This window comes from Nycticebus coucang, chromosome 16 (genome assembly GCF_027406575.1).
Source record: "Nycticebus coucang isolate mNycCou1 chromosome 16, mNycCou1.pri, whole genome shotgun sequence".
NCBI lineage: Eukaryota > Metazoa > Chordata > Mammalia > Primates > Lorisidae > Nycticebus > Nycticebus coucang.
Window position 1 is genome coordinate 86,628,970 of NC_069795.1, and position 144,179 is coordinate 86,773,148.

Here is a 144,179-nt window from a genome sequence, read left to right on the forward strand (position 1 = left end):
CAGCACCATCGACGTCAAATGCCTCTTACACAATGGCAGCATCACGCTGAGAATTGGGTAAACAGCCGAGGGACATATGGATTGAATTTCCCTCAACTTACCCAGGAATGTAATAAGTTAGGGCCATGGAGAAAGGCTGCCACTCAGCCCTGACACTCAGAACACTTGAAAGAGTTGTCCCCCACTCCAGTGGCTCCTCACGCGGGAGCACTCCCCTCCCTTTCAAGTTCCAAGGTCTGCGACCCTTGACAAGGCACAGACTGGCCAGCTTGGCTCTGCCCCGACAGGCTGGCCTCAGTCATGACTGCCACATCCCAGTCAGCTCTGCCCTACTGCAGGGGAGACTGCACTCCTGCCCCTCAGACAGGGCTGGATGTATCTGTGTATTAGGTCATTCTTTTTTTTTTTTTTTACTTTTACATATACATGTGTTAATTAGGTTTCCTTTTTCTTTGCCTTCACAAAATTAAAAAGACTTGAAATTTAATAAAAAATAACAATGTTTAAGATAAGAACTAGAAACAAAAACCTTGTAAAGAACGAACGAACATAAATACATTCAGAAAAGGAATCAGACAGTATTAGGTCATTCTTGCATCCATTCGCTCAACTAGTATGCCCTGGACATTGTGTTGGGGTAGGAACACAGCAGTGTGAATAAGAAAACATAGCCCTGCTTTCATGCCTAGGGAAAGAACTTTCTAGCATTCAATGTGAGCAAAAGTTTTGGACAGAGTCAAGTTCCCAGCACTGAAAGTGTTCTGCAGAGGTTGATAGAGACTCAAGCATCAGATGAAAAATTAGGTGGTTGATCTCCAAGACCCTCCTAGGTACAAGGTTTCAGGAGGTTTTTGAGTTCCCACAACACACCCACAGCATGGCTCTGGCTCCCCTCCTGCCTCTTCCTGCACCATTCTCTTTGTTTGTTTTTTATGAAATCACAGCTGTGTACATTAATGTGATCATGGGGCACCATACACTGGTTTCATAGACCGTTTGACACATTTTCATCACACTGGTTAACATAGCCTTCCTGGCATTTTCTTAGTTATTGTGTTAAGACATTTACATTCCACATTTACTAAGTTTCACATATACCCTTGTAAGATGCACTGCAGGTGTAATCCCTCCAATCCCCCTCCCTCCTCCCACCTCCCCCCTCCCTCCCCTCCCTTTCCCCCTTCCCCCTATTCTTAGGTTGTAACCGGGTTATAGCTTTCATGTGAAAGCCATAAATCAGTTTCATGGTAGGGCTGAGTACATTGGATACTTTTTCTTCTATTCTTGAGATACTTTACTAAGAAGAATATGTTCCAGCTCCATCCATGTAAACATGAAAGAGGTAAAGTCTCCATCTTTCTTTAAGGCTGCATAATATTCCATGGTGTACACATACCACAATTTATTAATCCATTCGTGGATCGATGTGCACTTGGGCTTTTTCCATGACTTAGCAGGAGCTTAGAGCCAGAGGCTTTCTTTGGAAGCCATGAGAAATCCCTGGAAAAGCAATGATGGGTTCAGAAAAAGAAGATACTCACCTTTCCTGCCTGAAAATAGCCCTTGTCAGTATCATTTCTTTTTATTTGTCTTCTCTATCCCCTCAGAATGAGCCTGGGCAATAAGACAAAATCGCTTAAACAAATGGAGACATTCTGGATAAGATGTTCCCGTTGGGGAAAATTGTGTAAAGGATCCATGGGAACTCTTTATTTCTTATAACTGAATGTAAATTTACAGTTACATCCAAGTAAAATGTTTAATTAAGTGTCCCGAGAGCTCTTGATAACTGCGATATAGGTACGCAAAGTATTACCATGAGGAGAAGAGGGATGAGAGAGAACGTTATACTGTTTTTCCAACTTCTCCGTAAATCTAAAATTACTTCAAAAAAAGTTTTAAGGCTGGCACCGTGGTTCACATTTGTAATCCTATCACTCTGAGAGCTAAGGTAAATGAATCCCTTGAGCTCAGCCTGAGCAAGAGCAAGACCCCATCTCTACTAAAAATAGAAAAATTAGCCAGTTATTGTGGCAGGTGCCTGAAGTCCCAAGTACTCAGGAGGCTGAGGCAGGAGGATCCCTTGAACTCAGTGGTTTGAGGTTGCTATGAACTATGGCACCACAGGACTCTACCCAGGACAACAGAGTGAGATACGTCTCAAAAAAATGTTTTACAAAAATACAAACAATACTTATTGATACGGGAGGGGGCAGAGCCCTGGCTTAGGAATTAATAGACCCTGATCTTCTATATGACTTTGAGCAAGTTCCTTCTTCTTTCCTGCCCTGGGTTTTCCTGTCTGTAAAATAAAGGTCCTCAGAAAATTGATCTCACCCTCCCTTCATATGTAACGTTCTACCGCACGCATGCACTGATGGTCCAATCTATGGTCCAAGATCTGTATTCCCGTCACCCTTTTCTCTACTTATTTCTAAGCCCACGTCTTTAGATTCCTCATCTGTAATGTAGCAGTACACACATAGCACTTATTTTACAAATTGGTAAATTATAATGAAAGGAAAAAGTAGATGCCAAGTGCCCAGCACATACCAAGTACTCAGGAAATACTGGATCCCTCCCTTTTCCACCCGTTCTTCCCCTAGAAATAGAATTCTATTCTATGCAAGCTCCCCACTTCCTCATGCCCTGACTCCTGTTTCTAGAGGGAGCACACAGCCTTTAACCAAAAACCTGAAGCAAAACAGAACCTTCAAGCCCCCCACTTCCTTTGCTGTTGTTTCCTTGGAACAGTGGTTTTCAAAATGTAACATGCCTCAGAATTACCTGGGAAGCTGGTCAGAACATGGATTGCTGGGTCCCACTGCTGGAGCTCTCGTCCAACAGGTCTGGGGTGGAACTTCAGAGAGTTTGCTTTTCTATTAAGTTCCCAAGTGGGACTGATTCTGCTTTGAGCCCAAAGCACAGCTAGCTGCCCAGGTTTCAGAGGGAAAGCAGACTTGCTGGGAAGTTTGGCCCTACAGATTAGAGCAGGACTTTAAGCCAAGGAGCAGGTGGTCCAAGCCTGGGACACAGTGACAGTTGGCATGGGGAGATCAGAGCAGGGTCATCCATCCAGGAGAAAGGAAACAGGGGGGAATTGCTCCAGCTTTTCCTCTACCCACAAGGAAGGACTGTGCACCCTGCACCCCACACTCAGCCCCATCCCGTGGCTCCAGAGCCAGGTGAAGCTGAAGCTCAGGGTGAAGGGTGGGGGGTGGTGGGGGGAAGGAAGGATAGAGGACAGTCCCCAAAGTTCAATACACACAAGCTGGGAGGGAAGAAGAAATATCACCACCTCCAGACAGGGTTGTCAGGGTAATGTTCCTGGGTGGTTTGGAGAACTGCGTAAGTTGAAGGTTGCCTGTGGCTGTGTTAGTCAACACCCTGGTACTCTAGTGAAAAGTGAGGTGGAAACTGAAGAATGGCTAAGTTGCATAAGTGTTCAAGTGTCTGGTCCTGGGGCATCATCCCTGTTCATACATGGTAAGTGTGTATCACACAGGTACCCAGGTTACGCAGACACTGAAACAGCTAAGGTCAGCAGCCATCACACTCTTCATAACTTCCAAGGTTCTGTCACCTCCTACAAGCTTTGTGACTTTCAGCTAATCAGCTTTTCTGAGCTTCAGGGCTTTTGCTAGTAAAATAAGTTATGGTAAGTATCCCCAAAAGAATTTGGAGGCTGAGATAAATGAGCAAAGTGTAAATGCTAGGTAAAATGCAAGTTGCTGTGTAAGTCTCAACCACCAACCTAATGGTAACGACCATGGCCTCTGACATTTATGAGAGTAGCCACTTAAGAGATTTTACATCTGATTCTGGGCACCACCGAGTTAATATTTTTATGTTGTTTCAAATAAAACCATTACTCATCAGTGTAGCAAATGTTTTATTATTACTAATTCCAGAACCATTACACCATGGAGCCAGAGTCTTAAAAGAGTATAATTAAAGACCAAAACTTGGTTAGTAGCAAATGCTTGTTTTATAAATAATTTCTGTTCTACATTGTAACCTGGGAATTAAACAATATGGTCATAAGTGACCAACGGGTCAAAGAAGAAATCAAAAAGACATGAAAATGGAAACACACATACCAACATTTATGGCATGTGCCAAAAGCAGTTCTAAGAAGGAGTTTTATAGTGACGAATGCTTTCATGAAGAAAAAAGAAAGGTCTCCATAAACAAATGTTACATCTCAAGGAACTGGCAAAAGCATAACCAAGTCAAAATGTTTAGAAGGAAATAATAAAGACTATTCCATAATAAATGAAATAGAGTCTAGAAAGATAACACAAAAGGTCAAGAAAATAAAGATTTTTTTTTTTTAAAGGTAAAAATGATAAACTTGGCTGGGCCTATAATCCCAGCACTTTTGAAGGTCAAGGCAAGGAGGATTGCTTGAGGCCAGGAGTTTGAGATCAGCCTGGGCAACACAGCAGGACGGTGTCACTAATAGTAATAATAATAATTAACAGGTCAGGCAGTGAGTGCCTGTAGTCCTGGTTACTTGAGAGACTGAGGTAGAGGGATTAGTTGAGCCCAGGGATTTGAGCTATGAACATGCCACTATACTCCAGCCTGGCTAACAGAGTGAGACTGTACCTTTAAAAATAAAATGAAATAAATGAAAATTGACAAACTTTTACCTAGACTATCTAAGAAAAAAGATAGAACTCAAATAAACAAAATATGCATGAAAAGAAGACATCACAACTGATACAGCAGAAATACAAAAGATCATAAAAGACCACTATGAACTATTTTATGGCAACAAATTGCATCATCTAGGATAAGCGGATAAGTTCCTTAAAGCATACAACCTGCTAAGACCAACTGATGAAGCAGAAAATCTGAAAAGGTCAATAAGGAGTAAGGAGACTGAATCAGTCATCAAAAAGCTCCCAACAAGGAAAAGCCAAGATGAGGTGGCTTCATGGGTGAATTCTACCAGATATTCAAAGAACTAAAGCAAATCCTTCTCAAATTCATCCAAAAATTTGATGGGGAAGGGAGGCTTCCAAACCCTTTTGATGAAGCCAGCATAAACTCACACCAAAACGGACAAGGACACTATAAGAAAGGAAAATGACAGGCCAATATCCCCAATGACACACATGCAAAAATCCTCAGTGAAATACTAACAAACTCGTTTCAAGGTCACATTAAAAACCCACCATCACAGTGAAGTGGGATTTGACCCTGGATGAAATGGTGTTTAACATATGCAAATCAATAAATATGATACACTACATTAACAAAATAAAGGGCAAAACCCATATGATTATCTCAATAGTTGCAGAAAAAATTGACGAAATTCAATATTCTTTCATGATAAAAACATTCAACAAATAAAATATAGAAGAAACGCATCTCAACACAATAAAAACCATATATGAAACCCCTGAGCTAACATTATACTCAACTGTGAAAAGCTGAGAAACTTTTTTCTAAGATAAAGAAAAGGATAAAAGTGTCCGTTCTTACCAGTTCTATTAAACATCGTACTGGAAGTACTAGCCAGAGAAATTAGAAAAAGATAAAGAAATAAAGACAATCAAATCAGAAAGAAGGAAGTTAAATTATCCATGTTTACAGATGACATGATTTTAAATACATAACACTCTAAGGCAGTGATTTTCAACTGGTGTGCTGGGTGGCACATGGGTGTGCCATGGAAGGATCTTAGGTGTGCCCATGAAAAATTTCGAAGATCTTTGATTAAATTATTTTCAAAAGAAGTTCAAAGCACAGTAAGTATATTCTTTTCTTTTTTTTTTTTTTTATCAACATAATTTAAGTGCACGCAGAAGTTTAACTGTAGGTTCAAGTGTGCCTTGAGATAAAAATTGTTGAAAAACACTGCTCTACAGACCCTACCAAAATGCAGCTAAAACTAACAAATTCAGTTGTTTCAGGATACAAAGTCAACATACAAAAATCAGTAGTATATCTATATATTGACAATAAACTAGCCAACAAAAAAAATTAAGGAATCAATCACATTTACAATGTCATCAAAAAGACTAAAATACAATAGAGCGTTGCTTAATGAAGGGACTATGTTCCCAGAAACGTGTCATTAGGCAATTTCATCGCTGAGTGAATATCATAGAGTGTAGATACACAAACCTAGATGGCCTGGCCAACTACACACCTAGGCCATATGATGCAGCCTGTTGCTGTAGGCTACAAACATGTAAGCATGTTACTATACAGAATGCTGTAGGCAATTGTAACACAATGTGAATTATTTGTGTACATAAACATATTTTAACACAGAAAAAGTAATGTGTTGAGCTACTATGTTGCCTATGAATTTTTTACCTCCATTATGATTTTATGTTGTCACCATTGCAGACGCAGTCCATCAGTGACCAAAACATTGTTACAAGACACTTGACGATACTTAAAAATAAATTTAACCAGGTAGGTAAAAGATCTGTAGAAGAAAACCATAAGACATTTGTGGAAGAAATTGAAGATACGAATAAATGAAAAGGTATGTCATGGACTGGAAGAATTAGTATTTTTAAAATGCTTCTGCTAACCAAAGTGATCTTCAGACTCAATGCAATCCCTATCAAAATTCCAATAGCATTTTCCACAGAAATATAAAAAAACAATTCATATGGAACACAAAAGACTCCAAATAGCCAAAATAATCTGGAGAGAAATGAACAAAGCTGGGGCATCACATTTCCTGATTTCAAACAATAGTGGAAGCTCTAACAATCAAAACCGCAAGGTACTGTCATTAAAATGGACAGGTAAACCAATGGAACATAATAAAGAGCCAGAAATAAACCCATGTGCATACAGCCAACTCATCTTTGATAACGGTGCCAAGAATATGCACAGAGAAAGGATAGACTATTCAATAAATGAGAGAAAAATTTACATCCATGTGCAAAAGAATGAAGTTGGACCCTTGCCCTATATCATATACAAAAATTAATTTGAAATAAATTTAAAACTTAAATATAAAACCTAAAACTGTAAAACTCCTTGAAGAAAGCACAGGGGACAAACTCCAAGGCATTGGTCTTAGCAATGATATTTGGGGGGTGCAATATCAAAAACCCAGGCAATAAAAACAAAAATAAACAAGTGAGACTATATCAAACTTAAAAGTTCCTTGCTATAAATAATCAATAGAATGAAAAGACAACTTACAGAATGAGAGAAAATATTTGCAAAACATGTATTTGATAAGGGGTTAATATAAAACAAAATGCAACAAAAATCAAATAACATGTTTTAAAAATGGGCAAAGGACACAAATACATGCAAATGGCCAACACATATATAAAAAGGTACTCAACATCACTAATCATTAGGAAAATGCAAACCAAAACCACAGTGAGATACTACCTCACACCTGTCAGGATGGCTCCTATCAACAAGATAAGAGATAAGTGTTGGTGAGGATGGGAGGAAAAGAAACTTTTTACATTGTTGGTGGGAATATAAATTGGTACATCCATTAGGGAAAATAATACGAAGAATCCTCAAAAAGTTAAAGATAGAGTTACTACACAGTCAGGCAAATTCCACTTCTCGGTACATATTTAAAGTAAACAAAATTAGTATCCCCAAGTGATATCTGCACTCATGTTAATTGCAGAATTATTCACAATAACCAAGATCTGGAGACAACTAAAGTGTCTATTGATGAAAGAATAAGGAAAATGTGTACATATATAAAATGGAATATTAGTCTGTCCTTAAAAAAATGAAATCCTGCCATTGGTGACATGAACTTCAAGGACATTGTGTCAAGTGAAATAAGTGTGGCACAGAAGACAAATGTCATATGATCTCACTGGAATCTAAAACTGAACTCACAGAAGTTGAGATTAGAAAGCTGGTTACCAGGGGCTGGCAGTGACGCAGTAGAATGTGGAGACGGGGGTCAAAAAATTCAAAATTGTAGTTAGATAGGAGGAATGAGTTCAAGACATCTATGCACGATATAGTGACTACAGTTAATGTATTACAGTTTTGAAAATAGCTAAGAGGGTGGATTTTAAGTGTTTGCAGCACAAAAAATAAGGCTGTGCAGAGTAATGCATATGTTAATTTGCTTAATGTGGCCATTCCACAACACATACATATTTCAAAGCATGTTGTGCACAATAAACAAATAATTTTTGTCAATTAAAAAGAGTAATTTTTAAGTAAATAAAATGTTCAAACATGAAAACAAATTAAAGAGTAGCTAACTTTCCTGAGACGCTTTCTTGTGAAGAAGTAATTTTATTTTTAAAGTTCTGCTTATAAAAAGTCATTGCCATTCAGATTTGCTGCACTGTGACAACTGAAGTTTGGCCAGACATGCGGATAGGCCAGCAGGCCCTGTGCCATGATGGTCTCTGGCTCCGTCGGGATGTCTTTCCAGCTCTTTTCCGAGCAAGTTCAGTTGCATGACATTCTTCCTGAGCCTAGGGAGTACTTGGGTGTTGTCAATGCCCTGGTTTGCCCTCCAGTTTCCCACCGACTCTCTCCGACGCATACTGCTTTTTATTTCGAATGGGTAAATATTTCAAAGCACTATCTGTTCATGTCACTCTCTGCTTAAAAACCTTTCCTGTATCTCCATTGCCTAAAAATTAAGTAGTACTCAACCCTGACCCACTTTTAAGACTGGATCAGCTGGTCTTGAGGATGTGGCAGAAATTTGAAGTTTTGACGTTCCCCACAGCTCTGATATGCAGCCACAGTTGCAAGGCAGGTTTTCACACTAGTCTGGCACGCAAGGGTCTGTCCACTCTGACCCCTACTCACCTTCCACCTCTTCCCCTCTCAGTGAGTGTGACCAACACCATCTTAGCAGAACTCCGGGACCTTGCTTTGCTTACTCTGTCTCCCTCACCCCTCACTCTCAGTTCATGGCCAGGTGTAGGCTTTCTTCTTACAAAGTACCTTTGGACTTCTCCTTTGTTGTCTTGTCTGCTGTCACCACCCTCATCCATCCAAGTCACACCCAGGGCTGCTTTATGAGTTTCCTTGGAACCCTCATGCATAAAAAAGCATGAGAAATTATATGGTTAGTGCTATGTTGGTATAAAAGAAGATATAGTCTAAGCTGGAATAAGTATCTTTCTAATTCTGATTTTGAAATAAATTAAAATTAAAACATTGTCATGGGCCCCTAAAGGTACTGTGTCCCCAGGCTCTGTACTGGCTGTACCTGTCACATAAGAGGAGCTGGGTCCTGACTGCCACCTCGGCCTCCCACTTGTTCCCCGCCTCCTGCCCTCCAAGTCCATCCTCCTCACATACCTAGAAGGATCTTTTATGACTGTGAGTTGCATCGTGCCACACCCCTGTTTATAAAGCATCCATGATTTCCTGTCATAGTGAGAATATAGCCAAACCCCTGACCATGCCTACAAGGCCCGGCACTAAAGTCTTGGTAGTGTCATGGATAAGAATACAGCCTCTTTGATTACACCCTCCACACAAGTGACTGTGTGAACAGTTTATATTGTTGGCTACAGTTGAAACTTTGAATTGAGCTATAAATAGTTACTGGACTTGTGGGTGTGGAGCTTGGGAAAACATTTAGACAAAGGAAATAAATTTATAAATAATCGGTAAGTAACTTGCATCTACAGTGGTGAAATGTATGAGAAATATTCAGGAAGAACAGTTAAGACTGAGCTTCAGAACTTTGTGGCCTCAGGACAGCCATCGTCTCTGAAATTATACACCAAGTTTTGAGAATATTTCCATGTTGACATTTTTCTTGGGAGACGTCCCATTCCACAAATGTTTATTACGGTCCTACTATGTGCAAGACAAAGGCACTATTCTAGGTCCTGAGAACACCACAGTGAACAAAATACTTCCACCTGGAGATTATATTATTCTAGCGAGGTGAAAAGCTAGCAATAGACCAATAAGTAATTAAAAGAAATAGCATCTTAGCTGATGATTAGTGCTGTGAAGTAAAATTAAACAGGTTATAGGGATAGTAAATGGGGATAGGGCTAGAAGCTGCACCTTTAGACAGAGTAGTCAGAGGGGCCTTACTGAGAAGGTGACCTTTTGAGAAAGCTCTGAGGAAGCTAAGGGAGTGGAGCATGAGGATTTACCAGGGGTGTTCCAGACAAAGGGAATCCAGATCCGTTCGCTTTTCCATGATCCATCAGGAGGGTAAAGCTCCAGTCCTCCACAGTAAGAAGTGAGCAGAGAAAGCCTGATCTACAAAGCTTCACTGGCAATGGGCATGGGGCTCAGGGAAGAAGTGAGGCCAAGAGAACTCGGTAGACTGGGAGAAAAGGAAGTGGTGACCAAAAACATGATAGGGTTGAAATCTGGCTGGAAGGTCACAGCAGGAATAAAGGATTTATCTAGAGAGAGGAGGTTTGGAGGTGGCAGTGAAAGATGTAAGTGGGCATGGACTGGCTAGGGTGGTAGGAGAGCAGGGCGATGCGGAAGGAAGGTGAAAAATCCAGGCCTATGGAACAGGAGTAAACAGTGGGGGAAGTGACGACACTGATGCCTCCAGGATCTGAGTCCTATCCCCATACTCTGGGCCCTCACCATATGATCCGCCTGCTTCATTCCTCATAGAGTCTACTTGGTCCGGTCCTGTGGTTGAATCCACCTCTGGGAGACAGAGACAACTTGAATGGGTAGAACTAGGATTGAGTGGAATGCAGTGGCATGTGCTTGCAGTCTCAAATATGCATACTTAGGTGCCTGAGGCAGAAGAGTCACTTGAGCCCAAGAGTTAGAAAATAGCCAGGGCAATATATGAGGTCTGACAATTAAATTCATGAATTCATCCTAGAAAAAGTGTTACATACCTCATTGTTGAATGTCACTATGGTCACCTTCAAAGTGCTCCCCTTGGGAACGTTTGCACCAATGTTAGAGCCTACTTCACCCTTCAAAGCAATTTTGGAACTCCTTTTCAGAATGGCCATCAGAGCTATTACCTTTGATGCTCTGGATGTCATCAAAATATCTTCCTTTCAATATTTCCTTTGTCTTCAGGTAAAGAAAAAAGTCAATGGAGGCCAGATCAGGTAAGTAAGAAGGGTGTTCCAATACAGTTATTTGTTTACTGGCTAAAAACTCCCTCATAGACAAAGCTGTGTGAGCTGGTGCTTTGCAGTGATGTAAGAGCCATGAGTTGTTGGAGAAAAGTTCAGGTTGTTTTTGTCTAACTTTTTCTTTCTTTTTTTTTTTTTTTTTCTTGGGGATTCATTGAGGGTACAATAAGCCGGGTTACACTGATTGCAATTATTAGGTAAAGTCCCTCTTGCAATCATGTCTTGCCCCCATAAAGTGTGACACACACCAAGGCCCCACCCCCTCCCTGCATCCCTCTTTCTGCTTCCCCCCCCATAACCTTAATTGTCATTAATTGTCCTCATATCAAGATTGAGTACATAGGATTCATGCTTCTCCATTCTTGTGATGCTTTACTAAGAATAATGTCTTCCACTTCCATCCAGGTTAATACGAAGGATGTAAAGTCTCCATTTTTTTTAATGGCTGAATAGTATTCCATGGTATACATATACCACAGCTTGTTAATCCATTCCTGGGTTGGTGGGCATTTGGGCTGTTTCCACATTTTGGCGATTGTAAATTGAGCTGCAATAAACAGTCTAGTACAAGTGTCCTTATGATAAAAGGATTTTTTTCCTTCTGGGTAGATGCCCAGTAATGGGATTGCAGGATCAAATGGGAGGTCTAGCTTGAGTGCTTTGAGGTTTCTCCATACTTCCTTCCAGAAAGGTTGTACTAGTTTGCAGTCCCACCAGCAGTGTAAAAGTGTTCCCTTCTCTCCACATCCATGCCAGCATCTGCAGTTTTGAGATTTTGTGATGTGGGCCATTCTCACTGGGATTAGATGGTATCTCAGGGTAGTTTTGATTTGCATTTCTCTAATAGATAGGGATGATGAACATTTTTTCATATGTTTTTTGGCCATTCATCTGTCTTCTTTAGAGAAGGTTCTATTCATGTCTCTTGCCCATTGATTGATATATGGGATTGTTGGCTTTTTTCACGTGGATTAATTTGAGTTCTCTATAGATCCTAGTTATCAAGCTTTTGTCTGATTCAAAATATGCAAATATCCTTTCCCATTGTGTAGGTTGTCTCTTTGCTTTGGTTATTGTCTCCTTAGCTGTACAGAAGCTTTTCATTAAGTTCCATTTGTTTATTTTTGTTGTTGTTGCAATTGCCATGGCAGTCTTCTTCATGAAGTCTTTCCCCAGGCCAATATCTTCCAGTGTTTTTCCTATGCTTTCTTTGAGGATTTTTATTGTTTCATGCCTTAAATTTAAGTCCTTTATCCATCTTGAATCAATTTTTGTCAGTGGGGAAAGGTGTGGGTCCAGTTACAGTCTTTTACATGTAGACATCCAGTTCTCCCAACACCATTTATTGAATAGGGAGTCTTTCCCCCAAGGTATGTTCTTGTTTGGTTTATCAAAGACTAGGTGGTTGTAAGATGTTAGTTTCATTTCTTGGTTTTCAATTCGATTTCAAGTGACTATGTCTCTGTTTTTGTGCCAGTGCCATGCTGTCTTGAGCACTATGGCTTTGTAGTACAGACTAAAATCTAGTATGCTGATGCCCCAGCTTTAAAGAACTGCCTTAGCTATACGGGGTTTTTTCTGGTTCCACACAAAACGCAGAATCATTTTCTCCAAATCTTGAAAGTACAATGTTGGTATTTTGATAGGAATGGCATTGAATAGGTAGATTGATTTGGGAAGTATAGACATTTTAACAATGTTGATTCTTCCAAGCCATGAGCATGGTATGTTCTTCCATTTGTTAATATCCTCTGCTATTTCCTTTCTGAGGATTTCATAATTTTCTTTATAGAGGTCCTTCACCTCCTTCGTTAGGTATTTTCCTAGGTATTTCATTTTCTTTGAAACTATGGTGAAGGGAGTTGTGTCCTTAATTAGCTTCTCATCTTGACTGTTATTGGTGTACACAAAGGCTACTGACTTGTGGACATTGATTTTATATCCTGAAACATTACTGTATTTTTTGATGACTTCTAGGAGTCTTGTGGTTGAGTCTTTGGGGTTCTCTAAGTGTAAGATCATGTCGTCAGCAAAGAGGGAGAGTTTGACCTCCTCTGCTCCCATTTGGATTCCCTTTATTTCCTTGCCTTGCCTAATTGTATTGGCTAGAACTTCCAGCACTACGTTGAATAGTAAAGGTGACAGAGGACAACCTTGTCTGGTTCCAGTTCTAAGAGGAAAAGCTTTCAGTTTTACTCCATTCAGTAAAATATTAGCTGTGAGTTTGTCATAGATAGCTTCAATCAGTTTTAGAAATGTGCCACCTATGCCTATACTCTTCAGTGTTCTAATTAGAAAAGGATGCTGGATTTTATCAAATGCTTTTTCTTCATCTCTTGAGAGGATCATATGATCTTTATATTTGACTCTGTTAATATGGTGGGTAACGTTTATGGACTTGCGTATGTTAAACCAGCCTTGTATCCCTGGGATGAAGCCTACTTGATCATGATGAATGACTTTTTGTGTGTGTGTGTGTGTAGACAGAGTCTCACTGTACCGCCCTCGGGTAGAGTGCCATGGCATCACACGGCTCACAGCAACCTCTTAACTCTTGGGCTTACGCGATTCTCTTGCCTCAGCCTCCCGAGCAGCTGGGACTACAGGCGCCCGCCACAACGCCCGGCCATTTTTTGGTTGCAGTTTGGCCGGGGCTGGGTTTGAACCCGCCACCCTCGGCATATGGGGATAGTGCCCTACTCACTGAGCCACAGGCGCCGCCCAATGAATGACTTTTTTGATGATAAGCTGTAATCTATTGGCTAGGATTCTGTTGAGAATTTTTGCATCTATAATCATGAGTGAGATTGGTCTGAAATTCTCCTTTTTGTTTGGGTCTTTTCCTGGTTTTGGTATCAGGGTGATGTTTGCTTCATAGAATGTGTTGGGGAAGATTCCTTCTTCCTCAATTTTTTTGGAATAATTTCTACAGTACAGGAATAAACTCTTCCTTGAAGGTTTGATAGAATTCTGGTGTGAAGCCATCTGGACCAGGGCATTTTTTGGTTGGAAGATTTTTTATTGTTTCTTTAAATCAGTTCTTAAAATTGGTCTGTTCAGGAGCTCTATTTCTTCCTGGCTAAGTCTAGGGAGAGGGTGTGATTCCAAATATTGATACATTTCCTTCACATTGTCAAATTTCTGGGCATAGAGTTTCTGGTAGTATTCAGAGATGATCTCTTGTATCTCTGTGGGATCAGTTATTTCCCCTTTATCATTTCTGATTGAGGTTACTAGAGATTTTACTTTTCTATTTCTAGTTAGTCTGGCGAACGGTTTATCTATTTTATTTATTTTTTCAAAAAACTAACTCCTTGTTTCATTAATTTTCTGAATGATTCTTTTGTTTTCAATTTCATTGATCTCTGATTTGATTTTGTATATTTCTTTTCTTCTACTGAGTTTAGGCTTAGATTGTTCTTCTTTTTCCAATTCCATAAGATGGCTTGTGAGATTGTTGGTGTGCTCTCCTTCTGTTTTTCAAATGTAGGCATCTAAAGCGATGAATTTTCCTCTCAAAACTGCTTTTGCAGTATCCCACAGCTCTTGGTAGCTTGTGTCTTCTTTGTTGTTATGCTCAAGGAAGTTAATGATTTCCTGTTTTATTTCTTCCTGCACCCATCTGTCATTCAACAGAAGATTGTTTAATTTCCATGCCTTTGGGTGGGGTCGAGCATTTTTGTTAGAGTTGGGTTCCACCTTTAGTGCTTTATGGTATGAGAAGAACAAGGTAAAATTTCAATTCTTTTGATTCTGTTGATATTTGTTTTGTGTCCCAGGATATGATCAATTTTGGAGAATGTTCCATGGGGTGATGAGAAGAATGTGTATCCTTTATCTTTGGGAAGGTGTGTTCTATGTGCGTCTATCAAGCACAGTTGTTCTAGGGTCTCATTTAAATCTCTTATATCTTTGTTTAATTTCTGTTTAGAGGATCTGTCCAGCTCTGTAAGAGGAGTGTAAAAGTCCCCGGTTATTATGGTATGATCAGATATCATATTGCTCAGACTGAGTAAGGTCTGTTTCAAGAATCTGGGAGCATTTTAATTGGGTGCATAAATATTTAGAACTGAAACATCTTCTTGTTGTATTTTTCACTTGGCCAATATAAAGTGACCATCTTTTATCTTTTTGACTTTAGTTGCTTTAAATCCACATGTATCTGAAAATAAGATTGCAACTCCTCTTTTCTTCTGAATTCCATTTGCCTGAAAAATTGTCTTCCAACCCTTGACTCGGTGCTTTAATTTGTCTTTTGAAGCCAGGTGTGTTTCTTGCAGACAGCAAATGGATGGCTTGTGTTTTTTAATCCAGTCAGCCAATCTATGTCTCTTCAGTGGGGAATTCAAGCCATTAACATTTATCGAGATAATTGATAAATGTGGTAGTATTCTATTCATCTTATTTTGTGAGAGTCCATTGCTTAGTTTTATCTTTTGCATCAGTGTGGAGGTTAGGTTCTGTCCTTTAATTTCTGAGTTCTTACTTTGCTGCTGATCCATTGTGATGGTCAGTGTGTAGAACAGGTTGAAGTATTTCCTGTAGAGCTGGTCTTGTTGTGGCGAATTTCCTCAATGTTTGTATATCCATAAATGATTTGATTTCTCCGTCAATTTTTAAGCTTAGCTTAGCAGGGTACAGAATTCTGGGCTGGAAATTGTTCTGTTTAAGTAGATTAAAGGTAGATGACCATTGTCTTCTTGCTTGGAAGGTTTCATTAGAGAAGTCTGAGGTCACTCTGATGGATTTGCCCCTGTAGGTCAACTGGTGCGTACTCCTGGCAGCTTGCAGAATCTTTTCTTTTGTCTTGACTTTGGACAGGTTCATCACAATGTGTCTTGGAGAAGCTCGGTTAAAGTTGAGGTGACCTGGGGTCCGATATCCCTCTGAAAGCAGTGTGTCAGAATCTTTGGTGATATTTGGGAAATTTTCTTTTATAATATTCTCTAGTATGGCTTCCATTCCTCTGGGGCATTCTTTTTCCCCTTCTGGGATTCCTATAACTCATATGTTGGAATGCTTCATAAAGTCCCATAATTCTGACAGTGAACATTCTGCTTTCTCTCTCTTCTTTTCTGCCTCTTTTACTATCTGAGTTATCTCAAGAACTTTGTCTTCTACCTCTGAAATTCTTTCTTCTGCATGGTCTAACCTGTTGCTGATACTTTCCATTGCATCTTTAAGTTCCCTAATTGACTGTTTCAGTTCCTTCAGCTCTGCTATATCCTTTTTATATTCTTCATATCATTCATCTCTTATTTGATTCTGTTTTTGGATTTCCTTTTGGTTATTTTCCACTTTATTAGCAGTTTCCTTCATTGTTTCCATCATTTCTTTCATTGTTTTCATCATGTGTATTCTAAATTCCCTTTCTATCATTCCTAACATTTCTTTATAGGTGGAATCCTCTGCAGTAGCTACCTCATGGTCCCTTGGCGGGGTTGTTCTGGACTGGTTCTTCATGTTGCCTGGAGTTTTCTGCTGATTCTTCCTCATGAGTGATTTCTTTTATCTGTTTCCTTGCTCTAATTTTCCTTTCACTTCCTCTTGCTCTTTAAGTTCTCGTGTCTGTGGACTAAGGTTTCAATGAGTCCTTTTGGTACAGGACCAGAAGGGTGAGAAGGTTGAAGAGCAAGAAAGGGATAAAAGAAAGGAGAACCAAGTGAAAAGAAAAAAAGAGAGAGAGAAAGGTGGGTGGGTGGGTAAAAGGAATATTGACAAAAAGAAGAGAGGCACAGAAAGAGGGAGACAGATCAATATAGGTGTACAGTAGGGTACTTTGACACAACCTTAAAAAAAACCCATCTTCTGGGGGTGCCCATTTGGGTGGCTCCCTGAGGTCAGCAGCTCTTTGCTAACCTCATCAGACACAGTACCCCACCTCCACCAAGTAGAGAGGAAAGACAAAAATGCTATAAATCAAACCAAAACAAGCAAACAGAAAACTTTACGGGATAAAATTGGGTGAAAAACCAAATAATAGTGGTGAAACACTAGCAAAAATGAAGTTCTAGTTATTGAAAAAGGCATCAATGGGAAATTATAATTAAACTAGAAAAATTGAGAAAGAAAAATGATCTGTACAGAAAGGGTTGAAATTAAAAAACAAAACAACATCAATAACATTAAAATAAACAAAAAAACAACCAAACCAAAAACAAACAAACAAAAAAAAACACACACAACCAAAAACAAAGCAGTATGCATATGTTGTTGAATATTATCTGGGCAACGCGTGGTCTTCTGGGGTATGAGATGTTAATCACGGTTCTGATACGACTGGAGGCTTCTGATTTCTCAAACCCCAGCAGGTAGACACCCTAAATCTCTCTTCAGCCCACTTAAAAGGCACTTTGAACTTGTAAACTTGCTGAGCAGAATCTTTCCCAAGAAAGTGCTTGTTGCTGGAATCACTGCTGAAGTGGCTATCCACTTACCCAGTGTGCCAAAACCGGTCTCACTCTGCCCCTGAGGCTTAGGGCTGCAAGGCGGCTCAGACCCCCTCCCTTAGGCTACTCAGTCACTAGGTTACCAGCTCCCACCCGATTCTAGCTCTGTGACCCTGATGTGATAATGCATTTTCATGAAATCATGTTTGCAAGGCATTCATAAGATGATTCTGAACTCTCTTAAAGTCTTTACACAATTTAATACCTCCATTATCAGAATTGATATCAAGATGAAATACACAGTATAACAAATTATAAAAAAGTCAGCAATTTAAAATGGCAAAAAAAATTTTTTTTAAGGAAAGAAAACAATAACCTAAAAACAAAATTCAACTCTACATATAAAAAAGTGGATAGATTTTTACAGGGACAGATTATGGACCATTGTATGGGGATAATCCCTGGTGGCTGGCAACTTTCAGGATTATAAACTGTTTTTGAAGTCTGGCACCATGATGACTAGCTGTTTTTTGTTTTGTTTTTCTTTTAGGACACAGCTCTCCTAGGAGAACATGCTCACATTCATTTTCAACGTGGCCCTGCTCTTTTTGAAGTTCTTCTATGATGTTATGTACCCTGATATGAGCAGTCCCCAGTAAATTTTCCCATTTTCTGTGACATGCCTCTACATGATTTTGGGCCTGTGGAAATCCTTTCCACATACACTCATACACAGACCAAAAATTTGCTGGAAACAATACTGAGTGATAGAATAGCAATGCTGTTTCTTAAGTATCATCTTATCCTGCACGTAATTATTTTTGAACCAGTCAGTAACTTCACTGCTTCTTTAGGCAAACACGGATTTAATTCATTAAAAGCTTCTGGAATGTCATCAGCTGGAAGGAATGCCAATGCAGGCAAATGACGCATTTGAAGCTGAAGTTTTCATCATTGACATGTTGTGTGGCCAATCCACTCATCTGAATTTCTTGCCAAATGCATTGGGCTGAATGGAAAAAATAAAAAACATATTTTATTGGTAACACCTTGAAATTCAATTTCGTAGGCTTTATTTGTACCTACTTCCAAAGCTGATATGATAGTTTGGGGATTCAGTTAAAATCTATTTTCTTCTGCATAAAGGCAATTAACAAAGTACTATTTCTACCTAACATGACACAGCTATCCTGTGATTGTGATTTTCAGTATTTTAGACATTAAGGATTTTAGACTTGGGAGATTTTGGTCTTTCCAAGATCTCAGCATTTAGAATTATGGCATTCAGGATTGTGTCTTTCAGAACTATACGCCAAATTTGCCCAAGATCAAGGTATTGGCAGGTTGATTTCTTTTAAGGCTTTTATTGTTGGCCAGGAGATAAATGGCTATCTTCTCCCCGTGTCTTCACATGGTCTCCCCTCTGTGTGTGTCTGTGTCTTAATCTGTGTGCGTAAAAACACCAATCACTTCAGATCAGGGTCCATTCTAAGAACATCATCTTAATCCAATCACCTCTTTATTTTTTTTTTCATTTTTTAAATTAAATCACAGCTGTGTACATTAATGCAATTATGGGGTACAATGTGCTGGTTTTATATACAATTCGTAAAACTTTCATCAAACTGGTTAGCATAACCCTGTCTCCAAATACAGTCACATCCACAGCTACTGATGATTAGAATTTCAGCATATGAATTTGGAGGAAATGCAATTCAGACCACAACAGCCTAACAGTTTATGTTTCTTAAATACAATGTTTTGTTTCTTCTCTGAAATCTTGTAATCATTGACAGTATGGCTCATGGGTGTCCAAAGTCCTCAAGAAGTATTAGAAACGTGCAGATGAAGAGAAAGAGCCCTGGGTTTGAGGTCAGGAGGGTCTGGGCTGTGGACATCACTCCCTCACTGTGGGGCACTGGATTTCTCTGAACCTTGGTATCTTCATTTCTAAAAAAGGTGTGAACATCACACACAATAATGTATAGGGAAGCATCCGGCATATACTAAGTCTATCTTACCAATTGATGAAGATGCCATCAATGATAAGATATACCATGTTATATGTACGAAAAGTGACAAAATCACACTGCGGTAGATTTTAAAGTTGCAGATTCAGGAGCCCTACCCCCAGATTCACTGAATTTGAATCTCCTGGGATGAAGCTCAAGGAATTTTATTTTATAAATTTACCACAGTATTCCAATGACCTGATAGACTCAGAAGCCATGGCTTTCAGCTGATGTACGAACAACCCAAATTTTATTTGTGAGTTGTAATCTTTGCAGCTGTTTATCAGTTTCTTAGATAGGAAGCCTGCATTTCAGCCTTTGCTAACAAAAACCCACGGCCCAAATTCTCTCCATTTTCTAACGCATTCATTGAATTCCAGAAACTTTTGCTCAAGAGTTGCATGAAATAAATACTTTGGGTAGAACACGTAAACGAAACCCGTTCCAGTGGCAGGAATGTTGTAGCATTTACTCTCTTAGCAGCCAACTCCCTGCCCCTTTCCCGGATGGTGATCTGAGAGTGTTGGGCCCGCATCTATACTTTTATGACTCTAAATGACATGCTGTTAGTTCCTTGCATGCATTTCTAATCATTTTTGTCAAACCCTCTTGAAAAACCAGTTAAATCCCTTTAAAAATTATTTTTCTGAGTATCTATGATTGAATTCTGAGTAATGGTAACACTATTATGACCACAGAAAAAGCAGGTTCACACAATTCCAAGGGCTAGTCTGGACTCATGGGCTCTTTTTATAGCTTCTAGCACCACCTAGCCAACTCCACTACAATATCTTCCAGTCTTCACACCCACTTACTCCCAGATCAAAATTCCATCTATGCTTTTCACCCTTCAGGTTCCCAGGATCTGTTAATGACACCTCAGGGGTTTCTATCAAAAGTATAGGCTGATATGCAGTCCAATCCAATGGGAAAATGCTCTGAATCGCACCCAGATCACTTCCTAAGCCACATAGCTCCTGTTTCTACCCACATCTCATCTGAGCCTTGGCTAATTCCCAGGAAAGCACACATATCAGATCTGTTGTATGTTGGCAGAACTTTGGCTTAGAACATATTTCCAATGCCTCCCATTGAACATTGGCAGCCTGGAAAAAATATGAGCAAGAAATTATTCTAGACCTAATTGCTCTGTGACACTTTACAAGGAGAAGCTGATGGCTTTCTTGCCCAAGATCTTCCCTCTGCGCCGAGAACAAATGGCTGAATTTCCCAGTATATGTCCCAAATTAGGAGAGGGCAAGCTTAGTGACCACATGAATCAAGGGCATATCTTCACCAGGAAGGGCCTGCTTCCCAGCACAGTCTGCATTTTGCCAAGTTCTTTCTCCTTTAGTTTTACAGCCCTTGTGTATTCCAAGAGAAATGTCCATGTGTTTTTGATTCATTTACACTTAAATCATTAAAATGTTGTTTTGTGAAAATTATTTGATGTATGAGGAGCCTGTAAGTCATCTTAATGGGAATTTTAAAGGCTTTTTCCCCTACTCTCCCTGAAACAGAAAACAACATTTAGCTAAAACAGTGCCTGAGTTCAAACCTATTCTCTCAAGAATCTTATATACTTTGCACCCACATTATTAACCACAGGCTCTTAGTAATGCCAAGCTTGCAAGGTTGACACTCAGAAGTGTTAAAATAGAGAAACTGAAGAAAAAATGGGGCAAGAACTCCAGCAAGAGTCAAGCCACTGCTCCCCAAAATGTGCCAAAGGAACACTTTCTGAGGGCAGAGAGTTCACGTATCTGCTGTTTTGGTTAGAGTCGTGGGGAGCCATCATTCTGGAGCCCCACCAGACACCTAGAAAGGTGCTTCCACAAGCAGAATCTCGGTTTTAAGCCTCCTAATAACTCTAATTTTCCCAGTGAGAAAACAGAATCAGATGTGTTAGGTATTACACCCAAAGTGTACAGCCAGCTTAGGTAGGAAGGAAAGAGGACAGCTCTATTCTGACTTGGAGTCTAATGCTCTTTTCAGAATGACTCAGACTGAGATTCTGTGAATGGTGTGTGTATGTCTGAAATTCCATATGCATGGTAATCCGTCTGTGAGAGGCAGCATAATCCAGTGGCTAAGACCTCAAATTCTTGGTCCATCAACTTTCTAGCGGTGCAAACTTGCTTATCCTCTCTGGACAGTTTCTTCATCTGGAAAATGGGGATAATATCACCATCCACCTACATAAGATATAAAGGTGACTGAGGAGAATTAATACATTAAGCATGAAAATAACTGTTAGTGATGGGTGGTAGCAGCAGTGGACAGTAATGAATAGCCTCAGTTTTCTCATCTGTGAAATGGGCACATTAGCAGGAGTCTCACAAGTCTGTGGTGCTAATTGAGAGGATATGTGTGCCTAGCACTGTGTCTAATGCAGAAAAGATGCAAAGTCAAACCTATTTTTTGCACCCAGATATGTCTCTCTCTATGCAGTATTGGTTGCTAATCATGTGGAGGGGGTAATATTCTTATTCAGCTTGGAATAGAGCCCATGTTGGGCTCTTCGCAAACCTTGAGTATAGCTGCTTTTACAGGCACGGGTCTTTCTAAACCCACTGGGGACCGACCAGGCTTTCTTGCAATGACAGGCCCTTTCCAGGCTGGATTAGAACCCTGCATGCTTAGAGTTGGTAAAGAATGTCACAAGTATTGCTTTTAAGTGGGAAAGAACAACTAGCCAACCGCAAAAATTGGAGTTTCCTCACATTCTGGGCCAGTGACTCTGCTCACACAAAAACCTGTAGTTGTTTGCAGACAGAAGCTCTGGGATTTCGATCTTTTTTTCCTCCTAATATAGATGTTAGAATTGCCTTCTTAGTTGCTTGTTTCTGTTAAATTGCTGTTCTTTTCCTGAAGAAAAGCAGAAAATTATAGCCATTGGGCAAGAGAGAGTGAAGAGAAATTAGATTTTGTCCACCTCCTCTTTCTCTCTCTCCAAACACACACACACACACACACACACACACACACACACAGTGATACAAATACCTATTTGAGCCTCTGAGTTCTTCTCTCTCAAGGGCTGGAGTCAGCCACACGGGATGAAGAGGGAACTGAAGGAGCAGATCTTTTAAGGAAGAAGAGATTCTTTTCTGTCAGTTTCCTCTGAGTGTGTATGAGAGCAAGTCAGAGCAGAGAGAGAGGAGAGAGGAAAAGCCAGAGGGAGAGAGGGGGAGAGGGGATCTGTTGCAGGCAGAGGAAGGCGTGACCTGAATGGAGAATGCCAGCCAATTCCAGAGACACACAGGGACTCAGAACAAAGATAAGGCATCGCTGACACCACACCGGGGACGAGCTCACAGACAATTCGGGCCCAGAGGACCAAGGCCAGACATCGGGGCGCACCCAGGGCAGGAAAATGAGGTGAGTGCCAGGGAAGGAGAGGGCACAGTGCCCTTTCGGGGTCCAGGTGTCAAGTAGCAGAGAGGGTCTGACCTTGTCTCTGGACAGACTCACCTGCTTGTCCTGTGGGTGGTGGTGAGAGGGTTTCTCATTAATTCTTGGGGCTCTGAGAAGGGAGCTGCGGGCTGCTGGGTGCCTTCCCTGGGACTCTGGAGACATGCAACTTGAGACCAGAGACTTGTGCAAACCCTCCTCCGGACACTGCTCCAGCTCAGAGTCCCCCTCTGCCAGCGCAGGGTGCTGCCTGCTGGCAAATGGGACTCTCCTCCTGTTGCCCACAAGGCTGATTTTTCGTTTTTCTCCTCTGCAAAGATCATTGATTTATCTCTTCCAACACTTTGTGAATTAGATGTATGTTTTTGTGTGTTTATTTGTTCCGGCCAGAAAAGAAACCAGTTTCCCACAGCTCTGCTCTGTGGTCTCCTAAACCTTCACAAGTTTGCCAGTTAAACCTCAATTTAGAAAACTGAAAACCTATCCCCATTTTATAGTTCCCTATAAATTTCTTCATTTCTCACTGAAATCAGAGGCAGCTGGTGGCATGAATCAGGCTATGAATTGCACCAAATGGCTCTTAAAGAGATACTACAGTTTGTTTTTTTTTTTCCCAAAGATCTTTTGGAACTCTGAAACCTAGGACTTTAAATTCTAATTGATCTTAAGCTTCTCAACCTTTCCCATTTCTCATCTTACTTAATTCTCCTTACCAGACGCTCCTTACAAGTTTTTTTCTGCAAATCTGAAAACCCAACCACCCTCCCTATGTCCATTATTTGTAAGTGTTAATGTTGAGCACACACAACCACACATGTACACACACACACCCCAAAAACACTCTGTGGATGTGACAAGTCCCTACATACCACCTTTTCCCATTAGTTTTCTTTTCCATTGGGAAAGTGTTTTTATTTGTTTCTCTCCTGCAGTTACTTAGCAACTTTGCTGGGTCTGAGGCCAGTGAGGGGCTCCAGACTGTGTTAGTCTCAGAACTCCAATTACCTGTGGTTCACAGAGCTAATGAGGTCCTTACAGCTAACTCAATCATTCTGTTCTTTTTAAATCCATTATAATTTTAAACCTGCCATCAAACTACATTTTCTCTTCTCCTACAAAAAACAGATGGGATGTATGACCGTCTATATGGGATGGTGATCTGACTTACCTGTCAATCACCTGCACCCCACTCTACCACTCAATGCCCCAGCCGCACCATCCACCAGGGCTGAGTAAGCAACCGTTCTGTATTATTGCATATACTCATGTCTCAACCTAGAACAACCTTCTCCTTTATTTTCATGTAGGAGACCTGACTGTTCTAACTGGCTCAAACCTCCCTTTCTCTTTCTTGACCACAAGAAAGTGAGAATCCCTTCTTTCTTCTCTCTGCCCTTTATAGCTACATCTTTTATTGTCTCTGTAATATCTCTTTGTTTAAACATCCACCTCTCCTCACACAGACTGAGGACTCCTCATCTCTGTCTTCATGTTTGTGTGACCAACACCTGGCACAGTGTGTATTTTCTACTAAGCATTCAATGAATATTGGTTGAATTCGATTCAATTGTTGAATAACCCAGCAACTACTAAAAAAGTGCTCCATTAGAAAAGTCTCTAAAGGGTGTTGCCTCACGTGACTTCAGTGCTTCAGAGTTTGCAAAGCACTCTCATGGGCACTGATTGTCAGATTTGGAATGAGGTTCAGAGTTATGGATAAGTGAGGATAAAAGCAGTTAAACAACTTGCCCGAATCCACACTGATGATCTTGGAAAGGTCCAGACTCGAACTTCGGTCTCTGGGCTCCAAGGTCAGTATTTTTTCTGCTATATTGCACCAGACTCTTAAGCAAGTGCATTATTCTACACCAATGGTGCTCAATCCTGGCTGCACTTGAGAATGACCTGTGGTGCCTTGAAAAACTCCAGTGCCCAGGACTCACCCCAGACCAATTAAACCAGAATCTCTTGGAGAAGGGCCCTGGCATTAGTATTTTTAAAATTTCCACATAGAGCTGGGTTTTTTAAATTATTTTTCACAGGATTAATTGCTTTGGCCAGATGCCTGAGCATGATATGGGCATGGACCCAGCTTCTTCTGTGAGCTCTTGTACTTCCTTTCTTCAGCTAAAGTGAATTCACCATATGGTATTGGGCATGATATGACATCTCTTGGGGTGTCCTTTTCATCATCTGTCAAATTAGGTACTGTGTAAGGGATCTATACAGTCCCTTCCAACTCTTGGTTTCAAAAACAGAGTCTTGGTGTTGGGTAGGTTAAAATGAGGACAGGATATGGAGAGGAGAGAAAGTGCTATCGTATTCCACAATCATAGATTTATGCAGGCATTTTTATGCATTCAGATAGCCTGCTTCTACAGAGGAGCCTATGAAATCCCAGCTCTATATATTACTTTTGACATTTCAAGCAAATGTAGCTAAACTTTTTGATTAGCTGGAGGATAGATAGCAGGTGTCAGGAATTGTACAGCCGGCGCCTGATGTACAAGAAGCCAAAAATGTTCAGAGAGTGTGACGAGGAGTGAAAGCTGCCACTTAGATTCTTCAATTTACAACCCCTAAAGCAAGCGAGCAAACATATGCTCAAGTCCATTACATGAACGGAGATATTTGTTTCATATGTTTGAAACCATTTTGAGATGCAAACAAAGTAGAATAGAGCTTCCCAGGCCTCCCTCCCACGCTGACCAGTTGCCTACCGCACATGGCACTGGGCTAGATGGAGCTGTCAGCTGCCAGCCCTCGACAGAACTAGCCTTACTGAGAAGGCTCAGAGTCTCCTGCTCTCTGTGGTCTGGAAAAAGCACACACAGAGAAAGTTGACCTTTCAGCCTTGCGTAATCTGAGTGTCGCTATTGCAGGAAGTCCAGCTTAGGAGCCAAAGCTCATTCCTAACTCCTGCTTTTCGGGAAGCAGCATGATGGAGTAATCATAATGAATGTTTGCCTGGGGCTGGGAAGTTAACAAAGTGCTTTCCAATCCTCCGCTACTCTGATAGCAGCCCTGTGGGAAGTCATTCTTACCACCACTACAGGGATGAGGAAACAAGAGCTTCCACCACTGCCCCTCGTAGGGGGAATGGTCAAAGCCTAGAGTTGCATCTAGCTCTTCTGACCCAGGACAAGTGCTCTCTCCTTCTCAGCAGAATTGAACCTGACCCCCCCAGCCCTGTGAACATCCATTCATTTCTTCACTTGAAAATAGGGGTGCCTGGGCCCTGCCAGTCTGGGTTTCTGGACTCAGCTTTCCTAATTCACTGGTTAACTTGGACCCATGCCTTCCCTCCTCTCCCCCTCCAGGGCCCTCCTTCCACAGATGGGTTTTAAAAAATATTGTCATTGGCTACTGGACTAAAACATTTTGTTTTCTTAATAGGAACTCACATGTTACTATTGTAAGGCCCTTGGAAAAAATTTAATAACTTTATTTCCTTTTTATTGAAAAAATAGTACATGATCTTTATAGACAGATGTAAATGTAAACATTTAATATACACAAACAAATAAAAACACTTATCTTCCCATTTTAGAGACAAGCACTGTTAATACCTCAGTGTGAATCCTAGACCTTTTTGTACTTCCCTATTTACCTTTTAGGTAAATACAGGGTGGATGTAAAGTTCCTGTGGAATTTCTTTTAACTATTTTAAATTCCACATGAACTTTATGTCCATCCTGTATTACGTGCAATAGCTAGATAATATATGTATGCAGTCATGTTGCTTTGTTTACACACTCAAAAATTCATATGTATACATCTACACATACAAGCATCTGAACACATGGGGATAAGGGGTAAGTAGAAGGGAGAAACTATCTCCTGATTTTGGCAAAGGTATAACTGTTACTCTGAGTTTCTCAGCATTGTCTTTTTAGGCTACTTAAGACTCCGACTCCACTTTTTTCCATCCATTCATTCTCTATTACATATCAGATACTATGCTAGGACATTTGCATACATAATCTTAAGGATCACGTGAGCCCCGTAAATTAGGTATTATAATATCCACTTCACATATGAAGAAACTGGGGCTCAGACAGACTAGTTGCCAAAGTTTTCACAACCAGTAATTGGAAGAATTGGAATTTAAACCAATTCAAAGATTGTGCCTAGAGCAGCATGGCATGTTTTTGGCTGCATTAGAGGCGTGTCCATGGAGCTGTGGCATCTGAAGGAGTGAAGGGGACTCAATGGCCCGAATGGTGGAGGGCCCAAAAGACAATAGTAGGTGAGGGGAAAGCAGGGCATGAGCAATGGGCTGAGGCATGGAAGGGCACAGATGCTCCCAGCATACTCTGCAGAAGGCCTGCAAGGCTGGCATTGAGATGAGGCTAGACAGGCTGGATCAGCACCTGATCAGAAGGGGCCTCTGCAGCCATCCCTGGAGCAGACACCTTACCCTGCAGGCACAATGGTGCTGCACAGTCACATCTATGTTTTAGAAAGTTGACATTGGCAGACTGCCAGGGAGCCTGAGGAGACCCGCCAGGCAATAGACCAGATAAGAAAGTTTGAATTAAGTAAATAGGACTTGCTGACTACTGAATCTCATATGGAAGGAGATCATGCTGCTTCCCGAAAAGCAGGCTTAGGGAACTGGTAGATGGTAACGCCATTCACAGAAATCACAGTGAGAACAGGAAATGATTAGAAGAGAAGTGATGAGCCAAGTTTGGGATGTTTGAGTTCAAGGTCCCCAGGCCTCCCCGGGGGAGCAATCCATCAGACAGATGCCTGATGCGTTGTGTGCTGAACACTCGGGCTATGACCAGCCTTGGGGGATCTGCTCTTATTGCGTCAGCCACACTGGTGTGTTCTGGAGGTGTTACTGAATTTTCCTTACCGCTTTTGCAACAACTGAATAGTCCATTATCTCCAGTTCCTACAGAAATAAGTTGTAGAATTTTTACATGTAGCCTTTTACTAGGACACTTACCAAGAGGAAGAAAACTTGTTTGACCATTCTTTATTCCAGACTTTGCACATCCTGACAGATTTTGTGGTAAACACTTATTTCAAATACAAATCTGTTGAAGGTACTGCAGACCCCATCAATGAGTTTAAGTGTCATCCTAATATTACCATGTTACTATCATTTACTTTTTAGAAAAGGGAGTCAAGAGTTTATGATTCTTAAATAAAGCTGAGCTGAACAAATATTAACTTTAGCCTAATTATGAAAGTTACATTTTCAACAGTAAAACACTAAGTGTCAGAGTCCCAAATGTGACAAGTCCTATTTATTCTACTTCCTACGTTGTGGAAATTCATTTCTCCTCCCCTCTACACTATTATAAAATATTCAAATGAGCCCCACTGGAAGAAACCTTGGAAATCATCTAGTTACCATCTCCCCATGTGTCAGTCTGGGGCAGCATGGTCCAGAGGGGAAAGTTAACCCCAGTGGGCCAGAGGCAGAGACGCGCTGAGAACTTGTTCTTCCAGCTGCTGCTTTAGATTATCTGGGGACCTGGACCCATGGGTGTGAGTAGACCCTCACGCGTGTCTTTCAGGTGGCTGCTTCTCTACCATGCTCTGTGCTGCTTCCTGTCGAAGGCTTCAGCCCACACCGTGGAGCTAAACAACATGTTCGGCCAGATCCAGTCGCCGGGTTATCCAGACTCTTATCCGAGTGATTCGGAGGTGACTTGGAATATCACTGTTCCGGACGGGTTTCGGATCAAGCTTTACTTCATGCATTTCAACTTGGAATCCTCCTACCTTTGTGAATATGACTATGTGAAGGTGAGATTCCCAATGTCCCCTAGCTGGGCTAGGCTCTCTGTTGGGAGTTAGAGAAGCCTAGATGAATTGGACGCTGCCCTTAGCCTCCTGGGTGGCGTGAAGTGAGGGAGACATACAACATTCCAGGGGAAGAAGCAAAAGTTAGGATGATATGCCAAGTGCAAGCTGGGCGGGTGGACACAGAAAGGTCCATGAGGAAAACTGAGGTCAGTAGAGTGTGATTCAGCCAAACACACATCCCTTCTTTCTTTCTGTTCCCAAATCCTTTAGTGATTCCACTAACCCCTGTTCCAGGGTCATCTTTCATTCGGCAAGCAGGAAAGGGCAGAAACCTCAAAGTAAGCAGTAATCAGACAGAAACAGGGCCATAATTATGCCAAAGTTGAGGTATTTCGAAGCATTGCCCAATTTCTGAAATAATGATCAAGTGTTTGGGAAGTATAGGGTATATAGTAACAGACAGTGGAGGGTAAGGTTGGAAGGGTGGGCTGAAGGGAGATTCTTTTGGGCCTTGAATACCATAACAAGTTTGCATTTTATCAGCAAAGGGCAGGGGTGGGAAGAAGAGAATCGCTATCAGAAGTGATTATAAAAAATATATACAAGAACAGAAGAGGATTACAATACAACTTCAAAACAACATATCCTGGAATGTAGAGAAAACCCCCCAAATGTCATGGGTGGGGTGCTGTTCTCCTGTTAAAATAAGGCTAGAGAAGGTCAGAATATTTCAAAGAGATCAAGTTTGCTACAGTTGCATCTAGTTCTAAAAGATGGGGAGACCTAAGAAGCTACTTTTTGAACTCAATCTGTCCTCCTGGAAGAAGCTGTCATCAACAACTCCAGAGCAGGCCAGTAAGTCAATAAAATTTAACCTTGTATTAATCATAGTATTTGATCAACAGCAAAGAAATGAGTTCACAAAATGCTATTATATATGTTAATCTCATTCAAACTTTAAAACAATCATGATAGGAACTACTACCCCATGTCAAGGGCAAAGTAACAAACCCAGGAAGGTCAAGCAATTCACTCAATGTGGTACATCTGGATAGATCAAAGTCTTAAATACATGTCTTTGAGCCCCATGCTCTTTTGGCTACACCAAACAGCTCACCAAGCCCTGGCTGGGAGGAGGCCACATAAGAGAGGCTGCAGCCCTTCCTATGCTTCATCTCATTTATGTGAAGGATTTTTCCATGGTATATGTTGAGTCTGCATTCAAAATCCCATTTACAATAGGTTTCTACATCTAAAAATTGTGCAAAATTGGTGCTCCAGAGAAGGTTTTTGTTTTGTTTTGTTTTTTGAGCCAGAGTTTTACTCTGTTGCCCTGGGTAGAGTGCCGTGGTATCACAGCTCACAGCAACCTGAAACTCTTGAGCTCAGGTGACCCCTTGCTTCAGTCTCCCAAGTAGCTGAAACTATCCCGCCACAACACCCAGCTAATTTTTCTATTTTTAGTAGAGATAGGGTCTTGCTCTTCCTCAGGCTGGTCTCAAACTCCTGAGCTCAAGCAATCCACTTGCCTCAGCCTCCCTGAGTGCTAGGATTACAGGCATAAGCCACCACACCCAGACAACAATTTTTTTTTTTTAATCTCAGCACTATTGACATTTTTAACCAGATAATTCTTTGCTGAGAAAAGTTATCTTGAATATTATAGGATTTTTTAGCAGTGTCCCTAGCTTACACTCCCAGTTGTGACAACCCAAACTCTCTCTCTCCAGGCATTGTCGATATCCCAGGATCACTGCTGTCTGGGTGATGCCCTTATCAGAATACCCTGTGCTAGCAATGATGGGATTGGAATATTAGTATACAAAAGATCTGGTGCCTTCCAAAGAGAGATGAACCTAGAAAAATGATACATGATGCACATGATACAAAAGAGTAGTGACGATGAAAGACTGACTGAGTCAGAATGAGAAGAGGTAGAACTGGGGCCGTAAAAGATGATGTGGGCTGGTGATCTACCTTGACATACAATTTCCATAAATTTGTTAAAAATGGAGACAACGTCTCAGAGTCATGAGCATCAACCAGAGAATATTCACTGAGACCCTAAATATGTATCATTCTAAAGTGTTCTGACAAAATGATCAGTTGTAACTTCCATCATATAATCTACCCTCTGACACAGCCAAACTCTAGGATAGGAATGAATATGGGCATGGAGCATTAGATAAAGGTGGATTATGTGTATGGAGCATTAGGTCAGACAGAACCTCCTAGCCCATCCCCCTAACCAATGGTGGTCTTAGAACCATGGAATTTTCTAAAATGTGGGTTGAGAGTGATCTTAACCAGAAGGAAAATGACAAAGCATTGGTTTTATATCATAGTGAGTTCCATAGATTTAGGCAAGCCTAGATATGACCTTTCTAACATTTCCCCCCCACTTTCAAACATGTCAACCATCCAGAAATTTTCTCCATATAAACACTTGCTTTTATTAGTAGCTGAGGCTTAAGACCACAGAAATTACAGATTCTTTTTCCTTAGCTTTAGCAATGACTTCTCATAATTACTCCCTTTCTCCTCCCCACGAATTAACTTTCAACTTTATATGCGTTGAACAATTGTTTCTCACAAGTTTGACTCTTGTTCAGACAGAAGATAAATTTAACCTTGTTAGAACTCATTTATCAAGATGATAAGCATGCAAGAGAGGATTTAACTCATTCCTTTGCTCCAAATAAATTGAATCTCTTGGCAAGGCAGATGAAACAGGTGACATCTGTGGCATTTTGTTCATGGGAAAGAATGGCAAGGTATTTTCAAGGACAACAATAAATCCTGAATTAAATATACTGAAATATGTTTCTGTAAAAACCTTGTCTATTCTGGCTGGAGGATATGTTGGAAATTGATTGATGATTTCAACCCAGGGTAGTGAGACTCCTTCCTAAAACCCCAGGTAGATGGACCTGTGTCCTCCAAAAGGGGCAGCGTGGTCCTAAGATCTTGGTTGGGATTTAAGAAGTGCCTTTTCTAGTCCCAGATCTGCCACTCACTCCCCAATTGATCTAGAGAGCACAAGAAAGTCTGACAGCGCCCTCTCTGCTCTGAAATTAGATGGTAGCTTCTGGGCAAAACAAAGAGCAGTCTACTTGAAGCAAGTCAGGAAAGAACTGACTATCTGAACTACTGTATAGTTCTGGAATCTGTGAGTCAGACACATTTTTCCAGTTCCTTTGGAAAAAGAGATTAACATGGTGGCGGCAAGGGTGGGTGTGAGGTGTATGTCTCCCCTTGTGTTTGCTTGACTCTATCCCAGAATGGCATCACAGTATCGTCATTAGCCTCCTGCAGCGCTTCCAACAGCCATGGGGGCGAGTGGGCCTCTCTTGACAGGACCCTGCAGCTGTGCTGGCTGATGACTAGTGATCATCGCCCCCCTAGTTCCCCACCCTCTCCTGGCTAAACATGCCCTGTGAGTTTTCCTCCCAGAGTTGAGCACCCTCAGAATATCAGGCTTCACTGAAGATAAGGCCCTCTGGAGCCTTATCTAGTGTCAAGTTGTTGTTGTTGTTATTATTGTTCAAATATTTTCTGCCCAGTGAATATTTTCTTCTAACAAATCTTCAGCTGGACCCAAGATAGAAGGCAGACAGACATGGAGCTATTCTAGGGGAAGCTGGCTCTGCTTGCTCACCCACCTTGATTACCTGAAGCTCCTTGAGGAATTTTGCTTTGAATTCTGTGGCTCTGGTCAACTTCCCATGGGGCGGAAGAGGGGATTGAAGGTTGGAGTTCAGGATGACCACTCTGCCTCTGAAGTCTCCGACCCAGAAGCCTTCCACACTAAGCTGAAAGCCACTCACTTTTTCTAATTGCCTCCCTTGCCTCAGCCCCCAGAAAATGTGCTTTTTCTGGCTATTAATGGGAGAGAAGATCTTCCTTTTCCATCTGAATAAAAGCCTGAGCAGGCCACAGGACCCCTGGGTAAGTCAACATCCCTCTCCAAAATTCTGTTTTTTTATCTGTTCAATGAGAGGATCGGATGATATGGTCCCTAAGGTCCCTTAAATTCCAGACTTCTAATCCCAATCCTTCCTGCCAGAACATTCCAGATGACTCCACTAAACCTTCATTATCTCAGTCAGGATAATACCAGAAAACAGAAATAGTATGTTGTGACAGCCACTTTTCAAAGTTTCATGTCCATAAGCATGCCAATTAGAGTTGGGGACACCTAGGTGGCATGTCATTTGGGTAGAAATTGTAAACAGATCACGTCACCTCTGTCCTTTACCAAGAAAACTGAAATATCACTGATTTCCCTGTGACAGGATAACATTCCCTGTTTTGAGGCTCTTTTGCTCCATAGCTCGATTCCCCTGACAGACCTAGGGTAGGAGTGGGTTTTAAGAACCTTCCAGCTCATAAAACTCTTTCCAGTCCAGTCCAAGCCCACAACTGGCCTTCCCACGTAGGCCCATCAGGGTGATGCTGTGGGACCACTGACACTGCATGTTCCTAAACCTGAAGAACAGCCAGACCCCAACCAAGGCTGTGGTCTGGATGCTCACATTGGTGAGGATTCCTCCCTGGCCTGATTCCCGCAGTTCTTGGTCTTCAAGGCCTATGCACATCTGCACAGCAGCATCTGTTTCTTTGGAATGTGGCTGCAATGTGTGGCTTCCTGCAGTGCACGGGTGAGGCGTATGAATCACAGCTAGTTAAGGCTGCCAGCAAGTCAGGGAGCCAAGAAACTTGGGTTCTGGGGTCATTCTATACTAAATAACCTTGGGTGAGTGACTACCCTAGGGGGCACTGTACAGCCTCCTTTGTCAAAACACAGAGTTAACACAGATGTTCTTTAAGAAGCACCAAACCCCGATATTCTGTGCCTCTAAGACCTTAGAAATCAGCATCCAACCCCATGATCACCATCTCGAAAGCCTGGGGAATGGTAGCTCCTTGGTCAAGGTTACACTTGGACCAGAATTCAACCTCCAGATTCTTAGTCTTGTCTTCTTTTAAATAAATTCAATTATAATGAAGCCCCATCATAGGAAGGCTTAAGTTTTTAAGTTGTAAGGCAAATATTATCTATAGTCAAATTTACTCTTTAAAATGTCTTAAGTATTGTAGAGTGCTGATTTTAGATGTCCAAAGAGATTTTTGCCAAAAATGGAATAAATCACAGTTCCTTTGGTTGAACACCAGAAGAGGTGGTCAGTGTGTTCTTGCACAGCAGCCAGGAAGCTATAGTTACAGAAAGAAGTTACTTAGAAACCAGACCCACCAAGAGAACAGCAGATTCACACATTTCATTTTCAAGTTCATTTTGTGACACAGTCTCTCACCATGTGCAATAGTTCAATTGGCATCTAGTAAATGTTCACATAATGCAATGTCACTGTTCTTCTGTTAACCCTATACTTTGATGTATTCAGCATTTCTTCTGCCTTCCCACTGCTAGCACCTTAGTTACAATTCCTCTCTCCAGTCTATTGCAATAATCTCCTAAACGTCTACCAGATATGGGTCTCTCCCCATCTATTCTACCCTCTATATATATTCAGAAGGATCTTCTTGAAACATTGCTTTCATTATGCCACTCTCAAAATCTTTCAATGACTCTCCACTGCCCCTGAAACAAAGCCCAAGAATCCTATTGAAAACCTGCCATAACCTGGACACTATGCCAAAGACTGAGCCCGAGAAGATGAGCAAGGTTGTCCCTGATGTCAAGGAAGTCACAGTTCCATAGTGTACCATGAGTCAAGTGCACGATTAAAAAATTAAAGCCAGACAAAGTTACAGAAGGGGTGTCAGGTGTGTATGAGGTTGGGAATGGTCATTTCTGTGTGTATAGGAAAGGCATTGAAAATTATTAAGGTTTGAAATATGTCTTGAGGGTAAAGAGGAATTCAGCAGTACAGTTCCCTAAGCAGCAAGTCTCAGCAGAGCTACCACAAAGGCATGGAAGTTGAAACAGATGGGAACGGTGCAGAGTGGAGAATAATCAGCGTTGGCATGTTTTAGAAATACATAAGAGAAAGCCTAGAAAGGTCATCTGGGAATCAATTGCGGAAATACTTTGGTAAATTTGGTAAATGTGCACCCAAGGGCACAAATAAGTGGTTGGGAGGTTGAATTAATTTCATAGATATATTTTGGGGGCTATCCTAGTATTGACTGACATTATGTTTTGAAAAAATAAAGAAATCAATTAATTATCAACATAACATTTCTGATTCACTTTCTAAATATCAGAAAATCCAGCAGCACTAGCAGCTTCCTGCATGCCAAATAATCTCAGCAGGTCGAGGAGGCCCTGTGGGTTGGCTCCCCACCATTCCCCACAGAGCCCCCCACGCTGAAGCTTCCTAGCATCTTGATGGCACCACTGATTCTCTTACCATAAAGAAAACGAAAAATTTCTCCTTGCTGTCTCTGTCAAAAGTAAGAAGGATGCAAATTTCTAAGAAGAATACACACTTCAGGAAAAATTTGTGGGGTGAAGGCTATTTGTGGGGTAAAGGCTATCTCTCTGTCTTTAATGTGCAACATGTAATCCTGTCTAAAGAATTCTGAGCAGCTTGTTTCATTCATTTATGTTTCCACTTGGCTTTTTTTTTTTTGCGTCTGAGTCTAGGACTTCCAATTAGAACCTATGAAGGATTTAGGATGGGGGTACAGAAAGGAGACACAGTCAGGGTTATGCCTGAGGAAAGTTAATCTGGAACTTTGCAGAAGGGGAGCTAAGCACATGTAAAGCCAGAAGAAACTGGGTTATCGAATGAGGCCATTTAGGCAACTGTACTGAGGAGGTCAGGTATGACTGCCCGGAACACAGTATATTTCACAGCTGTGGAAACCAGGGAAGAGCTGTGCAGAGGTAAACTCCACAGGAACTGGCTGTGTGGGATGGAGGGAGGAGGAGGATATCAGGGGTTTCAAGCCCCAGTTATGGCAGAACAGTAGCTACTTTGCCAGAAGTGGGAGATCAGAAACATGAAGAAAATGGGCAGATTTGGGGAGCTATAGAATGAGTGGAAGTGCCTTTAGTTTGGCATAGAGATGGGAATGCTGGCTTAAATTTTGAGGCAGGGGGTTGGGCACAGTGGCTCACACCTGTAATCCTAGCACTCTGGGAGGCCAAAGTGGGTGGATTGCCTGAGCTCAAGAGTTCAAGACACCAGCGTGAACAAGAGCATCTCTACTAAAAATAGAAGAACTAGGTGGGCATTGCAGTGGGCACCTGTAGTCCCAGCTACTCAGAAGGCTGAGGCAAGAGGATTGCTCAAGCCCAGGAGTTTGAGGCTGCTATGAGCTATGATGCCATGGAACTTTACCCAGAGTGACAAAGTGAGACTACACCTAAAAAAAATAAAAATAAATAAATAAATCTTGAAGCAGGGCTTAAAGAGCTCTAAGGGTAGATGTGGAAAGAACACAGAGACGGTGGTAGAAAGAGGATGAATACCTTGGGATTAAACCCTGTCTCTGCCCCATCTGAGTGAGACACCTTGACCCAGCTTCTTGATCTCCCTAAGCATCAGTTTTGTCATCAGGTTTTTAAAAATAGCAAAACTCATAACGGACAAAATATCATATTCACAGGTTATGGGAGGGTTTAAATGATGTGATGGCTGTATGTGGGATCAGTATCTCAAAAGACAGTCATGCTCAGGCATTGGGAGCTCGAGCTTAGGAGTCACTGAGACCAGGGGTCAGGTGCTGCCTCCACCTCTCACCGGAGCAGTCAGTTAACCTCGCCAAGTCTTCTTTCTCCGTCTGAAAATTAGGAATAATCACGTCATTTATCTCATGGGCTTATTGTGAATGCCAAATGAGGTCAATGCTTTAATGACATATGCCCGGCACATATGTAATTAGCTCATGAACACTATTACAGAGGTAACCATGGCAATGGTATGAGTAATGAAGTGCCTGCCTAATGAACATCAGTTTTTTTGTCTACTCTGACCCTACCACTAATTGGCTGTCTATTATCTGACCTTGATAATGTCACTCACTGCCCATCCCCCTAATTTCTGGAAAAGTTCTTGGAAAGCCCTGTTCAAATACAGAACGTTGTTTACTTCTCTTTTGTATATACCTTGTAGAAACACAAATTTTATGGTAGTTTTGAAAAAGGAAACTGAGGCATAAGTGGGTTTGGCCAAGTCTCTGCAGCAAACCCATGTCTGAAATCCCAAATCATGGTTCTGTCTCTGTAGAGCCTTCTCAGAGTGGGTTCTGTTCTGGAAGGAGCCTTGATATGCTTTCTGGACACACGTTATTCCCAAGGCAGCACTTTGCCGGTCAGGGTAATTTAGTAAAATGTAGTAAAACAGGCCATTGAGGGTCCTTGGTTCCTCTGTTATCTAGATTATGTTAAAGAAATTTCTCCCTATCCCAGCTTTGATAAGAAAACTAATAGGAAATGGTGTCTGAGGTACAAAGGATGTTTGCAGTGCACAAGTTGTAATGGTGAGTTCAAGGTTATCCCTGCTAGGTTGTCAGCCCCATGAGATCAGGGCCTATTTTTTTGCTTTCTCCAGTGGAAAGCACAGTCAGGCCAGAATAGGAAAAGGCACATGTCTCCCGGCGGTGAGTGTAAAGGAAGGACTCTGGCCAGGAAACAGCCACCGACTCCTGCTGAGAACTTAGGCAAGTTGCCTTTTGGTTCTAGGCCTCAGTTTCCCCGACTGCCCTGGGAGGGAACTGGACTATCTGGCCTCTCCAGCCCTTCCAGTTCAGATGGTCTAAGACTCTCAGTTCATTGCCCCTTGCCCCAGGCCATACTGGTCAGTCTGCCCCCCACTGTGCAATCTAGAGGTGAGTCCCTCCCAAGGGGGACGCTTCTGACCCCCAAGCTCTTAATTTCTGTGCAGTGACCTGTGTTTACTTAGAACAAGCCTTGACCTTCAGTCTGTCTTGGCTTCACCTACTGCAGCAGCTCTGCTAATTCTCTGGGAGTAGACAGGAGGCCTTGGCCACAGAAGAAGTGAGAAATGGATACACATTTCTCATGAATCTCAGTGGTGGCTCCCAGAGGAATTCTTCCACTCCAGAGCCTCCAGGTCCCAAACACCAATTCTGACTGATTTAGAAGAATCAGAAAGTGAAAATGAGATTCAGAAAGGTGCGAGAAAAGTTCATTTTATGCAGGAAGAGCACATAGCACAGACTCCAGCATGATGGAAATAGAAGGAAGCTCCCAGTGCTGCGCACAGGGAGGTAGGAGTGCCCAGGGGGTGCTCCTGTGTTCACATCTGGGTGCTTATGTGTACACAGTCTGCTCATGGAAACACCTTGGGAAGAAGCAGGGCTCCAGTTTACTTCACTGTGATATAGAGGGAAAAGGTAAGGAAGGAGAGGCATTTATTTGATCAAATATTCATTGAGTGCCTACAATTTACTAGAGCTTCGGGTACAGCAGTAATTAGAATGGATAGAAATCTGTGCTAACAGGTGCTTACATTGCAATAGAGTAAGCAGATAATGAACTGTAAACATAATCCATAAATGAATTATGTAGTGAGTAATAAGTTACTAGGTGAACAAATGAAATTGAGAAGGAGAAACGGGGGCTCCGCATGTGTTGAGATGGGGGGTTAAATATGGAGATCAGGGCGGGCCTTACTGTGAAGGTGACATTTGGGCAAAGATTTAAGAAGATGAGGAAGTTTGTGAGAAGATGCAATTGAGAATATGTGGCTTTCTGAGGAGAAAGCCTCCCAAGGAGAGGGAGTCCTCAGTGCAAAGACCCTCAGGGCAACGTGCCAGGCATGTTTGAAGAACAGCTAGGATGATGACTCAGGGCTAGGGATGGGAGGTAAAAACACAGAGGGAGTCTAGGAAATAGGACTCTTGTTAAAAGCCACTGGGCAACAGCAGACTTTACAAACTGCTTTCACACCCGATGTCCCATTCCATCTGATGCATAAAGGCCGACGTTAATGTCCACCTTCATGTGTGTGAACATGGAGGGCTGGAGACAGTGGTATGTGCAGAACAACTGGATTTGGGGTGGGGATAGAGGCGTGCATGTCACCTCACCGGCTATCCAGATGCCAAAGACATCATCACCTCAAAAGCATAGATAATAGGACTATGTTAAAATAATTAGGCACTGCTCAGTTTTCATATAGAATTTCAATTTGTTTCCAATAGAATTTATTTAATTGTAGGTTGGTGAAGCTTATTTAACAACAGGATAGCAAAATCCCTGAAAAGTTGACAGTTGAATCCTGTAAGCCAGTGTGAGCTAAGGGCTCCTGCACACCACCATCCCGGGATGTGGAAGTGACACCTGACCTATGAGTGGCAGGGCTGTGACAAGCAGGGCTTGTTTGGTTCCCACTCCAGTGCAGAGATTTGAGGATGTGGATTTAGGCTGGTCCGGGGCAGAGTCCTGGCTGTGGGGAGGAACACCCTCTTACACTCCAGGGAACTCTGCTGTTTCACACTGACCCAAGGCCGGTCCCTTCATGCTTTCAGCACCGGACTATTCACTATCTTCACCCTGTGTGGACTGTGACATACCTTGGGCCAGGCAGCTTCTGCTTCTGCCGCAGAAGAACACAACAAGCCTTTGTGTTTCTTGTCCTCAGGCTATTTTCTTGTATTGCAATGTTTGGGGCCCAGCCTCCTAGTTGCTGAAGGGATTTGCATGTGAATGAGTCCAGCTCTGAAGTCCCAGAAGGGGTCGGGTGGGGGAGTCAGAGCCCTGCTCAAGCCAAAGAGAGTGCAGATCCTCCCAGGCTTCCCAGCCTCGGTTCCCAGACGCTTCCCACCCAGCCCCACCCCCAACCCTGCCCCCTCTGAGACGGTGGGCACCGCCAGTTTCCCACCTGCGGGATGCCCGCTTCCCAGGCTCTCCACAGGACCCCTCCCCTGCCAGCTCTTTCTTCTGCAGTGCTCCTGCTGCCCTGTCTGTCCAGAGCCCGCCCTGAGAATGGCGGTCCCTCCTGGCAGCGGTGGGAGTCCAGGACTCTCAGGACCCACTCGCTATTTCTTAGGCCCCGATTTCTTTCCAGTGCCTGGCATTTGCATGTACACAATACCTTCTCAGAGGCTCATCCAGCTTTCTTAGAAGGCTTTTAATGCTGAGGAACAAATAATAAATGAGAATACTGAAATGGGAAATGCAGTACACCTGGGCTCTGGGACCGGGTCTGCCATTGGCCATGGGACTTTGAACAAGTCTGTTTCTCCACCTAAAAAAGGAAAGGAATAAATTTGTGGTTCCTTTAATGCCCTTTTCTACTCTGACCTTCTACAGTCGTCTGACTCCAGTTACTGAACCAAACCTGGAAGTCAGAACATCTGGATTTTGTCTCAGGTCTGCTACTGTTTTCACAGAAAGTCACCTTCAGAGATATGAGTCATGTCAGAGATCCCAGCGCCAGCATGGTTAGGAGGCTTTGTAAAGTGCAGAGAGCAAATCAGGCCTATAAAGCCACTGCCCGAGGAGGCTGGGCTGAGAGGTGGACTTGAATATATATTTGGGAAGGAGAACACAATTCACCCTACAACACTGAGGGTTTAAATAATTTTTTCAACATCTAATAATTAGTGAAGATCACAAACAACCCATGTAAAAATGAGGTCCCACACGATCCAGTTTCAGTAAGGGGTTGCATCCTGGGAAACAGAAAACTTAAAAAATTGAAAGCAACTCCTGATTTGACTCACTCTTGAGAAAACTAAAAAGGGCAGAGAAGTTCTTACTGCAGCAGCTTTTCTTAGACATCCAATATCTATCTATGGTCTCCCTGTCTCCTTCTTTCCATATCTCTCTCCCTCACCACCTTTCCCTTTCCCCAAAGCCTAATTAACTCCAGAATAAGAAATTCCTCTGTCTCCTCCTATCCATCCACTCACACTGAGCTCTTCCCTTCTTGAAGATTACCCTTACAGACACTATCCCCTGACACCAGACCCTCCCTGCCATGCGTTGTCACATGTAAATTTTAGTTATTGTGAGCTTTTTTAAAGCCAAGAACTTCCAGTTTTTATTTTCAAACTTTATTTAACAAGACATTCAACCAAATTTTAAACAGTTGGTATGGGTTAATTTATGATAAAATAATCACCTTAGAATATCATCCCTTACTCAAGCTGACAGCTACAAACAAGTACCAAAAAATGATGCATTCTGCTTCTTATAATTCATCTCTGCTAATAAATTACAAGAATCATGGATAATTAATTAGGAAAAGATATTTTATTTGGATATATATGTATATATATACATATATATATATATATTTTTTTTTGGAGACAGGGTCTTGCTCTGTCACCCAAACTGGAGTGCAGTGCCATCATCATAGCTCACAGCAACCTCAAACTCCCGGGCTCAAACGAGCATCCTGACTCAGTGCCCACCACTATGCCTGGCTAAATTTGTAGAGATGGAGTCTTTTTTTTTTTTTTTTTTTTTTGCAGTTTTTGGCCAGGGCTGGGTTTGAACCCGCCACCTCCGGCTTATGGGGCTGGTGCCCTACTCCTTTGAGCCACAGACGCCGCCTATCATTTTTTTTTTTTAATTAAATCATAGCTGTGTACATTAGTGCAATCTTGGGGTACAATGTGCTGGTTTTGAAATATTTTCATCAAACTGGTTAACATAGCCTTCACGGCATTTTCTTAGTCATTGTGTTAAAACATTTGTATTCTACACCTAGTAAATTTCACATGTACCCTTGTAAGTTGCACCATAGGTGTGATCCAATTACCCTCCCTCCACCCATCCTCCCCCGTTCCCTCCCCTCTGTCTCCCCTTTCCCCTTCTTCTTGGGCTATAATTGGGTTATTATAAATTGATTTCCTAGTATAAATTGATTTTATCCATTGGATACTTTTTCTTCCATTATTGAGATACTTTACTAAGAAGAATATGTTCCAGCTCCATCCATGTAAACTTGTAAGAGGTAAAGTCTCCATCTTTCTTTAAGGCTGCATAATATTCCATGGTGTATATATACCACAATTTATTAATCCATTTGTGGGTCGATGGGCACTTGAGCTTCTGAGATGGAATCTTAATATGTTTCCCCGGTTAGAATTAGAGGAGTGAGCCACTGAATTTGGCCTGTTCTGAGTTTCTTGACTGTTTTACCAGAAAGTTATCTGTCACCTTTTTATAAGCAGTCACGTTCATCTTTGTTTCAACTCCATTGGGATTCAAGGAGTGACAGAGTACTCAGGCATCCCCATCTTATGTCCTGTGAAGAAGGGAAGAATTGGGGGTTACAAAAGATGAGGACCCTGAACTTCCAGGCTGGTTGAGTTGCCCCTCCTGTGTGCTTCCTTTGGTGACTTAAACTGACTGATGTTAACCACTAAGTAGACGCTACAGGGAAGCAGCTTTGAGCCCATGTTTCTTTTTAAATGTTAACACAGAGGACAAAGACCTATAGTTCCACTAGCCATTGCTAACAGTTTCCTCTAACTCCACTCTTTATTTTTAATACAGACTTTCAACATACATGTAATTATACCATATACCAAATTATTTTTGCTTTTTCACTTAATATCACCTAAGAATATTGCCAGATCATTGTTAATTCCCCATTGTTATAATGATTAATGCCTGCCTAATATTTACTAAAGTTAATGTAAATTTAACTATTCCTCTAGAATTGGATATATACATTGTTTCTAATGTTCTGTTATTATATGACTGTTATAAATATCTTTATTCAGGCTGGTTGCAGTGACTCACGTCTGTAATCATAGCACTCTGGGAAGACGAGATTATAGGATCAGTTGAGTTCAGGAGTTTGAGAACAGCCTGAGTGAGAGTAAGAGCTTATCGCTACTAAAAAAAAAAAATAGAAAAACTACCTGGGTGTTGTGGAAGGCTCCTGCAGTCCCAGCTACTGGAGAGGCTGAGACAGGAGAATCTCTTGAACCCAGGACTTTGAGGTTGCTGAGAGCTAGGTTGACACCATGGCACTCTAGTGTAAGACAAGAGAGTGACACTCAGTCTCAAAACAAAACAAAAATATCTTTATTCATAATATTTTTTTCACATTTACAATATTTTCCCCTAGGTTATATTTTCAGATATGAGATAAACTTCTAAGTCAAGGATAATCTAGAATGATCTATCTTGAAAGATACTGAGGTTCTCACCCCTACAGCTAGTAGTGAAAAAATGGTATGATTTTTTTGTAAAGGTGTACTAAAAAGATCACAGGTTAGACTAGGTAATTTTTAGGTATCAAGAACCCATGAGATGTGATTCTCTAAATTTCAGTTTATAAAATGTCAGGAAAAAAAAATAAAATGTCACCTTATTCATTGTCCAAAATCACTCTTACCCCCCATAAAAGTTAAGTTAAAATAAACCACTACAAAACTTAGTAGCATTTAGTCTACTCATGGTTCTGTTCAAGAGTTAGAATTGGACCCAGCAGGATATTCTTTCTGCTGGTTTTGCCTGAGGGTCATTCATACCACTGCAGTTCAGAAGTTTGACCAATGTTAGAAGATCCCAGATCCCTTACTCACCTGGGGACAGGAAGACCAGTCGGTAGGTCTAAAGATCTCATCTGGATGGCTCATCTCTGCCCTATGCGGCTTTTGATTCTTCAGGAGGCCTCTGGGCACTTCTTCACACACTGGCCTCAGGGCAGGATGCTACATGTGAAAGTGTCAAAGAAAAAGTTATTTAGTGGTATTTGTTAAAGCACAAGAAGGCAGATTTTATTCAGGATGATGATGATAAATATAAAAAACACAGCAATGAGATTTTGCAGTGAAAGGGAGTGATCAGGTTCAATTCCAAATACAGCATGAGCAAGTGAAGATTTTATAGTCAAAGAGCAAAGTGTTGGTTAGTGGATAGAGAATAACTAAGAGGAAGCATCACAGGTAAGGGGGATGCCGGCTAAACCGATCTAACAGGATTCTTGCTGAAGACAGGCCAGGGTGACCAGATTTCACCTGGAGGATGGTAGAGGATGGGAACCCAATCAGATATCCAGGGTGATAATGTTTTAGTTTGGGAGTTGTTACTAAACTGATGGAGCAGTATTCTTTGCTAAAACTGGATTTTATAATCCACCCTCTGGACAAAATAATTCATGTCTTCTCATAAGCAAAATATACTTTTGCTCCTTCCCCACAAAGTTGCATCCCATTTGCAGGTCAGGCTAAAGTCCAGGACCTCATGATCCGTGCCTAGAGGCAAATGAGACACCAAGGGCATCACAGCACCAGTGAACTAAAGTTATTTTCCTTCATATATCAAATATCTCCTTTTCTTGGTGAGACAAGAACAAAATAACCACAACAGAACTCTTACTGAAAAATGGGAAAAGTCGGGCGGCGCCTGTGGCTCAAGGAGTAGGGCACCGGTCCCATATACCGGAGGAGGTGGTGGGTTCAAACCCAGCCCCGGCCAAAAAAAAAGAAAGAAAAATGGGAAAAGTGGGCAGCATATAACAATTCCTGCTTCATAGTTGCCTACTCCAGATCCCAGGAATATTCCTGACCGGAGCCCAGTTCTGCTTTCTGGGAATGATGAGAACGGTCACTAGTCCATTGCTCTCTGTAGCTCTTGACTCTGGCCTTGATTCTTCCTCTGGCTTTTTAACTTTGCATTCTGCAACAGTCTCCTTTCTCTAGGAGATGGCCAAGGTTTGCAGCTGAGTAGTCTATTCAGCCTACTCTCTGCACATTGGAAACCTGAAGCCCAGAGACTCCTCTTTTCATTTCTAGTCCAACTAGAAGTGACTTAGACATTAACATCTTTTCTGGCTCTTCTATACAGCCCTCCACAAGACAAAAAACACACCCATGTTTTATTTCAAATAGGCCCCTCTACTTTGGAGGACATGAAGCAATGGCCTTAAGAGTCTCAGATGCCTTTTGATTTAGCTGATGGGGAGTATTAGGGTACTGCCTGAAATCTTCTAGATCTTAACAAAGGGTTATCACGGCCACACATTTGCTTATAAAAATGTTTAAAATATTTTGTAGTGGAGAGACAATTTTCCAATCCAGCCAGTTCTGGGCCATCTATGTTTCCTTGGGGTTTGCTTGCACACTGAAGCCTCACTTCCTTAAGTACTTCGCCATATGCAGCTAGAAGTACATGTTGACACATCAACATTCCATCTACAGATCTTTTTAGCCAGACTCTCAAGTTTATCATGTACATTTTTCTATCTTCTAAGTTGCCACAGACAAATTTCACCAATTGATTCACCAAAACATAACTCAGCTGCCTTTTTTACAAGACTCCTATAGCAGCCTCCTTGCATCCTTAGCACCCACTTGCTAGCCAATCCCCAAACCACAGCCACAGGTTCTAGCTTTTGTTACTATAGCATATTACTTCTGTACCAGTAACTGCATGAATCAGAGTTCAATCAGGAAAGCAGAGTCTCTATGGGTCTTATGAGATAAGGAATACTCTGGACATTAGAGCTCAAGTAGTTACAGGAGGAGCTGAGCAAGTGAAATCTATAAATGGGGAGTTAGAAGACCACCGAATAGTTCACCAACTGGTTCTCTTAAAGCCCTGGGATAGGGGGAAATATTGTCATCAAAGGGGATTTGATTAGTCAAGTCTGTCTAAGGTGCCAAAATGGGACCAAGAAGGCAAGGCTCGTAGAAAGAGACCTCTGGGAAGCTGTTGGCTCTAAGCAGCTACCACCTCTTACAGGTTCACCCACAAGTATCCAGATGTAGGCCTGGGTCGCTGTTGGTCACCAGAGCCAGTAGTTGGAAAGAAGAGCTGAATGCAGAGTAGAGGGACGTGAGGATAAGTTGGAACTCATTCAACATGTCTGCCTCTGTTCATTTCTCTATATAATTGCAAAGCAACCTTTAAGACTAATAACTATTGCCATTCAAACTTCCACAAATTCCTCTTTTGGCCAACTCTGACCTAGAACTATAGGAAATTGTAGGGGATGTAGTGCCCAGACTAAGCTGATAACAGCACACTCCCTGAATGTCTGCCTAGATTAAGTCTGAAATGGTTGAGAGCCCACAGTAGATTTCAGAAGGGCCACAGAATATAGTTTCAGAACATTGACAAGCAAAGCCAGGAGCCATCTGTACTGCAAACCAGCCTTTGTTGCCCCAGTGTCTTAAAGGAGCATCAGTGAAGAGAATCAGCATGCTGCAATTGTGAAGCTGTATCCACCAGCCACTAGAACCAATTACTACTCCCTGGATTCTCTATTCACCTTGCCTAGTCCATTTAAATTATCTAGGCTTCAGTCTCCTCATCTCTAAAACATGAACAATCACTCCTGAGCTGCTTTCTCCATACATTGCTCCGAGGAGCTGATTAGTAACTGCCAATGCATTTGTTAAGCTGATGTGACAACTCTATGGTTGTGTGGAGAGCAGCAGTAGCTGCCCTTCCACAGAAATTTGGCCAACTTCCTGTTGCCCTGCCTTAGTTTTTCCTGGGAGTTTTGTTCTGTTTCTGGCTTAGGTAGAAAACTCATGGAAAATGAAGACTCCAGCTTCTCCTTACATCTGCCTTCCCAGAGTCCCTTTCTAATACCGGGTGATTTGGGATCGGAGCCATGAAGTATGATGAAGACCCTGAGTACCACAGGCCTTCACTATTTCCTCCACCTGGATGATCTCCCCACCACCACTCAACCCACTCACTATTTCCATCTGCCTAAATCCTACTTGCCTTTCAATCCTCAGCTCTCTTCTTCCTAAATGTTTTCTGATTCAGCTGGATGCAGTTTTTTCCCTTCTTTAAACCACTGGGGCTCACATCTTTCCTGGCAGTTTCTAAAGCCCTGACAATACCCTGACTCACGCACACTCTTATTCTCCTACTAAATGTCACATTCCCAGAGACAGGGGCTTACTTATTAAGCTCTACAACAATAAGTAAATTTTGTCATCTTCACATTATAGTCTGGACAGCATTTAGTACATAAATATGCATTGAATTGAGTCAAAAGAAAACAAATTGAGGACATTCAGCCTCATCTTGGTGGCTTGTATAATAATACTATACTGTATAAGAGCATGTACACAGTTATGATTTAATAAAAATAAATAAATAAAAAGTAGAACAAATGAAGAGCCTATGACCCTCAACCACATAGGTGTCTATTACCATTTATTTCTTATCTTCATTTGATGAGGTCCCTCCATCATGTTGTTATGATAACCTCAGAGATGGGACAGTCCAAACACAAACTAGGGCTTAATCCTATACTCAGAAGTATATGATCTTTGTAGAACTTTATACTCCACAGCAGGGCATGCAGATATTAACCAGGGCCAGTGACCCCTCTGTTTAGGTTATGGCTGGAGCTGTCACAGCCACATCCTCTCTAGGAGACAGTCCATGCACGCAAGATAATGTTTCAAGAGGCCCTTGAGCCAGGAAAATTGTTTGGCCAAGTATCTGTGTCTTTTGTCATGTTCTCAGTTGGTGAGTTCTTTTCCCCAGTCTCAGGACAGTTCCAAAAGCAAAACTAATATCAGAAAAAGCTCATGTTATCTCTTTACCCTTGAGCAAGTCATTTCCCCTCCCTGGAAGTGGGTTTTCTCTAGAAGGAGGGAAACTGAAAGGGGTTTAAAAGATCCCTCCACACTCTGATATTTCCGAACCCTATTCTGGGCTGCAGGCAGAATTCCCAGGGCCCCAGGCTACTGGCCTTCTCTTCTCTGCTTCTAAAAGTGCACATGGTTCAGATTTTCTCATGAGTCTCTTACCTCTTCTCTGGAATAATGTGACTTTGCACTTGATGACCATTTGTCTGCCATTATGAAAAGGTGATCAAGCCCAAAAGTTATAGGGTAGGAGGCTATTTGTTACAGACCCTGGGTAGTATCTCCCTAGTCCAAGAGATCTCTGGTTTGGTTCACCTGAAAGTGTCTACGGTCTAGTCACAGTGGAACCCAAGAGGCCTTAGAAATGCCAAGGTACAGAAGGGAGGCTATGTGGCTTAAAATGTTGATGCTCAAGGCTTGACTATTCACTGGTAATTGATCTGGTATAATATAGTTATAAACCATAAACAAGTTCAACTTCATCAGCAGGCAGCAACCTCTGTTGAAACTTTTGGTCACCATCTTGTAGTTGGTTTATTATGTATGACTTGTGAGAACTATGTTAGTCTATAATGACTGCTCTATCAGGATTGGAAGGAAAACTAGAGTTTGGCTACTTTAAGCCCCTGTTTACTGGTGGTGAACTGACAGTCAGAAAGGGGTGGCCAGATAGCAGTTTACTGTAGAGTCAGGAACAGGACATGAGGTCTCCAACTACCAGGTTCAGACACTTTACATTACTCAAAAGAGGAGGTCACCAAGATGTTACAGCACAGTATATGAAGACACTCATAGTTTCTTTGCTAGGCTCTCATTCTAAATCTATTTAGTCTTCTTTTTACTAAGTTCCAGCAAGAGCACTTTAATTGGCTTCTAATTCGTAATATATAAAAAATAAGCAGACAGGAAAGTACAGTTAATAGACTGGACAAAAAAATCAGGAAATAAATCACTGCATTAAGAAGACATAAGAATGTCAAGGCCTCACAGTCTGGTAGTGTTCAATGTAGGGTAGCAGTATTATAACATTTAATATTCCCAAGATTGTCACTTTGTTGTAAAATCATGATGGTTTATATTCATAACAATGTCTCTGGATCACCAAGAAAGGGTTAGCATACTCCACTTAAGAAAGTAGGGACTTGTATAAAGCACTTTAAAAAAAAAGTGTGAATCAATAAAATTTTATTTAATTATAGTTAGGTAAATCTTCAGCTATCTGGAAAACTAAATCAACCCAAATAACACAGCAGCCAGGATGTTCAAGCAAGTGACATTTCAGCTGTGTGCAGATAGGCCATTCTACATTAATAAGGCTGGTGCGAGTCCAGCTCGTATCTGCAGAGAAGAAGAATAAATAGCAGAGCTATGATCTCATCGTTCTGTTTACACTTCAGTTCCCAAAGTTAGTGATTAATTGTTCTAGTGTTTTTTGCCAGGGCAAATTGTTTTTCTTTAAAACTCCCACTTATTTTAAATAAATAAACCATTAGTTTCAAAACAGAAGTGTCAAATGTCATGATACTTCTGACATACTAAGCTAATGAACAAAACAATGAATTCATTAGAAGCTACTACAGATAGGCCGTCTTTGAGAATTTATTTTTTTTAATGACTTTGAAAGGTGGCAGAAATCATTCTTGGTAAGAGATTTTCTCATGCGTCTTGGCTAAAACATCAGTCCAGAAGTTTCAAACACAATTACAAGCTTAAAAGGATTGCATTAGGTGTAAGTGGGCAACTAATAGCATAGTGGGCAGGACAAGTATTCATAGTCAAATAAATACACCAACCAGCTGGCGTATTGTGTTTCTCAGAGCAGACTCTCATAAAGTCCACTGTAGGCAGCCAGTTTAGGATCCCGCCTACAGTCTAGGTTTGCACAGGGCCTCTGGCTCTTCCAAAGTAGGGAAATTTTTTTAGCAAATAGGCAATTTTTTGCAACTAAGTCTTAACAAACATGCACACATTCCCTGAGATATAAAAACATGCACATTTTCTGGATGATTCTAATCAATAGTTTCTGTATTTTTGTAGTATTATTAAGACCACCTATTAAATATAGTTCTGATTACATGATTTCCCTCTTTAAAAGTTTTCAATGTCCTCTACTTGCTCACAGCATTCGTGACATTAAAGGTCAACCATAATCTACTTTCCACATATCCTTCCAAGTGTATCTGCTCCTACAACCCCCACAGACTCCCTGGCTTCTCATTGTTCTCAGAATGGGCCTCACACTTTTAATTCTTGTAAACAAACATTTGTGGGATAATTGCTATGTGCCATGTCCTATTCCGTTTGCACTGAGGACACATCTATAAAGAAAAGAAAGCCCACTCTGCCTGTAGTTTGCGTTCTAATGGGCATCTTCACCTCCTGAGTGCACACATGGTATTTGTGCTTCTATTTAAGCACTTGTCCGCACTGTACGGTAGCTCTGTCTGTGTCCATTTTCTTCCATCTCAACACTGCTGTCCTGCATACAGCACTGTGTCTGACTTGCCTCTCATCAGCCCCAGCTCGTGCTCTGTTCAGTGGCAGGCACACACTGATGCTCAATGAGTGACTTACATTGTGTATAAAGTTTCTTTGCCTTGGAAATGTGGTAAGTTCCTGCTATATGCAGAATCCATCTGCAAGGTTATCTAAATTTAAAAAAAAAAAATTTTTTTTTTTTTTGCAGTTTTTGGCTGGGGCTGGGTTTGAACCCACCACCTCCAGCCTATGGGGTCTTACTCCTTTGAGCCACAGGCACCACCCAAATTTAAAAATTTTTAACACTGAATTATTTTTAGTAAATCAGCCACTTGGTTATCAACAGGAAAAATAATTGTCAAGCTACTTCTGATGGAACTAAATACAATGAATGACACTGATCAGATGGCCACATTACCTTAACCTGCAATGAGTCCTTCCTCCAATTCCAGAATCCCTGATCCCCTTCCTTTGGGTTTGCCAGGCTGGCTAGTCTATTCCAGGCTGTCCCTTTCTCCTTCTTAAAGATCAGGAGAGAAGTTAAAAAGGGGAGATGCTCACCTTGTTCCCTTTCTCTTTGGCCTCAAAGGTAGAAACTGAAGACCAGGTGCTGGCAACCTTCTGTGGCAAGGAGACCACAGACACAGAGCAGACTCCCGGCCAGGAGGTCGTCCTCTCCCCTGGCTCCTTCATGTCTGTCACCTTCCGGTCAGATTTCTCCAATGAGGAGCGATTCACAGGCTTTGATGCCCACTATGTGGCTGTGGGTAAGTTGGAGATCCGGGTGGTTTGTCCCCAGGTCTCCCCCTCTCTCTGAAGGTGACGTGCCTTGGGCCCTCTCCTTTACAATGAGCGTGTATATATACTCTCCACGCAGACTCTACCATTAATGTCCCACTGTGTTTTCTCCTCGGATATCTGTCTGTGTATTTATCCTCTGTCCATTCAGCAATTCATACTTCTGATGTGTCTCAAAGTAAATTGCAGACATCAGTACAATCCTTCCCAAATACTTCAGTGTGCTTATCATTTTGTTAGAGATCAATACATGTTCACAGTTTTTAAATGTAAAATTTATGTATAATGTAATGAGTAAATTTTATGTCTATATTTGTTGACTTTTGAAAAAAATCTATATTTGTGCGTAACCCAAACATCTCATAAAACAGTCGACTTTACCATCAGCCCAGAGAAATTTCCTTCATGCTCTCGCTCGGTTGATTCCTAATCCCACCTCCCTTAGAAGAAATAACTTGTTCTGATTTTTTCCTGCCATAGATTAATTTTTGCCTCTTCTAAAACTTCATAGAAATGAATTCACAGAGACTATATTTAGAGAGTGAGGATGCTTTGACTCAACATAATATTTTTGAAATTAGTAATTTGCTCCTCCTGGCAAAGTAATTGTGCATTTTTATGAATATACTAAAATTTGTTTACCATTCTCTCATTGATGGCCACCTAGGATTTACCCATTTCTTTTTTGCTCTTATTAATAAAATTTCTATGAACCTTCTTGTACAAGTCTTTTTGTGAACATGTTTTCATTTTCACTGGATAAATATATAGGAGTAGAATTACTGCCTCACAGGATAGTTGCATGTTTGCTTTTATAAGAAATTGCCAGATCTTTTCCAAAGCAATTGCACCATTTTATACCTTTTCACCAATATATGAGAGTTCTGGCTGCCCCAAACCCTCACCAACATCAGATGTTGTCAATTTTTTAATTTTTAACCATTCTGATGGTGTGTAGGATACCTAATTATGGCTTAAATTGTAGTCCCCTAATGACTAGTGATGGTGAACATTTTTTTTGTGTTTGTTGGCCATTCACATACCCCTTCTGGAGAAATGCCTAGACAAGATTTGACCCACATTAGGGGCTTGGAAAGAAAGAAAGAGGTGGTATGGAATAGGAGTCACAAGCACAAACTCTGTAGCCAGCCCACCAAATTAGAATCCTGGGTCTGCCTCTCACTGTGTGACTTTGAATAAGTTCTATAAAGCCTCTGTCTCCTTTCGTCATCTATAGAATGTGAATAGTAACAGAAGGTGTAGTAATACATGTGGAATGCTTCCTAAGGTTGTTGCCTGACACACAATTATTATCACAACTGTGAGAGAGTAGTGGTCCCACCAGCAGTCACGTTGCCTGGGTTTGAACCTGGCTGTCTGTGATCTCCGGTAAGTTGTCCAACCTCCCTGAGTTCCAATTTTTTTTTTTTTTTTAAATAAAGTGAAGATAATACAGGGCGTCCCAAAAGTTGCCTGTAAAGTTGCCATACGTAGGGAAAATGGGAAATTAGAACTAAATGTAACTTTATTTGCAAAATATTCATTATACATTTTACAAAATATTCACAAAGTATTTTCAGTGTATTGGCCACCTCTTCGTAAAATTTTGGGATGAATACATTGTAAATAAAGGTACGTTTAGCTACAATTTTCCATTTTCCCTATGTATGGTGGCCACTTTATGGGTGACTTTTGGGATAGCCTATAGATGCCTCAAGATTTTATGTAAGGAATAAGAAAAGAGAATGTGTGAAGCTCCCAGCACAGTGTGTGGGGCGCGCTGGGTATTCCGTAAATGTTGGTGTGCCTGTTGACGGACGGAGAGGCTCTTCCTGCCCTGCAGATGTGGACGAGTGCAAAGAGAGGGAGGACGAGGAGCTGTCCTGCGACCACCACTGCCACAACTACATCGGCGGCTACTACTGCTCCTGCCGCTTTGGCTACATCCTCCACACGGACAACAGGACCTGCCGAGGTGGGCTAGGCGGATTCCGTCCCTTGCCATTACCTGCCCCATCTCCAGTAAGACTAGAGAGAGGTGGGGGGAGGACACCCACAGCAGGAACAAGGAAGCGTGAGGTCAGAGATGGTAAAAACACGGAAATGCCCACCCCGTTTGGAAGCTGCGGCTCGGGTTCCCCAAGGCCACGCGACGGACGCTCAAGGCCGTCAGGCGCTCCTCCCTCCTGGGCGGCCAGTCTGCTCTCTAGGCCTTTCTCCTTTCCCACTGCAGGGATTAGGGGTAAACCTGGGCTTGGAGTCCTTCCTCTCTGGGCCATGAACCACACTTGCCCCAGCTCTTCCTTTTTCTTTTCTTCCCTTCCATGGCTCCCAAGTTCCTCTATGTAGAGAAGCCTCAGCCCAAAGTTAAGAAAAGGGGGCGAGGGGAAAAGACAGTTGCGCATGGAAACTTCCCGTTCCTTCTGTCTTTCATCAGCGTAACTGCGATGCTTTAGTCTCAGGCTGGGGGAGGGTATGGAGACACCAAAGGTTCTACCCGCTTTTCAGGAGCAGCACAGCCACACGAGCACGTGCTGGAGTATGATAAATGCAGCAGGGACATGGCCCAGTCACACCCCAGTAGGCCTGGAGAGGCGGGCACATGCTTCCCAGGGATGGTGACCCTTGACAGAGATGAAAGAGTAAGAAGGAGGGTATCCCAGGAGGAGAGAACATCTCTGCAAACCTTCAGAGGGGTCACCAGGACTTGAATGTTTGGGACTCTGCCAGTAGGTGCCAGGAAAGGGTCTGTGCTGAGATCCCCCTCTGAAGCTGGAGCGGGGTAAAGCTGGCGACAAGAGCTGCTTTTTATCCTCTCCAAAAACTGCGATTTGCTTCTCAGTAAAACTCTACATAACCAATCAGTATAAAGCAACATAAAGCAAAGATCAGGCACATCCAGAAGTTTTCCTGAAGAGCAATATGTTTTCTATTGCTTTTATTCAGTTCAGTTTTCCTTGAATATTTACCATAAGGTGAGTACACTGAGGGATAAAGAATGCTCAGGGTAGAAGAGCAAGGTTTCTCAATCATTCTTTTCATTTTCACCCTACCCCAGGAGCCTTTTCAAACATTAATTTTATAATAACTCTCCTCCCCCATAACACACAATACCATGGATATATTGTATATTCGTTTATGTACTCTCTGCGTATTATGCATAGAAAAGTAAGACCTCCCCCACCAAGAAGCAAGTGTAGCCCTCTTGGGGTGAGATCACCTCATGAGGACACTTGGGTTAGAAAATGAAAATGGATGATGACTTGAAGAATGTCAATTTAACCTCATTCGGCAGCTCCTATCTGTGAAACTCTGTTAGTCCAGCCTCCTGTTTGGAGCCACGCTTTTCTCATTTGCAAATGAGCAGAATGAACAAGGGCTTAAAAAAATTGACATCTCAGATCTAGGGAAGTTGGCCAAGGATAAAAGTTCAGTGACAAATAAAGGTCCCGGCAACTAGAGTCAGACCCAGGATCCCAACACACTGGACTCGTGTTTGCAGTAACACAGCAGGAGCAAAGCAGAATCCTCATGGAACCCACAGTCTGGGGGTCAAGAAAATCAAAAAATGAATATATAATATAATGTCAGGGCATTGTTGGAAGAAAAGCTTCAGCCAAATTAAATTTGACAGTTTAATTGAGCAAAGGACAATTTGCAAAGTGGGCAGCCTCCCAAACCAAAATAGGTTCAGAGTGACTCCTGGGGCTGCCACATAGCCAGATAATATTTATGGACAGAAAAAGGAAAGTGGCCTACAAAAAACAAAGAGGGAGGCACAGAAACAGCCGCAGCCACATTGGATATAGCTGGTGTTTGCCTTATTTGGTCTAGTTTGAACAGTTGGCCAGCTGTGATTGGCTGAAATTTGGTGACTGCTTATGTATCCACTTAGGTTACAGTTCACTATGGACAAAGAAACCTTTAGCCTGAACTTAAAATATGCTAGGAGCAGCATTAGGCTAAATGTAAGTGGAGTGGACAGCACCAAGAAGAAAAGCAAAGCAAGGAAGGGGCTAGAAAGGGAGCGGGTGTGTGAGGGCCTGGAGGAGAAGAGGGATGGAGATGGCTGTGTGCAGACAGCTGGGTGAGGTTCTGGGAGGAGGGGAGAGCAAGACCAAAGAAGTCCAGACATTGCTCTGACCTTCCCATCTCAGACCCCCTCCCCCAGCCAATGCCAGCAAATGTGATGAGAAGGCCTGTCACCCAGGGTAAACAGCCCTGGGCAGAGAACTGGGTCTTGACTCTGCAGATTACTAGGCATGTGTCCTTGGATAAGTGACTTTTCTTGAGCATCTGTTTCCCTGTCCATAAATTGGGGATGATGATTCTTTCCCTGCCTGCCACATGGGATTACTGGGGAAATTATACAGTAACAAATAAGCGAGGAGGTGGTAGCCATGGGTGCAGTGTACCATCTTTCTGCTATGTTTCCAACAGTGGAGTGCAGCGACAACCTCTTTACCCAGAGGACTGGGGTGATCACCAGCCCCGACTTCCCAAACCCTTACCCCAAGAGCTCTGAATGCTTCTACAGCATCGAACTGGAGGAGGGTTTCGTGGTCAGCCTGCAGTTTGAAGACATTTTCGACATTGAGGACCATCCTGACGTGCCCTGCCCTTATGACTACATCAAGGTAAGACTGCAGTGGGCACTTGTCTTGGGGATGCTGGAAAATCTAAGCTGAATTGAGAAAATTGACATTCTGGGTTTTTCATCTTATCCCAGGATAGGGAGCCAAGCAGCTAACTTCCCCAAAAGTCATAATTTAAAATATCATTTACCATATTAATCAGATCCAGTCTAAGAATCTTCTCTGACCCTAAACCAGCTCCCTGGCCACCAGGGTGATTTGAGGAAGAGAGTCACATTCTGGGAAGGTCCCTCGGACGCAGGCCCAGCTTCATGAGTGCAAATCCTATTGTAGTCACACAGAGCTCTGGGATCTGAGGGTCCCCTCACTTGGTTTAATGTCCTGATGTCACCATCTTGAAATCCCTAATACGTTTTGAACTAGAAGCCCCCTACTTTTGTTTTGCACTAGACCTCACAAATCACGCTGCTGCTCCTGCTTGGGGGAAGAGGCTATGTGAAAGGCAAAAAAAGAGTGCGGAGAATGCCATCGGTCAATAACTACTCCAGGCGGGGTCATTTCACTAGGATACGTGAGAGGCAAAGGCAACCTGAAGTTGAGATATGCAGGAAGTGAAATTAGTAGCTCTTCAAGAGTGATCAGCCAAAACATCAAAGTGGAGATGAACATTAGGGTCTGATCTCAGGACACATACTGAGCTGGGAATAAACAGGGGCCCTTGAGTGTATAAACCACGCACCTATTTATATACTGGATGGCACCCCAAAAGCTACACACAGCTCCCTCCCTGATGCCTCCTCCCAACAGAATTGAGATGGTCTCTTGCATCAAATTCCTCTCACACTGCAAATCATCCTGACATCCGCCACTGTTGCTGCTGCGAGCAGGAGAAACCTCTGCTTTAAAGGTTTCTAACCTGACCGTGTGATAGGTTAAGCCCATCCAGATGAGCTCCCCATCTATAGGTCAGCCAATGAATAGTGGTAATATTGCAAATCTTTTGTGCCATAGAATGCAACCTAATCACGAAGTCACACCTGGGGTTGTGGGAACTGTGTTAGAATTCTGCCTGTACCACAGTGTCCCAGGGGCTATGTGTGGGAACTTCACTAAAGCATGTAACCTCTTCGGCTGCGTTTCTTCCCCTCTTGCACAATAAGCGTAACCAGATGAAAATGTCATTCAGGATTGCAAAGGTCACCAAATGATGGTTAAGGAGTCCTGGTTCCCAGAGATGAAGAAAAGTGGTTAAAGGCATAGAAGGGACCGAGGACTTGGGGGAGAGCAGAACATGGACCAGCTAACGGCGCCGAGGCCTCGGGGGAGAGCGGAACGCGGACCAGCTAATGGCACCGAGGACCAGCTAACGGCACCGAGGACCAGCTAACGGCACCGAGGACCAGCTAACGGCGCCGAGGCCTCGGGGAGAGCGGAACGTGGACCAGCTAACGGCGTCGAGGCCTCGGGGGAGAGAGGAACGCGGACCAGCTAACGGCACCGAGGACCAGCTAACGGCGCCGAGGCCTCGGGGAGAGCGGAACGCGGACCAGCTAACGGCACCGAGGCCTCGGGGGAGAGCGGAACGCGGACCAGCTAACGGCACCGAGGCCTCGGGGGAGAGCGGAACGCGGACGAGCTAACGGCACCGAGGCCTCGGGGGAGAGCGGAACGCGGACCAGCTAACGGCACCGAGGACCAGCTAACGGCGCCGAGGCCTCTGGGAGAGCGGAACGTGGACCAGCTAACGGCGCCGAGGACCAGCTAACGGCGCCGAGGCCTCTGGGAGAGCGGAACGCGGACCAGCTAACGGCGCCGAGGCCTCGGGGGAGAGCGGAACGCGGACCAGCTAACGGCGCCAAGGACCAGCTAACGGCGCCGAGGCCTCTGGGAGAGCGGAATGTGGACCAGCTAACGGCGCCGAGGACCAGCTAACGGCGCCGAGGCCTCGGGGGAGAGCGGAACGGCGGACCAGCTAACGGCACCGAGGACCAGCTAACGGCGCCGAGGACCAGCTAACGGCGCCGAGGACCAGCTAACGGCGCCGAGGCCTCGGGGGAGAGCGGAACGCGGACCAGCTAACGGCACCGAGGACCAGCTAACGGCGCCGAGGACCAGCTAACGGCGCCGAGGCCTCGGGGGAGAGCGGAACGCGGACCAGCTAACGGCACCGAGGACCAGCTAAAGGCGCTGAGGCCTCGGGGGAGAGCGGAACGCGGACCAGCTAACGGCGCCGAGACCTCGGGGGAGAGCGGAACGCGGACCAGCTAACGGCACCGAGGCCTCGGGAGAGAGCGTAACGTGGACCAGCTAACGGCGCCGAGGCCTCGGGAGAGAGCGGAACGCGGACCAGCTAACGGCACCGAGGCCTCGGGGGAGAGAGGAACGCGGACCAGCTAACGGCACCGAGGACCAGCTAACGGCGCCGAGGCCTCGGGGGAGAGCGGAACGCGGACCAGCTAACGGCACCGAGGCCTCGGGGGAGAGCGGAACGCGGACCAGCTAACGGCACCGAGGCCTCGGGGGAGAGAGGAACGCGGACCAGCTAACGGCACTGAGACCTCGGGGGAGAGCGGAACGCGGACCAGCTAACGGCGCCGAGACCTCGGGGGAGAGCGGAACGCGGACCAGCTAACGGCGCCGAGGCCTCGGGGGAGAGCGGAACGCGGACCAGCTAACGGCGCCGAGACCTCGGGGGAGAGCGGAACGCGGACCAGCTAACGGCACCGAGGCCTCGGGAGAGAGCGTAACGTGGACCAGCTAACGGCGCCGAGGCCTCGGGAGAGAGCGGAACGCGGACCAGCTAACGGCACCGAGGCCTCGGGGGAGAGAGGAACGCGGACCAGCTAACGGCACCGAGGACCAGCTAACGGCGCCGAGGCCTCGGGGGAGAGCGGAACGCGGACCAGCTAACGGCACCGAGGCCTCGGGGGAGAGCGGAACGCGGACCAGCTAACGGCGCCGAGGCCTCGGGGGAGAGCGGAACGCGGACCAGCTAACGGCACCGAGGCCTCGGGGGAGAGCGGAACGCGGACCAGCTAACGGCACCGAGGCCTCGGGGGAGAGCGGAACGCGGACCAGCTAACGGCACCGAGGCCTCGGGGGAGAGCGGAACGCGGACCAGCTAACGGCGCCGAGGCCTCTGGGAGAGCGGAACGTGGACCAGCTAACGGCGCCGAGGACCAGCTAACGGCGCCGAGGCCTCTGGGAGAGCGGAACGTGGACCAACTAACGGTGCCGAGGCCTCGGGGGAGAGCGGAACGCGGACCAGCTAACGGCACCGAGGCCTCGGGGGAGAGAGGAACGCGGACCAGCTAACGGCACCGAGGCCTCGGGGGAGAGAGGAACGCGGACCAGCTAACGGCACCGAGGCCTCGGGGGAGAGAGGAACGCGGACAAGCTAACGGCACCGAGGCCTCGGGGGAGAGAGGAACGCGGACCAGCTAACGGCACCGAGGCCTCGGGGGAGAGAGGAACGCGGACAAGCTAACGGCACCGAGGACCAGCTAACGGCGCCGAGGCCTCTGGGAGAGCGGAACGTGGACCAGCTAACGGCGCCGAGGACCAGCTAACGGCGCCGAGGCCTCTGGGAGAGCGGAACGTGGACCAGCTAACGGCGCCGAGGACCAGCTAACGGCGCCGAGGCCTCTGGGAGAGCGGAACGTGGACCAGCTAACGGCGCCGAGGACCAGCTAACGGCGCCGAGGCCTCTGGGAGAGCGGAACGTGGACCAGCTAACGGTGCCGAGGCCTCGGGGGAGAGCGGAACGCGGACCAGCTAACGGCGCCGAGGCCTCGGGGGAGAGAGGAACGTGGACCAGCTAACGGCGCCGAGGCCTCGGGGGAGAGCGGAACGCGGACCAGCTAACGGCGCCGAGGCCTCGGGGGAGAGCGGAACGCGGACCAGCTAACGGCACCGAGGACCAGCTAACGGCGCCGAGGCCTCGGGGGAGAGCGGAACGCGGACCAGCTAACGGCGCCGAGGCCTCTGGGAGAGCGGAACGTGGACCAGCTAACGGCGCCGAGGACCAGCTAACGGCGCCGAGGACCAGCTAACGGCGCCGAGGCCTCTGGGAGAGCGGAACGCGGACCATCTAACGGCACCGAGGCCTCGGGGGAGAGAGGAACGCGGACCATCTAACGGCACCGAGGCCTCGGGGGAGAGAGGAACGCGGACCAGCTAACGGCACCGAGGCCTCGGGGGAGAGAGGAACGCCGACCAGCTAACGGCACCGAGGCCTCGGGGGAGAGCGGAACGCGGACCAGCTAACGGCACCGAGGACCAGCTAACGGCACCGAGGACCAGCTAACAGCGCCGAGGCCTCTGGGAGAGCGGAACGTGGACCAGCTAACGGCACCGAGGACCAGCTAACGGCGCCGAGGCCTCGGGGAGAGCGGAACGTAGACCAGCTAACGGCACCGAGGACCAGCTAACGGCGCCGAGGCCTCGGGGGAGAGCGGAACGCGGACCAGCTAATGGCACCGAGGCCTCGGGGGAGAGCGGAACGCGGACCAGCTAACGGCGCCAAGGCCTCGGGGGAGAGCGGAACGCGGACCAGCTAACGGCACCGAGGACCAGCTAACGGCGCCGAGGCCTCAGGGGAGAGCGGAACGCGGACCAACTAACGGCGCTGAGGCCTCGGGGGAGAGAGGAACGCGGACCAGCTAACGGCACCGAGGACTAGCTAACGGCGCCGAGGCCGCGGGGGAGAGAAGAACGCGGACCAGCTAACGGCACCGAGGCCTCGGGGGAGAGAGGAACGCGGACCAGCTAACGGCACCAAGGCCTCGGGGGAGAGAGGAACGCGGACCAGCTAACGGCACCGAGGCCTCTGGGAGAGCGGAACGCGGACCAGCTAACGGCACCGAGGCCTCGGGGGAGAGAGGAACGCGGACCAGCTAACGGCACCGAGGACCAGCTAACGGCGCCGAGGCCTCTGGGAGAGCGGAACGTGGACCAGCTAACGGCGCCGAGGACCAGCTAACGGCGCCGAGGCCTCTGGGAGAGCGGAACGTGGACCAGCTAACGGTGCCGAGGCCTCGGGGGAGAGCGGAACGCGGACCAGCTAACGGCACCGAGGACCAGCTAACGGCGCCGAGGCCTCAGGGGAGAGAGGAACGTGGACCAGCTAACGGCGCCGAGGCCTCGGGGAGGGAGGATCGCGGACCAGCTAACGGTGCCGAGGCCGGAGGGAGAGCGGAACGTGGATGAGCTAACGGCACCGAGGCCTCGGGGGAGAGCGGAACGCGGACCAGCTAACGGCGCCGAGGCCTCAGGGGAGAGAGGAACGTGGACCAGCTAACGGCGCCGAGGCCTCGGGGAGGGAGGATCGCGGACCAGCTAACGGTGCCGAGGCCGGAGGGAGAGCGGAACGTGGATGAGCTAACGGCACCGAGGCCTCGGGGGAGAGCGGAACGTGGATGAGCTAACGGCACCGAGGCCTCGGGGAGAGCGGAACGTGGATCAGCTAACGGCACCTCTTGTTGTCTGTCCTTTCCCAGGCCTCCATCCCAGTGGAAACCTCATTGCCTCTCTCTTGCTCAGCTACAAAGCTTCCCTACTAGTTTTCTTGTTTCCACCCTTGTCCTACGCAGTTTATTCTCCTATAGCATCAAGGGTATCTTTATAAAATCTAGATTAGAGGGAGATTGCACTTGGCATTAAACCTAAATTCCTCTACACATGCGGCCTTTACCTGTCTTCTGACCTCCCACCACGTCTCTCCTCCATCCCAGCCACCCTGGCCTTGTGCCTGCTCTTAGCATTTGCCTTTGGCCTTGGCCTTTACATACACTTTTTCTCTACCTGGAGAGTGTTCTTCTCTCCTCCTCTTCAAACAGGCTCCTCTTCATCCTACATGTCTGAGATCCAACATCACCTCCTCAGAAAAGCCTTCTTTGGTCATCAATTTAAATTTACTGTCTGTTATATTATTGTTTATTACATAAATGATGGACTCTATAGATTATATAGATTTTACTAGATAAGTTATAAACATATAGCATATATTTCTAATAAATGTTTAAATTGGCCTGATTCGTTTTTTATTGCCCCTATGACAACCAATAAGCTTTTTATTTATTATTTACTTTTAGTCTTCCCCAACCAGACTGAAGGCTCTTCAAGAGAAGAGACTTTGTCTATTTTGTGTGCCAGACAGGGCTCTGCCTTTCCCTGAGCCACAGTGTGTTCAGGCAAGACTAACCTGCCTTGGCTACTTTGGAGACTGCTGCAAAGTATAAATAAGAAAATGGAATGGTTTGGTGAAATCATTATTTTTTTTGTTTGTTTATTAAATCGTAACTGTGTACATTAATGCATTTATGGGCACAGTAAATAAAGCAAACAAATACCCTTCGGAATGGGAGAAGATATTTGCAGGTTATGTTTCTGACAAAGGTCTGATAACTAGAATCCACAGGGAACTCAAACTAATCAATAAGAAAAGAACAAATAACACCATTTCTTTTTGGGCAAGAGACTTGAACAGAAATCATTTTGTTTTCTCATTCCTCTGTGACTTACTGCCCACGGTATTAAAATATCATCCTCTATGATTTTGCCTATTCCACATTTCTTGCAAAGAAACTAGAGATCATTAGGTCTAGTGAAAGGGCAGGACACTAAAAACATGCAGAGAAACCATGGTTCACATAGACACTTCCAGAAAAATCCCAGGGTGCAGAGTAGAGGTAAGTGTTGCTTGTAGCATCCACCTCAGCTACTCAGCTCTGACCCTATCTATTTCTATCTCGCCACTCACAGATTAAAGCTGGTCCAAAAGTTTTGGGGCCCTTTTGTGGAGAGAAAGCCCCAGAACCCATCAATACACAGAGCCACAGTGTCCAGATCCTGTTCCGCAGCGACAGCTCAGGCGAGAACCGGGGCTGGCAGCTCTCCTACAGGGCTGCAGGTAAGCGCTCCCTCCCCAGTCACACTGAGTCTCCGTGCTTGCCCTGCCCAGACGCGGCGGCTGAAAAAGGAGGGCTGCAGGCTTGGAATTCCTCTGGGGACCCAGTGGAACTCCCAGCTGAGTACCTTGGGACCAAGGCTACTTTCTGCCTCAGTTTTTCATCTATAAAATGGGGGCAAGGACAACAATAATGTTGGGTGGATGAGACTAGCTTCCCTAAGTCTAGAGCTGGAATGCGGATGTGGGCTGCAGCTCAGAATAATTTCATCATGGTGCTTTGCCTTCTTATGGCTGTCATTCGCCAGTTCCCCAAGACAACCAGTCCTGTTCCAAACCCTCATAGAGCCAATTGACCCATTATAACTGACATAAAATAACTCAAGGAAGAAGTATGAACATCAGAGTCAAGAGACCGCAGCTGGGCATGACTGATCCCGTTCACAGAGGGAGAACATGGCCTGGCCTGCGAGATCACCTATAGTGCCCAGCGGGGGAGAAGAATGGAGAGAATATTAACAAAAGAGAGTCTGTCTGGGAAACAGTGTCAGGGATAGGCCCAGACCTGAGGATCCTGTCAGATTTAGCCTTTTGAAGGGAGAACATAGAGGAATGTGATCATAGCCTCTCTAATGCTTTCACGAAGGGTCTTGGGAAGAAATAGCGACTGGGGTCATGCTGGGTGGCCCAAGAGGGCAAATTACATGAAGTAAAAGTCACCAGGGCACACGTTTCAGCTGAAAAGGAAATTATTGTTCAGTAATTAGCAGAGTCTGCATATGGAGGGTAAAGCTAAGGGCTGTACTGAGCTCCCCATCACTGGGGGAATAAAATCGTATGTTTGCTGTCTACGATGGGAGGATGCTGGAAAGAAGCATCAGCACACAATGGCTGGATTCAGTGACATTAATGTTTCTTTCAACCCTGAGTTTTAATGAAATCATCTGGCAAAATACTGATAGGATCAGGCATACCTGCCCAAATAAACTTGCCCCACCCAGGCAGGGTCAGGTTCATGGCATGCCCAGGAAGGGTCAGACTCATGTCCCTCCCAGGAAATAGGAATGCTACCAACACTGGCTGCTCTAACCCTTTAAATCCCTGTCCGCCATAGCCCATGTGTGGATTTCTTCCTAGTCAGGAATCTCACCCCACCTGCACTCCAGGGGGAATAAAAGCCACTTTAATTGCATGAATTGGATCTCTGTTTTCCTTTCGTCTTGCGTCTCGGAATGATTTTATCCTTGGGTCCGGAACCTTTCAAGCACCAAATCTGAAAGTGCCTTGCTCAGGGCCCCAGAGTAAGTCTCTTGCAAGGCCCAGAAGGTCCAGGCCTCCAGTACCCAGTCCTGGGCTATATCCACTGCCATCAGGCTTTGCTTTGTAGGTGCTTGGCCTTTCCTGCCAGACTCTTGTTTTCTCACCACTGTTCTTTCATTCACTCCCCACCAGGAAAAGAGTGTCCAGAGCTACACCCTCCTGTCCATGGGAAAATCGAGCCCATGCAAGCCAAGTATTCCTTCAAAGACCAACTGCTTGTCAGCTGTGACACAGGCTACAAAGTGCTGAAGGTGCAGGACCCTGCCTGGGGAGGGGCAGCGACCAGGCCAGAGAAACCCTCCAAATCCCCAGGGGGACACACAGGCAGCCAGAGCTTGTCACGGTCCCAGCACAGTATTTCCTAAGCCTCATAAGCCTCCTAAGTGCCCCATAAGCCTCCTAAGTGCCCCAGACTGTCTCACACTTCTGGAAGTGGTACAAAAGTTATTTGTTTGTTTATTTATTTATTTATTTTAATCAGAGCAGGGACTAGTTTTATTTTTTTAAAAAAAATACGGATCCATTCAGCTGTATAATCAAGGCTGACAATGATAACAAAGTCTGTCAGGCTTACAGGGTGGGCCGGGAGGCAGGAAGTCGAGGTTTTGGAGGTGGCAGACGGGCCCTCCTCGTTGCCCTACCCTCTGAAATGGAATCACCTGGCTAGCGTTAAAACAAAAATCACTTTCCGGCTCTTCCTTGAGATCCATTACAGCAGAGTTCTTGGGACTAAGATGCTGACTGGGTTTCTTGTGTTGCTAAGGCATCTTATGTGCAGCCAAGCTGCAGGAACGCTGCTTTCAAGGAATGTCCGCAAAAGGGGTCTGTGAGATCGTGTTGGCATCACCTGGGAACTTGTTAGAAATGCAAACTTGGCCAGGCGGGGGAGGCTGAGGCCATGGAATTGCTTGAGCTCAGGAGTTCAAGATCAACTTGAGCAAGAGCAAGACCCTGTCTCTACTGAAAATAGAAAAACTAGATCAGCAGTGTGGTAGATGCCTGTACAGTTCCAGCTACTCGGGAGGCTGAGCCAGGAGGATTCCTTGAAGACAGGAGTTTGAGGTCGCTGTGAGCTGGGCTGATGACACGGCACTCTACCCAGGGTGACAGAGTGACACTCTGTCTCAAAAAAAAAAAAAGAAAAAGAAATGCAAACTCTTGGGTAGGCCAGACCCACTGACTCAGAAAGTCTGGGGAAAGGGCCCAGCAGTCTGTGTTTTAACAAGGCCTCCAGGTGATGCAGACTGCTGGGCCCACTTTGAGAACCACTGCTCTGAAAAAGCAGTCAAGGCTACAGTGTCCCCTGCAGACGATTGCCCTCTTTGCACATAGCCCTTGCCTCTCTCCAGAGGAGGAACAGGAAATAGGAATTCAGCATCTACCATTCCCTTACCTTTAAACTCACCCTTGGAGGCCTGTAGGTGGAAAATCTCAGATGAGGACAGATAGTTTGGGGATTTGAGTTGGTTTTGCAAAGAAACAAACACAGACCCCGCCTCACCTCCTTTTTTCCACTCCCTTCTTCCTGTTTCTCCCTAGGATAATGTGGAGATGGACACATTCCAGATGGAGTGTCTGAAGGATGGGACGTGGAGCCACAGGATCCCCACCTGTAAAAGTAAGAAAACTTGACAGGACAAGGATAAGGCCAGGGGGCTCCCCTCACAGGTGGGATCCGAGCAGAGACCATGCCTGGGTGTGAGCTTGGCGGACACTCTAAGGGTCAGGAGGTCAACAGACACTCCAGCATTGGAAAAAAAGTGTATCAGCAGTAAGACTTGAGGATCACCAAAGAAACTTCATGTGGGCCCCCACTTACTTTCTAAATGCTAATTTTTTTCAGCCTGCAGACAGACTGTCAGCCTTGCTAGCAAGAGTAGCATGTCCCCAGGTTTGAAACTAGCCCCGGCAATGACTAACTCAGGAAATTAGTCTGCACTGGGGCCCAGAGCTGCATGACCTTGCTGGTCTGTACGTGGCCATCAGCAGTGTCCACCAGATCTTTTAGGACAGCTCATAATTTGGGACTGTGCAGAAAGGGCTTTGGGGTCTGCACAGGGGGCCTGTGCAAAGTGGGGGTACAGGCCTTTCTGGGCTCTTGGGACCCAGAGTCTCTGCCCCTAATCCACTCTGTGACCATGGGCCCCTAACCTGCTTTTGAGAAGAAGATCCTTCTCCCAATTAAGTGTTTGGACTAGCTTTAACAGTTAGAATGTATGCCAATGGTTTTAAAATATAGTCCATATGAATTGTCTATTGAGCTTTGTAAAATACAAGTTTCCAACCACTGTCCCCACCCCCCACCCAGGTGACATAATGCAAGACTTACAAGGACCACAATTTTAGAAACTTATCAATAGCAACAGTGATGAGAAGAGGCACAGTGACAGAAAGAGTCAGAGAAGAAAGGAACGAAAAGGGACAGAGGATTTGCTTTAGAATAGAGAGGTGCGTGTGGCGTTAAGACTTGGGGGCTGGTTCCACCCACCTTCACTTCATGATCTTTTGTGCAAACAGGAGGGCTTTGCTGCCTTCCTCCCTTTCTTCTACCCAGTAGTCAGACAAATCCACTTGGGGAGACTCTCTCAGAGGGTAGGGCTCCATTAAGCCAAATCCCAGGTAAAACCTTGAAGCAGAAAGTGCTTTTTCTTAATTTTTCTTTTTCTTATGGTGATATGGCTGGAGCGACAGCCTAGTGTAGGAAAAGAGGACCATTTTATGGCTGCAACAAAAGTTTCAAGAAATCATTACTGGTTGCCCATGCAGAGTTCTACAGGGCATTCAGATGGAAAGACAAGGTCCAGATACGGAGGAACTTGAACACTGGTGGGCACAGCTCCACCTCCTCCAAACTGGCTCCAGGGGCAGTGGTGTGACAGGGTCTAAGCAAAACACTCTGCAGAGCACAGCCAGAGTCATTTTGAAGGAGGAGGTGACAGAGGATATGGGGAGTTCAGGACAGACTGCAGGTTTGGAGTCAGGAAGTTCCATGTTCAGGTGCAGACTTTGCTGAGTATTTCGAACCAATTTACTTGGACTCTTGGTCTCAGTTTCCTGCCTTCAAGATGATTCTGAAGATGAACCGGTCAACATGTGGACCGTACCTGAGGAGTGCCCAGAGTCGGGGAAGGCTCAGGAAAAGCTTGTCCCTACTCTAGCCCCACCCTCATTCCCTCACTAGAAAATGTGAAAATTAGTTTCTCTCATTCCTACTTTTGGAAAGTAGGAAATATTATTGATAATTTTTTCCCTGACACATGTAAACATACAATAGAATGTCCTGTCATTCTGTGCTAAAGGAAAAAGGGATTTTTTTTCCTCCCTCATAATGATCCTATTCTCCCCTACCAGGCTGTATAAAGACTATTAGAATTAACCCAGACAACCCTGGCCTCTTTGCTCAGTCAGCAAGTGTTTACTAAGCATCTCTCTGTACCAGGCCCTGTGCTATGTTTAAAAAAAGAAAAAGATGGAAAGGCAAGATTAAGATGTTTTGAGTCCCCATGGATTGTGTATTATGGGGCTTGGACCAGACAAGGGGTGTGCAATGTGTGGTAAAGAAATGGGCTCTGGAAAAAGAAGTGGAAACTATGGGTGGTTGTCCTGGCCTTGCCTCTGCCTTGCTGTGGTGACCCTAGGCATGTTCTGCTCTACTCTGAATGCTATCTATCAAATGAGGATCTGGACCAGATGAATGCAAAGCTCCCTCCAGGGACTGAATGTTATAATCCTCATGAGCCAGGATGTATGACTCTGCAAATTCTCAGAGTGGTCCAAATTTCCACAATCCCAAACTGTTCTTCCTACTGGCTGTACCTAAACTATGCATTCTTAATTCTGGTGGAGTGATTTCTATGTTTCCTGCATAAACTGTTTCTGCTTTGCTTGCTAATTTCTCTCTTTCTCTCTTCCCTTCTCTGCTTCCTTTCTCTGTATCTCTTGATCCTTCTTTGATCTTCGCCATGGTGGCAGAAAGCGAAATCGATTTGGAGAGTGAACTCAAGTCAGAGCAAGTGACAGAGTGAATGACGGGACCCCACACAGTGCAGACATCCAAGAATGGATCACTCACAAGACCCCCGAGCCCCAGAGCTGCTCCACCCCTCCCCACCTGCCAAGCCTCCTTTGTCCATTTCAGTGTGGATTAGAACAGGTGCTGACCAAGGCAACACAGTCCCAGCAGCTGAAACTGCTGTGTGTGTGAGAACAGATTTCTCTGCTTGAGGGTATGCCCATCATTCAGACATTACTCCAGAAAATAATGAAAAGAATGGAGGATGTTTTTAATCACCTAGAAGTAGACTGTACTCTTCTCAAATAAAAAATACCTTTGGTCCTAAAAACACAATAGACAATCATGTGACCTTAGGCTGACCAGGTCAGCCACATGGTCAGCCAGTGGGCCCTGGCTTCTAATCCATTCCATACTTCAAGTTTAAGTGGGTCAGAATGCCTGTGACTTTATGACTTTAAAATTGTTACCTGCTGTTACTTTCTTAAGAACCATGAGTAGTTAAATAATAATTTATATAATGTGAACTTTTGAGAATCTGGACATTTTCTCATTCACAAAAGTATCCCTTTTATCCCTACATAAGACAAGGGTGAAATTTCCTCATTAGAGTTTGTTTCCTCTCGGGCTTATAAGTTCTGTATTTCTTAAACTTCACTGATTAAAAATTTTACAAAGATGGATATTGCACCTTGAAAGTTGTAGTCTTCAGCTCTGGTGCTGTGGGACATCAGCAGGTCCTAAACAGTTTCAGAGAAAGGGATATGGAGTGGCAGCCAGAATCTCTATTTCAGCCTCAACAACATCTGGTTACACATGTCAGAGGACTCCAGTATTAAACTGTGACTCCCCTATCTATTTGGAGGTTAAAAGGCCACTTAATGAGGGCACAATTCTGAGCAGTTTGGAGACAGATGTTAGTTGTGGTAGGTTGGAGGTGCCACAGAAAGAGGAGATGGGCTGGCTATGAAGACAAGCATCAGTTGAATAAATATTTTTAAGCACACAAAACATTAATGGACATCATACTTTGTGAGATAGAGAAAATAATACTTTAAGAGTAATATTTGATATATACCCAAATAATTTTGATTACCAGGAAACATAAGATACATGCCCAGCATAGAATCATGAATAAAGAGGTCCAGAACAGGGAAGCAACTTTGCCAGGAGAATTAGAAAGGCTTTCAGGAAGAAATAGTATTTGTTAAAGGCCTTGAGGGTGGCTAGAGCATGGTCTCGGGGTGTCCCAGGCAGCAAGGATGGCATATGCAAAGCCTGGGAGTGGGAGGCAGCAGGAAGGAGTGGCACGCTGAAGGGTTGGTGCTGCTGGAACATGGGTGTACCAAGGGAAGGGGAAATGCTGAGGGGGAGGGGGTGGCTGGAGCCCCATCCCGGGGGCCTGAGTCACAGGGTAGCTTTCTAGGAAGTTCCTGGATATAGCAAAGCATCTTGAAGTCTGTAGGTCAACAAAGATGTGTCTGAAGGAAGATGAATGACTACAGATGACAGTGGAGATGGAGTATGGGGTGACAGGGCCCATCCCAGAGAATGTTGAGAACATGAGGCTAAGGGACTTGGAAAGAAAGGGGGTAATTCCAGGTTATAGAAGTGGTTAGAGAGAGCTTTAGAGAAAAGGAAGAAACCCTAAAGCAAAAAGGATAGACTAGCTGAGGAAGCAGATCTGATCTGTGCTGGGTACATAGAGCTGCTTAAAACCCTTTGTGAAGACAAGTTGCCTCCAAGTCCCAGAAAGACATGACATCTTGCCTGTCACTGTAGACCTGGGAAAAAGGGGCACCTCTTCCCCACTCACTATAACCAATCTGACAAGACCTTCTGTTTCCCACTATTGTCCCCTTTGTTTGGTTTTGGGATCAGTTGTATCGGTGTCCAAAGTCACTTCTCTGGAGTAATGTGAAAGCAGGCCCTCCACCCCCAAAGTATCTCCCTGCCAGTGCCAGCCACATACTAGGATCTCAGTATCCTGACCATTCAAGGTCACCCAGGCAGTCCTCCCCTAGGAACTAGGTAATTAGCTCTTGAGGATACTGCAAGAAAAATTAACTCCTATACCAAAGTGAAGGGAGACAAAAATAATACCAATATCTAGGCACCAGACAATGTTATTTCCTATAAGAGAAGAAAAAAAAAAATCTGTTTTGAGTCTTCCTAGGAAAATAAATTTAAAACTGTTCATAGTTTTAAATAAAAAAGTCTTATTACATTTTATTATCATAGTGCTGATCTTCACACATTCACTTCACAAAGTAAAAGAACATCCCTACTTTTGGTTGACCAAAATAAATGAGGCTGTTTTGTTCAGGGGGACTAGAGGCCAAGGCAAAACCACTTTTCTTGCTTTCACCTTTCTTCGGGATAAGAGGTGTCTACATTTCCTACTTTAAAATCCCTTTCCTGAGGGATTGTAATTACCTATATTTTATGTTAGGTAACACTCTAGTCCAGCAGTTCTCAACCTGTGGGTCACGACCCCTTTGGAGGTCGAACAACCCTTTCACAGGGGTCACCTAAGACCATCCTGCATATCAGATATTTACATTACAATTCATAACAGTAGCAAAATTATAGTTATGAAGCAGCAACAAAAATAATTTTATGGTTGAGGGTCACCACAACATGAGGAACTGTATTAAAGGATCGTGGCATTAGGAAGGTTGAGAACCACTGCTCTAGTCAATTAAAAAGATGAATTTGGAGTCCTAAATTTAAAATCATAATGTCTGAATATCACTCAGGGTTAAACTGCCCTCACTCTTTGCTAAGGTGAACAGATAAAATCCAAGAGGAGGCAGAACTTTGGAAATTCTGCTAGGACTTTGGAAATACTCACAGCTGGTATCCACTGTTGGCGAGCTAATATCTAGGATAGGTCATCTAACTAGAAAACAGATCCTTAAGAACTATTAGTTCCATTTATTAAAACAGCATGGATTTCGAGGTCAGATCTAGTTCTCACTCTGACAATTCTGGCTGTAAGAACTTATGACTAGTCAAGTCTCCTCTCAGGGCTCATCTGTAAAATAAAGAGGAAAGTCAAAATCACCTACCCCAGGTTCCTTTCCAGCTGTGAAATTCTGTGATACCTGCATGATTCTTTGACTTATACCTAAGATTACAATTTCCTTAGAAATAAGTATCATACTTTAAAGGAGGCTCTGGAATAAACACAGAAAATTGGGCCCTTGGTCTCTCATGTGGCCATGGAAAGATGCCCAGAATCTCAGGTGACTCATGCTGGACTCATTCAGTGCTAGCCACTCGCCTCAGACGCCCTCTGCGGAGCAGCCGTCTTTGGCCATTTTCTATACTGGGACTATAACCAACCCCAGTGTCCAGCCACCAACAATTGGAGAAAATGGGCAGGTGAAGACTGAAAGCTGGCCCACCCCTGGCCTTGCCTCCTGCCTTCTGTGCTCAAGCAAGCTGCCCGCACAGAGCCAGGAGGGTGGGGCTGTGTACTTATGAGGGACCAGGATTTTTGTTTGTTTGGTTTGGGGGTTTATTTTGTGCCAAGCTCCAGTGTGATCTTACTCTATGGTTAGGCCTCAAAGAATGAAAGGTTTCTTGGTTTCTGTCAGCCAGAATTTTCTTACTAAACCAAAGCCTTCACACTTGGACAGAAGAGGCAGAGGGGATTGCACAATAGAAGTGGGAGTTAAAGAACGGGACTGCGATGGGTAAGAGACTGGGGTCTGTGTAAAGCTCAGCAGACCCGTCCCTTCCCTGGAATTGACACCAGACTAGATGAGTTGACCACACAGTAGTATATAATGGATGACAGAGACCCCAAAAGCAGGGCCACTGGCTGCTGCACTGATAGTGCGCTGCACAATTCGGGGTGTGCTGTTCAGATAGACTGTAACACGGCTCCCTGGGAAGTGTACAGTGCACTGCCTGCACATCTACATGAGACAGAGCCAGTAGACAGTCCCAGGAGGAAGAGTTAAATATAGCTGAGGGGTCTCATGTCTTCTCTATCAGTTGTAGACTGTGGAGCCCCAGCAGGCCTGGAACATGGGCTGGTCATCTTCTCCACAAGGAATAACCTCACCACATATAAATCTGAGGTCACCTACTCCTGCCAGCAGCCCTATTACAAGATGCTCCCCAATATCACAGGTAAGTCCTCATGCTCCACCATCCCACTTCGTCCTCACTCTCCGGGCACCAGGGTCAGGCTGGGGCTGAGACGGCTCTGAAAGGAACACCTTCTTATAAGCGTATGAAATCATATAACCCCACCTCACACATCACCTCATGTGCTTCTCACTGACCATGAGCTCCCATTATCATGTCCATTTAGCAACAGAAACTGAGACTCAGGACCAAACCCAGGCTTTTTTCTTTTAACTTTCAATCTAGCATGGATTCTATAAATGAACATAGATCTTGTTGGAAGGAAGTTGAAGGGATCCTACATTGTCACAACTAAAAGAAGAAGCAAGAGCCTGTAAGAAGTTTGAAATCTCTAATGTTGCCTGAGGCTGAGCTGGGGGTTCCAAAAAAAAAAATGGCCAGAGTGGCTGCTTCAGCCAGTCTCTGCCTTGGCTCCTGGCTGAGTATGCCCTCTGGCCAGACCAGACCCAGTCACAGCTCTCATCCTCTGACTGCACAGGGGTCCAGGGGCCATGGGGGAGTGAGGATGAGATCCGTCTGCCTCGCCTGGTAGCCCAGCATATCACTGATTGAGGCTGAAGCTCAGTTGCAGCTGGCCCTCCAGATCTCGCCCACACCCTGACAGGGATGCCTCTGGATGCCCCAGGGACTGGGCAGCAGTACACAGGCCAAAGGGTGAAGGGCCAGCCTTTGGCCACACAGAGGTTTGGGAGGCAGAGGAGGAGAAGCACTTGGAGATGTGCCTCCCTCCCTGCCAGTGGCATCCCTCCCCTCTCTCACCCACAGTCCGCAGCTGGAAAGAAGCTCTGAGGGAGGCGGCGAGGCTGTCAGCTCTCCCTCTGTGGCATGCAAGTACTGAGAAATCCTAATTTCTCTGAGCCACTAAGTCCTCGCTTTTCAAAGAGGGAATAGTAATACAACTCTAAAACTATTGTGAGACTCAAATGAGGTGGTAGACATGAATGTGCTTATTAACGTGTTTGCCAAGCAGAGAAGTGAGGGAAGGGCATGTGCACCACAGAGAACTGTGTAAGCCCAAGTCTTTGTGACTAACGGGGACGGTGCCTGCCAGATGCTGGGCAGCAGCGGGCAAGGAGTGGAGCAGCCCTCAGACAGGCAGCAGACGGCACAGAGACTTGGACGCCATGCTGGAGAGTGGGGAGTTTATTTTTGAAGACAGCAAGGAGACGCTGGCAATTCTAAGGGACATAGTCAGTTTCTGATTTTAGAAAGATCCTTCAGGTTGTCTATCAGAGAGCCCATTTGGAAGACTTCTGCAATCACTATAGTAGAGGAATTAAAGATCTAGATCTATTTTCCACATTGTATCAATCGACCACTTTCTGTCTCTTCTTCTGCCTTTTTTTACTTGCCCAGGTGTATATTCCTGTTCTGCCCAAGGGGTCTGGATGAACAAAGTCCTGGGGAAAAGCCTGCCTTCCTGCCTTCCAGGTACCTTACTCTCCAACTCCTAAACCCCAAAGTCTCCCACCTAAGGGTGCTCTGGTTGGTAATGGGAAGATGGAGGGTGGGGAGGAGCTGACACTTAGGTTGTTTTTAAGAGATGTCTTCCAAAGGCTAAAGGTCAGAGAAGCCCAGTTTCATACCTTTACCAACGGACCAGCCTCTATATTCCTCCCACTTTATCCAGCCAAAAGCCCTTCTGTCTTCTCTGCCAAGTTCTGCGCCTTTCCCACTAGGATTTTCATTCCACACACTTTGTGTGAGCACCTGCTTCTGTGCCAGGGAAATTGAGAAAGTGGGCGCCCTGTTCTCGAGCACTCGCCATGCTATCAAATATCTAACAACTACAGGACAAGTAAGAGGTTCTTCCAAAGAGCAAAGTATTCATCTTTCTGATTGCTGCCTTCCCCGTGGTTTACCCACCAACCCCACTTTAAAATGGGAAGAAAGTTTTATGGTAACAAGCATTGTCACTGTGCACATAGATTCTGGGGGTATTTGCTTGAGCATTTAAAGCATGAATGATTTGCATTGCAATCATAGCACACACATTCAAATCAACTTAAAAAATTATAGCCCCAAAATGCACACTGTAAGGGCAAACAACCCACAAAACAGTAAATGTAATATTTACAGCACAGTAATTTATGCTTCAAAAAAAGAAAAAGAGCAGTAATGAAATGATACAAGCAGTCAAGAAAATCTGAGGAATGGTGAAAAGTAGTGTCCGTCCTGATCCATCTGCACATTTGCACCAACAGCAGGAGCTTCACATTATGCTTGGGCACTGGGTGACATTTGCGTTTTATAGAATTAGAGTGTTGGGTAAACTGAGATAGCACATGATTATTAGTGGTACGTTTCAGTAACCCTCTCTATTCACTCAGTAGGCTTCTAGATGTTAGATCAGACACTAAAATGGAAAGTCTATGGCATCCTCTTTAAAAGTAAAGAATGTGCCAGCATTTAGGAGTCAGTTTGTGGCTATTGTAAGTGCTACTGAATCCCAGAGAAGGAAATAATTGTGCCTGGTTGTCCAGGAGTGCAGGGATGAGAACAGACTAGAACAACCTCACTTACGAGTTTCTGGGCCTAAGAAGGAACTTGTACAGAGGTGGAAGAAGGGCAAGTCAACCTCACCCACATTTGCTGATTCCCCTCATCTCAGCGGGGCTAGCCCAAGAGCAAACCCATGGACTCCAGGCAGGGAAGCCTGGAAGAGGAGGGCAATGGTGGAGTTGTGGCAGACTGCAAGAGCAAATCCTCATTTTGCTAACAGTCTATGTGAGCTAAAGAAAAGTAGAGGTGGACTCCTTGAGAAGGAAAAGATACACTGAGCTGGGAGTTAGGGGTTTCCTAACTATGATCTTTGTAAGTCATTGTACCTCCCCAGGGCAGGGATTCCATACCTCACAAGTGAGAGAGCAGGATCAGGAGACCTATGGCATCTCATCTTAATGGTCATCCCCCTCTATGTTTGTACAAAGCATCTTGTGTATAATGAATCATGAAATGCTTTTAACACTCATGCTCAGGAAAACCGTATTGTTATTGAACCAGGTCATAAATATCTGTACCTTCTCCTCTTACAATCCTGAGGTTTAACCAGGATGCATGCCAGGATAAAGAAAGCCATTTCATGGGGCATCATAAAGCTTACCCTTGCAAGGGGCCTGCTAAGCAAGTGTTATTTGCCCCCTTATTTTAGAAATTGGAAAACTGAGGATCAAAATGTTGTAATGATTTGTCCAGGGCTACCCCAGAGAGTTAGGGACTGAGCCGAAAGGTGAACCAAAGACTTTTTTTTTTTTTTTATTGTTGGGGATTCATCGAGGGTACAATAAACCAGGTTACACTGTTACATTGATTGCATTTGTCAGGTAAAGTCCCTCTTGCAATCGTGTCTTGCGCCCAAAAGGTGTGGCACACACCAAGGTGAACCAAAGACTTTTGGTGTCAACATATGCAATGCTTAGCTATTTTTCACTCTCGTCTTGTTCTACACCATTCTTCTGAACCCAGGATCCTAGACTATCACATCTTTATATTAAGGGCCCTCCTTCATTACTCATCATCTTCTAGAGCCCCAATTCTTGCTTCAGCACACCCAAAGCTAACATTTCAAGAAAACTCCTTTGTCCCAAGAATGACTGGGTAGGGAAAGGCAGAGGCCAATAAGAATGACCCCCTTTCAACCGGCTCTCCAACAGGCTTGTTGTACCATTCAGCCTCTTGAAAGAACACGAGAACATCAAGGAGAAAAATAGATTTTAGTGGAGAAATAAAGCTAGAGTCAGGAGAAACGGGTCCCACTTCTGGCTCCACCACTAAGAATTTTGAGTAAGGTACTTGCCTTCTCTGAACTTCCATTTGCCATCTATGAATTAACATATTCTCCAAGGTTTCTCTGGCTCTGATCTCCTGTGACCTCAGGTGTGCCATCGGCACCTTGATTGGAGAAAGGCAGCAATCAGCACTGGCTTTCTTATGACCATGGACTGAGGCACAGATGTGTCCCTCACCAGATGAGGGCCTTACAGCACCACATGAGCTATTAGGTAGGGCTGGCCATAGACCTGCCTGGAGATATCACCTCCTAGGCTGCTGCTCATAATCGGGAGACTGGCCTTTAACTTTGAAAGGCCAGGCCAGAGATTGCAAAGGCCAGCTTATATCTAGCCTGTGAAAAAGACAGATTGCCCCAAGATCACACAAGAAGCATTTAGTATCGGCAAAAAAAGGATCTGAAAAGCATTAGGTTGCCAAAACTGCCTGCTTAAAGATAACAAGGAAACGCTAATGTTTTATGGTCTGTAAAGGATTGCCAAAAGTGCCCAGGCCAAGCAGTGCGGCCTGGCTGTTTGCAACCAGCAGGAGGCCTACATTCACACCGGGCTTATACCCCTGATCCAAGCACCCTGCCTAGGAAGGGCCCACGTGAGCTTGTTCTGAGCCCGCAGGGGCTGGTACTGAAGACCCTCTGCTCATGGGCCAGAGGCATTTGGCAGCAGGAAGCTGGTGGTGCATGTGCATGCTGGGGCGCAGCTCGGTGGAATGAAGTTTGCTCAGACCTTTCTCCTCCCCCTGAAGGTACTACAGGGCTCCTGGGTGCAATGATGGGTGGCCCGATCAGGGCTCATGCATCATTGCTCATAGATTATGCCACCTTTCCCAACCTTGGTGCCCTGGGCCTGAATCCATGGGCATTGACTGGCAGCCTGAGTCCTTTAGGAAAGAGAAGAAAAGTCTGAGGGCCCATGACCATGATCTTACTAAGTAATGACACAGTGGGATAAAGGATAAACCAGTTGTTTTAGAAACTGGTTAAACCTTGCCATTCAATTTGATAGCCATGTCACCTTAGGCCAGTCCCTGAACCTTTGGAGAGTTTTTCTCACCTATAAATAGCAGCAGTCAGAGGAAATGAAATAAAAATTAAAGGTATTCAGAATGAGGAAGATCCTTGGAGATCATCTTGACCAACTGCCTCACTTGGCAGATCAAAAATTGAAATCCAGAGAGGGAAATTTATTGACACAGAGTAACACAGAAAATAGAACAGAAAAGCCAGGTCACCGCCTAGGTGTTTTGGTTTCTGCTCCAGTGTTTGCTGTGGCCTGCAGAGGATTTTCAAGTTCCTTCTACCTCACTGTGCTCATAGACAGGAAGAGAAAACTTTTAGAAGTTTTCTAAGAGCTTGCCATGTGGGTCCCTTCTGGGATGAGAAATACCCTTTCAGGGAAGAAAGGAAGAAGTGACCAAGGCCAGGGAGAAGCCTGGCTGAACATGGTCCAGGTCAAAAGTGGTCTTAGCTAGAGAAGGTTTAGGACGGAGAAGGCCCAAGCATGAAACAGTCCAGTCCGGAGATAGCCCCAGCTATAGAGGTGCCAGACTGGAGATGGGCTGCCCTGGAGAGATGGACCCAAAATAACCCCAGGCAGGGCTCTCCCAGGCTAGCTCAACGCAGTCAGGTTAGGGTCCCACTGTGGCATAATCTATAGTGGGTGAAATGTGAATTTCCTTTACTGACTTTTTCATATGGCTGACCTGACCAATCTCTATGTCCTGTCCCCACTGCCCCCTTCTCCTCACAGTGTGTGGTCAGCCTTCTCGCTCCCTGCCAAACCTGGTCAAGCGGATCATTGGTGGCCGCAATGCCGAGCCCGGCCTCTTCCCATGGCAGGCCCTGATAGTGGTGGAGGACACCTCGAGGGTGCCAAATGACAAGTGGTTTGGGAGTGGGGCCCTGCTCTCTGAGTCCTGGATCCTCACAGCAGCCCACGTGCTGCGCTCACAGCGGAGAGACAACACAGTGATTCCCGTTTCCAAGGATCACGTCACTGTCTACCTGGGCCTACATGATGTGCGGGACAAATCGGGGGCTGTCAACAGCTCAGCTGCCCGGGTAGTGCTGCACCCAGACTTCAACATCCAGAACTACAACCATGACATAGCCTTGGTGCAGCTGCAGGAGCCCGTGCCCCTGGGGCCCCACGTCATGCCCATCTGCCTGCCCAGGCTTGAGCCCGAAGGCCCAGCCCCCCACATGCTGGGCCTGGTAGCCGGCTGGGGCATCTCCAATCCCAACGTGACAGTGGATGAGATCATCAGCAGTGGCACGCGGACCCTGTCAGACGTCCTGCAGTATGTCAAGTTACCCGTGGTGCCACATGCTGAGTGCAAAACCAGCTATGAGTCCCGCTCGGGCAACTACAGCGTCACGGAGAACATGTTCTGTGCTGGCTACTACGAGGGTGGCAAGGACACCTGCCTTGGAGATAGTGGTGGGGCCTTCATCATCCTTGATGACTTGAGCCAGCACTGGGTGGCCCAAGGCTTGGTGTCCTGGGGGGGACCTGAAGAATGTGGCAGCAAGCAGGTGTATGGAGTCTACACAAAGGTCTCCAACTATGTGGACTGGGTGTGGGAGCAGATGGGCTCTCTACCCAGTCTGGGGGAGCTCCACGTGGAGCGGTGAGCTGACCTGCGTCCTCAGCGCCTGTCTACCCTGCCCCAGCCCGAGGGAGGCTACATACACACTTCCGACAGCACACTCCATGTTACCCACCAGGCCAAATAGGATGGACCAAGCTGACTTAGCAGTGAGCCCATCCTCCTGAGAGGCAGTGGTGTGGTGCAGGGAAAAGGCTCTAGGCAAGAGACCTGGGCCGCTGACCTTGTCCAAGTCCCTTCCCCTCTCTGGGCCTCAGTGTCCCCAGCAATCCATGGAGGGAGCTGGACTGACACCTTTTGGCCAACCCTGGCACTTGTCTTCTGGGCTGTGCCTTGCTTTGCCCCTGTGGCCTTCATTCACTCCTAACCATTTATCCAACCCATTGGTCTCATTATTGGTATAACTGAGCTTGGACCTTATTATCAGAAAAGGGTTCCTTACATTGAACTAAACCCCACATCTATATATTTTCCCAGCTATGCCTCTAGGAGGTTTGGGGAGACAAAGCCTGGAGGCCTCCTCTCCTAGCGTAACGCTTTGAAGCACTTTTGTCCCTTGGGTTTCTCTCCCCAAAGCTTCTTGCAGTCTAAGCCTTATCCCTTACTTTCCCTATTATAGGAATTTCAAAGGACAAAGAGAAAGTTGGGAAGGTTTGTGGTGATTGAGGTGAGTGGACTAGCAGTAGGAGGCCCCCTAAACCCCTTAACTTCCTACTGTTGTTTGTTGACTCCAAACACACCATTTGGGTCCATATGCCACTCTGGAATACCAGCTGACACCACAGGGTATCCAATCTGCTACTCAAACAAGCACAAAGCAACTTTTCAGCCTTGGAATAGTCATCTGAAAAGTCTACCTGCACTCCAGCCCCGGAAGAGAAGACTTAGGTGATTACTTGGAAAAAGAGAAGACCCGCACTGTGTCCTGCAGTGCTTTGGGATAGAAAGAAGAAAAGGTGAACTTGGGACATAAGGAGTCACCCAAATCCTGTTGGGTGGCCCAGCATCCCTAGAGCCTGGAGAATCCACTCAGCCAGATGTGCAGAGGGTTCCACTTTTTTGTTTTCCAGGTAACAGAAGTTACGGCAAGCAGAGGATCACCCATGACAGGCAACGAAAAGAGATGGAGGGTCAAGTCCTGGGTCTACCCCCAGTTCTTCCCCTAGTTGGCTGTATAACCTTTGGCTAATCATTTTCCTCCTCTGAGCCTCAGTGTCCCCATCAATAACATGAAGATCTGGGGACCCTCAAGCACTCAGAGCTGGCCTGCTTGCCTGGAGCTTCGCCCTGGCTCTCACGGGTTTGAAGGCACTCACTCCTTCCCAGGAAGTGCTCTCCCTCCAGAATCTCCATCAGAGAAAGGCAGCCAGGGAACCCTGGGAGAGGAATTCCAAGAGAATGGGAAGTGTCCACTTTCCAATTGGTTCATCAGAACACACTCCTATGTCTATGAATGGCACGTATAAGGATGCTATATTTTGTATACTTTATATCATGTGCTTCACACTCTGTAAGGGGCCTCTGCACTCTGTTTCTCCTGCCAGGGGTCTGACGTGGAAATAAACCCTCTGTGGATAACCAACAGCTTTGGTTTGGGTGTTTTCTTATTGTTGTTGAATTATGTTTATTTTGACTTTCTAGGAAAGAAACATAAGCTCCCTCATTAAGCCAAAATCTCCCTTGCTACAGAAAAAGTACACCTTTTGGAACCCAGACATCATGCAAGAAGAGGTAATGAGGAAAGGAGTTGGTGTACTGCTGTCTCCTTCTCAGAGGCTGCAGGCTACTTCATTTATGTGCTGCTAGTTAAGTTCTTGATATCAAACTAGCCTGCAGATGAGGTTGTGTGCACAACCCTCTCATAAGCAGAGGAGTTAAATATAAGAGGAGCAGAGATTGAAGTATCTTGGGAACTTAAAGCAGAGAGAGATTCATATAGCTAGAGGGTACTGGCATAGCTTTGCAGAGGCTTCAAAGGATGCCCAGGGAAGGGGCAGCGTGGACAAAGGTGTGGAAGCAGGGAGGCAGGCCAGGATTGGGGTGCGAGCAGCTGGCAGAGCTAGAGTGTGAGCGGTCTTAAGAGTCATTCTTTGTTTGGACTCTGTCCTGGAACCAGTGATTCTCTGAGTTTAGGAGATAGAGATAGATAGATAGATAGATAGATAGATAGATAGATAGATAGATAGATAGATAGATAGATAGATAGATAATTGATGACTAGATAGATAGATAATAGATGATAGATGAAGATAGAGAGAGAGATCGATCAATCAGAAGCACTTGGGGAGATTTGTTAAAAATGCCAATTGCTGCAGCTTCCCCCACTGGAGATTCTAAATACAGCAGAGCTGAGGGCAGGCAGCTTCAGTGTGGAGGAGGGGGAGGTCAGGGCTGAGTGAGGGAGGGCAGTTGTGAAGCTGCTACCAGTTATAAAGCCCTGGTGAGAGGTGGTCAAGACACACCAGCCCTAGGGCTATCACAGTGCAGATATGGAGCATTTAGATGCACTTAAATGATGTATTAGACAAGGCTTGGCTGATAAGCAACTCTCAAAATGTGCAAGCATGGGGGTGCCTGGGTGGCAGAGCTAACCCGAGAGTGAGGCTGCCATGGGTATACTCTGATTTGTCTTTGTTTTTTGGTTTGTATCCTAATGAAAATGTCATGCTTTTCACATGATTGAGAATCAAAAGCATAAATTATGCATTACATTTTATATGTTGCTGGCTTCAAGGACCATTGAGCCTTTTGTTCCATTATATTTGTGATTTTCATTTTCTTTTAGATATTTGAACTTTATATTGTGACATATTCAGACCCTGGGATGTCTTGAGTTACATGGAGAACATACTGTGGCATGGAGTTAGGAGTGTTTCTACAAGTGATTTGCCACCAGCTTAGTGGCAGATTGAACACAGCGGGGCGGAGAAAAGGAAGGTGGTTGGTACAGACATGAACAGATACCTGGAATAACAAAGGGGAGGAGGTGAGGAGGGCTCGGTTTGCTGTGTTTGAAGAGTTGATGAGCAGTCTAGCTGGAATTGTAAGTAGACCCCAAAGAAGAGTGAATTTCAGAGGACAGGGCAGATTTAAAAGCACTGATTTGAAATTCATCAGCATGAGATAGCATGGCAAGAGATGTTATCAACTACTGGCCATTGGCAGACAAGAAAAAAGGACCAAGGGCTGAATAAGGGAAACACCAGCATGGAAGGCATGAAGAAAAGAGAGGCCCCAAGAAATATATAGACTAAAAAAAAAAAGTCCAATACTGCTTGAAAGTACAGTTGAATACTTCCTGGATGGAAGTGCCCAGAACAGGGGCTGAGTCTCGCTGTCTCTGAGGGAGTGCAGAGGCAGCAGGCTCCGTGCTTGTGTTAAAAGTCTCTAACACCTGTCTCTCCCTCCTCCCTCAGGATCCCCTCCTTTCTTTGCAGCCCCATTCTCCACAGGAAGGGTTTTTAGCTCTTTCCTGAGATGCAAGACCCTGCTCTTGCATCCTCCCTTCCTTATGGTAGAAATGATATGTTCAGTCCTCCAGGTTTGGGTTCTTTGAAATCTACAAATGTTTATTCTTACCACAAAGCCTGACTCTTCAAATGAAAGTCTGCATTTCCAGACTTGGTCTCTATGTTGCTTTATCAAAAGTCAATGCCATCCATTCTTTAGTGCTTAGTAACTACCAAGCAAGGAAAATTCCAAGGGATGAAAAATGCATCAGATAAAATTTCAGAAACAGTAACTTCCTGTGTACATAAACATCACTGCTAAAGTTTCATTTATGGCCCTGAGCCATTCTGTCTCCATCTAGGATCGCAGGTCTATTAAATATTCAGATGGTCTGGCTCAGCTCCTGTAGCTCAGTGGTTAGGGTGCTGGCCATGTACACAGGGGCTGGCAGGTTCAAACCGGCCCTGGGCTACTAAAAACAGCAATGACAACTACACCGGTGCCAGTAACTAGTCCAATCTTGGAAACAATTTTAGAATTCTTTTTCTGGAATGGCCATTGAGAGCTGTTGTCATTGTCATATTACCTTGGATGTCCTGAATGTCACCAAAATATCTTTCAATATTTCCTTTATCTTCGGGTGAAGAAAAAAGTCATTGGGGGCCATATCAGATGAGTAGGAGGATTTTCCAACACAGTTATATATATATATATATATATATATATATATATTTTTTTTTTTTTTTTTTTTTTTTAAAGATAAACCAATGTGCACAGTTAGATTTTTGCTGGCTAAAAACTCCTTCACAGGCAGTGCCGTGTGAACTGGTGCATTGTTGTGATTCAAGAGCCATGAGTTGTGGGTAAAAAGTTCAGGTAGTTTCATCTAACATTTTATATAGCTTTTTTAGCACTTCCAAATAGTAAACTTGGTTAACTTTTTGTCCAGTTGGTACAAATTCATAATTAATAATCCCTCTTATATCAAAAAAGCTTAGCAACATAGTTTTGACTCTTGATTTGGGCTGACGGAATTTTGAGGGTCATGGAAAATTGGCTGACTTCCATTGTACACTTTGGTGCTTTGTTTTAGGGTCATATTGGTACACTCATGTTTCATTACCAGTGATAAAATAATCAAAAACATCATCTTTCCTCCAAAATGTCTTGGCAAACTTTGACTCTCCTTTGCTTTTGTTCATTAGGGAGCTCGTTTGGGACTGCTTTTTGCACACACTTTTCTCACATCAAGATTTTCACTTAATATTTTCCTAACCATTTATTTCTCTATCAATGTTTACTTGATCTGCTATGCTTCTGAGAGTCAGCCAAAGATATTTTGGCACAAAATTTAGCAATTTTTTGCAATGTTTTTGTCAATTCTGCTCATTAATGGCCACTCTGACCTCTCTTCATCAGTAACACTTTCTCTCCCCTCGGAAAAGCTTTTCATCCATTTGCACACTGCCATTTTCTTTATTGCATTATCTCCAGAATCTTGCAGTAACGGGTCCCTGATTTCACTTTCACTCTTGCCAAGTTTTGCTAAGTTTAATAAGCAATTTACAAATGTTTGTTCCTTCCTCTAATTCAAGCTCCAACATTCTCCCAAGGGCACACAAAAGCACACAACAACAATAATGAACACCACTCAGCAAGTCACCATCACACATCAGCAGAACACAGCTGTGAGGTTCTGATGGACTAAGGTTATAGAACTTTACTGAGTCATTTTTAAAGTGCTGCCAACATAGGCACTTGATGACAAGTTCGTGAACTTGATTGTCTGATCTCATAAATAGCTTAAGGAGGAAGAAGAGGGAAAGAGAAAGGGCAGGGAGAGAAAGAGAATTTATACACTCACATAACTGAAACAATCATACAAAAAAGTTTTGGATGTGATTAGGTGAAAGGGCTCAATTGTCAGGAAATAATCTCTCCTGCTTGTTTCACCTCTCATCTTTCAGCTCTGCTTTCCTCTGTGTCAATAGGTAGCAATATTCTCAAAAGACTCTCCAAGAAGTGACTGATGGCAGATCTTGGCTTGTAGCTAACAGGTTGGCAACGTGAGCAGAGAATGAATTTTGACTTTTTTTCATCTGATATGTTTAGCGAATTCCTCAAATTAGGCTTTCATTGGTATGGCCAAGGTTACATAACCATCTCTGAGCAATTGCTATGACCAGGGGGTATGTGGTTTGGGTCATTCACATTCCTATCCATGAGTCCAGAGGTGAGGTCTTTCCAACTCTGGCTACATAGACTAAGGATGGGAAAGTGCAGACCACAAAGAAAAATTTGGGTGCTCTTATCAGAAGGGGCAAAAGATGCTAGAAGATCAAAATTAACACAATGGTGCCAAAAGGGTGATGAGCTGGTAGCTCTGGCAATGGGCAAGATGGAACCCAGAGTGTGACCTGTCCCTCCCTACCTTGGCTGCAGTGTGTGGGCTCCCCAAGTTCTCCCGGAAGCTGATGGCCAGGATCTTCAATGGACGCCCGGCCCAGAAAGGCACCACTCCCTGGATTGCTATGCTGTCACAGCCGAATGGTCAGCCCTTCTGTGGGGGCTCCCTGCTAGGTAAGAAGGGAGTAGGAAGATGGAAGCTAAGGCACCAAGCCCTCTTCCTGAATACTGACAAGGTTTCTTCATTGGGAATCACTGTCCACACTAGTTCTAGGGCCCAGCAGTACAGAGAGAGTAGTAGAGAGAATCCTTAACTGGAGCCAGGAGACATGAATCCTGATCAATCTCTGGCACTGGGAAGGTCTAAGTTGGACAGTCAGACTCTGCATCTACATGGGGCTCAAATGCAGGGAGTTCTAAGGGATTCAGGATCAGAGTGAATCAAGAAACTCACTCCTGGGGAGTCGGGAGGGTAGATTTACAAAGGCCTTGAATGCTGTGTTTAGGAATTTAGATCTTACCTGAATGCTTCTGTAGGTTGTTTTATAAGCAGGTTCCAGAAAGTTCTCTCCAGTGGCATCATGGTTCAAAAGGAGAGTTCAGTGAGAGGTCTATTACAGTAGTGCAGAGAGAAATCTTTAGCCTTTAAATAAGAACAGGGCATGAGGGATGGAAATAAGAAGGTGGATCCAAAAGCATGAGGAAATTGGATTGTCACCTGTGTATGGGTGGAATCTGGGTGGGAGTGGGAGCAAGGGTGGAAAAGGCAGAGCTGGCTGGCTGGCTCTGCCATGGTTGGTCCAGATGCTCTACGTCTGCTCCAGCTTTGACATTGTGAGAAACACTAATAGCAAATCTAGAGTCCAAGGCCAGTTCTGGGTATGTTCCCACCACCAAGCAAGAAGGTCCACTTCTATGCAGGGCAGCTCCCAGCCCTGCCCTCCTCCAGACTGGAGCCAGCAGTGGATACCTGCCAGAAGGCAACATGCTGGGGGAGGCACCAGGCCTGGGCTAAAGCTGCAGGTGGGGTCCAGGGGATGTGTGAAGTCCCCCTTTGCATAAAATTGATGCTTGTATTCCCACAAGCTCAAGGGTGAACAGTCTCGCTTGATGAGGCCTCTCAAAGAGGCAAGAGAGCAAGTAAAGTGTGAAATGGAGGGAGGGATGGCCAGACAGGGCTGGACACAGTCCACTGTGGAGCGGGGCAGGTGTCACAACTGAGAGGAAAAGGAAGGGAGATAAGAAGAGGGACAGTTAGATGGTCAAGGACAGAAAGACAGACAGAATACTATGAGAGAGACCTAGAATTTAAGAGTGGGCATTGAAGAGAAAATAAGAGCAAAATGAAAGGGAGCAATTTAAGGGGAGGAGAGACCTGTGGGCAGGAGATGGCCAAAGAGGAGAAGCTGGGACAGACAGAAGGGGAGAGAGCAACCAAGTGAGGATACAGAGAAAAACCGAGATGCTGAGGCTGTGCAGCTGGCAGGGAGGACGGAGGGGAGGCTCTGCCACACCAGACAGCACCAAAGAGGGAAATGGAAGAGAAGGATTGTGGGCCCTGCTCTTTGGCAGGCTCTCCTAACCTGGGTACCTCAGCCCGCCTGATCCACCTAGAAAATCTGGCCAATAATAGCCCCTGGCCAGATTTCCCTCTATCAAAAATGATTCAGGGGAAAGAGAGTGGCCTAAGTGGCGCTCTGTCCAGAACCCAGAAGCCAGAGCATATAGCGACAGCCAAGAGGACCGAGTGGAGCCTGGAACCTGGAGAATTCAAATTATTCAAGCCCTACTCCTTGAGCCACAGGTGCCACCTTACTGATCAGTGCTTCTTAAAACTTTAATGTCCATATGACATTAGAAAGTATCTCTGCCTTTGACTCTGAACATCATCTTTGACCTGATGTCCCTCCAACCCCCACCAAGTTTTAGAGCTTTCCTTTTTTCTTGGGTCATCCTGGTATGCCTCTGTGCTCAGATACACATGGGCTTGTCATTTGCTCCAGCCAAAGAACACATGGCAGGCTGACCCTGCATTAAACAAAGGGCAGGGGACAGGCACCTGTCCATCCAGGGGAATGGGATCTCGGGAGACGTGAGGGCTGCGCTGCCACTAACCTGCTGGCTGCCCTTGACATCCTGCTTTTCTTCGGGCCTTAGAATCTATCAAATGCGAGTTTTGCATCAGAGCAGGGATTCTCAGTCCTGCCAGTAGAATTTACTCAAGGGAATGTTTAAAAGATGAAAGGGTCTGGATACAGGCCTAGAAACCGGCTTTCACTTTTTTAATTCTCCAGGTTATTCTAATTTGCAGCCAGTGTAGCTAGCTACTGACCATTACTGACCAGTGCCTTTTTTTTTTGGTGGTGGTGGTGGGGGGGGTGTTACAGTTTTTGGCTGGGGGTAGGTTTGAACCTACCACCTCAGGTATATGGGGCTGGTGCCCTACTCCTTGAGCCACAGATGCCGCCCTACTGATCAGAGCTTTTTAAAATTTTAAAGTCCATATGAATTAGTTGGGGATTGTATTAAAACACAGATCCTTTAATAAATTGTGGTATACGTACACCATGGAATATTATGCAGCCTTAAAGAAAGATGGAGACTTTACCTCTTTCATGTTTACATGGATGGAGCTGGAACATATTCTTCTTAGTGAAGTATCTCAAGAATGGAAGAAAAAGTATCCAATGTACTCAGCCCTACTATGAAACTGATTTATGGCTTTCACATGAAAGCTATAACCCAGTTACAACCTAAGAACAGGGGGAAGGGGGAAAGGGAGGGGAGGGGGTGGGAAGTGGGAAGAGGAAGGGTGATTGGAGGGATTACACCTGCGGTGCATCTTACAAGGGTATATGTGAAACTTAGTAAATGTAGAATATAAATGTCTTAACACAATAACTAAGAAAAATGCCAGGAAGGCTATGTTAACCAGTGTGATGAAAATGTGTCAAACGGTCTATAAAACCAGTGTGTGGTGCCCCATGATCGCATTAATGTACACAGCTATAATTTAATAATAATAAAAAAAAAAACACAGATCCTTGATTCAGAAAATGGAAAGTGGGGCCTGAAAGTCTGTTTCTAAGATATTCTCAGTGATACTGGTCTGCTGATACTTTGAGAAGCAAGGCCTCAGGGGCAGCCCGTGAGCACAGGATATGCCCACCTTGAGCTATCTGATGCTTAACAACAACATGGGTTTAAGCCAAGATCCCTGAAATCCTCTCTAAAATGTTCAGTCTTGGCCTGAGTTGGAATAGGCAGTTGAAATCACAGCATTAACTCTTCACCTTCAGATTGGGATCATGTAAGCCTCTGGGCAGGGGGCTGTGAAATACAGTGGAGTAGGCTGTGACCATTTGCTGGGTCTGGAAGGGTACCCTGGGGCAGTCTGAGGGTCTTCAGTTCCACACAGTGGGAGGCAGGGCTGGGCAGTGCCGAGCAGTGTATGCATGTGGTCCCTTCTCCAGGCACCAGCTGGATTGTGACAGCAGCTCATTGCCTCCACTACTCGCCCGATCCAGAGGACCCAACCTTGCACAACACAGACTTGCTCAGCCCTTACGACTTTCAAATCATCATGGGTGAGTGAGAGGCAAACTGATTCCTGAAACCAGTTACATTTAGGGAACTGGGTGACGCTCACTGCCATTCTCCAAGGCACATCCCCTTGCTTGGTTGCTCACTCATTCATCAGTGCAGGACACCTGGGATGAAGGTCCAAGAACCTGAGTCCAAATCCAAGGCTGTGGTGACCATGAGCAAGTCACTGAAGGTAAGCTTCAGTTTTCACAAGGGTAAAATGAGGAGCCCAGTCTAAGGGATTTCTGAAGACCCTTCTGGCTTCTGAGACTCCATGGTTTCAGGTGGATCATTCATATCCAATCCAGACTCCCCTCTCCTTTATAAATTCAAGACCACCAACTGATTAAACTCAGCTCAACACATATTCGCCTACTGACACTATTCCAGGATCTAAGGACACAGTATAATTCAGACCTAGCTCCTGCCCACAGGGAGCTTATGGTCTAATAAAGGAGTAATATACGAGCACAGACATCTCCAATAGAAGGTAGGAAGTAGTGAGCTCTGTAGCAGTGGAACAGATAAAGGAGCTCATAGGGAAAAGAGTTCTAATGAAGAATCTCATAGCTTTATGGAAGAAGCAATGTGTGACCCAGGCACCAAGGGTGATTCTATGGATTGAACATGTGGCAACAGGCCTAAGAAATAGCATTAGGAGGTAATGGGATCAGCTCATGAAGTCAGACAGCTCATGAGAATACCTGGGCAATAGCAAGTAGGGTGGGACGGCTGGGAAAATGAAAGGGTTTAGGCTGGAAGCCTGGGCTGGGTGGGACGCAAAGGGGGCTGACAGAAAACAAGGGGGGACCTTCTCCTCCATTGTTTCCATATCTCTTGCGCCTTCTTCTTACCCAGGCAAGCACTGGAGAATCCGATCGGATGAAAGTGAACAACATCTCAGGGTCAAACGTGTCATCCTCCATCCACTGTATAACCCCCAGACGTTTGAGAATGATGTGGCTCTGGTGGAGCTCTTGGACAGTCCAGCACTGAATCCCTTTGTGATGCCCATCTGTCTGCCCGAGGGGGACCCACAGGAAGGTACCCTCTCCCACCCAATCCCGCCTTTGCAGAGCAGCTGATGCCTGGCAGGCAGCTCTTCCCCGTGGCTGGGGGAAGCCCTGGTGCCAGCTGGGTCAGCTGACAGTGTCTGCACGGCTCACAGCTGCCTCCCCACAAACAGCCATGTCAGAACCGGTCTCACAGCAGCAGAAGCAGTGGGAAGCACCTAGTGAATAGGCCGGCCGAAGGTCCAGATGGGAAAACAAAACCTGGACTGCTTGTCATAGCAGGAAGAATTTTATACAGGGCACTGGAGGACTGGATAAATGAGAGGGGAAAGCTGAGATGTTGGAGAGAGTGCTGTCAGGAAGCCACCAACCCCGGAGCTGAGGAAACAGAGGGAAGAGCCTGGAGTTACAGAAGCTAGAAGCTTAGAAAAGGGGCTCTAGGAAGCCAGGACTTTAGCTGATGTGCTAAGGAAAACACCTGGAACCAGCTGCCACTACTAGGATGAAAAGACATTACCAGGGGATGCCAATGGTCACATCCATTCTTCCAGTGTCCCTGAAAGTGACCCCTAGCAAAGCAAAGCTGCCGTTTCAGGGCCTCATCAAGCAGAGTATGGCAGGGTGGGGCTAGAGCTGAGGACAAAGGCTTAATAACCACCAGGGCTCAAACCCTATTGCTGTCATTTCCCATTTGGGTGATTTTTGTTGTTGTTGTTGTTATTGTTGTTGCAGTTTGGCCGGGGCCAAGTTCGAACCCACCACCCTCGGTATATGGGGCCAGCGCCCTACTCACTGAGCCACAGGCGCCACCCCCCAGTTGGGTGATTTTAAAGAAGTTACTTAACCTCATTAAGCCTCAATCCCCTTACCTCATTAAGCCTCAATCCCCGAGGTAATATCCCATGGAAGGCGGTGGTATTTAAGTGAGATAATGCACTCAAACCTATCCAACCTAGAGGAAGAGTCCATCACACACCAGTTGGCTTTCCTTCATCCTGAATTCACTGGGGCTATATCATAGGTCACTTCCATTAGCTCAAAGATTTTTTTTTTTAAATGGCTGAGATGGGGGCAGTACCTGTGGCTCAAAAGAGTAGGGCACTGGCCCCATATAATGGAGGTAGCGGGTTCAAACCCGGCCCCAGCCAAAAACTGCAAAAAAAAAAAAAAAAAAAGGCTGAGACGGAACCTTGAGGAGTATTTAGGGAAACCGAGCCAACAGGGAAGGCACAGTTACCACATATGGCCTCACTGGGTGCCATGTCCCTGCCACATCCCTCCCATGTTCAGCTGCTTTAGATGTATTAACTTACTACTCATGAAAGCCTTGCCAAGGTGGCACTGTAGCCTCATTTCACAGATGAGAAAACTGAGGCTCAGCAAGGTGAAATGACTTGCCTAGGGTACAGCTTATATGAAGCAGATCTGGGGCTACAGTGCAAATTTTCTGCCTTTAGAGCCATGCTGTTGTCACCATTCAGCTTCTTTTCCAAATAAGAAGAAAATAATTCTTCTGTCGGTGCTCAAGCCATTTCCACGTTGCACCCAGACTGGCCAGCTTCACAGACGTGGAAAATACCAGAACTGGGTTTTAGAAAACACTGAGTTCGATATCTTGAGAAAAGGGAAACTGGGGCTTAAAAGGGGAGGAGGGGGGCTTGCTGAGGGTAGCACAGCCTGGTGTTGAGTGGGCTGGGCTTTCTATTTATTCACTGTTATTGGTTGAGTGCCTACTATGTGCCAGCATTGTGACGGGCATGGGGATGCAGCAGTGAATGAGATAGAAAAGATTGCTGCTCCCACAGAGCCGAGGTTCATGCTAGTCGGGGTGGGAGAGAGTAGACAACTAACAAGTAAACCAGGTAGTGTGTGTCCCCAGATCTGCTGCAGGTGACCTCCAGCCCAGCAGCCTTTCCTGTCTCCCTCCCACCATGCTACCTTCCACCCCAGAGAAAGGACATGGGGCTGCAAGATACAACCCTCTGAAAAATCCCCAAACAGCTTCTCTGTTCTCACCTCTTACCTCCAGGAGCCATCGTCATTGTCAGTGGCTGGGGGAAGCAGTTTTTGCAAAGATTCCCAGAGACCCTGATGGAGGTAATGACCATTTTATACCCTACAGACAGTGACACCTGCCCTGGGTCTTTCTGCCCCACATTGCCCCCTCAGGGATCTGGAGGCTTGGACAGGGGTTGTTAAGAGAGATGCCAAGGGGCCCAGACTCACCTGCAAAGTTCACTAAGACTTTGAACCCCAGAAATCTTGATTCATTTGTTCTATCTGTCATGAGCTCTAGTCTCTGAACACTGTTCAGTGTTCCTAGTAGGTTATTAAATGTTTGCTTCTGGAAATTCTCCCAGAAAACTGCAGGTTTAGATACCTCAAAGGGTCATCCATAATCCATCTGTGTACCATGAGGACTACATACCAAATTAGCCAAGAATGAGCCAGGCTCTTGAAAACTGTAGTCCCTGCAGTAATAAACTTGACTATTGCGTTCAGAAGTTCCTATCATTTCAGAAAAGAACACTGAACTAGGAGTAAGGAGCCATGGCTCCAAGTCCTGGCTCCTACTAACATGCTGGGTGATCAGGAACAAGTCATTTTGCCTCTTCAGACCATAGGCTCCCATTTCCAACTGCAAAGCTAACGACAGCACTAGATGTCCGCTGAGAGCTGCCTGGCACTGCCGTCACCAGGTTCTGTGACTGAAAACAATAGTTCCTAAATCCTTCAACATAACAGTATTTTAACATGCATTAAAGTTTTGGATTTTCAGCAGCCATGCACCCCTTCAGTCATTAACTCTCAGGAGCGTATTTGGTGCCTCCTGTGTGCTAGGCATGGTCCTAGCTACTATCGGTGCTGGGAGGAAAAAGGCCAGATCTGGTCCCTGGCCCCCTTGGGCTTACAGTCAAGTGGGATGGACAGAAAGTAGTTATGGATGCGGATGTGATAAAGGTGATGAGGGAGAAGTGTGGCATGTTCCAGAAGATACAACATGGGGCCTGACCTCATCTTGGGGGTTCAGGAGGGCTTCCCAAAGGAAGTGACACTACTTGAAATTATACTTGAACAGTGAATAAAGGTTAATGAGGTACTCGATGTTTGCTGAGAGGTTGTCATGATCACTCTGCCCTGGCTTCTTCTCTCCACATGTCCAGGGAAGGCCACAGCCCATGAGGAATCTGACAGCCTCTGGTTCCCCCGCCCCAGGAAGGGGAATATGACCCATTCAGTTTGTAGTTTGGCTGAATGAGACTCATATGTTTCCCCTTTCTACTCTAGAAATGTACTCCAACATTTACGCCCATGCGGAATCAAGGACAATAATAATCATCAGACCTTGTTTTTATGTATCAATATATTGCCTCAATTAGAAAAAATATTTCCTGAATACCTACTGTGCACCAGTTATGTAAGACAGGACCAGCTAAGACACAGAGCCCATGTCTAAAGAAGCTTGTGCTATAGAGAGGGAGGGCGTAAGTAATCACTTGCCACAAAGCAGGCATGATAACGCCCAAAGCACCTAATATTTATACATAGTTTGTAGTTTATAAAGCACCTGCTCATTCATTCCCCCTTTGAACAGTGATCAGTGATTAGCATGTTAGTAATACGTCATCAGATACTGTGATTTCCATTTTCAGACAAGGAAACAGAGCCTCAGAGGTCTGAAAAACAGTGATTAAGCTATATGCCTCAGGCTTCATAATAGAGGTGGGTAAAAGAAAACTGAGAGTGGTTTTTGTATACGTATTTGAAATAACACATCTCCTAGGCAGGTATTATTATCTCTATTTTTCAGATAAGAGTGCCAAGGTCCAGAGAAGGCAGGTTACTTGCCCAAATGCATATAGCTGAGTTCTTAATAGCTGAGACTTCCCCAGAACATGGGTCTCCTGATTCCCTATTCAGTTGTCCCTTCACCTGTACCATAGGGCAGGGATTAAGTCTAAAGTAGACCGAGGCATCGTCTGGATCTGGAGAGGGGAAAGCCAGCTCCAGGGATGTCAGGACAGCAAGGGCTCCTCAGCCCCAAGGAGGACAATAACAGCCTTGTGTTCCAGATTGAAATCCCGATTGTTGACCACTACACCTGCCAAGAGGCCTATGCCCCACTGAAGAAAAAAGTGACCAGGGACATGATCTGTGCGGGGGAGAAGGAAGGTGAGTTATGGGACTGGCACGCAACAGGGGCAAGGCCACTCAGGAAGGGCTGGATGCCTGCCTCCCAACCAGGTAGGCAGCCGGGGTGTATGGGGCAGGGCAGGGGGGGCAGTGAAGTGGGACAGAGAAGGTGGTCGGGGAGGGATTCCCTTGGAGAAGATGCATCAGAGAGAAGAGTTATAAGGAATGTCCATCATTGCCTTCTCAAGTCCAGTGCTTCCCCTCTGAAACACAAGAGACCTGATATCACTCTGAGCTCCTAGGAGGTGGACCTAGCTCCCCAAGAAGCCCAGGTTTGCGTCAAACGGTCTGCTGCGCCCTCTAGTGTCCAATCCTCTAAACTACAAGTTCAACGTGGGAGAAGGGGGTCTTCTTAGAGATTTGGGTTGGGGAAGGGCCTTTTTACTTCAATCTGCATCTCTTTTTCCTCTAGGGGGGAAGGATGCCTGTGCGGGCGACTCTGGAGGCCCCATGGTGACCCTGGATAGAGAAAGAGGCCAGTGGTATCTGGTGGGCACAGTGTCCTGGGGCGTGGACTGTGGGAAGAAAGACCGCTATGGAGTATATTCCTACATCCACCATCATAAGGGCTGGATCCAGAGCGTCACCGGCGTGAGAAACTGAATTCCCATTCCTCAGCCCCAGCACCTCCTGTGGGTCGGTCAGCAGCAGGATAATTACCTGAAGCCACCTGCCATCCCTCCTTTGCCCCCTGCCTTTCACCTCCCTCATTTAGTCCACCCATTACTGGGCAGTAGAGGGCACCTCTGCCCCCTTTCACTCTTAGAGAGACAGAGCGGCAGTGGTCAGAGCACAGAGTCAAATCCAGGCACTATCACTGACCAGCTTTGCAGTGCTGGGCAAGCGACTTCACCTCTTCCAACCTCAGTTTCTTCATCCGTAAAATGGAAATGGCATACTGTACCTACCTCACAAAAGTCTTATGAGGATGCAATTAATTACTAGATCCACAGTGCATAGCGTAAATTAATTGTTTGATAAACAAGATGTAGCAGAAAGTCACCATGTCTACCAGGTAGGCGGAGTTCTCTTACAAACCCCTGGCTGGGTTTAGAGGGCTGATTAGGGGTGCATCTCGCCCTTGAGCAACTCATTCCTCTGCCCCCAGATGGTCTATGCCTCTTGCTGTCATGCAGCTTTCCCAGCTCCAATCCACCTTCCCTTAGAAAGAAGTAAAACAGACAAGCTTCTTTGCCCCGTGGCATGTCCCCAGCAGCATTCCTAGGAACATGAGCTAGCTATGAAACCAGAGAGAGCCGGGAGAGTAGGGGCAACCAGGAGCCTGGACAGGAGGGCTAGGAGGGCAGACACCTAGTTCTGGAACTAGCTCTGCCCCCAGCTCCCAGTATCACCCTATACAAGTCCTTTCCCCTCATCTTAAAAGGCCCTCCTAGTTATGATAATCTAAGATATAGTAAAGCCATATTCTTACCTGATGATTTAAAGCTGTAACAAAAAGGCAAAAATTACATCAGATTCCAAAGGGCCTTGATACAGACAAGATGCTGCTGCTGCTCCCACAACACCCACTCCCACCTACCAAGGTTCCCAAGGACGTGGCCCAAGAAAAGGGCTAGCCAAGGGCCACTATTTCCCCACTATTAAGCAGAGCACCCTTCTTCCTTTCCTGGGAGCCCAGGCTGCACAAGCTGGGCCCTGGTGGGTTAGACCTCACTCCCCTGCACTCTCCCTGTGTCCACAGCTGACCCCAAGCAGCCATTCCCCCCACTCCTCACCCCTGTGCCCGGTTAGAAACTTCCTAGCCCTGCAAAGTCACAAATATTTCCCAGGAAGAATGCCTTCCCTATCCTCTCTCAAGAAGCTTCTAGAGATCTTATCCCCTCCACAGTTATAAGATATAACCCCCCAAGGGCTCAGAAGTTCCTGTTTTCTGTTCTATCACAATTGGTCTTCATGGGGGATTTTAGCTCTTGACTTTATGCAGCTGCTGGAGTCATTCTGGATCTCCTGCTAAATGAGGAAAATAATGAAAAATGAGAACATGTGGGCATTAAGCGCCATTGAACACTCAGGGACAAGTTACAGCCTGCTTCCAGTTGTGTGAGCAAGTTGTTCTACCTCTCCATGCCCTGCAATTTATTCTATAAAGACAAGATGGCAGTGGGACCCAACTCTATCAGATACCAGTTGAGCAAGCTGGAGCTCTATTTTAAATGCCAAAGAATTGTGATGCTAAGTTTCGGAATTAACCCAAGGAATTCCAACATACCACACCATTGCCAGCCCTGCCTGGACACCATTGCCCAGCCCTGCTGCGCTGACTGCTATGGGGGCTGCCACGTGAGAAGAGTATCATTCATGCCTTCCAGGAGTTCCGAGTGGGAGGTGTGACTCATACATAAGTGACTACTGTCTTATAGAATGAATCCCACCAAGTGAAATGTTTTGGGGAGGCAAACCTCCATTCAGGTACAGAGGTGTTGGGGGAGACAATACCAGGAAGGCTTCCTGGAGGAGATGGTGTTAAAGCAAAGCCTTAAGGAAGGTGGGCATTTCCACAGGCAAGACAGAGGGATGCCTTCCAGATGGAGGGAGAACAAGAGTCAGTGTTCACTTAAGTTTTTCTCAGATTATACCAGCTCCTCTCACAAAAATGAGGGCAAGTAGATTGGTGTTCCGGGATCAGAACCAACACCTTAACGAGCCCTCCTTAAAAGGAGACTTGAAACAGCCTAACGATTTGTGTATGGATAATGTCTTCCTCCTTGTTCTGCAATCATTTATTAGATACACCAACTCCTGAGCTTCTGCTCAGATTCAAGAAGCCCAAATCTCACAGAGGCAAAGAGGCAGAGGGTCGGCGTGTCTGACAGGACCACCTTGTCTAGCCCATGACCTCACTCTTGAGCACTTCTAGTGATGAGAAATTTACTACCTCCAAATGCATCCCATTCCAACTGTAAAATGTGCAGCCTCTTAAAAACATCTGTCTTAATCTTAGGAAACTCTGACAATAAAAAATAAATTAATTAATTAATTTTAAAAAAAAAGGTCTGTCTTCTAGGCAACCAAAATCCACCACCCTAGAATATAGCTTGTATAACTACAGCTATGATTTCATACCATGATGCTGTTAGTAGCAATAACAATCATGCCCAGATTCCATCAGCACCAGAAACTGTTGTTCTTGTGGAAAACTTCATAATAAACATCTGCATTGAGTCAAAGCTCCCTGTTTGGCTTTTACATTCTTCATGTACTGATGATTCTAATGAGTTGTTTTATCAAAATTTTGCTGCATTCTATTAGGATCACTGTACCATGGAGAGGGAAAGAGAGAGACAGACTATGATGGGAAGATTGTATTATAGATAAAAAGCATGCCTTAGGTTTTAGGTTTTTCAGGTGAATTCTGTTTAAATGTCCCGTCCTAATTGTTCCTGTAAATCATTAAAATATCCCAGAATGTCTATGTTTGAAATCTAAATTACATTTATTGAATACCACTCATGCCCAAAATAGTAAAAGCAATTTTGAGTCATATTAAGATGTTCAGTGTTTGGTTCAGAAAATATGGCACCATGGCCCTGAGCGCCCTGTCCTGGATTGGCACATGGACTCTCCTTCTTCTGTGGGTCCATCTTATCCACTGAGTGCAGGTATTAAAGAAGCACCACCACCAGAAAGTTCTTCAAGCAGGAAGTAAGCAGGGTCAGAGAAGGGCGTCTAGACCCCACACAGGACTGAATTGGCAGCCAATCTTGGTCTAAAACGAGTCTGGAAATCAAGAGATTTAGGTATTTGCAGCATAAGCTGACCCCTTATTTAATTTTCTCATTATAAACTAGCAGAATAATCTTTGCCCTGCCCCTGCTGAGGTTGTTGAGTCTGATGAATTAGCTGATAGGCTAGAACTTCGGAGACACTTAGTTCAAATATAAAATATTCTATGGGAAATAATAATCACTCACAGTTTTGAGCATTTATTCATTTATTGTACGGTAGAGACTGCTCAAAGCTCTCACACACATTCTCTAATCTAACCTTCACAACCTGTGATGAAAACACCATTCTTTTTCTTTCTTTCTTTCTTTTTTTTTTAGACAGAGTCTCACTATATTGCCCTTGGTAGAGTGCTGTGACATCACAGCTCACAGCAAGCAACCTCAAAGTCTTGGTCTTAAGCAATTCTCTTGCCTCAGCCTCCCAAGGAACTGGGACTACAGGTGCCCACCACAATGCCCAGCTATTTTTTGGTTGCCATTGTTGTTTGGCCGTCCCAGGCTGGATTCAAACCCGCCAGCTCTGGTGTATGTGGCTGGCACCCTAGCTGCTGAGCTACAGGTGCCGAGCCAGCACCATTCTTATCACCATTTGTAGGGGAGAAAACTGAAGCACAGTGAAGTGAAAAATGTCGCTGGTGCCCAGATCTTGGTATTTAAAACTGTTCTCTGATAAAAGTAATAAATAACAAAAAGAAGTGCCTGATTCTAGGACTGGGGCAGGTAATATACAAGTTGGGCCTGGAGCCTCTAGTAGTGCCAAAAAGTAAGGAGGTGCTCACAGGACCCCACGGTGGTGGGCATATGTCAGAGGGACACAGAGCGACTGAAACAGCTCCAAGGGCCAAAGCTGGAATTTTCAGCAATAGCAACCAAACAATGAGTAGTATCGGATAATAACCCAAAGTGGAAAATAAATAAATATCTATGAGGACATATTACATGAATAAATTATTGAACACATAAATAAACTGGGAGAATAGACAAATCTACCATGGAAAAGAATGCCAAATAGTTTATGTAAAGGCTCTGTCCTCAAGAGATGGAGCATAATTCCCCATTCCTGAAGTGCTGGCAGCACACAGTGATGTCCTTTCAAGGGGGATGTCCTTTCAAGGGGGCCTGTGGCTCAAAGGAGTAGGGCGCCAGCCCCATATACCAGAGGTGGTAGGTTCAAACCCAGCCCCAGCCAAAAACTGCAAAAAAAAAAAAAGAAGAAGAAAGAAAAGAAAGGATAGTATGGGGTGGGGGCAGTAATTCTGCAGTGGAGACACGGGATAAAACCACCTCCCCCAGGTAACCAAGGTTAATATTAACAGTGACGGGTCATATCTATAGTATCTGATCTTGATATGCTATGATAAAAATGGCTCTGTATTCTTCCTCTCCTAATCCCACAACCCCAGGCTATTCTTGAGAAACACATCAGACAAAAGTACGTGCCCAATACTCCTCAAAACTGTTAAGGTCTTCAAAAACAAGGACATTCTAAGAAACCGTCACAGCCAAGATAAGTCTATAATGGGTTGACTTGCGTTCTCCAAAAAGATACATTGAAGTCCTAACCTCAGTACCTCTAATGCTACGCCTGACCTTATCTGAAGGCAGGGTCTTAATTAGTTAAGAAGAGGTCATGCTAGAGTAGGGCGGCGTCTTAGTTCTCTATGACTGTGTCCTTATAAGGCGGGAAGAGACACGGACGCACGAGTGGAGATCATCATGTAACAAAGGAGAGAATGAAGCCTACAGCTCAAGGCAAGAAATGCCAAGACTGCCAGCAAACTACCAGAAGCTGGGAAAAGGCAAGGAAGGTTTCCGGGGGAAGACCTTGATTTATGGCCTCCAGAACTGTAAAACAACAAATTTCTGGTGTGTTAAGGCCCAGACCCAGGACACTAACACAGGACTTCAGGAGGCACAACAACTCAAAGTGATGTGGTATCCTGGGTGGGACCCTGGAACAGAAAGAGGACATTGGGTAAAAACTAAGGAAATCTGAATAAAATATGGACTTTATTTGATAATGATATACCAAAAATGGTTTGTTAATTGTGACAAATGTACCATACTAATGTAAAATATTTAATCATAGGAGAAACTGAGGTAGGATGTATTGAAACTTTCTGTACTATCTTCACAGCTTCTTCTAAAACTATTCTAAAAATAAAAGTATCATTTTTTAAAATGTGACCTTAGAAAGAGATCCCCCGGGATCTCTTAGCCAGGAACTTGTAACCAGTTCTAATGGACTCTGTAGCCCTGTCCTTTACTGCCTCAGTAGTTCTCAAATTAGGCCATGTGCAGGAATCACCTGGGGAATTCAAAGAAAAACCAAGGCGTGGGTCCCACCCCCAGAGACTTAAATATATTCAGTCTAGAGTTAGGACCCGAGCATTGGGGTTTTTCGAAGATTACCAAGAGATTCTAATGTGCATCCAATTTGAGAATCATCATTCTAGGCTATCCTGCCAGTACGTAACCCTGAAGAAAGCTGGGAGCCCCTGTTTCTCAAGCCTGGGTCTCTGCCTCAGGTCACTCAGCTGGTAGGAGACCTGGTGAGGCAGCCCACAGTCCAGACGTGTTTTGTGACCCTCACTAGCAGCTCCATCACTGAGATAGTTTGCACTAGTGTTTTCTTTTCTTTTCTTTTTTAATTAAATCATAGCTGTGTACATTAATGTGATCATGGGGCACCATACACTAGTTTCATAGACTGACACATTTTCATCACACTGGTTAACATAGCCTTCCTGCCATTTTCCCAGTCATTGTGCTAAGACATTTAAATTCCACATTTACTAAGTTTCACATGTACCCTTGTAAAATGCACCGCAGGTGTAATCCCACCAATCACCCTCCCTCCACCCACCTCCCCTCTCCCTCCCCTCCCTTTCCCCCTTCCCCCTATTCTTAGGTTGTAACTGGGTTATAGCTTTCATGTGAAAGCCATAAATCAGTTTCATAGTAGGGCTGAGTACATTGGATACTTTTTCTTCCATTCTTGAGATACTTTACTAAGAAGAATATGTTCCAGCTCCATCCATGTAAACATGAAAGAGGTAAAGTCTCCATCTTTCTTTAAGGCTGCATAATATTCCATGGTATACATATACCACAATTTATTCATCCATTCATGGTCGATGGGCACTTGTGCTTCTTCCATGACTTAGCAATTATGAATTGGACTGCAATAAACATTCTGGTACAAAAATATCTTTGTTATGATGTGCTTTTTGGTCTTCTGGGTATATGCCCAGTAGAGGAATTATAGGATTGAATGGCAGATCTATTTTTAGATCTCTAAGTGTTCTCCAAACATCTTTCCAAAAGGAATGTATTAATTTGCATTCCCACCCGCAGCGTAGAAGTGTTCCCTTTTCTCCACATCCACACCAACTTCTCTGGTCTTGGGATTTTGTGATATGGGCTAATCTTACTGGAGTTAGATGATATCTCAAAGTAGTTTTGATTTGCATTTCTCTGATGATTAAAGATGATGAGCATTTTTTCATATGTCTGTAGGCCGTGCGCCTGTCTTCTTCAGAGAAGTTTCTCTTCAAGTCTCTTGCCCAGCCTGCGATGGGATCACTTGTTCTTTTCTTGCTTATATGTTTGAGTTCTCTGTGGATTCTGGTTATTAAACCTTTGTCAGAGACATAACCTGCAAATATCTTCTCCTATTCTGAGGGCTGTTTGCTTGCTTTACTTACTGCACTGGTGTTTTCTTACAAAGGACAGTGCTCTTTTACTTTGCAGCAGTAAGTCAGAGAAAGGGAAAAGACAGAAACAGAAGAGAAAGCAGAGCTATGAAAGGAAATGGGGTATTTGGGAGAAGTGAGTGGCTTGGTGTCCCTGGAGAGACAGAAAGATTGGGGGGAAGAACCCCAGACCACTTGGGAAGATCTGCGATGTGAGGTCATCAAAAGCCTGACTGGCTTTGGGAATGGGTGGAAACAGGGACCCAGTCAAGACTTTTGAACCAAAGAGAGAAGTGATCAGCTTTCCCTTTCAGATGAAGGGTTAATGCAAAGTGATCCCACGGAGGCTCAAGATGGCTGCAGAACGTCAGGCAAGAGACCCAGGGTGCTAATGAGCCAGACCAGATGAGAGGCAGGTTAGGGTTAGGGTTAGAGTAGACCCAGAGTCTACTCCCTGGGCTCTGGGAACCTAGGGCTGGGCCTGCAGAAGCCACTGTTAACAGATTCCCAACATCTGTTAAAACTTTCAAGTAGCCGGCGCCCGGGACAGTGGGTAGGGCACTGGCCACATATACCCTGGGTGGTGGGTTTGAACCTGGCCTGGGCCAGCTAAAAACAATGACAACTGCAACTAAAAAATAGCCAGGCATGGGTGCCTACAATCCCAGCTGCTTGGGAGGCTGAGGCAAGAGAATCACTTAAGCCCAAGAGTTTGAGGTTGAATAAAAAAAAGAAAAAAAAACTTCAGAGTGAGTTAGTAGAGAAGAAAAAAGAGGGCAGGACCCAAACCCGAAAGCCGGAATGGTTTTTCCAGGTCCATGATCTTTCTGTGACCCATTGGCACCCACACTTATTTCTAGAAAGCAAGCCCTGGGTTCTCTGAACCTGAGGGAAAGAGACAAACAGGGCCTTTGCAACGCTTTCCTGCCTCTGGTATGTGCTGGGTTTTTGTTTGTTTCAAGATGATAAATAAAATGTCATTTGGATCCAAAAATATTCAATTGCCAAAAATGAGCTTCTGATCACAGGGGGAAAGGCAAGACCATTTCAGCACCTAGACAGATCTCACAGGCCCCTGGGAGTCCCTTCTGAGGAATGAGGCATTAGGACAAAGCATTGTTACTAGGGGAAGGTGAGCTGAGTCTGGACGGTCTCAGGGCAGGTGTCCGAATGATAAACAGATCAGCATGGGGGACAACCCATCGCCCCATCAGTATCTGCTTGTCCCAGTGGAGACCTCTCCAAGGTAAGAAGTTATAATGACCCAATCCAACAGGCCAGAGGCAGCCAGAGCAGACCTGGGGACACAAAGGGTACAGCATAGATATGATCCAGGCTCAGGTCCAGAAGACACTGACCAATTTTGAAAGCGAAGATTCTCATTGCCCCTTAGGCTATGTCATTCTGTGACATACTCCCCCAGCCTGGGACCATCTGGCTTATTTAATCCATGCCCGTTAAACACTCACACATAGCTCAGGCTTGCCAACGAGATCCAAGAAAACAGAATCCTTCCTTTAAACAACTCCAGAAACATCTCCCTTCAGTCTGAGTTTGAGTGTCCGAGGCCCAAATCCATGTTGGCAGTCTAGGCCTCCCACTCAGTGTTTTTATTTTAGCACATTTTAAAATTACGAAATACTTCAAATGCACTGGAAAAAAGTGGAGACAAACATCCATCTCCTGCTTAGCCTTGGTGAAACAACACACCCCATGCAGGAGATATCAGCATGATTCTGATCCAAGGAGGAGCTGGTGTCATGAGAAAGAAGGTGCCTGGGGCCGACTGAAAGAGCTCTGAACCCCACGGTGAAGACCTGGGCTGCATTCCTTGCTCCGCTGCCTGGGCTCTGGAAACATACATGAATTCCACTCTCTGTTCCTCAGTTTCCATAGTTTCCCATTGGTTGATCTCTATTTTCCCAAGCTCTATAAATGGAGAGTTCCAGGGCTCAGTCCTTGGACCTCTTTTCTTTTCTTTCTATCTCACTCCCTAAATAATCTCATATAGTTTCATGACATGTAACCTCACTTAAAGGCTTATGGCTCTGCAATCTTATCTCTAGCTCAGGCCTCACTCCAAACTGTAGGCATGAATATTCAGGGGCCACTTTGGCACTTCTTATGTCTAACAGAATGTTTAACAAGCATCCCAAACTCGGCATGTCCAAAACCAGGCTCCTCATAGTGCCTCAAAATCTGTTCTCGTCTCAGCAAGTTGAAACTCCATTCTTGCAGTTGCATAAGCCAAAAGTCCTGGGGCCCCTTTGACTCTTCCCTTTCTCTACATATCTGAGTCATCAGCACATCCTCTTGACTCTGCCTTTAAAACACATCCTGACTCCACCACAGTGACTACCACCCTGACAGGAGCCTCCCAGTTAATATTTCCTCTCTCGTGCCTGTCCTCCTGTGGTCTGATATCAATATGCCAACAATGAAACATAACCTTATTGCTCAATCCCCCTCCAGTGGCTTCCTGTCTAATTCAGACTAAAAATCAACATCCTGACAATGACCTATGGTTGGTGTGCTCTGATCCCTATGACCACTTTGTCTTTACCACACTCCAGCCACATTGGTCTCCTCATGATTGAACATTCCAAGCTGCTCCTGCCTCCAGGCCTTCACACTTGCCCTTCCGCTTCCTCAGTTCCTTCATCTTTTCTTTCAGATGTCACCTTCTTAGTGAGCCCTTCCATAGCTTTGTAATCTAAATTTGAACTCCATCCCCTGCCCTTCCAATCTCCTTGTCTACTTTATTCTTCTCTTTAGTATTTAACACTATCTCATTTAGCACAAATCTTACTTCTAGTGCTTTTTGTCCAATTCCCCTGCTACCCACAATAACAGTGATCTAGTAGCTTTCCTCTCTGCTACATTCCCAAGTGCCTAGAAGAATGCCTGGCATATAGCATGAATTCAACTAACATTTGTTAAAGGAATGAATTTTGAAAATAGGGAATATTTTGTTACAGTCTCAAAATATCACTATGACCCTATTAATCCAGAAATGAAGAATTAATGGGCTTAAAAGTAAGGGGATAAATAAAACAAAGCCCGAAATTTCATCACTACCACCCAAGTCCTGTACAAGGTAACACCTCTCAAGATATAAAGTTAACTGCCTTTAAGCACTTGAATACCTTTACAGAAAAGTCAGAGAGAAAGATGCATAAAAGTTTTCTTTCTGATAGGAACAGAAAGGAAGATGTATAAATGTTTCAGGTAAGAGGATCAAACTCCAAACCAATGTAGGCAGACTGAAATTCTGTCATAGGAACTAGATGGTCTGTTGGAAGGGTTAGCATCAGGGCACCACCTTAAATGCCCCAAATCAAATAGTGCTCAGCAGCAGCTTGTGAGCAAGGTCAAAGCTGTCAGGGACCCTTCAGATCACCTTACATCTTTGCTTTATAAATGGGGAGACTGAGGACTGAAGGAGTAGAAAGCTTAAGTCACCCAAGTTCAGCAGCCTCAATGATGGTTAAGCCAGGGCTGAAACCCAGTATTCCTGACTCCCAAGCTGAGGAGCTGTCTAACACCACAACCAGTAATCCATCCACCCTCACAGGCCCTGTCACAAAACAGTCACACGGCAGGTGGATTTCATTTCCCTGATGCATGTGGCAGTACCCAGTAATCCAAAAATGACTCCAAAGGAAATTCCATAGCTAGAAGTCCTACAGAGAACCAGAATGGGACTTGGAAAAGAACTGAACTCCTGCTGGGTCTTGCAGCCAATGGAATGGAGCCCAGAAATCACTGGTGTTTTCTGTTTGGTTTTTAAAATAGTCATCTTTCAAGAATGAAGAGTGGCCATCATGCCTCTGGAAAAATGAAGTCATTGCTTAGAAATAAATATGAGGGAAAGAAAAGAAAGAACTCTACATACATTAAAATAAGTCAGTTCTAAAGCTTTGACTATGAAGTTAATCCTTGCTTTCATTTTTTCCCTAAAGCATTTACCAACAGAGCTTAACCGAAATCAGAGAGAGAAATTCTAGATTCGGGGAAGCTGCGTATAAAAAGGAAAAGAAGAAGAAAGAAAGGGCATACACATTCAGTGAGCCTGGGATCTGCAACTGGGATGTCATGGGCAGTACATTATCTACTCCCTGAAATCACCCACCAAGGCAGACAAGACTATTCCTATCCTGATAAGGAGGAAAATGAGGCTAAAGATCTGGGGGAGGAGACAAGATGGCTGACTGAAGCCAGCTTTGCACAGAGGCTCCCGTCCAGAAGGAGAGTTAAAGGACAAAAATTCAGCAAGTAACCTGGTGGATTTGAGCTGCACTAAGAGAGAAGGTTGAAGAACGCATGTCAACCCCGCTGAGGCAAGCTGCGACCACAAGGATACAAACAAAAGGTACAAAATCCATCACCAAGCAGACAGGAGTCCCCTCCCCCATGAGAATAGCTCAGAGTGCCCCACAAACAATCGGGCAGAGTTCAAAGGTCCTCCAACTACACTCCACGAGAGAGACCCTCTAAAAACTGGACCTACCTCCCCTACTAGGGTGCCACAGCGTCCTCCTGCCAGGCATAAAACTGTATAAACTGTATACAGTTTCTACCTGGAATTCTGAGCTCCCAGTGCTCCCCTCCACTCACACTGAGGTCTGGAGGCCAGTCCCCCAGGAGTTCAGAGTCTTGGGTGATTTCACGAGGGGTGTGGACGGGGCTTCAACTGCAGCTGGTCAGTGCCGGCTCCGGGGCACGGGAGTGAGGAGAGGATGGTCGGTGGAGAGGGAACTGCACCAGAGTGGCAGTTCCCTGAGGCACAGTGCAACAGCTGTCTTTTGGTGACAATACAGCCAGGCATAAAACTGTGTAAAACTGTGTGTGTTCTCTGCCCTCAACCGCAGGCTCCCAGCGCTCCCTTTGCTCCCCTCTGCTCTCGCTCCAAGGTCTGGAGGCCTGTCCCCCAGGAGTCCAGACTCTTGGGCGATTGCTTGAGGGGTGTAGACAGTGCCGGGCTGCAGCCGGTCGGTGCAGACTCTGGGGTACGGGAGCAGAGAGAGGATGGTTGGCCTGAAGGAAGCTGTACCAGAGCAGCGGTTGCCTGAGGCATAAAACAGCAGCCCTCTTTTGCTAGCAATACGGCTCACTATGAATATTCTGAAGCCACACCCCCTGTCTCCCTGGGCAACCAGAGACTCTGAGTATAGGATTTGCGTGAGGCAACTCCAACTTGCAAACCGGGGAAACTCCCAGGGTGGGACTGACCCAGAGGTCCGCTTTACTGAACCTAAGACGCACCTGGCCCTTAGGGGATCGTCAGCCTATAGACAATACAAGAGCAAAGACAAGCTGATTTGGAACTCAATTCAGCTTCTCTTCTGCAGGGGAACCGCAAAGTTGTTCTGTTCTGTTCTGTTCTGTCAGTAACATTAATCAGGGGCAAGACTGGACCTGAGTGAAAACCCCCCAACCTTCATCAAGTGCCCGAGGTTGTCAGGCCTCACCTCCTCCTGCTAGAGAGAGGCAGAGCGCAGCGGCCTGGCAGACTTCTTTGTGATTCAAGCAGGTGCAAACTCCTGGAGTACCGATTCACTACAGGCAACTGGGTCAGCCAACTGCAGGGCTATTAGTGACTGGGTGTGACAGTGGTGCAAGGTGGGGAAGGAGGCAGCAACCTTCCCAGACTGATCTATTGGCTGGGTGGCTCCTCCTGACTCCACACAGCATTGGAGCAAGCCACACCAGAGTAGTCACCAGACCTCTGTGATCCAGTTCCCAGAGACCTCTGAAACGCTCTCACCCGAGACAGGAGCAGACTGAGACAATTGATTTGGACATTTTGAACTGACCCAATCACCTGAGGACAAATCAGGTGGTGCCCTGGGGGCACGGTGGTAGGAAGGTTTGATTTTTCTTTTCCAATTGTTTGCCGGTGGGGCGGCAGGGTGACTTAATTGCTGATATTTCTCCATAGCTGAGACTTCAACCCAGAGTATCTCTTTCACTAGGGTGGAACAGAAACCAGCTGAAAACAAGACAGAACCACTGAGCCCCACCACACCAGACAGGGCCCCAGTTTCTCAGGCCACAACACTGTACAGGCCCTCGAAAAAGCCCCAGGGGAAAAAATCAAACAGAGTAAAATAACCATGGGGCGGAATCAGCGGAAAAACTCTGGTAACATGAATAACCATAATAGATCAACCCCCCCCAAGGAAAGATATGGCAGATGTAATTGAAGATCCCATTCATAAACAACTGGCTGAGATGTCAGAAATCGAATTCATAATTTGGATTGCAGACAAGATTAACAAAGTGGAATTAAGAATTCGAGGAGAAATTCAAAAGTTGTCTCAAGAATTTAACGAATTTAAAGACAAAACCACCAAAGACTTAGACACACTGAAGCAAGAATTTGCAACCCTCAAAGATACGAAAAATACAGTAGAATCCCTCAGCAACAGAATGGAGCAAGCAGAAGAAAGGATTTCTGACATTGAAGATAAAGCCTTTAAAGGCTCCCAAATTCTCAAAGAGGAAGAGAAATGGAGAGCAAAAATGGATCATTCTCTCCAAGAGCTGCGGGATAATTCGAAGAAGGATAATATCTAAATCATTGGAGTTCCAGAAACAGATGAAGTGGCCTCTCTGGGCACAGAGGCCCTTCTGCATGAAATTATGAAAGAGAATGTTCCAGACATGCCTAGAGATTCTGAAATTCAGATAGCGGACAGCTTCAGAACCCCAGCACGACTCAACCCCAATAAGACATCCCCCAGGCATATCATAATTAACTTCACTAAAGTTAATATGAAGGAGAAAATCCTCAAAGCTGACAGGAGAAAGAAAACCATTACCTTCAAAGGGAAGAATATTAGAATGACTGCAGATCTCTCTGCTGAAACTTTTCAAGCCAGAAGAGGGTGGTCACCGACTTTTAATCTCCTAAAGCAAAATAACTTTCAACCCAGGATCTTGTATCCAGCTAAAATGAGTTTCATTTATGATGGAGAAATTAAATACTTCAATGACATTCATATGTTGAAGAAATTTGCCATAACCAAACCAGCTCTTCAGGATATTCTCAGACCTGTCCTCCATAACGACCAACCCAACCCTATACCACAAAAGTAAACTCACTCAGAAACTTCAGATCGAACTCCAATTTCCACACTGGCGAAAGGATTAAAAATGCCCACTGGACTTTTGAAAAACTCAATATCCAAAACTTCACCAGACTCATCAATATTCTCCATTAATGTGAACGGCTTAAACTGTCCTCTAAAGAGGCAAAGGTTAGCTGACTGGATACAAAAACTCAGGCCAGATATTTGTTTTTTTTTTTTTTTTTTATTTCCTTCTTTTTTTTTTTTTTTGTAGAGACAGAGTCTCACTCTATGGCCCTCAGTAGAGTGCCGTGACCTCACACAGCTCACAGCAACCTCCAACTCCTGGGCTTAAGCGATTCTCCTGCCTCAGCCTCCCGAGTAGCTGGGACTACAGGCGCCCGCCACAATGCCCAGCTATTTTTTTTTTCGTTGCAGTTTGGCTGGGGCCAGGCTTGAACCCGTCACCCTCGGCATATGGGGCCGGCACCCTACCGACTGAGCCACAGGTGCCGCCCAGGCCAGATATTTGTTGCATACAAGAGTCACATCTTAACATAAAAGACAAATACAGACTCAGGGTGAAAGGATGGTCATCCATATTTCAGGCAAATGGTAATCAGAAAAAAGCAGGTGTTGCAGTTTTATTTGCAGATACAATAGGCTTTAAACCAACAAAAGTAAGGAAGGACAAGAATGGTCACTTCATATTTGTTAAGGGTAACACTCAATATGATGAGATCTCAATTATTAATATCTATGCACCCAACCAAAATGCACCTCAATTTATAAGAGAAACTCTAACAGACATGAGCAACTTGATTTCCTCCAGCTCCATAATAGTCAGAGATTTCAACACTCCTTTGGCAGTGTTGGATCGATCCTCCAACAAGAGGCTGAGCAAAGAAATCTTAGATTTAAACCTAACCATCCAACATTTAGATTTACCAGACATCTACAGAACATTTCATCCCAAAAAAACTGAATACATATACTTCTCATCAGCCCACTGAACTTACTCCAAAATCGATCACATCTTAGGTCACAAGTCTAACCTCAGTAAATTTAAAGGAATAGAAATTATTCTATGCATCTTCTTGGACCACCATAGAATAAAACTTGAGCTGAGTAACAACAGGAATCTGCATACTCATACAAAAACATGGAAGTTAAATAACCTTATGCTGAACGATAGCTGGGTCAGAGATGAGATTAAGAAAGAAATCGCCAACTTTTTGGAACAAAACGACAATGAAGACACGAATTGTCAGAACCTCTGAAACACCACAAAGGCAGTTCTAAGAGGGATATTTGTAGCACTGCAAGCCTTCCTCAAGAGAACGGAAAGAGAGGAAGTTAACAACTTAATGGGACATCTCAAGCAACTGGAAAAGGAAGAATATTCCAACCGCAAACCCAGTAGAAGAAAAGAAATAACCAAAATTAGACAGAATTAAATGAAATTGAAAACAAAAGAATAATACAACAGATCAATAAATCAAAAAGCTGGTTTTTCAAAAAGGTCAATAAAATAGATAAACCTCTGGCCAACCTAATCAGGAAAAAAAGAGTAAAATCTCTAATCTCAATCAGAAACGACAAAGATGAAATAGCAATAGACTCCTCAGAAATCAAAAAAATCCTTAATATTACAAGAAACTTTATTCTCAGAAATATGAAAATCTGAAGGAAATTGACTGATACTTGGAAGCACATCACCTTCCAAGACTTAGCCAGAATCAAGTGGAAATGTTGAACAGGCCCATATCAAGTTCAGAAATAGCATCAACCATACAATACCTCCCTAAAAAGAAAAGCCTGGAACCAGATGGTGTCACATCAGAATTCTATCAAACCTTTAAAGAGGAATTAGTACCTATATTACTCAACCTGTTCCAAAAGGTAGAAAAAGAAGGAAGACTACCCAACACGTTCTATGAAGCAAACATCATCCTGATCCCCAAACCAGGAAAAGACCCAACAAGAAAAGAAAATCATAGACCGATATCACAAATGAATATAGATGCAAAAATATTCAACAAGATCCTAACAAACAGAATCCAGCAACACATCAAACAAATTATATACATCATGACCAAGTCGGTTTTATCCCAGGGTCTCAAGGCTGGTTCAATATATGCAAACCCTTAAATGTAATCCAGCACATAAACAAATTAAAAAACAAAGACCATATGATTCTCTCAATCGATGCAGAAAAAGCTTTTGATAATATCCAGCATCCCTTCATGATCAGAACACTTAAAAAAATCGGTATAGAAGGGACATTTCTTAAACTGATAGAGACCATTTATAGCAAACCCACAGCCAATATCACATTGAATGGAGTTAAATTGGAATCATTTCCACTCAGATCAGGAACCAGACAAGGCTGCCTACTGTCTCCATTGCTTTTTAACATTGTAATGGAAGTTTTAGCCACTGCAATTAGGGAAGAAAAGGCGATCAAGGGTATCCATATAGGGTCAGAAGAGATCAAACTTTCGCTTTTCGCAGATGATATGATAGTATATCTGGAAAACACTAGGGACTCTACTACAAAACTCTTAGAAGTGATCAAGGAATACAGCAGCATCTCAGGTTACAAAATCAACATTCATAAATTGGTAGCCTTTATATATACCAACAATAGTCAAGCTGAAAAAACAGTTAAGGACTCCATCCCATTCACAGTAGTGCCAAAGAAGATGAAATATTTGGAAATTTATCTAACAAAGGACGTGAAAGATCTCTATAAAGAGAACTATGAAACTCTAAGAAAAGAAATAGCTGGAAATATTAACAAATGGAAAAACATACCATGCTCATGGCTGGGAAGAATCAACATTGTTAAAATGTCCATACTACCCAAAGCAATATATAATTTCAATGCAATCCCTATTAAAACTCCACTGTCATACTTTAAAGATCTTGAAAAAACAATACTTTGTTTTGTATGGAATCAGAAAAAAACCTCAAATAGCCAAGACATTGTTCAGAAATAAAAACAGAGCAGGAGGAATTACACTACCAGACCTCAGACTATACTACAAATCGATAGTGATCAAAACACCATGGTATTGGCACAAAAACAGAGAAGTAGATGTCTGGAACAGAATAGAGAACCAAGAGATGAATTCAGCTACTTACTGTTATTTAATCTTTGACAAGCCAATTAAAAACATTCAGTGGTGAAAAGGTTCCCTATTTAACAAATGGTGCTGGGTGAACTGGCTGGCAACCTGTAGAAGACTGAAACTGGACCCACACCTTTCACCATTAACTAAGATAGACTCTCACTGGAAAAAGATTTAAACTTAAGACATGAAACTATAAAAATACTAGAAGAGAGTGCAGGGAAAACCCTTGAATAAATCGGTCTGGGCGAGTATTTTATGAGGAGGACCCCCCGGGCAATTGAAGCAGCTTCAAAAATACACTACTGGGACTTGATCAAACTAAAAAGCTTCTGCACACCCAAGAACACAGTAAGTAAAGCAAGCAAACAGCCCTAAGAATAGGAGAAGATATTTGCAGGTTATGTCTCCGACAAAGGTTTAATAACCAGAATCCACAGAGAACTCAAACGCATTAGCAAGAATAGAACAAGGGGTCCCATCGCAGGCTGTGCAAGGGATTTGAAGAGAAACTTCTCTGAAGAAGACAGGTGCACAGCCTTCAGACTTATGAAAAATGCTCATCATCAAAACTACTTTGAGATACCATCTAACTCCCGTGAGACTAGACTATATCACAAAATCCCAACTCCAGAGATGTTGGCGTGGATGCGGAGAAAAGGGAACACTTTTGCACTGCTGGTGGGAATGCAAATTAATACATTCCTTTTGGAAGGAGATATGGAGAACACTTAGAGATCTAAAAATAGATCTGCCATTCAATCCTGTAATCCCTCTACTGGGCATATACCCAGAAGACCAAAAAGCACATCATAACAAAGATATTTGTACCAGAATGTTTATTGCAGCCCAATTCATAATTGCTAAGTCATGGAAGAAGCCCAAGTGCCCATCGATCCATGAATGGATTAATAAATTGTGGTATATATACACCATGGAATATTATGCAGCCTTAAAGAAAGATGGAGACTTTACCTCTTTCATGTTCACATGGATGGAGCTGGAACATATTCTTCTTAGTAAAGTATCTCAAGAATGGAAGAAAAGGTACCCAATGTACTCAGTCCTACTATGAAACTAATTTAGGGTTTTCACATGAAAGCTATAACCCAGTTACAACCTAAGAATAGGGGGAAGGGGGAAGTGGGGGGAGGTGCGTAGAGGGAAGGGGATTGGTGGGATTACACCAGCGGTGCATCTTACAAGGGTGTATGTGAAACTTGGTAAATGGTCTGTGAAGCTAGTGAATGATGCCCCATGATCATATCAATGTACACAGCTATGATTTAATAAAAAAAAAAAAAGAAAGGAAAAGAAAAAAATAACAAAAAAAATTAAAAAATGAGGCTAAAGATCTCATGTAACTTGCCGAGGGCCACAGAGTTGGTGAGGAGCAGAGCCAGGACTCAAGTTTTCCTGTCCCCAGATTTCATGATTTTCTTTTACTCCATGGTGTACAATGCTGGCTGAGTTCCCTAACTTCTCTAGACAGTGGTTCCTTATCTGTAAAATAAGGAGCCTGAATCAAGGCATTTCTAATTTGTCTTATACCTCTGGGAGTCTATGGCCTTACTATGTTGGGAATTTTCCTGACTTCCTGACCCCCAGAAGGAGCTCTCCCTCTGAGCCAGTCCTCTGTATTACTGGGTCTGAGGGACATAATCAAGACAACACTTTTTTCCTGACCCTGCATTAAGGATTCCAGCCTCTAGAACCATGAGTCAGTGCCTGTGGATCTTCCTGGTTTGAACACCAAGACTAGCATATAGATGTTCGAGAGGGAGAGTCCTGGGATTCTGGAGTGTCCCCCAAGGAGTTTATTTATAACACAGGATACATCTAACAAGTTCATTAGGGGGCAAGTGGCGATGTGTGCAAGGAAAGAGACATCCCAGGAAGTCTGTGCCAAGACAGGGGCTAAGCTCATGAGCAAGTCTAGAATTTCCCATCTATAACAAATACATGTATAAAGAACAATAAGGGAGATGAACGAGGCCTTTTTAGACAGCAGACGCCTTTCCAGCAGAGCAGGAATAGTTCTGAGAAAGAGCTGTGGGAGGAAAATAGGAGAGGGTTGGCCTGCTTGTTCTGTTAATACAGGTCATGGGGTAAGTAACTCAGGTCACATTTTGTTGTCTGCAAAATAAAGCGATTGAGTCTCTATTGGTTCTTTAACTCTAACATCCCACAATTCTGCAAATGCTCACTACCCTGCATAGACTTTCAGAATCACAAAGCCTTAGAGTTGGGAGGGGAGCCTATAAACAGGGAAGCAGAGGGAGGTACACAAGCTCTTAGCAGAAGTATCAGCTCTATTCTTTAATGGGAAAAAAAGAGAGGAAATATTGTAGGCTGGAAGCTGAATGAGTTGGCATTAGCCTGGCACAGAGAAAAGAGTAACAGATGGAACAGCTTGTGTGGAGTGTCATGATGGCCCTGTGTGGAGGCTGGGTGGTGGGAGGCAGGGCAGGGGAGCAGGTAAGCCTATTGCCATGAAATGGCAGATGAGGAAGCTCCAAGCCTGTGTTGCCCCAAGGAAATATCAAAAACCACAAGAAACTGGCTAAAATTCAAAAAGCCTTATTGGAGCACTGGAAAATAGTGAAAGGTCTACAGCAACCAAGCAAATGCCAGTCTAGAAAAAGCCACATTCAAACTAGTAAGAAATTTCATGGTGTTTCTCCTCACCCTTGACCCTCCCCTTCCCTAGAGTAGCACAGTCACCATCTGGAAGAGGCAGCACCCCCGTGCCCAGCTTCCTCCTGACAACCAAAAGAGCAGAGCAGAACTTATTTGTAATTTTCTACCTATCTGTCTCTCTAGGGTTACAGTGTAAGAGCCCCACACTGGACAGCTGCAGGGACACTACAGACCCACAGATTCCTGGAGCAAGACATTACAGGTAGCCACACAGAGTGGACCAGGAAAGACCCAGAGAAGACGCAGGGGTGAGACGCTGAGAAATGAAGACACTAGAGAGCAGCCCTGAACACTAGGAAATGGAAAAAGCCACAGGCCCAGGCAAGATGCACGCTCTGAAAAGAACCAAAAAGAATTTAAGCTTTTACCTGGGAGCTGATGTCTCAGGGCAAGGCATGGCCAGCTAATCAGTGCAGCACTTCTCTGGCACAAAAGCCACTCTGCAAAGACTGGTAGAGGTGGCTGTTTCTTTAAATACTCCACTTTCATTTATTTATTTATTTATTTTTTTTTTTTTTTTGAGACAGAGTCTCAAGCTGTCACCCTGAGTAGTGCCTTGGCCTTGGTGCCACAGCTCACAGGAACCTCAAACTCTTGGGCTTAAGCGATTCTCTTGCCTCAGCCTCCCAAGTAGCTGGAAATACAGGCACCCACCACAACACCCAGCTATTTTTTCGTTGTTGTTGCAGTTGTCATTATTGTTTTAGCAGGCCTGGGCTGGGTTCAAACCCACCAGCCTCTGTAGATGCTGGCGCCCTACCCACTGAGCTATGGGCACTGCCCTAAATGCTCCACTTTTGATCAATCGACACTTAAGTGCACATGTGGAAGAAAATCTCAATGAAAATAAAGCTGGGAGCATTGGGAGAAGGGGGAGGGGTAAACTCATACCTATTGGGTACAGTGCACACTGTCGGGGGTGGGGGGTGGACATGCTTATAACATTGACTCAATTTGTGCAAAAATCAAAGTATGTAAACAAAACATGTGTATCCCCTAATATTCTGAATTTTTTTTAAAAGCCCCATTCTTAACAACAAAAATTACCAAAATAATTGAAAGCAAGGATTCAAACAGATATTTGTACACTTGTGTTAATAGCAGCATTATTTACAATAACCACAAGGCAGAAACAACCAAATGTCTCTGGATGAATGGAGTTTTAGGTATTCTACTCTAAGCAACAGAAAAAAGACTAAGGCAGAAAATTGGTACCAACAAGTGCAATGTTGTTGATAATGAATACCTGAAAGTGGTTTTGGATCTGCACAATGGGAAGAATCTGGAAGAATTTGGAGGAGCAGGCTAGAGAAAGCCTAGATTCTGGTGACATCTTAGAAGACAAGAAGACTAGGGAAGGTTTGGACTCCTTAGAGTAGTGATTTTCAACTAGTGTGCCATGAGAGGATCTTAGATGTGCTGGGAAAATTTTTAAAGATCATAAATTACATTATTTTTGGAAGAAGTTCAAAGCATAGAAAGTATTTTTTTTTTTTGATCAACATAGTTAATGTATGCCATGGAAGTTCAGCTATTGGTTTAAGCAGGTTGTGAGTTAAAAAAGATTGAAAAACACTGCCTTATAAATTAGTTAGGTGGCCACGACTAAGTATTCATGACCAGAATGCTGATAGAAATATGGACAGTTTATTTCTCAAGGATTTAGAAATAATAATACTAAACTTCATATGGAACAACAACAACAACAAAAAGCCTGAATAACCAAAGCAATCTTAAGCAAAAATAACAAATCTGGAGGCATCTTATTATCTGATTTCAAGTTATACTATAAGGCTATATTAACTAAAACAGCATGGTATTGGTTCTGTTCTGAGTTCTTCACAGACCAAGGGAAGGAACAGAAAATTCAGATGTAATATCACATATCCATTACAAACTGATTTTTAACAAAGCAGACAAAAATATACCCTAGAGAGAGGATGTCCTACTCAGTAAATGGTATTGGGAAAATTGGATAGTCTTATGCAGAAGAATGAAGCAAAAAATACAAAAAAATAATGAAAAAAGTTTTAGGGAAGAAACCATAGGAAAAATTCTTCTAGACATTGGTCTAGGCAAAAAATTTGTATGTGAGACCCCAAAGGTAAATAGAGCAATAACAAAAATAAATAAATGGGACTTAATAAATTAAAATGTTTCTGCACAGCAAAGGAAACAATCAACCAAGTCAATAGCTAATCTACAGAATGAGAGAAAATATTCAAAGTATATATCCATCAAAGGGCTAATATCCAACGTCTACAAGTTAACTCAAACAAACCACCAAAAAAATAAAAGTAAAAAAGACCCCATTAAAGATGGCAAAAAGATATAAACAAGAGTTTTCTCAAAAGAAGATCTACAAATGGCCAACAGATATGTGAAAAAAAGCAAACTATAACTAATCATGAGGGAAACACAAATTAAGGCCATAAAGGGATATCATTTTACCCCTATCAGAATAGTCATTATTAAAACAAATTAAAAAACAATGCATGCTGGAGTGGACGCAGGGGAAAAGGACCAGTTATACTTTTTTAATGAGACTGAAAATTAGTACAACCTCTATGGAAAACAGCATGGAGAGTCCTCAAAGAACTAAAAGTAAACCAACCATTCATTCGATCCAGTAATCCAACTACTGGATATCAACACAAAGGAAAAGAAGTCAGTATATAGTATCAAAAAGACAACTGCACCCAATGTTTATCACAACATAATTCACAATTGCAAAGATGAATCAACCAACCAATTGATAACAGATAAAGAAAATGTGGTGTGTGTGTGTATATATGCACACATACCAACATACCACACACACACAGACACACACACAGAGTATTAGTCATCCATAGAAATAAATGAAATAATATAATTTGCAGCAAATTGGATGAAACTGGTGACCCCTATTCTAAGCAAGGTATCTCAACAATGGAAAAACAAACACCACATCTTAAGTGTGAGCTAAACAATGGATACACACAGTCATAAGGTGATGAAGAGGACGTTGGAAACTAAGAAGAGGGAAGGGTGGAAGGATAAGGATGGTGAAAGATAAAAACTTACCTATTGTGTACAATGCACACTATTCTGGTGGCAGGCAAATTAAAAGCCCTGTCTTCAGCATTATACAATTCATTACTGTAATAAGAACCATTGTACAACACTAATATCTTGAAATAAAAATCACTTTAAAAAAGAAAGAAAGATGGATAATAAAGGTCATTCTGATGAGGTATCAGATTGAACTGAGGAACAAGGTATTGAAAAGGTAAAGTTGGCAAAGAACTTGGCTCAACTGTGTCGCTGGGCTTTGTGGAAGGCCCAAGTTGAGAGAGATGAACTAGGGCATTTGGCAGAAGAAATTTTTAAGTATAATATAAAGGAGCTGCATGATTACTTTAAAGAAATACTTCAAAGACAGAATTTATAATTAAAAGGGAAGCATACTGGAAAGATTTGGAAAATTCTCTGTCTGGCTATGTAAAGAGTAAAAAAAGTGTGTTCAGGAGAGGAAATCAAGGATACAGCTCAGATAACTTTTGCTAAAGAGATTAGCACAGCTAGAGGGAAGCCAGGTGCTATTTCTCCAGATAATGGAAAAAAGACCTCAGAGACATTCCAAAGATCTTAGTGGTGGCAATAGTGGTTGTCCCACTCATCACAGACCCAGAGGCCTAGGAGGGCAGGATTATTCCAGGAGATGGGCCTAGGGACACTCTCCCTGGGCTTGCAGCCTGGGGCCACTGCAGAACTCTGCTCACTATGCCCTGGAGAAGCATTCTGAGGCCAACTGAGCCAAGGCTTAGGTGGCCTCAGGTATGGGTAGTCCTGCAGGTCTAGGAGGGACAAGTCATAACGTTCAGCAAATGGTGCTAATCAGCAGGCTTGCAGAAAGCAAAAGCTGTTTAAGCCTCTATTCAGATTTTAAAAGATATCATCTATAGTCCAGGAGCCCCGTAGAGACTTTTCACAGAGACATAGCCACCACAAGGAGCCCCCACTAGAGCAATGTTGAGCAGAAATGTGGGGTCAGAGCTACTGCAGAGTCCCCCCTAGCACAATGCCTAATGAAGCCCAGGGAGTAAAACCCCTACTGTGCCCCCAAACTATAGTGCTTTCAGCATGCATTGCCTGTCGGGAGAGCTGAATGGACTGAGTCCAGCCATGCCATCAAGGTGGGGCTGCCCAAGGTGGGACTGCCCCACAGGGTGTAGAGAATGCCAAAGAGTTGGAGATTATTCTGGAGTCTTTTTTGTTCTTTTTTCTTTATAATTGTGTCCTGCCCCCAAAAGGTATGTCACACACCATGACCCCACCCCCATTCTCTCTCTCTGCTCTCCTCTTCCCCCACCCTCCAACCATGTACTAGGTCATTAATTGTCCTCATAGCGGAATTGAGTACATAGGATTCTCACTTCTCCATTCTGGAGTCTCTGTTCTGAAGTCTTAAGACCCAATGTCTGCTTTCTTAGATTCCAGACTTGCTTGGAGCCTATTATCCCTTTCTTCTTGCTTATTTTCTCCTTTGTTGAATAGAAAGTATACCCTATGTTTGCCCTACCATTATTTTGGAAGTAAATAACATGTTTTTATTTCACAGGTTCGTGGATAAGAGTTTAGATTTTGAGTCTTTGAGTTGGTGCTGTAATGGGTTAAGACTTTCGGGCTGTGAGAGTAGAATAAATGTATTTGTGTGTCAGAAGGATTTGAGTTGGGGCGAATGCCAGGGGAAGAATGTTACAGCTTGAGTGTCCATTCCAAAACTCAGATTGAAACTTAATCCCCGGTATGACAGTATTGAAAGGTGGGACCTTGTAGAGGTGATTGGGTCATAAAGGCTCTGCCTTCACAAGTGGATTGATCCATTCATGGATTTATGGATTAATGGGTTAGCACAGGAGGGGAAGCAGTAGCTTTATAAGAAGAGAAAGAGAGAACTGAGCTAGCATGTCATCATGCTTACCTACTTGCATGTGATGCCCAACATCACCTTAGGATACTACAAAGAGTCTCCAGCATTCAAAAAGCCTTACCAGATGTGTCCCTCAACCTTGGACTTCTCAGTCTGTATAGCTTCTCAGTCTGTATTGACTTTTCTTTATAAATTATTCAGTTTTAGGTATTCTGTTATAAGCAAAACAAAGTGAACTAAGACAAATGGATAAACAAAATACAGTTTATATGCACAATGAAATACTAGTCAGCCTTAAAAAGGAAGAAAATCTTGATGTTTGCTTTAATGCAATAAATTTCAAAAACATTATGCTAAATGAACTATGCCAGACACAGAAGGAGAAATATCATGGCTACCATGTTCCTGGAAAAATGATGTCATTGCTTAGAAATAAATACAAGGGCAAGAAAAGAAACGATTCTACATATAATAAGCCAGTTAAGACTGAAATTTGAATGGTAACTACCATGGGGCTGGAAAGAGAGAGACAATAAGAAGTTAATGTCAAAGTTTAAGAAGAAGGAAAGTTCTAGAGATGGATAGCAGTGAGAGTTACACAAAGGTGTGAAAGTACTTGGATTCCACTGAATTTTACAATTAAAAATGGTTTAAATGGGGAGTTAGTCTTTGAGAAGTTTCGGTTTAGGATGATGAGAAGGTTCTGGAGATGGACAGCATGAAGGCAGGTAGACAGCAGTGACGGCAGGTAGACAGCAGTGATGGTTGCACAACAATATGAATGTGTTTTATTCCATGGAATTGTACTATTAAAAATTGCTAAAAAGGTTAATTTTATGGAACACCAGAGAAAGAAATTTCAGAACTGCTTTGTACATGTTGACTTAAAAATGCCTGTGAAAGTGTCAAATAGAGATGTTGAGTAAGAAGAAAGAGCATAAATGTAGGAAGCCCAGGAGAGAGCTCACGCCTGGAGATGCAGACTTGAGTCATCAGCATAGAGATACCAAATGAAAATCTCGGAAAACATTGGATTATCAAGGGGTGCAGATGAATGAGAAAGGAGCAAAGAGAAAGCGTGAAAGAGGACCCTAAGAAACCCCATTCAGGAGGCAGGCAGAGGCAGAAAAACCTACTTCCATCCCTGAACTGAAATAAAGAGGGTGTTTGGAGTTGGTCAACAGCATGGAACTCCTTTACAAGGTCAAGAAAAATAAGGTATAAAAGCATACACTGGCCACCTGTAATCCCAGCTCTCTGGGAGGCTGAGGCAGGAAGATCACTTAAAACTAGGAATTGAAAACAAGCCTGGGCAATATAGTGAGAACCTACCTCTAAAAAAAAATAAAATAAAACGTTAAAATTTTTTTTAATTTAAAATTTGGTGGACATACCTATAGTCCCAGCTACTTGGGGACTGAGGTGGGAAAATTGTTTGAGATTAGGATAAGCTATGAGCATACCACTGCACAGAGCAAGATCCTGTCTCATAGAAAAAAGGTATACATTTATGCAGCCGCAGGATGCCTGTGGGTTCCTGGGAAGGACAGCTTTTATAGACTTTTGTAGAGGTGGAAGCTGGCCTGCAGAGTTAATGGGAAGTGAAAATGTGGAGACAGAACAGACAGTCCTAGAAACACTTGGATATGAGTGGAAAGAGAAAAGGCAGGATCTGGAGGGGAATGTGGGGTTGAGGCAGGAGCTGGAGAATGGAGGAAAGAGATGTTGAAGATCCAGGGAGAGGGCAGAGGGAGCTCAGCTCTGCCCATCCTCAGAGCTGCCCACATGGACTGTGTCTAGAGGGGAACGACCTGGTGTGTCAGTCACAGGCCTCTGGTGGAAATGCTCACAGACAGCAGCGGATTTAGCATAAAAGGAAATGTATTGGAAAACTATGGGAGATGTTCACAGAAACAAAAAGAAGAGTGGAAGACAAAGGACAAAAAGAGAATGTGCAGAGACTGTTTTACAATCTCGCTGGGGGCCACCACTGCGTAACGGGCTCTATCTTTTTTCCGCGTTTTTATCACTTTGGCTCATTATTGAACTTCCAATTTCCCTCTCTCAGGCCACATGCCCCTTGGTTGGGAGTGCAGGGAGACGCAGAGTTCCCTGATACCCCACAAGATTATACTTGTGGGGAGGAGTCATTGCCAGAAAAGAAGTCAGAGAGCTATTGCTAAGGGGTGTGAGTGGATGCTGGGCCCTCAAAAGAAACCGGAACAGGATCACAGAAAGTCAGAGACAGGAGTTTGCACCCTGGAAAGGCAGAGCAAGAACACAAACCATGTTGTCAGATACCCCTTCTAACCTTGTTCATTCTTATATTCATCCAGTTAGTGTACCTACAGCCCGGAGTGCAGGGGATTTATCACCCCATGGGCAAACCCTCAAATCCCAGAAGATAAAAGCCAGTGGATAGACACACCCCACTCCTACCCGTGAACAATCCCAAGATTCATTTCATCTGGCCTCTCACATGGTTCTGTGGGACTGAGCAACTGGCCGCCACTGGAGGTGCTTAGGGGGTAGGGCCTCCTTCCAAGGCCTTTCCCTCCGGCTCCATTTGGCTCCCCCCACCCCATTCCAGCTTCCTGAAGCCACATTCCCCAATAAGGCTCTGCCTCAGCTCCTGCGCTCTGGGAACCCTGGCTGAGGTACAGGCAAGGGGGTCAGGGGTGGGAAGGCAGGTGCAATTCAGGCTGTAGCATGAAATAAAGCATCAGGAGGCTGGGCACAGTGGCTCACACCTGTAATCCTAGCACTCTGGGAGGCGTAAGAGGGTGGATCACTTGAGCTTATGAGTTTAAGACCAGCTTGAGCAAGAGTGAGGCGGGGGCCTGGGCACAGTGGCTCACGCCTATAATCCTAACACTCTGGGAGGCGGGTGCAAGTCCTGTTGAGGGGGGTTTAAAAGGAAAAAGTCTTTTGTAAAAGACAAAATTATCCAAAGATGGCATGAGCTGTCTTGGGAGGTAATGATCTCCTTGTCACTGAGAACGTCCAAATAGAGGCTGGATAACCTGTCATTGGAAAGCGCATAAAAAGAATGTTTATATGGGCTGATACAGTATAGTACAGAGAAGGACCTCAGGATGCTTCGAACCATGAGACAGACCACCTGAGACCCAGAGAGAATAATGATGAGCTGAATATCCCAGGAGACTCAATCCAAAGTTAAATGAGAGGGCCCACAGCTCCCAATAGAAGGTTCAGAGCCTTTTCCATGATCCCATGTTACCATCTTTTAAACACACATACACACTCTGTCCTCATCCCGTACCTTGGGTTACACTGATTTGATTTAGGATACATCAATGTATAACCTAGGAAGAATGAGTGTGGAGTGAGAGGGAGACTCCCGAATATTGTCACAAATATAATAGTAACATGCCAGGGATAAGCTAGAGATGGCCTAGCTTATTGGTTTATTTATTCACTCAGCAAATTTTTATTGAGCATTTGTTATTCACTCAACAGAGGTTAATAAAGTATGTGGTGTCTGATTTTTTGGAGCTTATATTCTAGCAGGAAGTCCAGCCATAGGCAAGTAATTGTGACCAAGTTTGATGAGTGTCCCAGTAGGTGGGGGTAGTGCTCAGTAATGAAGACTCTCAGAGCCAGAAACAGCCATTGTAACGCAGTTCTGCAAAGTGGGGTGGTGAGGAAGGGTGAAGTCCTCAGGGCACAGGGTGTGGAGGGAGAAGAGCAGCTGGAGAGAGGGAAGCTAAGCTCTAGTCTTAGAGAATCCAGGAGAGGTCGAGGAGGTGTATTTTTCAGTTAAGAAGGTGTTACATCTGACAGCACAGGTAGATCACCCAGGTGTTTTATTCTAATTCAGATTCTTAGGCCCCATTCCCCAAATTTCTAACCCCATTCGTCTGGGGTGAAGATTAAGCAATGACATTTCTTTAATAGACCTCCAAGATTTCCAAAATGCGGCCAGCAGTGAGAACCTTTGTAGTAAGTAGACAACTTTGAGAGATAGGACCTGCGCCCAAGTGCCTGCTCTACCCCAGCCCCTGCCAGAGAGGACTTGATAGAGAGAAGGTGCTCAGGAAACATGGATGGAATGAAGAGATGAACCCTGTGTGAATACGTTAGAGGAAGTCACAGCTGGTTGCTAGAGTTAGAGCCAGCGCAGGAGTAAGACTGACCTTAAACTGATCCTCTGATGACTGACTCCCCTCACCCCTGCTGACTATGACAGGATTGGCTGAGAGCTGGAAAACGTAGAGCCTCAGGACAGCAGGGAGACAGGGTGGCAGGATGGAGGAGACCAACGGCCCATGACAGGTCAGGGACAGTGTGGGGCATCTCAAACACACATTAATGACTGCTAAGCCTGATTGAGTATATCCCATCTTTATTAAAGTAGCCCGTCTTTATAAGAGGCCCTCCTCCCTCTACCATTACAGATAATTATGACTTTCTATCAAACATAATAGTGAGAAAAGGAGAAGGAGCCAAGTTATTAACAGAGGTGGGTGAATGAGGGCCCTCAAAAGGAAAGCTTTCTGCCTCTCCCCACCAATTCCATTCCATGTCCTTCTGTAAGAAAGTCTCATTCCTCCCACTCCTAATGGTATTACATCCCATTTTAGATCAATATAGGATTATCCCAAATATCTATGCACTTCTCTATGGGTAAAGCACTTCATGTCCTTAATGGCCTCTCTCTTGCAGAAGACACCCTATCCCTGTGATTCTAAGTGGACAGCCCATCTTTGGCAGAAGGGCTCATGCTTGGCCAATGTGGGAAAGCCACTTGACTATAGTTTCAGTGAAGAACCCAAAAGTCCAGTTACCTCCCATTTCCTGTGTTCTGGCTGTCAGCACTGCTAAGAATCTGTTAGACCTGGTCCCTGGACTCTGAAGACCCTCTATTATAATGGAGAATCATTATATCTATTACCAGGGATTTTTTGCTTTGCTTCTAAAACTCTTATCTTCTAAACCTCCCCTAAATCCTCTGCCAGTTCATATGCAGTGGGTGGGAAGCCTAGCCCTATGGGACTCCACACGCACCCCCTTCTTTCAGCCAGGCAGACCCCATAATCCACTCAGAGTGGAAAGAAGCTGGAAGCTGGAGGAACAGAAGCACGGGCCCCTGTGTGCCCAGCAGCAAAGGGAGAGCCTCTCTCCCTTAAAGAGGAACCTCTGCTGTATGTGTACGGGGTGGCAGGGCTGTGGAGGAGGCTCATACAGTAACCAAAGAGTTTAAGGCTGCAGCTACAAGATGTAGGAGGCAATGAGGGGTAGGAGTGGGAGATTAACAAGAGAGCAAGGTCAAGCTCCTCACTGTGGAAAGGCCCTTGGCGATCACCTCGTCCTCTAATCCCCTAGCTTATTAAAAGCAGCTGAAACTTGCTTGAAAGAAAATGTTAAACGGAACTCCATCTAAAGTAGAGCTGCCCTGGCTAAAGCAAGAGGAGGAGGTAGGATTTAGGGATAGGTGGTTGGACCAGGAGCCAGAACTCACCCCCTCAGTCTACCTTCCGAGTGCCAGAGTCCTCGAGGCCCCTGTGCAGAACGCAGGGGTTCTGGGTTTCACTGTGAAAAACCCAAACCCTTAACTTTACAGATGGAAAAACTGGGTAATTTGTCCAGGGTGCCCCTCAGTCAGTGGCGGCACCAGTGCTGGAATGTGACCCCACTCCCAGCCCGGGTCTCTCCTGGAGCCGTGGGCCCCCGCGGGGCCCCTAGACGGAGCTGCGGAAGGAGAACTGCAGGTAGATGATCAGCAGCAGCACCGTGGCCCAAAACAAGCACCAGGGGATAGAGCAGAAGTTGCAGCCTGAGCCCGTCTCGGCCGGCGGCTTGGTGGGGCTGGGCGGCCGGGAGAAGATGTAGGTGGTGGCCTCCTCCTCCAGCAGCTTCTGGCTGGGCTTCCAGTGCACGATGCCCTCCTGGCAGGCCTCGCAGAACTCGCCGCGGTGCCGCCGGGTGTCCTGGCGGCTGGCCACCTGGATGCGGTACTGGCCTCCGTGCTCGCCATAGCACTGCTCACGCAGGCTAGTGATGAGGTTGTCCACCAGGCTCTCGATGTTCTCCTCCAGCATGCTGGACTCGTCCAGCCGCGCCGAGCCGCACTCGTAACACAGCTGCTTGAAGACGCGCATGCGCACCGAGCCTGCCCGCTGGGCACGGTCCAGGTGCATGTGGAAGAGGATGACCACGTGGGGCGACTGCCAGGTGTGCCAGCACCAGGAGCAGTGGAACCTGCCGGGAGGGGAAGGAGTAGAGGACAGTGTGAAGGCCGCGGAAACAGCCCTAGGAGGCAGGGAGACATGGCAGAGCCTGGAGGTGGAGGCAATGTGTTGCTGCCCTGTGGGTTCATTAGCATTGCCTGGGAGGCCACCAGCCTGCCCCCTTGTGAACACCTTGAAACTAGATCGGGCTCCTCAGGATGCCACAGGGGCAGCCAGGAGGGATCTACCTGCTCAGCGCTGTCCAGAGGCCTTAACCCCTCCACCCCAGGGCCCCCGACCTTTCTGGGCTGCCTTCCTCCTATTCCCCGACCTTTCTGGGCTGCATTCCTCCTATTCCCCGACCTTTCTGGGCTGCATTCCTCCTATTCCTCATCTGTCAAATGCACACGGTGCCCGACATGAGTCCTTCCTGCTCAGGCCGCCTGTGAGTCTGATAGAGGGATGGCCGTGCCACATAGGAAATACATAATCCATCTGCATATTCTTATCTGTCAACCCTGAGTGTGGACGGGCTAGATCCAAATCAGGTGAAAATGACAGCATCATCGCCTATCAGCCTCCAAATCAGGGCCAGAGTTAATGCATCCCAAGAACTGGAAGTGGAGACAGTCTGTACCCAAAGTGACCCCCGGGGGACCAGGTTTCCCAGGCCTGACCAGGGTGAGCTGGGAATCACAGGATACCAGCCAGGTCTGGGAGAGTCACAAGACCTGCCCTCTCAGGCCACAAGCCTTCCTAATCCCTGAGAAGCTCCTGAGTCCTACGGGCAAGAGTCCAGCCCTTGGCATCCCTCCTGTTAGCCAGGTTGGGAGCTTCATGTTTGCATTCTCATCTCTTCTTGTTTACTCATATCCTTAGGGAACAGTTTCCTCCTCTTCAATCAGACTGCCTGATTTGGAATGAAAACTGTCAGAACTGGGGGAACCTAGAGATTACCTAATTAATCCTTTGTTTTATCCTGTGACAAATAGAGTAAGCTATCCATGTTTACATAGCTAGTTAGAGGCAGAGCCCAGCCTAGAACAGGTGCCAGAAATGTTTCTTGAATTGAATCGACTTGAATGGAATTGAATACAATGGGCTGAGCCAAGGCAGACAGGAAAACTTGCTTCTTACCTACTGGCTACACTTAGCCTCCCCATGATACATCCCAAACTAAAATCTTTACTCCATAGAATCATGGACAAGAGTGCTGGAAGACCATCTCAGATACTATTGTACATACAGGTCACCTAGGGAATCGTCTCAAAATCGGGTTCTAATCCAGGTCTAGAATGAGGCCCAAGATCCTGCACCGTTAGCAAATTCCAGGTGATGCTGATGCTGTTGCTCCCTGGAGCAAAAGGCCCACACTCTCATTTTACAGATGGAGAAAATGAGGTCCAAAAAGGAAATTGGACTGCTGAAGGGCCATGGAGGTAATAATAGACCCAGTTTCCAGCATACTTTATGTGCTCAATATCTTAAATTAAATCAAGCTGAATTAAACAAATTTAAAGTAACCTGCTCCAGGACCAGAGCATAAATCTCTTGACCCTCAATGAGCATCATGCCCTCCTTCTCTGATTTTTGACTAATTTTTAAGAGATTATTAAAATCCGAAAATAAGTAAAATGTCAGCATTTAGGACTAATATTTTCTGCCTCTTTATTTTTCAGATGGGAAAACTGACTCAGGAAAATTTACAGAGGTGATCAACAGAAGACCTGAAATAAAACTCAAGTGTCCCAACTCCCAATGAGAGACCCCTTACTCTGCCTTCCAGTCTACACCAGCCTTACAGTGATAATGAAGTTAAGTGCCTGAATTCTGTGTGCTTTCAATCTCCCCTCGGGTGATGCCCTAGGGCAGTGATCCAGGGCCTCCCTGCAGGGTCCTTATTTCCGGGGTTACTCACCTGCCTGAGGCATGCAATTCCAGGTACTGCTTCCAGCCAGGGGCCAGCACATTGTGCTTGAGGTTGGGATCTATGATGAGGTCCCAGCTGTCTGCTGGCTTTGCTTCCTCCATCTTCTCATAGAAGATTTTCTTCCACTCACCTGTGGTCACACTTTTACACATGGTCTCGTCAGTGTCAATAGTGAGTGAGGGCAAGCTCCACCTTAGTGAGAATGCAGGGAACGAGGGCAGATGCAGGGCAGGGCAACGCAATCTCCACGGTCTAAAAATCCTCATCTACAGAACCAGGAGGAAGCAGGACCCAGCTCCCTCCTTTGTCCGCAGTGGAACCTGTTTCCACGGTAACCAGGCAGGGCGCCAGGAGACGGACGGAACTTGGGGACAAGGTAATCTCTGAAGGGGTGCTTCAGAGCCCTGAACTGAGGCGGTGGAGGGCAAAGGTTGTTGGGCTAAATGATCTGAAATAGGGTAGGGGTCCTGACTGGAGGCTGAGCTTCAGACCATCTCACCCTGGCCTGCAAAGGGTATGTGGAAGGGAAGACTTGGGAGCTGGCTCAGTTTCACCTTGCTGCCCCTGGAGGCATCATCAGCACCTGGCTGCTATGGTAATCATGATGCCTTGGGGAGCCAAGGAGAAATAACGGATGGGGAGATACAGATTTGTTAGAAGATGGAACAATAATAATAAACCCTCTTTTGATACCCCCACTCATCTTACAACCAGTGCTTTGCCATTTTCAAACCACAATTCACAGTCTCTTAAACCATGATTACTATTGCCACGGTACAGATCAGAAGCCTGGGGATCACCTAGCCTATAAATGGCAGTTCTTATAGCCAAATCCAAACCGTTGACCCCAGACCAGTCCATTAATTCATTCATTTAAACATAGGCAGGTGAGTAGGCTTTGCAGGCATGCGCCCGGCTCTATGCTGGGTGCCTATAACTGGATGGGTGCCAAATAACCATAATGCAGTGGGATCCTTGCTGTAATGGCCATGTGTGAGAGCAGCTGCCTATGCACAAAGTTTGGAGCCATTGCATCAGCCAGGCAGGAGTAGACAAGAAGATTTCCAAGCTGATTATCGAAGAACAGAAGAGGCAAAACAGCCTGCACTGTAGGTGCCTCTCCTACTATTTTTAATAACTTCTTTTTCCTTTAAAAAAATCATCTGGGTTTATTGTAGCAAAATTGTAAAATATAGATCAAAGTACAGCTATTCCATAATTCCACACCCAAGATAACTACTATTAATGTTATAATATACACATCCTGCCTGCCATTTTTTTACACATGCATGTATGTAGATGTATAAATACATATATGCACATATTTACGTTTACACAAGTGACCAACAGAAGAGCAGTAGAATTACAACATTGTGACTTTTTTTCTTTTTTTTGAGACACAGCCTCAAGTTGTCACCCTGGGTAGAATGCTGTGGCATCACAGCTCACAGCAACCTCCAACTCCTGGGCTCACTCCTGCCTCTGCTTCCCAAGTAGCTGGGACTACAGGCACCCGCCACAACACCTGGCTATTTTTTGGTTGCAGCCGTCGTTGTTGTTTGGCGGGCCCGGGCTGGATTCGAACCTACCAGCTCAGGCATATGTGGCTGGTGCCTTAGCTGCTTGAGCACAGGCGCCGAGCCATTGTGACTTTTTTAAAATAAAAATATATCATGAATATTTTTCTAGGCCATTAGTATTATTCCATAATAATATTTTGTAGGCTACCTACTGTTATGTTGATGGGTATAATTTATTTAGCCAATTCTATATTAGGGGGCATTGTGGTTTTCTTACAATTATGCTCTTGCCACCTATTTGTATAAAACTTGTTAAGGAAGCTCATGGATATGCAATCTAGGCATCAAAGATAACACTTCCTAAAGGTAGAAAACATATCTCTTGACTCCACTCTCTGGGAAAGCCTGGTATAGCTAGCAGAATCTGAGTTGGTTCTTCAAATGGTATGAATTATGGGGCCAATTATGGGAGTGACTTGCCTGAGGTCAGTTAGGTAAGTTTAAGGATGAAAAAAGAGGACCTAATATTCCAGTCTCCCATCTGACACTGGTGACCATCTTCCAAAGTTCCTCTTGCCTCTGCCTGAACTCTTGGTGCCTTGATTTCTGTTATTTTAACCTCAGTTTAGTCATCCTGGCAATGGGATAATAACAAAGCAATACCTATAGTGATTAAAACATGTATTGATGTTTTATGTAAATATATATTTTTTTCTTTTTCTTTTTTTTCTTTTTTTTTTTTTTTTGAGACATAGTCTCACTATGTCACCCTGGGTAGAATGCCGTGGCATCACAGCTCACAGCAACCTCAAACTCCTGGGCTCAAGTGATTCTCTTGCCTCAACCTCCCTGGTAGTTGGGAATACAGGTGCCCCCTGACAATGCCTGGCTATTTTTTTTTTGTTGTTGCAATTGCCATTGTTGTTTAGCTGGCCCAGACTGGGTTTGAACCTGCCAGCCTTGGTGTATGTGGCTGGTGCCATAACCACTGTGCTACGGGTGCCGAGCTGTAAATATATTTTTAATTTGCATAGTAACATCGATCACTATGTAACACTTATTAGGTACCAGGCATTATTCTAAGTGATTTATAAATATTAACTTTTTCATCCTAAAAACAACCTTTATAGGTAGAAAATATTAGCAGCTCCATTTTACACATATCTAAGCTAAAGTAAAAAGGATAGGTAACTTTCCCAAGATTCAACAGCTAATGATTTACTGAACTTGGATTCGAACCTATATGACTATCTACAAAGCCCCACCTTTAACCAAAATGATGCCCAGCATGGAATCTAGAACATAGCAAATGTATAGTAAATGTGTGTTTCTCCCTTCTCATCACTGTTTATGGCCGTTCTAGACTCCAAGAATTATAAAGAAAATCACATCCTTTTGGCAAATGATTCACTAGGCTACACTGAGGCCACAGCCTCCCTGGAAGAAGACTTGCCAGGCTCCCTGGTACTATTGGGGATTCTGCTTCTGCTGCTCAGTTTTAGAAAATAATTGTGTCCACAGACCCCTGATGCTCAGTGTAAATACAGGGTGGACATAAAAGTTGTGTATAATTTAAAATAGTTTAACATAGTAAATTGTACATGAACTTTATGAACACCCTGTATATTAGAGCTGAGACAGACATTCGGCTTGAAATCTTGCCAAATACATAGTACAGAAAGTCATTTCTAGCCACACCAACCCTTTGAAGTCTAAATTGTTTGATGCCAGGCATTCTGGCTGAATAAAAAGATCTCTGAGCCCAGAATTAGGAAATACAAATACCTATCCCTGGCTGGCTTTGTGACCTCAGGCAAGTCACTCCCTTTTCTTGGCCCCAGCTTGTTCATCTGTTCAATGAGGAATTAGAGTAGATGACAGCTATAAGGTCCCCTCTGACTATAGCCATATATGGTTTCAAAGAGCTTTATACTTAGAAACCTGAATCCTGGGAGAGTGGGAGGTAGGATGAAGAAGAGAAGCTTCTGAGGAACCCTGCCAGCTAGTGCCTAGAGCCAGGCTCTGTCTCCTGGGGACTGCTGCCTGGTTGAAGAACTCTGGGGAGATGTTACTCCACTAAATTTGTACTGGGCACAGTTAGAAGGTCAAAAATTAATACGGGGAGGACTTTTAAGTTCTCTGGGATCCTTCATTGAACATTTAATTCTTAAAATCAATATTCTTGCCTCTGAATTAAGGCTATCAACACCCACATAAGTAAACTAACTTAACTAGCCTCACAGGTGTGAAATGGGCTGTCTCAGGTGGCAAGCCACTGTCCAAGGTAATAATATGGGCTGGGGACATTTTCAGAAAATATGTAAAAGTGAGAAGAGCTTATTATATCAAGCAGTGCTACCCAACATCCAGAACAAAACTCCAAGAAGTGTTGTGCAATTGTTGCTACAATAAACACTATGATGAAAAACAAGAAGATGAATTGTGTAAGAGTGTGCATGTGTGTGTGGTGTGATGAGCTGATGCAATCCCCATTGGCACAAATTAAGTATAATTTAGAACTTAAGCTTGCTATGCATAGGCTAATATAATGCATCTTTCTGTATAGCATAATGTTTTATCTGATAAAAATATTTCTATCAAGACAAAAAAAACTATGGTAGTGCAACTTATTCTATCAAAGAGTTCTGATACCATGGAATTCACAATTTTAGAGTCTGCTTATCTAGACAGCTTTAAAGTAGTTGGGCTCACCCTGCTCAATTTATTAAAGTTTATGATCATATTTTATGGGCATAAAATGGCATAAGATAAATTCTCAACTAGAAAATAGAGTGATATAAAGGGGAAAAAAGACTCTAATTTGTCAATTGGCTCAATATAAAACATTTTATTAAGCATATTATTCTATCATCGATCAAAATTTTATACAAATGAACATAAATTATCACTCTTGAACTGATGAACTAAAGAAGGATGATTCTCAACTAGAAGCAGTTCCACTATCCCTAAGTGGCATATGGAAAGAAGGGGTGTGCTTTGGCTAAACCAATGCAGAAGTTTCTACTGATACTCTGTGCCCAGGGGGAAGGATCTAAGTGTGCCTTCCAGAATGTTCTACTCTTGCTAAACCAGAATAGTAAGCCCCTCAATTATCTGTTGGCTTAATGGTATGAAGAGCCCAGGCAGTAGTCTCAACTTTAAATTTAAGGGAACTATGATTTTCTCTCTTTTTTATACAGAAATACTTATTGAGGTATTACTTACATCTATAAGTTTCACTAATTTAAAGCATACAAGTCAATTGTTTTGAGTATATTTACAGAGTAACCTGAATTAGTTTGCTAGGGCTGTGTAATGAAACACTGCATTCTGGGTGACTTAAAAAATAAAATAATTTCCTAACAGTTCTGGAGGCTGGAGGTCTGAGACCAAGGAGTCAGTAGATTCGTTTTATTATGATTTTTTCCTTCTTTCTCTCTTCAGCCTTCTCACTGTGTGTGTAGACATGGATGTTTCTCTGTGCATACACCTGTCTTATGTTCCTCTTTGTCTTCATCTTAATCTACTCATCCTCTTAGATTTTGTTGGTTTGTTTGGTTTTTTAGAGATGGTCTCTCTGTGTTTCCCGAGCCAGACTCAAACTCTTGGGCTCTTGAGTAGCTGGGACTACATGGCTGGACCACATCTCCAATCTTTTCATTATAAGAACATCAGTCAAGATTGGAATTCTTGGAAGATGGCTGACTAGTAGCAACCCTCAGCAGAGGCTCCTGACCAGTGGGAGAAAAATTGGACAGAATTGGACTCTATGAAGCCAAAGGTGGGGAGCTGAGCAAAGAAAGAAGTTAGATAAGCTGTGACTCCAAGAAAGAGCATTCAAGAAAACAAATTACATGTACAAAGCCTATCATCTAGAGCAGTGGTTTTCAACCTTCCTAATGCCTCCCAATGCTGTGACCCTTTAATATAGTTCCTAATGTTGTGGTGACCTCCAACCATAAAATTACTTTTGTTGCTATTTCATAACTGTAATTTTGCTATGTTATGAATCATAATGTAAATATCTGATATGCAGGATGAATTTTCATTGTTACAAAGGAGTTGTGACCCACAGGTTGAGAACCGCTGGTCTAGAGAATGGGAGACCCCTCCCCCAAGCGGGAGGCTCTCTGCAAGCAAGCAGGGAACAAAGGCCTCTCATTTTACCTCACTGGAGAGAGCTGCTAAACACTGGTCTCTTTCTACAGGGAGGTCCCACTTGTGAACCCAGACACACTACCCCACCTGGCATAAAATTGAACAAATGTTTTCCCCTGCAGTTCTGAACTCCCAGTTCTGAACTCCCTCACATGGAGGTTTGAAGTTCTGCCCCCTGAAAAGCCCAGAGAGTTTGGTCTTTTCCTGAGAGATCTGGGCATAGTGTGGACCACCAAACATGAGGATGGAAGCTGTAACTAAGGGGGAAGAAAGAGGGCATAGGAAGAAAGGGACACTCAGCGAGAGGAGGAGCAGTCCCCTGGTTATGACTTTGCCCAGCCAGTGGTGGTGTTGACCCTCAGTTCAGGCAGAGTCTGGTGGGAGAGGGTGCAGATCCCCTGGCTCTGACAGTGCCTGCAAGGGGAGAGTGGTTGCCAAGTGTGGACTGAGTGCAGTGGGTGGGGCGAGGATTCCTGGCTCCAACTGAGTTAGCAAATCAGAGGCTTGCCAATTGTGGACTGAGTCTGGCAGGCAGCTATGGTTGGAGCCAGTGAGCAGAGGCTTGCCAGGTATGGACTGAGACTAGTGGGCTGGGCATGATCCCCTGGCTCCAACTGAGCAAGCAAACAGAGAAGCAGATGCCAGCGTGGACTGAGTCTGGTGGACAGGAGTGTGGATCCCTGGCTCCAACTGAGCTGGCGAGCCGAGCTGTGGATGCCTGATGCAAACTGAGCCTGAGGAGTGGGGTCCCAGATTCCTAGCTTTGATTGTGCCCAGGGGACAGGGATGTTGACACCCAGTTGGGACTTTGATTGGTGGCTCACCAGAGGGTACCAGGTGCCATACCCACAGGGTTGCAGGACAGAACTGACTGAGGATTTCTATCCTCAGTTGGAGACCCTTGGATCCCTCTCCATTGAACAGGGTTTATACTGCCTGAGAAAATTAGATTGAAACTTGTGTCTGGGGCTGTCCACCCAGGGACAATCCAAGCTTCAAAGTTCTATAATGGAAAAGAACTGAATGGTGGGGGCATGGCACCACAGCTGTCTGTATCTCTCCTCAGCTGAGATTTAAACTTAATACCATGACTTCTTAGGATAGGGTAGAGGTTGGCTATTTTCAAAACAGAGCCAACTTGTGCTATCTCACCAAGTAGGTCCCCAGAGTCTCTGGCCAAAACTCTGAAAGGGACCTTTGTAAGGTTGTAGGAGATATGCCACAATTACAATGCCTAGCACTTTGGTAAGGGGCTGAGTAACTCTACTACATGGGAACCCCAACTCAATCTCACCTACCAGTTCTAATAACCAAATGGTGGAAAATACCAATGGAAGAACTCTGGCAACATGAATAACCAGAGTAGATCAACCGTCCCAAGGAATGACAAATGAGATACAACTGAAGATGCCATGCATAAACAAATGGCTGAAATGTCAGAAATCGAATTCAGAATATGGATGGCAAATAAGATAAATAGAATGGAAGAAAAGTTAGAAATTGAAATCCAAAGAGTAGTTCTAAAGTTGTCTCAAGAAATTAATGAATTCAAAGACAAACTCCTGAGCCAGATGAAGGCCATTGATAGGCACTGCAACATGGTGCTGGAGAATATGAAGAAGATGTGGACTGAGGTTCCCAAAAGTGGCAAGGGTAAGAAGAACTCCAAGCCAGTCAACAAAGACTGCTGCATCTCCAAGATGTTCCTGCATGGGGACTCGGTCATTGTGGTCCCGCAGAACCCACTTATTGCTGGCAAATAGGGCCCTCTTCCCCACGGACAACTTGCTCCCCCGTCCTGTGAAGGCCTGCTCTTTATGATGGTAATAATAAAGTCCTGTGGTTTAAAAAAATAAATAAAAAATAAAAAATAAAATAAAATAAAACAAAGACAAAGTCACCAAAGATATGGACATGATGAGAAAAGAGATAACAGAATTAAAGGAAATGAAAAAGTTATTCGAGGAGCTCTGAAATAAAGTAGAATCCCTCAGTAATAGAGTTGACCAGGCAGAAGAATGAATCTCTGAAATTGAAGACAAAGCTTTTGAACGTACCCAAATGCTCAAAGAGGTAGACAAATGGAAAGCAAAAACTGATCATTACCTGAAAGAGTTGTGGGATCAAAAGATTAAACATTAGTCTTATAGGAATTCCTGAAGAAGAGGATGATCCTAAAAGTACAGAGTCTCTACTTCAAAAGATTACAGAGGAGAATTTCCCAAGCATTGCAAGAAACACAGCAATTCAGATAGTAGACAGTTTCAGAACCCCAGCAAGACTCAGCCAAAATAAAGCATCTCCTAGAAACATTGTGATTAACTTTTCCAAAGTTAATATGAAGGAGACAATTCTGCAAGCAGACAGACGTAAGAAAACCATCACCCACAAAGGGAGAAATATCAGAATGACTGCAGATCTCTCAGCCAAAATATTTCAAGCCAGAAGAGAATGGTCATTAACCTTCAGTCTCCTAAAACAAAATAACTTTCAGCCCAGGATCCTGTATCCAGCTATGGAGAAATCAAATACTTTACTGATATACCCACATTGAAGAAATTTGCCATAACCAAGCCAGCTCTCAAGCATATGCACAGACTGATCCTCCACAGTGACCAGCACAATGCTCTACCACCAAAGTAAACTCACCCAGACATTTTTGAACAAAACCCAACTTCCACAGTGGTGAAAGGATTAAAAATATCTACTGGACATTCAAAAAACATGATACCCAAAACACTACCAGCTTATCAATTCTCTCAATTAATGGGAATGGTTTAAATTGTCCTCTAAAGAGGCACAGGTTGGCTGACTGGATGTATAAACTCAGACCAGATATCTGCTATATAAAAGAATCTCATCTTCCCTTAAAGGATAAAAATAGACTCGGAGTGAAGGGATGGACATCTATAATGCAGGCAAATGGAAATCAGAAAAAAAAGCAGAGGTTGCAATTTTATTTGCAGATACAATTGGCTTTAAGCCAATAAAGATAAAGAAAGATAAGGATGGTCACTAAATATTTGTCAAGGAAATACCCAACATGAAGAGATTTCGATAATTAACATTTATGCACCCTACCAGAATGCTTGTTGATTTATAAAGCAAACCCTAATGGACATGAAAAACTTGATATCTTCCTGCACTATAATAGTTGGAGAATTTAATACCCCTTTGACAAATTTTACTGCTAAAAATCTGTAATGACATTTTAATGTCATGAAAGTGTGGTTGCTAGATTTTTTCATCTTTATTTGTAAAAGATAAACCTTTTAATAATTATATGACTACATCTAATTGTCATTTGCTAAGGGTAATAAAATGATACATACATTTTATTAACTAAGATAGCACTTATGTAAATTTTTTCTTTATAAGAATTCCACTAATACCAAGAATTAGGAAACATTCAAGGAGTTTGAGGAACACACTTTTTCATTTTTAATATGTATAAGCCAAATTAATCCCCAAATTTCTGTCATAGTATGGTTTTCATAACATTTCTTAATTTTAGATTTTGTTTTGAGCTCTTGCTGGATCAAAAATGGATCAACTTAGTATAAACAATCTAATTTAGTCACTTATATTTAATATAAATAAAATATAACATATAATCAACATTGTATCATTAGAATTGTGAAACTCTTCATGAAAACCTTAAAACAATTCCAAAAGAAGGTATTTAACACATAATAGATAGTTGTCATTCAGTAAGTTCATAAATTTAATTTTCTCACACCCTAATGTATTTCCACAAACCTTTTAAGTCTATGATTTTATAGATATAGTTTTCCATCAGGGAGGATTTTATATGTAATGAAGTTTTTAAGAGGGTTTAATCTGTAAATCAGGTACAATTTAGTCATGCCACCATACAAAGATATCATCAGAAAAGATTTTTAACATTATTGTTTTGTCTTACAAAACGGTGAATTTTAACCAAATTGATACCCCTGCAATTCGATTTGTTTCATATACTCTTAAATGTTTGCCAAGTAATGTAAGTTTGATGTAATTTTGAAACTCAGTTAGTTGTAAACAAATTCTTATTTGTTAACCAATATACATCTTCTCCTTTAGCTACCTATCCTAACTCTTCTTCCTCCTTAAAAAGTAATCAATGCCACATAAAAAAAAAAGGTAGAGCTTCATCTCAAGTATCTTCAAGTATCAGAGGAACGTAAAATCCATGAAAAGACTGATTAAAAATATGACATTTCACCTTGCTTTACTAATTATGGTAGGATATTACAGATTTTTAGCAATAAAATTTGTACCCAAATAGAATGCATAAATGTCTAGTATTGGAGATATATTTAAAATTTTAAAAATAAATCTTTTGTGATTTAGTAATTGTTCACTTCAGAGACATGAAGCCTTGTTTATTGTTGGGGGGGGAGTTGATAATTTGATTATAGGTAATGTTTAGAATAACTTTTTTAATGATTCTTTTTTGAGGCTGTTTTCCCCTAAACAATACCTGTTATATGTGATTGAACTGTTATTTAAAGTAAGTGGATTATTGTAACCTCAGATTTAATTACAAAGCACCGATTTTTTTTATACAGCTTATGTATTTAGTTTAACAATACCTGTTATATGTGATTGAACTGTTATTTAAAGTAAGTGGATTATTGTAACCTCAGATTTAGTTACAAAGCACTGATTTTTTTTTTTTTATACAGCTTATGTATTTAGTTTGGTCACATTTGTAACCATCTTATTTTGTTTCTTATTCCTAAGAGTTTTGAATTTGTTGCCCAGACAAAAATATAAATGATATTTATCTTAGATAACATATAAAGGGACACAGTTATAGTTAGGTAGAATTTGCTTTATTATCAGTTTCTCAAAAAGTTAATAAAAAAATTGTTTAACTCAGGTGGCGCCTGTGGCTCTGTCGGTGGGGCGCCGGCCCCATATACCAAGGGTGGCGGGTTCAAACCCAGCCCCGGCCAAACTGCAACCAAAAAAATAGCTGGGCGTTGTGGCGGGCACCTATAGTCCCAGCTACTCGGGAGGCTGAGGCAAGAGAATCGCTTAAGCCCAGGAGTTGGAGGTTGCTGTGAGCTGTGTGAGGCCACGGCACTCTACCGAGGGCCATAAAGTGAGACTCTGTCTCTACAAAAAAAAAAAAAAAATTGTTTAACTTAAAAAAAAAACCTTTGACAGTTTTGGATAGATCTTCTAAGAAGAAACTAAACAAAGAAATACTAGACTTAAACCTGACCCTAGAACAAAAGGACTTAACAGACATTGACAGAACTTTCATTCTAATAAAACGGAATATACATTCTTCTCATCAGCCCATGGATCATCCTCCAAAATAGATTATATCCTAGGACACAAGTCTAACCTTAGCAAATTTAAAAGTTGTCTTCTCAGACAACCATGGAATAAAAGTTGAACTCAAAGGCAACAGGAATCTTTATACTCAACGTCATGGAAACTAAATAATCTTAGGCTGAATGATAGCTGAGCGGTCAAAAACAAGATTAAGAAAGAAATCACCAAATTTTTGGAACAAAATGATAATGAAGACACAAATTATCAAAACCTGTGGGATACTGCAAAGGCAGTCTTAAGAGAGAAATTTATACCATTGGAAGCCTTCATCAAGAACACAGAAAAAGAGGAAGCCAACAATTTAATGGGTCATCTCAAACAACTGGAAAAGGAAGAATATTCCAACCCGGCAGAAGAAAAAAGATAACCAAAATTATGGCAGAATTAAATGAAATTGAAAACAAAAAAATTATTCAGAAGATCAATGAAGCAAAAAGTTGGTTTCTTGAAAAGATTAATAAAATTGATAAACCTTTGGCCAACCTAACCAGAAACAGAAAGGTAAAATCTCTAATATCATCTATCAGAAATGCTAAAGAAGAAATAACAGACACCTCAGAAATTTAAAAAATCCTCAATGATTACTACAAAAATCTCTATTCCCAGAAATATGAAAATCTGAAGGAAATGGACCAATACCTGGAAGCATACCACCTTCCTAAATTCAACCAGAAAGAATTAGAAATCTTGAATAGACCTATATCAATCACTGAAAAAGCATCAACAATATGAAATCTCCCAAAAGAGAGAAGTCCAGGACCAGATGGCTTCACATCCAAATCTATCAAACTTTCAAGAACTAGTACCTATATAATACAACCTTTTCCAAAGGATGGAAAAAGAAGGAATACTTCCCAACACATTCTATGTAGGAAATATCACTCTGATCCCCAAACCAGGAAAGGATCCAACAAAGAAAGAATATTATAGACCAATATCATTAATGAATATTGATGCAAAAATATTCAATAATATCTTAGCAAACCAAATTCAACAACACATCAAAAAAATTATACACTATGATCAAGTTGGTTTTATTCCAGGGTTACAAGGTTGGTTCGACATGTGAAAATTTATAAATATAATACATCACAGCAATAAAATAAAAAACAAAGACCATATGATTCTCTCAATTGACACAGAAAAAGTCTTTGATAATATCCAACATCCTTTCATGATCAAAACACTTAAGGAAATAGGCATAGAAGGAACATTTCTTAAACTGTTAGAGGCCATCTACAGCAAACCCATGGCCAGTATCATATTGAATGGAGTAAAATTAAAAACATTTCCACTCAGATCAGGAATGAGGCAAGGATGCCCATTGTCTTCACTGCTATTCAACGTAGTCATGGAAGTCTTAGCCATCACAATCAGGCAAGAGAAGGCTATCCAGGGTATCCAAATAGGGTCAGAGGAGATCAAACTCTCACTCTTTGCAGATGATATGATCTTGTACCTGGAAAGTCCCAGGACTGAACTACAAAACTCCTAGAAGCGATCAAGGAATACAGCAGTGTCTCAGGCTATAAAATCAATACTTACAAATCAGGAGTTTTTATATATGCCAACAATAGTGAAGCTGAAATATAGTCCCTTGACTATAGTCTATTTCTTTTACAGTAGTAACAAAGAAGACGAAATATCTGGGAATTTACCTAACAAAGGATATGAAAGATCTCTATAAAGAGAATTGTGAAATTCTGAGAAAAGAAATAGCTGAAGATGTTGACAAATGGAAAAACATACATTGCTTATGGCTAGGAAGAATCAGCATTGTTAAAATGTCCATTCTACCCAAAGCAATCTACAGATTTAATGCAATCCCTATTAAAGCACCATTGTCATATTTTAAAGACTTTGAAAAAATAGCACTTTGTTTTATATGGAATCAGAAAAAAACCCAAATAGCCAATACCTTACTCAGAAATAAAAATAAATCAGGAGGTATCACATTACCAGACTTCAGGCTATACTATAAATTATAGTGATCAAAACAGCATGGTACTGGCACAAAAATAGAGAGGTAGATTTATGGAACAGAATAGAGAGCCAAGAGATGGCTCTTATTATCTTATTATCATTTGATCTTTGATAAGCCAAATCAAAAACATTCAGTGGGGGAAAGATTTCCTATTTAACAAATGGTGCTGGGTGAACTGGCTGGCGACCTGTAGAAGACTGAAACTGGACCCCCACCTTTCACCATTAACAAAAATTGATTCTCACTAGATAAAAGATTTAAACTTAAGACATGAAACTATAAAAATACTAGAGGAGAGTGCAGGGAAAACACCTGAAGAAATTGGCCTGGGAGACTGCTTTATGAGGAAGACACCCCAGGCAATTGAAGCATCACCAAAAATCCACTACTGAAATCTGATTGAACTAAAAAGCTTTTGTATAGCCAAGAGCACAGCAAGTAAAGCAAACAGACAACCTTCAGAATGGGAGAAGATTTTTGCAGGTTATGCTTCTGACAAAAGTCTGATAACTAGAATCCACAGAGAACTCAAACTAATCAATAAGAAAAAAACAAATAACCCCATTTCTATGTGGGCAAGAGACTTGAACAGAAACTTCTCTGAAGAAGACAGGTGCATGGCCTAAAAACACATGAAAATATGCTCATCATCTTTAATCTTCAGAGAAATGCAAATCAAAACCACTTTGCGAAATCATCTAACTCCAGTAAGATTAGCCCGTATAACAGTCTATGGCCACCCTGAACACACCTGATCTCATCTGATCTCAGACGCTAAGCAGGGTCAGACCTGGTTAGTACTTGGATGAGAGCCCACATAACAAAAACCCGAAAATACAGATGTTGGAGTGGATGCGTGGGGGGGACACTTCTGGGAGACAGGAACACATATACCTGGGACTCAAGCTTTACAAGTAAGATCTATGTGGCTTATGATGTAGGCTTGTGATGGGGGTGGGAAGAGAGAAGACTTCTACACTGCTGGTGGGAATGCAAGCTAATACAACCTTTTTGGAATACTATGCAGCCAAAAAAAGACACATCTTTCATGTTTACCTCGATGGAGCTAGAACATATTTTTCTTAGTAAAGTATTTTAAGAAGGGGGAAGAAAAAGTATCCAATATACTCGATACTACTATGAAATCCATATATAATCACCTACACATTCATACGAATGATAAACATAACTATAGTTCAGGAAGTGGAAGAGGAGAGTAGAGGAGGGAAGGGGGCAATGGGAGGAGAGAGACTATTTGGAGCGACCTCACCTAAAGTGCATAATGCAATGCTACATTTTAAAACTATTCAGAAAAGTGTATAATTGTCTTACCACAATAAATAAGTAAGCAAGGTGATGGATGTGTTAATCAGTTCGATATAAGCATTTCACATTGTGTATCAAATCAGTACACTGAACCCCATAAATGCATCAATATACACAGTTATTATTTAATAAAAAAAAATCTGAAAAGAAAAAAAAGAACATCAGTCACAGTGGATTAGGGCCCACCCATATGAGTTCATTTTACCCTAATTACTTCTTTAAAGGCCCTGTCTTCTAATGCAGTCACATTCTGAAATACTGGGGGTTTGGGCTTCTAAATATAAGTTTGGGAGTGGTGGACACAATTTAGCCCATCACAACCACAATTACCTCATCTAATTTTAGAACGTTACATCACCACCCAAAGTAACCCTGAGTCCATCAGAAGTGACACTCTATTCTCCCTCCACTCAAGCCCTGGGGAACCCTTCATATATTTTTTATTGCTATAGATTTGCCTGTTCTGTACATTTCATATAAATATTATCATCCAATATATGGTCTTTTTTTGACTGGTCAGTTGTGATGTCCCCTCTTTTCATTCCTGGTTTCTGTCATTTGAGTCATCTTTTTTTCCCACTCAATTAGCTAAAGATTTATAAATTTTGTTGATCTTTTCAAATAACCAACTTTCGGTTTCACCGATTTTCTATATTGTTTTTCTAGTCCATTACTTTTTTTTATTTCAAAATATTAAGGAGGTAAAAATGTTTTAGGCCATATAGATCTTACTTGTAAAGCTTGAGTCCCAGATAGTGTTCATAGTAGCCATTAAGTTGATTTATTTTTCTCCTCTCCTCCCCTTGTCTTCCCGGTTAATTTCCACTGAGATTTACTTCCCTCTGTGCACATGTGTGCTCATCGGTTAGTTCTAATTTAATAGTGAGTACAGATGGTGTTTGTTTTTCCATTCTTTAGATTCTTCATTTAGGAGAATAGTCTCCAGTTCCACTGCTATATGAATGAGGGAGAAAAGTTCCAGGGAGAGAGAGCCCCCATTCACATACCACAGAGGGAGGCCCCTCCCTGGAGATGGATATAGGCCACACCTACCTTGAGGTTAAGGGAGGCAAGTAGTTTAGTGCCAGACACAGCCTGAAAAAGACGTAGAAAAGTAAGTCCTGCAGCTAGAACAGGCAATGTCCTGGGGCCAGAAGGCCAGTGGAGGCACCAGCTCCAGGAGCAGCGTTTCCCCTTGATCAGCTTCCAGGAGCCAAGGCCCTGACAAACCCCACAGGAAGGGAGATGGCTTTCACACCAAGTAGAAGACCCAGGGGCCCAAAGCCCCTTATCTGAGTAGCCAAGGGAGCAGGCTCAGAAGTCTCAATCAAAGAAACACTCCAGCCAAGAACTGGTCAAGTTCGTAGCAGAGTAATCTCAGGAGTCATACTGACTGGTGTCTTCTCCACAGCAGCTAATCCAAGGCTGACTAGTGTAGGAGCACTGATGTCCGTAGCCTTGTTGGTTTAACTTTCCTATTTTCTTTGGACTTTTTACCACTGTTTGACTGAGTTGCATTTCAGACACCTGGGACCCAGCAATCAGCATCTGGTATGATTAGGTGATATCACACAACCAGACATGTATATCCAGGTCTGTTTTAGATGTAAATATGATACCTGGATTATACACATCTACCTATGGAACTCTGAAACTACTATGTGGAATGAATAAGAAAGGAATAGATAAGAGGTCCACACTCTGTCACTGCTATAGGAATTGCCACATGACCAGAGAATGTGGCCTCTCTACTCCTATATTTGTTTCTACAAGCAGTAAAACTGTACCACATGATCTTAAAGTTTCCTCCCTGCTCCCAAAAGTTGTGGGTCACAACACATAATGTGCTTGTAGCTGTGGTAAAGGTGGGATTCTTCTCTTCCAAAGCCCCTAGACATCCAGAAACATAAACAAGGAGCTTCTTAGCATATCCCCAATGAGGAGATGATGCTATGCTCGTAATTTTTCCTCACTAAAATTTTCTGAATAAATAAGGACTGAGGGGTATTTAGAAACCTCCTCAAATGTTTTAATGTCTGAGGTTATAGGATAACCACCCCCTGATGCAGACAGTTCTTATTTATATCTTTACATGAATCAATAGGTCCTCCAATTTTTTTCAGATTTCATATAAACTCAGCAGAAGAGTGACATATAGGCATGGGAATCAAGCCCTGTTCTCACACTTTAGTGCCACTAAGTGTGGCACTCAAGTGACCTCCAGGTTCTGGTCTCACTCTCACCTGTGAACCCTAGTTCCTCCACCTGAACCTTTCTCAACAAACCTCACTGATACTTTTCCTTTCCCAGAAAAAGACCTGGCATCCCACCCCTGTTTCTTTGTTCTTGCTCTTTTATCCACCAAAAATGTCTTATTCCCGTCTTCATAGAGCACCATTTTATCCAGCCTGTTACATTTTTGTCCTGGACCAGGGTGGGGTTCCTGTGCTCTCTGTAGCACTCACATTTTTCATACCCCACATTTCTAAAGACTGCTGGTACTTACTGCACACTTACTATATGCCAAACAGGCCCCATGCTGACAGTTTACATTTTCTCCTCATATCACCCCCAAGAAATAGGCTCTTATTTTCTGCCTTTCATGAGTGACCCAAAAAGCCTTGACATAATTTAATCACTGTGACACTTTGCCTACAAGTGGTTAAAGGAGGGATTTGAACCCAGACATTCTGATAGTAGCACCCACTCTCTTAACCACTGGGCAGTGTAATGCAGGGTTAATTATCTGTCTTCTCCATCAAGAGGTAAGCTCTCCAGGGACAGACTCTACTCCTGGCTTACTTGCTGATGCAACCTCAGCATCAAGCGGAGCATCAGAGGAAGCTGAAGGTAAGTGGATGAGTTAAACTCTTGCCTAAATTGGGCTAATTCTTCCTTAATCCCCAGGCGCTCGCGCTCTCTCTCTCTCTCTCTCTCTCTCTCTCTCCTAGGCCACTAGAAACTCTTCCTAGTGCCTCTATTACATTTGCATGTCCTTTGTATGTGAATGAGTTGGAACAGCCACGGGGACAGCCAGAACTCTAACAGAGCACAAGTTCCTTAAGGGAAGGGGTGTGTCTGCCAGAACAGCTCCGAAGTAGTGCTCTTGCCTGTGAACCCAGAGTGAATACAAGGGGAGAGGAGACATCAGCTAAACCAGAGACGCACATCTCTACCGTCTGCCCTTAGGGACAGGATTGGAATAGGTTACACATTAATAATTCCCCTCTAACTTCATAGGAGAAGCAAAGAAACACTCCGCAAATTTACTCTACAAATGCTGAATAACCTGTCACTTACAGACTGATTGTCAAGGGTGCAATTATCTCATTCTCACTCCCAGGTAGTAGGCAGTGATGTGTCCCCTGGGTGATAATATTTGTAGACCTTTCATAGATTATTGAACTAAGTAACTTACCAACTGAAAGGGAAATTTGCTAACACATCAGAGCCCCTCAGTATTGTTCCTTTGCTCTTTTTACCAATTGTCTCAATGTCACACCTGCTGTGCAATAATGCCCCAGGTGCACACACCATGCTGTTACGGGAGATGAAGACTGTGGATTCGGGAATCAACCTGTGTGCTCTCAAATTCCTGCTTCACGGCTGACTGGCTGGATGGCAATTGACTAAGGGACTTGATTCCCCTAGGTCTCCTTTTCCTATCCACAAAATGAAATTAGTGGTGCCTACTTTATGAACTTGTAAGGATTAAATGACATAATCTGTTCAGAGTTCTTATGATAGTATTTCGTATTCTTAGAATTGTATTTGACTAATATAGTAAATGTTGAATAAGTGTTAGTCATCATTATATACTTCTGAGCTAGAGTGGGCTTTAAAGTTCATGTAATTCAACTGTTCTTCCCAAGGAAAGAATGCCCTATAACATCTGCATTTCCAGCACCTGCCTGAATTCCTCCTCCTCCTCCTCCAACTACTCACAACTTCATAGCACACTGGACTCTGACAAA

General features: G+C 44.0%; 2 protein-coding genes across 4 annotated transcripts; one reads left to right on the plus strand and one right to left on the minus strand.

Annotated features, from left to right (window-relative positions):
- The first annotated feature begins 22,457 nt into the window (after positions 1 to 22,457).
- MASP1 (MBL associated serine protease 1) lies at positions 22,458 to 96,696 on the plus strand. Of its 3 annotated transcripts, XM_053564251.1 has the most exons (16): positions 22,500 to 22,854; positions 28,422 to 28,653; positions 50,240 to 50,417; positions 52,292 to 52,423; positions 54,889 to 55,085; positions 61,806 to 61,953; positions 63,403 to 63,521; positions 64,810 to 64,888; positions 71,288 to 71,425; positions 72,800 to 72,874; positions 83,732 to 83,869; positions 87,169 to 87,282; positions 88,139 to 88,324; positions 90,323 to 90,390; positions 92,367 to 92,466; positions 92,900 to 96,696. In XM_053564251.1, the coding sequence occupies exons 1-16, from the start codon at positions 22,850 to 22,852 to the stop codon at positions 93,088 to 93,090; spliced, it is 2,100 nt and encodes a 699-aa protein (XP_053420226.1). In that variant the 5' UTR covers positions 22,500 to 22,849; the 3' UTR covers positions 93,091 to 96,696. The 3 variants fall into 3 exon arrangements, with proteins under 3 accessions (XP_053420225.1, XP_053420226.1, XP_053420227.1); XM_053564250.1 differs by lacking the exons at positions 83,732 to 83,869; positions 87,169 to 87,282; positions 88,139 to 88,324; ... (1 more) ...; positions 92,367 to 92,466; positions 92,900 to 96,696 and adding an exon at positions 76,981 to 81,982 and having other exon boundaries at positions 22,458 to 22,854; XM_053564252.1 differs by lacking the exons at positions 71,288 to 71,425; positions 72,800 to 72,874; positions 83,732 to 83,869; ... (3 more) ...; positions 92,367 to 92,466; positions 92,900 to 96,696 and adding an exon at positions 67,243 to 67,549.
- Positions 96,697 to 122,144: 25,448 nt separating this feature from the next.
- RTP1 (receptor transporter protein 1) lies at positions 122,145 to 126,215 on the minus strand. The gene is made up of 2 exons (XM_053564254.1): positions 125,860 to 126,215; positions 122,145 to 123,972 (listed from the first exon to the last, which is right to left on the minus strand). Exons 1-2 carry the CDS (start codon positions 126,135 to 126,137, stop codon positions 123,453 to 123,455), a joined length of 798 nt encoding a protein of 265 aa, XP_053420229.1. The 5' UTR covers positions 126,138 to 126,215; the 3' UTR covers positions 122,145 to 123,452.
- Positions 126,216 to 144,179: the final 17,964 nt, after the last annotated feature.

What these genes read in the sequence shown, in the direction of transcription:
- RTP1 (XM_053564254.1), bottom strand. Translation starts at nt 126,137, where the DNA reads ATGAGGATTTTTAGACCGTGGAGATTGCGTTGCCCTGCCCTGCATCTG. An exon ending in GAATTGCATGCCTCAGGCAG is followed by an intron (nt 123,973 to 125,859) that starts GTGAGTAACCCC and finishes CCCTCCCGGCAG; the next exon opens with GTTCCACTGCTCCTGGTGCT.
- MASP1 (XM_053564250.1), top strand. An exon ending in GTGAATATGACTATGTGAAG is followed by an intron (nt 28,654 to 50,239) that starts GTGAGATTCCCA and finishes TTGGCCTCAAAG; the next exon opens with GTAGAAACTGAAGACCAGGT. An exon ending in TGCCCACTATGTGGCTGTGG is followed by an intron (nt 50,418 to 52,291) that starts GTAAGTTGGAGA and finishes CCTGCCCTGCAG; the next exon opens with ATGTGGACGAGTGCAAAGAG.